Consider the following 144,179-nt stretch of genomic DNA (forward strand, 5'->3'; position numbering starts at 1 on the left):
TAGCCCTCAGAGTGTAACATCTTACGATCACACATGACCCTGTAGAAATAAAGGGAATAATCCTGTTAGACCATTGCTTTCACCTACTAATAACCCACGTGTAGACGCCCCATTAATACAGCCACCAGAGTTTTTAGATCATCCACCTGCTACCCCTCCAATAAGTAATTGTGTTATCAAATGACCCTCTTCTAAAGTGTAAGACTTTGGAATCCTGTATCTCCCTTAAGAAAAAGGCATTACACTGGTTAGGGGTAAGATCAGGCATTACCGAGCACCTGTTTGCAATTTTAAAGATGGTTAGGCAAATTAAATGGGTGGGCAGGAGTCAGACATCTCTACCAGGAGACTGCATAATTTTGTCTTTTTAAATCACCAAGGCTGGTGGAGTCTGTCTTAAATAGAACTCGGCCCACCCATATCACCCCAAATATGATTTCCATACTCCCATAAGGATATTTCCACCAACCAAGTTTACCAGGACCCCTTAACTGGCCTATGCCTTTAAGCATCCCTCCATCTGCTACCCTTCAACATTACAATGTTCCAACATTTAATAGATATCAGGGACTAGAGAACCTTGAAGTCATAGATTGACCACCAGTGGAGAACTGGGAGGGAATGGAGTATACACACGAGGGGATAAAAGCAATACTTCATTCTGAAAGCGAGGGACAGACTTTATTATCTCCCTATTCAACTATTGAACTTGACACTGATCCCTTACAGCATGTTGCCAGGCCCAATAAAGAAGCTAGGTCAATCACTGCTGTGGGAGCTTCTTTTCACCCTCCCAATTATTGTATTGGCTTTTGGGTCTGGACTGTGGCAGGGCTTCGGAACAAAATGAATAAACCGGAATGGCTAGATTTTGTAACAGGTTACAATTGTATCTGTCTCCAGGAGCCTGGCTGGTGGAACCTCCTCTTCGTATGAATGGTTGTAGCACATTTTATGTCCCGGCTGTTCCAGTGACCAATGGTAGATCTAAAGGTGGTCCATGTATCTTTGCTTCTAACAGCTTATCATTTATAAAATCAGTAAAAGACCTAACTAATCTCTACTATCAAGTGATTGTATGTGAAGGGTCAGATTCAACAAACTTGGTAGCGGTCAATTTGTATAAGAATGATGCTAGTGGAGAAATGATAACGCACTTGGGTAACTTATATGAGTATTTGGAAAAGTTGGATAATAATAATAATAAGAAGTTATTGATTGTGTGGGAGGTGACTTCAATATCCAAATGTGTAGCCCACTTACAGAGAAAGTGTGTGGCATGAATAACCTAGATGGTACTAGTAAATCTCACTTTGCTCATAATTGCTATGGAGACAAATTAAATGAAATTATCTATACGTTGGATTTATAATTTTCAAACGAAATGTCTCTACCATAATTTCCATTCAGATGCACCTTTAATGTGAAAAATAATCACAGTACCATCCACTATGTTTTAACTTCTAATAGTTTGAGTTCCCATGTTTTTAACTTTAGAACCCATTCTGTACTACTAAGTGACCACTATCCTCAATCTGTAGAAATCACAAAGGACATTTTAATCAGAGAACAGAATAGCCCTGGCAAAGTCATTAGTGGAGAATTAGAGCTAGCCACACTTTACGGCTTCTCACTGCGGTGGCACCAGATCACCCTACAGGAATTTCTGGAAAAATTAATTTATGATGCTGGGAAAGCTTTTGAGATATGCCTGGATGGTAACTCACAACCGATGAACTTTATAAATGATTTTTTAATCATTAGTAAGACTGTGAAGGAGAATTTGCAATCGGTTAGGAAAACAAATAAAGCCAGAAATGGCTGGTTTGATGCACAATGTACTAAGGATAACAAGAGGCTTAAAGAGCTGCTTCATAGAAACCCTAGGTGCAGAGCTGAGGTCCAGTAATGTAGGTCTGCTTACAGAGAGGCCCAGAAAAAGCGGAATACCCAGTTAAGGGAAGAGGCTTGGGTCACTTTATGCAATGCAAGCATTAAGAATGATAACAATATTTTTGGGAAAATAGTAAATTCCCCCTATTAAGAGAAGATGTTGGACTTGGGATCATGGTTGCAATACTCAAGGATGACTGGAATAAACATTTCTCTGCCATTTATTCTGCACAGATCCCTGAATCTGGTTGAATTCACCCCTTAACGTCAATGGTAACTCAATACGTGAAAAATCGCTTAGTATCACCCCATTCATCTTAAACGAAGTTACTAACGCTATAACTTCTAGCAAAGGGGAAAAAGTGACTGGCTCCAAGACATGTACAAAGCCAATAACCCTTTGTGGGGGCCCATTTTAACCGTTGTCCTAAGGGCCTGTTGTGTCACAGACTTTCTTCCGACTTAGGGGGAATCAATATTAGTACCCATATATAAAAAAGGGGATTAACATAATCCAGCCTGTTACAGGCCGATTTTGTTGCTTGATTCGCTAGATAAAATGGGGGGGGGGAGAAAAATCCTGAACAGACTCCAAGAGTGGGCTGAAACTAGGGATGTTATGGCGGATACGCAATATGGGTTTCGTACTGGGGTGGGGACTATTGAACAAGCCTTAACCTGAGTATTTTAGTAGGGAAATACACGAAGATCAAAGGCAAAAACCTGTACTTGGGGTTTGTAGATTTGTCCTCCACCTTTGACTGTGTTAATCACTCAAACCTATGGTTAATCATGAGTGATATCGGTGTATATCCCGCTATTATTTCTTTCCTATGGGACTTATACCGTTCTACCAAGGCTAGGATCAGATATGGGAACATGGGCGAATACACAAAGCCATTCAGCATAGAGAGCGGAGTGAGGCAGGGCTGTGGCCTTGCTCCTTTCCTATTCTCGCTCTACATAAATAACGTAGGCACTGCCCTGACATTGCAACCAAAAGATCTGGCTCAGGTGGCACATCACCCTGTGCCCACCCTTCTCTATGCTGTTGGCTCTGTTCTGATGGCACGCTCCCCAATTCCTATGAAGTTGATACTGAATGACTTTGTTAACTTGATTTGCACGTGAACCAATCCAAGAACTTCATAATGAAGTGCGGTAGGAATACGGGCAACTTATCTGAATCCAGGAATCCAGCATTGAAAGTACCAACACCTTTTTGTATTTGTGTGTGTTATTTGATGAAGACGAAACATGGACCCCACCCTCAAGACTAGGACACTGTATGGCTTTACAAAATTTTGCCAAAAGATTAGGTACAAACCCGCCACGAGAAATGCTTACAATCTATAAGGCAAATGTGTAAGCAAAGCAGTATATGGGGCTGGCATATGGGGATATGTAAACTGTATGGCAATACAATTAGTGGAGAACAAGTTCTTAAGGTACCTGCTTGACTCACCTAAATGGGTGTTGTTCCTTGTTGACCTAATTAGGATCCAACCCATTCTGCTGTGGCACAAGGTTTGGTCATCACAGTATACCGCCCTAAACCGGCTCATCATAAGGGATTGTATAAGGTCAACCCTGTACTCACCCATCCCATGGCTGAGATACATGGAATGTTTTTGTCATGTTATGGGGCATCCGGAATACTTCAACAACCCCGAATGTCTGGTCGAATTAAATAGGAAAGATCTGAAGGCTGACTGTCTAACACACCTAGAGAGCATTAGCATGTCTGCAGAATTGTTAAAACCTTGAGCCCAATTCACAAAATATAATCTGAGACAAAATCCTAACTTTACGACTTTCGGTATTCACAAAAGGCATTTAATAGTAGTAAAGTTAGGTTTCCTAACTTTACTACTACTAAACTGAGAAAAATCCTAACTTTATGACTTTCGGTATTCACAAAAGATATTTAGTAGTAGTAAAGTTAGGATTCCTAACTGTACTTCTACTAAATACCTTTTGTACAAAGTTACAAGTTTTGGCCGAACCCAATGGAGTGTGGGAGGGCTACATGGACCCACATAGACCTGTTCAACAGAGTATCTTAAATCCTGCTTTGTGAGGATCCACATTGCGAAGATGCGTCGCACAGCTGAAGTGATGCATCGGTTCCGCGATCCAGCAAGGCTGTGGTGCAAGGTGCTCCTTTTGATGAGAAGTCTGGCATTGAGGATGCATTGTGCAGTTGTGGAGATGTGTCAATTCCAAGGAACTGCAAGGCTGCGATGCGGCATTGTCATGAACACTGACCTTGGAGATTGATGCGAGAGCCTGTGCCAATGAGCTGCGCCGTGATGCAGGTCTTTGCAACTGCTACAATCAGCAGTGATAAATAATGTGTCGGTTGTGCTGCACAGGCGAGGAGATGCATAATTTCTGCTGGATCCAGAGATGCTGGCAGATCACCAATAGCACACTTCCCATGGTATGCAGACTTTGTGTAGAGACAGGACACATCCTATTGAACTGTAAGTAGGGCTGTATTCATCTTCACCACTCATCCTGCCAGTGATTGTCCATCCAGACACACCTAAGTTCTCTATTGTGTGTGGCTATCTAGGAGGAATACACAAAGCACAACTCTCAGCTTCACCCAGTCATGTGCCCCAGGGACACACTCTAGACACTAAATGGCTAAGAAAAGAAAATTACAACTCTCTAAAAGTAGCATTTTCAAAATTGTATTTTAAAATCCGACTTTACCATAAGTTAGGATTTTTCATTACAATTCCAAAGAATTCAAACATGAACTGTGTACCGGTTCCTTTTAGAAATAATGGTCTCAAGTTGGTAATGGTAAACACCATGTCCAAGTAGGGACTCTTCCTTCTAGTCAGGGTAAGGGGATTACACACCCAAGATAACCCCTGCTCACCCCCGTGGTAGCTTGGCATGAGCAGTCAGGCCTATCTCAGAGGCAATGTAGAAAGCATTTGTACATAACACAGTAACTCAATGGAAATACTGCAAATGGACACCACACCAGTTTATGAGCATTAAGTATCTTTATCTAAACCAGACAAGACCAAAACAACAAAAATCCAACATACACATCTCAAGATATGACGTTTAAAAGGTTTTAGCAATTCTGCCCATAGAAAACTGTGGTTGAGGTAATTTTACAAAAAGTACCTTCAGATGAGTTAAAATTGACAAGGCAAAACAGCCGCAGAGGAAAGAAGCATCAGAAAACACAGTGATGCGTCAGTTCCTGTGTCTGTACAGAGGCGATGCGTCAGCTTCGCTGCATGCAGGAGAAGTGTTGCATCGAATTCGGACTATAGGGGGAATCGATGCGTCGAAATCCAATACCGTTCTGGTCTGTGGGTGATACATAAGAAAAATTGGCACACTGGTACAATGCCGACAAATCTGGGCGTGCTGGAGATCGATGTGGCGGCAGCAAACACGTTCTCCTTCGGTTTCTTCAGCCGCATTCCCACAATGCATCGATTCTTTCAGTCGCACAGCAGGGCCTGTGTCAGTGTCAGTGCGGGGGTCTTGAACTTCGGAGGCATGGTGTGCTGAACTCGGCCTGTGGAAGTTTCTTCCACTGCTGACAGGCACTGCATCAATTTCTTTATCTGCTCTGAAGCAGTGCATGGAAATTCTTCCGCACAGCGGTGTAGCCATTGGAATAAAAGTATGGAGATGTTTAAGTAAGCCTGGGCAGTGATCTCTGCTATGTTTGTGGAGTTTTCAGAGTTTTCCACACTCCGCAAAGCATGCGTATTTCCATAAAACTCTGTTTTGCAGAGTGGAGTGGAGTTTCTTCCTTGTTTGTGCGGAAGTGAGGAAAATCCAACGCTAGACAACCTCCCAGCGAGATTTCTCAACCCGAGTGGTCGCTGTTGGTCACACACGCTCACGTTGAGAAACCTTCCTTTCACATTAAGGAAGCTGCCACTTGAGTAGAGCATCTACTCAAGCAGCAGAAAGAAGCAACACTCTCTTGCGCTGCACATGGTGCCATTATGTTGATTTTCCAGCATGGGACAAACACCCGACACTAAAAATCCATGCAAAAAGTAGCACCTAATGCACTCTGCCGCTCAAGGATATCCACGTCGGTCAGCAGAGTTTTTGGGTAACTAAAACAAGGCCTGGGCGGAATTTGCAAAGTTATGCTACGCGGAACTCTGCTAACTCAACTCAGGCCTAGTTTTAGGACCAATCCTCATATCCCTTTTTTGCCTTTGCAGTTGTTGTAGTTTTCAAGTTCCTGCTTTGCCTGGCTTTGGCTCCAGAAACACTCCAGCGGGGTGGAGACAGCACAGCCCTATTCAGGTTGCAGTGACAATTCCTCCCATCACTCTAGCTCAGGAAGACCCATCAGCCTGGTGATGGGTCACCAAGATATGCGGGGCACACCTCAGCTCCCTTTGTGTGACTGTCTAGAGTGAATGCACAAAGTGACCCCTTTCAGTCTAAACTAGACGTTGACTTCACAGGCAGGCAGAAGCACAGGATGGTTAAAAAAGAAAATGCCCACACAATTTTAAAATCCACCTTTACTAAAAGATGTATTAAATTCTAAGCTCGGAGAAACCAAACTCCAAATCTCTGGCTGTTCCAATGAGAAAGTTCCACTTGTAAAATGCTACAAGGCAGTGCCAATAATAGCATATGGGAGAGCTAGGCCTCCAATAGTGAAAAACAAATTTGGCAGTATTTCACTATCAGGACATGTAACACACACCAGTACACCAGTACATGTCCTACCCTTCACATACACTGCACTCAGCCCATATGGTACCTTGGGCCTACCTTAGAGGTGACTTACATGTAGAGAAAGGAGAGATTAGGGCCATGCAAGGTGAAGTACTTGCCAGGTCGGCATGGCAGTTTAAAGCTGCACTCAAAGTCACTACAATGGCAGGCCTAAGACACATTTACACAGCTACTCATGTGGGCGGCAGTGCTGTAGGCCCACTAGTAGCATTTGATTTACAGGCCCTGGGCACACCAAGTGCACTTTACCAGGGACTTACCAGTAAATCAAATATGCCAATCACGGATAACCAATCAGAATTTCAATTTACACACTGTGCACTTGCACTTTAGCACTGATCAGTAGTGGTAAAGTACCCAGAGTACTTGAACCAGCCAAAACAAATTTCTATATACCGTCAAAATTATCGGAGGTAAAGGAAAAAGGAAAGGGGAAACCATTCCAAGGATGCCAGGTCTAACAGTTCCCATTTGGAAATTACAGTTCATTAATGAAATAAAATAACTCCCATCTTATACTATGGCAGAGGTAGGCCGTGCAGTAGTGCAAAACACATTTAAGGGTTTTTCATCACCAGGACATGTAAAACTTCAAATTACATGTCCTATTTTTAGATACACTCCACCCTGCCCTCTGGGCTGACCAAGATCTACCCTAGGGGTGACTTATATGTATTAAAAAGGAAGGTTTGGGCCTGGCAAAATGTTAATTTTGCCTGATGTGAATGTCAATTAAGAAAAAACTGCACAAATAGGCTGCAGTGGCAGACCTGAAACATGTTTAAAGTGCTACTCGTAACTAGGTCTACTAGTAACATTTAATTTACAAGACCTGTGTACATGTAGTACCACTTCACTAGAGACTTACAAGTAAATTAAATATGCCAATTGGGTCTGAGCCAATGTTACCACGTTTTAAGGAGGGAGCAGAAGCATTTTAGCAGTGGTAAAGTGCAGAGTTCTAAGACCAACAAAAATGAATTCAGCAAAAAAGTGGAGGGTAAATGCAAAACGTTTGGGGGTGACCCTCCAGAGTGGGCCAAGTCCAACATTCTTCCATCAAGGCTGCCAAATAGCTATTACAAATCTAAACAGCAATACATTAGCATCATATTTGTTGTTCAACAAGCTATCCACAAAAATGATCGGCAAAAAACAACTAAAGTTCTAATTTTATAGAGTAATTTTAAAGATGCCAACCAGCGTAATGAAACATTATGATTTCTGCGCCTAGTCCATCATCACTAGCAATCACCAACAATACACATTGTAGAATTTTCCTGTGTTTGATGCAGTCAGATGGGGATTGAGATCTATTTTGACAGCAGTCACCTGATTACCCCTTGAAGATCTCTGATCGGTGGCATGATGGAGAGAAAGAACTGAGTTTAATGCAATATCATCACATTTGTTTATGCTCTCATAAGCCTGTCAGGTGTCACTCTGTTCTGACAGTAGAGCACTGATGAGTTTTTACAGGCTCAGGACTATATTATATTTTTTCTTGTGTGTGAGTGACTGTTGATTATTTATGCGTTGACTCTGTACATGTTCTATTTCGATTACATGCTTTATTACTATATAAAAGATTTTCCTTCCTGAGGAGGCACGAGTCTATATAGAATATTGGAGTGTAAATTGTATAGGAACGTAATTGTCGATGCAAAGCAAATCTACAAAAAAGTCTGAACAAAAAGCTAACATAAACAAACAGTGTAACCAGCACTAAAACTACAAGCAAATATTTGTAGCCCAATATGAGAAAAAATAAATTGCTTCCCTCCAAATAATATTGCGACTGAGAGTGCTCTCATGCATATTCACTTGCTCTTTAACTCAAGAAAGTTCAACAATCAACATTGTAGGGCATGTACAATATTTGATTAGATTGACACGCTATAGAATGACATGAACTGTATGTAAAAGCAGCACCATTGAATACCTGAAAATATTTCAAATGCAATAATCAAGAAAACAACTTTTCTGTAGAAGTGTTTGTGCTTGAAAATGTATGATTCATGGACGTATAAAATGAGGTAATGTAAGGTCGCTTCATGAGAGAAAAAAAATCTTGATTCCGTTAAGAGGCAAGTAGCTTGTGGCTTACTATTAAAATGCTTCACATGTGAAAAGATACAATTTATTTGGCCCACCTTAGCACAGCGGCTCTGCCGCTACGATGCATCCCCCAGTTCCCACACACTGGAATAGCTCATGCTTAGCAGGGTGTTTTACGGGCAGTGGAAGGGAGGAAGGCAGGTTGGTAATGCTGCAATAAGTCAATCAATCAATCAATCAATGAATACTTTATTTCGCATTTAAATTCAAATACATCAAAAGTTCAGATAAAAATATACAAACATGTAAAAAAGTTTTCATTAAAAAAAGCTTATGTTAAAACACTTTTCCATTAAATCCTTAAAAGCAAAATTACAACTCACTAATTCATCTGTATCTTGATGCACTTGAATTTGATCATTCTAAGCATATAAGTGCAATGTTTCGATTTTGATCACATGTTTGCTAATGTACGATTTTTTAGGGCTGGGCACAAAAACGAAGCCACCGCCAAACATACATAAGGTGTCTCTAGTTGTAACATAACACACAGTGCAGTGATGTAATTATGCTAATAAAATGTCTTCAAGAGTGGAATAATATATATTTTCCTCTGTGTTTCGTAATAATGTCAGAAACATATGCGTATACTTGATCGTTGTGAGCGGGAGTCACACGGGTATGAACCCAGTTGGTTCTCAGAAATCACGGGGCATATTATCAAGGACCGGTGTTAAAATTATCGCCGTTTTATCAGCAGGAAACTGCAGATAAAACGGCGATAATGGGCTTGATAATACGCCCTTGGTAATTTCCATAGAAGCCCATGTTAACACCAGAACATGGGCTTCTATGGGAATTAACAAGGGCGTTATCGCCATTTTATCAGCAGTTTCCTTGATAATATGCCCCCACATTTGCTAAATAACCCAGCATTAAAGTTACATAACACAGATGGAACCTTATTAGAATAAAGCAATGGCAATCATTGGTTACACAAACAAGATACGACGAAGCACCATGCAATAAAGGGGAGTGATAATTATCACTATGTTGGTTTAGCGGCGATATTTTTATCGCAGAGCTACGGCGATTTTTATGGCTTAGGGGCCTTGATATTATCAAGGTTTATCTCCTAAGCGATAAAAATCGGCTGAAATGCATGAATATCGCTGAAAAGTCAGCGATATTCATGCATTACCGAGCTAATGCTCTTAGCCATGTTCTCCACCTACCATTGGATAACATGGCTAAGAACTGCTCTGGGGCAGGTTTTAGCTTTTGGAGATATTCGCGCTTAGCGCGAATATCTCCAAAAGTTGGTAATAGGAGATAGCACGCCCACTTTGCATGTCATTAGTGATAAATATCACTGACATGCAAAGCGGGGTCCATGATGGTCGCTATCTCCTACTAGCTGTCGCTAACTGGTGTTAGCGACGGCTAGGTAATAGGGAGATCATTTTATCTCCGCTTTTTTGGCTTTTAAAGCCAAAGAAGCGGAGATAAACCCCCTTGATAATATGCCCCGGGGTCTCCTATTATATGCAATTACCACGGCTTTATCTTTATTTCTACTCTCTTTCTTGTGCACCTTTCTCTAGAAAATAATTTATTAATTTTGCATTTGAAAAAGTTTCACACTGCACAGGGTCCTCATAAAGGGCCCCTAACCCTAGAAATTCCAGAGTATGTCTTATGTTGTTTAGCCATGGAATTTTGGACCCATAAAACTATTTTATAATATCATTTATAATGTATTGATTTATCTGTACTGCCTTCCGTTTCCAAATTGACAACCAAAGTAACAGATGTTCAATTAAATTTTGTCAGAAATATAGGGTAAGCCTAATTCTTTGTGTGTACTTACATTTGTACACACCTTTGGGGGGGACAGTATCCTCTTAATAAACCCGTCCTCTATTTTTGGGACGCTATCCACATTGGCTATGCCCCAGATTGCTGCCATACACGTGGCCACAGATCCAGTTTTTGCCATATAAAGTTTGACCCTCTCTGGTTTTGGTTTGTTACCTAAATTAGTTCCAGACCTGAAGATTGTGGCTATGCTTTTATTCATCTGTGTAGCCACCATCATTTTCCAGTCTAAATTAATGTCAAGCATAATGCCTAAATATGGGAAATTTGCTACAATATCAACTTTTCTATCTTCAATAGCATAATTTCCTCTCTTTTTGCTCTTTCCAACACATATAATAAAAGAGTTCAATTTATTAACATTTAGATCAAGATTTTTCATGTAGGATACGTAATTAGTGATACAATTTTGTAAGGCTAAAGTAGTTTGTGCCAAAAGGACCACATCATCTGCGTACAGCGGGATGGGGAATCAGGTTGCACTTGCGATTGGGGTTTCCATTACCTTTTCAACCAGATACTCATTTAACTTGTTGGTGTACAATGAAAACAGGAAGGGTGCAAGTACACAACCCTGCCTTACACCATTTGTTATACTAAAGGATCTGGTGCATTCACCCAGCCAGCCTGCCTTGGCAAACCTTTCGCTGTGGTTCCTGTGGTTCCTGCATGCAATTGTCTAATAAAACAGCTTATTGCCACCTCCACCCCCATTTGCTTCATGACATACCACAGCTTAAATCTGTCGAACGCGGCAGAGAGGTCCATGAATGCCATGTAGAGATTCTCTTGCTTGATCTGTGTTTATTTTCCTGCTAAAAGTGCCAAGTTCAGTCATTGGTCCATGGTCCCTCTGCCCTTCCTGAATCCATATTGCACCTCAGCTAGGATCCCCTTCACGAGTGCCCAATTCTCCATTCTGTTTAGTAATAGACGGCCAATTACCTGTGTCTTACTATCAATTAATGCATTTGGCAGATCAGTTGCAGGATCAGAGCAATTTCCTTTTTTGTATATTGGTACAATAATGGACTGTTTCCAGGAAGGGAGAGGGTCCATGATGCCAATGGCACTGAACACTACAGCTAGTAGCTGTAGTTCTGTTATTCAGGAATTTATCAACAGGTACCCTGTCTGGTCCTGCTGCCTTTAACAACAATGTTTGTGCCAGTACACACTCTACCTCGTCCATGTATAAAATTAGGGGCGGGAGTACTTCATAAGTCAAATGTTGATAGGTCTTGCACTAATGGAGATCAGGCTTGTTGTCACATAAATACTCAGTGCAGTGTTTTGAAATACAATTACTTTTTTTACGTCCATGACTAAGTTTTTTTCACTATGTTATTGTTAATTAGCATAGTTATAGATGGTGCAGCAGGTGCAGAGGTACCCTGTCCTAGAGGCTGGAGTAGCCTACTGAATCATGAATATTGCTGTATAATTTTTTGTTCGTTTTTTTATTTAGCACAAACTTGACCCAAAGGTATCAGAGCGCTTTACATGGGCACCAGTTGCTTACAGGGGGACACATTCATGTATTTTTTTTTTTAGGCATAGGGATATTAAGTGATTTGCCCACAATCACAGCGGTTGAGCGTCCCTGCCGAGACATGAACTCTGATCCCCAGCTTCAAGGTCGGCTGCCCTAGCCGTTAGGCCACATTCTCTCTAAAATCCACTTAGGCACAGGGGTAATTCCTTGCTTGCACTAGATCTCTTGGCGATAATGCCCACCATCAGCCTTTAGTGTGGTATTGCAGCACAGACTGAAGTCTGGTTAGGATTTCTGGAGGTGTTTGGTAGGTACAGTAGGTGACTATGTAATACCTACAGCACATGAATACCAGGCTGCAGTTTAGGTCGTTCTTATTGTATCATAATTCTGAAATAGAACAAAGGGCCTGGTACCTTGTCTCTCTTTATGGTTTACTTCCATTGTAACATATATCCTATTTCATTGATGAATGGGGAGAATCAGTCAGTTGGTTGTTTTTTAAGAGCCATCTGATAATGTATCAATCAGGTGCAGTTAACAATATACTTTCAGTAGGTTGAGGTGGATGACTGAATGACTGACTGAATGAATGAATGGATGAATGAAAGGATATTCCCCGCACTGATCTAACAGGAAATCTTTAGGAGAGTGACTTCAGTGTGACCTAAATGGATGTGTGTCAGGTTTGGAACTCTTTCTTCTAACCTTTAGGTGTGAAGTTGTTTCCTGGGGTTCAGGTCTGTCCAAGGTAGGGGCGACCCTTTCTGGTAGGCACGGTGCTGCTCACAATTCAACGTCAGGGCAGACGGTGCCTTCCCGAAGGAGTCCCCGAGAGAAAAATGCCCAGAAGTGAATAGCCTCTGATGGAAGCAGTTACTCCAAAGTTCAGGCAACTGGACATGTCAAAGATGACTGTCAGCAAGGCGACAACAGACCTGAAAAGAGGTGAACAGTGGAAGAAGGAAGCCACTGGAAAGAATACCAAACTGGAGCAAGTGTCACCAAACAGAAGTGAATAGATATTAACAGGAGCACAGAGACACCAAAAGGAGTGAAGAGACACCAATGGGAACAAAGAGACACCAGCAGGATCGAAGAGACACCAACAGGAGCAAAGAGCGTTGCAATGCAAGAAAAATGAGAATTCCAGCCCCTTAAATACCCCAGGACAGGAAGTGATGTAACAGGAAAATGAGAACCACCATCTTGGTTTGAGATGAAAAGGAAAGAGGTTAGAAAAATCTCCATCTTGGAATGGTGAAGAAAAAACAATACCGAAGGCATTCTGGGAACCAGACAGAGGAATTATGGGAGAAAGAAACATGAAAAAAGATGGCATCTAAACCATGGCTGCAGGCAACTCATGAAAGGAATCTCAAAATTCAGGAAAGTTTACACTACTTAGTATACCCAGAGTGGTCTCCCATCCAGGTACTAAGCAGGCCTGACCCTGCTTGACTTCTGAGATCAGATAAGATCAACTGTTTTCAGGGTGGCATGGCTACAAGCAGGCCGCCGCCTACACTGGTGGAATGCACCAAAAGAAAAGAAAAATGCTGCAAAGCACATCCTTGTGTCCTGAAAAGAAAGAGCGGGTTGCCGCACTGAGCAGTGGCGTGCCTGGTGTCCAGGAATAGGTGCCACAGACCAGCTCATGGCCCACAACGGTGACCCGGCCCATGCCATAATAAGGCGTTTTTCACTTTTTCTGGAAGGATTTTTCATCCTGCATGCCTCTAAGTCGGGAAGGTAAGCAATTCAAAGGTTTAGTCGCTCAATACGTAAAATAAGACCCTTCTTACCTATTTAACTAGAAAATGAAAAGTTCCCAAGTTCCAGAAATTAAACATGCTTGTTACCTTCAATGGGTACGGTGGTCATTCTTAGCAGGGGCAGGTGACAGTAGCAGTAAACAGTCCATGGCATACAAAACTAGCATTGCGGTGTCACCTGCATGCATCCTGCAGCACAACAAACAATAGGTGGGAGTGTTGTGTGCAGAGAAAGAACATGGTTCATCAAACATATTAAATAGAAGAGGGCACTGCCTGCAGGAAGGCAGTACAGAACAGATCACAGGGACAGAATGGAGAGGGAACAGAACAGAAGCGACAATTTGGAATACTTGCTGTTGTATCTGTTGCGAGGCTCCAAGAGCCCCACTAGTGGAACTCCGAATCAATTAATTCTTCTTCAGCCAATCGCTAAATTGATTAGAATATTCAAGTTAAAAAATTCAGCGGCGGCTCCTCCGTTAAGGTGGAGGAACGTCACCCCACCAGTGTGAAGGGAAAAATAAAATGATAATAACGGAGTGTAATTATCTTTTTTTTTTGTATTGGAGTTGCTGCCAGATTAGGGCAGGTGGGCTGGGCTCCCATGGAGGAGGAGTGGCTGATGCTGCACAAAAGTCTCGGGCCGGCCAAACAGTCATGCAAACTATGCATGTTCCCCACCCATGCAGCATGTCAGCCTGTTTGAAGAACAACCTGTGTTTTAGAACATTGCAGCCTGTGTGGAGAACGTACAGTCAGCAGCGTCTTGATTGGCTAGGGAAGTCTGGAAGCTTGGGTGCTTCCTGTTCTGCCGAGGAGAGGCGGCAACTGGCGACAGCAATGGCGACCAGCAGGTACGTTTTATTTTTTTATTTGTATCCTACCCCCCACGTTCCCCACCTCATCCACTACCAGCCGCTACTGCGCTAAATTCATGCAGGAACTGATGGCCTCTCACTCCTTGGAACTTATAATGTCTAGAAAATAAATTTGTAATCATACAATGAATTATTTTCTTTTTGAAAAGCTGGTTTATCCATAATTGTTTTGAAAGGCTGTGGTCATGGCAAGGAGAATGTCCTCTGAATCCAACTTTGTAATAAGGTTCAGAAATTACACTTGCATGACATAACTGAAAAGGAGATTGAAATATTATGAATATCATAACACACCTTAGATAATGCATTGCACAATACATTTTGTTTCCCAAAACAACGCCCTTGAGTTTACCAATTAGTGCTAGAACGCTCAAACACGACAGCCGTATTGGAGAGGACACGATGTACACCCCACAGGTGTGCAACCTGCTGTGTTCTGTGCTCACTTCCGATGAAACTAGAGATACCATCAGATGGACTATCAGGTCAAATGCAGAAGCGTAATCCACAATATATCTATCACCGAAATATACAAACTGAAGTGAACATTGAATAATCAATATGTTTTGGAATTTTACTGAGTTAATGCGACTTTCCTGGAGGGAAGAATATTGAGAGACAGAGTGATAGTGGACTACCCGCAGTAATCTGATTATTTTTATTTTCTCCTGCCAGCAACTCACTATTAGTAAATACTGGGTATACTAATATATATATATATATATATATATACATATATATAATGCCGTTAGCACACACTATACCGACCAAAGAGATACATGAATCAGTGTAAACTACAGATTTTTTCGTTTTTTTTCTGGGTGAACAAAACGTATTTTTGTGTAAGGGCAACACGTGATTATACATCCCTGTGCTAAGCAAATGGATTGATGAGTTGAATATTTAACTTTTTCTTACAAATGACTCACCATTACCAAACAGGACGAGATTAGTATACGTTTTACATAAGCTTTTTTATCATATAAGCAACCATTTGGAGGATTAGCAGGTGATCACAAGGGGCCTCTGTTAGAAATATTTTGAAATGAATAGCATGAAGACTAGGTGAGTCACCACACAAATATAGTAAAATCAACATTTATGAAAACACAAGGGCTATCTCCATTGTTCTGATGAAGACATAAATGCATGATTAATCAGAACGCAAACTGTTAATGGTTGGAAACGCCAATGGAATATACAAAATTGACTTGTACTATTTGACCTTATTTGGATATGTGGAAAGATTTACTCACATGCCCAACTTAGAAACAATTTTGAGATTGTGTAGCTAGGCGCAGTATTGATTGACAGGCAAATCCCATTGTTTTGATATCTTGATCACATGCACCAATACACTGCACAAGCACTTTTCTTTCTCCGTGCATGGAGCACTTTCCTTGAGTAATATTGTTGATGAAATAAAAGGAACAGTTGTCAAACAAAACATACTCTGCATATGGAACAACCCTCAAGATTTCTGTGTTGTCTTAATATAAGCAGTTTGTGTATAAGAAGATTGGCTAACCGCCTATGGAGTTTGTGAAATGCTAGTAAACTAAATCCAACAGAAAATATATGTTTTATACTGTTTACAGTTTCCACCAGCACTAACATTCAATTATCCAGCACAGCTTCTTTATAATGCACAGACAGCTACAAGACTCTGAACATTATGGAGCAATGAATCCTCTTTAGTCTGGCATTCCTAAATACAATCCTCTATGAATCAACTTGATGTCAATTTTTGCACACTCTGGGGTCGATTCCGATTCGGGGAAAAAAACGTCCGTTCGATTTGTATCTGGAGGCCTCTCTGTACGAATCGTACCCGTCCGTCCGAGTCGCGAAGTATGATCCGTATTCCGTGAATCCGTCCGAAACGTCGCGATCCATACGTATTGCAAAGCTAAAACCGTGAACCGTACGACTCGTACACATACCGTACGACTCGTACACATGCCGTAGGACCCGACGAGTACGATCCGGACCGGGGTATGAGGACGCGATTCGTACGGTCCACGTCAGGTAAGGGCGAGTCCTACCGAAAAGCACACAAACACATACACACCGTATGGTCCGTACCCTCTATGATCGCAAGGGTACGCACCGTACCCCTGCGATCATGGGGTGTACGAGCCGTACCCCCATTGTACGATGGGTGTACGAGCTGTACCCCCATTGTACGGGTGTACGAGCCGTACCCCCATTGTACGATCGGTGTACGAGCCGTACCTCCATTGTACGATCGGTGTACAAACCGTGCCCCAGGTACGATGGATGTACGAGCCGTACCCCCATCATACAATGGGGGTACGGCTCGTACACCGATCGTACAACGGGGTATGGCTCGTACACCGATCGTACATGGGGTACGGCTCGTACACCGATCGTACAATGGGGGTACGGCTCGTACACCGATCGTACATGGGGTACGGCTCATACACCGATCGTACATGGGGTACGGCTCGTACACCGATCGTACAATGGGGGTCCTGCTCGTACACCCATCGTACATGGGGTACGGCTCGTACACCGATCGTACAATGGGGGTACGGCTCGTACACCCCATGATCGCAGGGGTACGGTGCGTACCCCTGCGATCATGGGGGGTACGCACCGTACCCAGGGGGGCCGTTCTGTACCTGTTTGGGCGCGAACTCTGCTTTTATGGCTGTTTTCAGCTCCCGTAGAAAAAGAGTCGTACGGTGCGTACCCGACAAGTATCGTACTTGCTGGGTCGTAAAAACCAGCCGCGAACCGTACAGATGTCGCGTACAGCCGGTTCCGAGGGAGAATCGTACGGAGATTAGAGTCGTACGGTGTCTTGTACGACTCATACGGAGTACGGCTCCTGGTACAAATCGTACTTCGTCGTACGTACGGGGGACGTTGCAGGGCACGATTCGTACGGGAAAAACGCTCCGAACGGCTATTCGGAGCGGTTTTTCCCGAATCGGAATCGACCCCTCTGTGCCTATATTAACAATGGAAATTCAAGTATACACATTCCTGCTTACCAGCAATCTTCAAACAGAAACTTTAAGTAGGGTGGCAATGGTTCCTTGAGCCTGAGTACTGCCCAAGGATCATAGTATTTGACAGCATTTTCATTTGCAGTTTCATAATTTATATTCACTTGTTCTCTTCATGGTGATCAGAATATCCCAGAATATTCACATCCAGAATTATAAAAGTCTTGCAAGAGGATCCAGTCTCATACATAGATGACATTTTCATTACAGATGACTCAGAAGAGCAACTAAATAGGGTCGACCGAATGGTTTTACCTTATTTGTCAAAACATGATTTAAATTCAGTTTAAGTAAATCTAAGATTGCATTTCAAAACGTAATGCTATAATTACTGCAAAAAGGTGCCATACTGCAACCTCCCAACATACTTACTTTGAAACCTTGAAGTCCTAATTTGGATATATTGTGCAATACAGGGAAAGATGTATGGGGCATATTACCAAGGGTCTTATCGCCGCTTTAGCGGGAATTTTTCCTGCTAAAGCGACGATAATTTCATCGCCCTATTACCTAGCTGCGCTAACACCAGTTAGCGACAGCTAATAGGCGATAGCGGGCATTTAGGGGCCCACTTTGCATGTCAGCGATATTGATTGCTAATGGCATGCAAAGTGGGCGTGCCAAGATGTTAGCGACTGGAAACAGTCGCTAACATCGCTATCCCCTATTACCAACTTTTGGAAATAATCGCGATTATCTCCAAAAGCTAACGCCTGCCCAGAGCAGTTCTTAGCCATGTTATCCAATGGAAGGTGGATAACATGGCTAAGAGCATTTGCTCGGTAATGCATGAATATCGCTGACTTTTCAGCGATATCTATGCATTTCGGCCGATTTTTATCGCTTAGGAGATAAACCTTGATAATATCAAGGCTCCTAAGCAATAAAAATAGGCGATGCTCGGCGATATAATTTTGGCCGCTAACCAAGCTGAGCGATATTTTTCGCTCATGCTTGGTAATATGCCCCTAAATCCCTGTGGCCGTTAACTGCACCTACATTACAGAAATGGACTGATCAGAATTCCCTTTCCCGAGAGGTAGCAATCCGTTTTTTGGACAAGGACTGGGACCGGAGCTATAACTTTGTCTATTATTAGTAAACCAAAACCAGACGGTCCCTGTTAAACCAAATGAGGGGCGCGGACCTGGGGAACGATTGATTAAACAAAGCAAACATAATTCTACTTACTCCAAAAACATGGACCTCATTTGAGACCCGTGGTTTGTCCCTTGTGACCCCTAGCACTGCCCTTGCAAACCCTGTCCTATGAGATGGCAAAGGCACTGCCAGACGCGTTAATACGGGGCTTTCATGAGCTTTTTGTAAAATGATGTTGGACCTGCAGCTAACACTAACAAGCGACTGCCTGGAATAAATTTAGCAGTGAAACGGAATTGCACGTAAACCAAATGCAGAGCTGCTTTTGTAGCTTGCACCTCCAGCAAGAACCCAGCATGGCGCCTTTAAAATAAAAAGAACATACTTGCAACATTATTAGTTGTTGCTGGTTGAGAGAGCCTGATAAAAAGGTGGCTCGATGTCTGGGGGCATGTCGGGGAAAGGGAAAATACGACAGAGAGCACAGAAGAAAGAGAAGTTAAGATAGGACACTGGAGCAGTAGAGAGACCAGAAGAGGAAGAAGACACAAGAGAAAGGTGAGGTACGGAGGAGAGATGGCTACAGAAGAAAAGAAAAATAAAGAAGCAGCAGCGAGAGATGGAATGAAGCGATATTCTTTGGAGAGATAGAGACACACAGGTGTGAGCGGTAGAGACGAGAGAAGATTAAGACAGGCAAAGAAAAGACAGTTGACATACAGATGGAAAGACAAAGATGTGACAGGCAGAAAAAATAAAAAAGCCACAATATGGAAATAAATGGGAAACAGATGTGAGCAAGGGGTGAAAAAGAGACAGTTGAGAAAAGATGCATCAGGTAGGGATGACAGCGAAAAGAGGCATCTATCTAGGAGACAGGTGAGAGACATGGAGAGAAGGTGACAGGTGTGAGAAAGGTGAGAAAGAAAGCATGTTGCGAGAGAGCTCATAGAGAAACAGAAAGATAGAGGGGATACATGTGGAAGAGGGGGCTGTAATGAAGAGACAGAGGGGAAGAAATAACTGGGAGGTGAGAGAATGTACATGTGAGAAATCAGTTATAAAGAGGTTGCTGAGATTGGGTAGGGGGAGACAATCTAGAGAGAATTGAAACAGAGGTAAGCGGCAGCTGAGAGAGAGGTGGGTAAAGAGAATGGTGAAAGGTAAATGATATAGAGGCAGAGGTGGGAAATATATGAGTGAGGGATTGAGATAGAGACCTGCGATAAGAGAAGTAATAAGGAGTCAGGTAAGAGACACAGGTAAAAAGAGATAGCTGAGTGAGAGAGTGGGAGAAGAGAGACAGGTTGGAAAGAATTTACTCAGAGAGAAAGTAGGAGACAATTTAAAGGGTAAAAGAGAAACTAATGCAAGACCTTAGAGAGAGAGAGACAGGTGAGAGAGTGTGGGTTGAGAAAGCAACAGCAGCTTAGATAAAAATCGCCTAGAGAGGTATGGAGGACCGATAGTTGTTCTGTAGGTGACATAAATAGCTGTAAGAGAGGGGAGCCAGGCGAGAGCAAAGACAAAAATGGAGTGCACTGAGAGAGAGGTGAAAGGGGAAGACATATGAGTGCATTTATAAAGACACAGAGAGATGAAGAAAAAGTAGCTGGACAAGAAAGTGAGACCAATGAGAGGAAGATATTAAAGGCACAATGACTGGCGAGAAGGAATCAGTACCAAGAAAGGTGAGAAAATTGAATGCAGTGGTGATATACAGAAAGATGACAAAGATTGCTGAAAGAGACAAAAGAATGTGAAAGACAGAGTTGATAATGAAAGATGTCAGAAAGAGCCAACTGGGAGAGATTAGGGCAGGCGGGAGATAGAGAGGTGATATAGAAACAGGCAACTGTGGGCCAGACAGGTAAGAAAGAGGGCTGAGGAAGTGGTGGGAGACATTTGCGAAAGGGATTGAGATAGAGAAGTAAGAAAATGGTGACTGAGCTAGAGAGGGAGACAGGTAGGATAGAGAGGTGATAAAGGCACAGCAATAACTAAGAAGGAGGCAGCTGTGGGAACGAGAGGTGATACAAAATATACAGATACATTTGAGAAAGAGCCCCTTGTCATGGATGGTAAAGATGAGGAATAGAGACACCTGATAAAGAGTCAGTTGAGCAATGGAGGTGTAGAGAGGGAAGCATGGGATGCAGTAATAGCTTAGCAACCGACAACACGCGAGCGCCGTTACGGCGTCCTCACGCTTGCTGCTCCGGCTTTAACCAGTCAGGAAAATGTACACGCTGTCATTGACGCAGAGAAGCCGATCCGGGACAGAGCGTTTCGCGCCGCTGGCTCGAGCAGTTCCTTGGATCCTTTGGGACCATATTAAGGAAACATAGGCAATAAGAAGTCCACTGTTGCATGACTTATTAGGAGGAACTAATTAAGCAATATTCTCCTCAACATAACCTGAAACTAAAGGAGTCATATCTCTTGTTTGATTAGCTACTCCATAGGAAAACCCGGCTGGGTCTACTTGGAGGTGAGTTGGCAGCATGTTGCGCCGATTTTAATTAAAATTAAATCAAATTAAATACATACAAATCCAAACCTGACAGTTACCCTTTTTTAACCTTTAGGCTGCCACACATACCCCCACCTCCCCCACACAGTCCTGATGAAGACCCGCACAGATGCTTCAAGAGCGCTACATTAGGGTTGAAACGTCGACAAAACATATCAGTGAACCATCTTTCTAAGGATTCTGTACTCTAAACTGACTACTGTGGTATACAGAACACTCTTAGTGAATGTGTAATATTGGTCACGCTCCCCCTTCCTATTCCTTATCCCTCCGTGTTACCGGAAATTGGCATTGTATATATTGTATATTACACTGGCACAAATTTCACTGAGCACCAAATGTCACAAATTTTCACTTTGCGCACCACTGTATAAAGCTGACAGCCTTTTATACCTTTAATGAAAGTACTTATAAATGAATACAATTTATAAAGTATCTTGCAATACTGCAGATGGTTTGGATTCCTCTTTCTATTCGTAATTTTTTTTTATTTATTCATCTTGCAATAAATGACTATATGGTATACAATATGAGAAAAGTGAAGAAATATAGTGCACCCGAATGAACCGATTTTTATAATTTGCATTACTGCCCAGGTTCTTAGGGATACAAGGTCACTCTATAGATACTTATCTTGGAAATGCAGGCAGATGATCTAGAATTTCAAAACAGAAAATTGAATATCATTCTGTGCCAGGGTGACGGACTCTTTTACTAGACCATTGAGATTGCTGAGAAAATGTTGATCTCTTCAAGTCTTAGGGCTCATTTTAAGACCATTTTTAACCTTCAACATACGCCCACAAAAACGCTAAAGTGGGGGGGTGGGAAGAATGATGGAAAAAGTTTTCGCTGTCGGGGGGATTCAGCCGACAGCCTTCATGTGTTTTATGCATGTGCTTAACTGAATCAACTCCTTTTAGGGATGGAGGCTTTCTTAACTGAGTTGACTGGGATTGAAAATACGATCACTCCCTTGGCATGCGATTGGGTATCTCAAGGGGCACAGTGGCATAAAACATAATCTGGCACAGTTGTACCATTTTACCTTTCTCTATTATGAGATGATTCTGCACAACATTTCGAAACTGAAGGCAGGGTTCCAGTCTTTGCCGAGGTGCACCTTTTTTGGGCATGTCAGTGTTACCATAACCATCAATTAGATTTCTAAAAGATACTCAATAATAATACATGCTAACATGTCAAACAAGAAAGAGGTAGATAGTGGAAAAAAACAGGGGAATTATTTTCCCCCAAAGGCTATCTATGAAACAGAGGCAATAGTAGGTGTGATACAGCTAAAATAATCATTTTTTGGATTTAAAAATCATGAGTCTTCGCCCTAAATCGGGTCTGCTGGCATGTATGAATCAGGCACTGGTGTGAACTGAGAGCCTGCATTGAAGAATCGGGTTTTAGAACCCAGCGGCGCCAGGGGCACGCCCAAAGTCTTCGGATTCACCTGTCTTGGTATACAGAGACATGGAATACTTCTGGATGGCGTCAAAGATCAAATTTATTAGCTGCAGCTAGTAACAGTAATCCCAGCAATACAACACGGTGTACAACTCAGGAGACTGCTCAACTTTCATAGAGCAAGACATCACTTTTTATCCACATTTTACTCATTATAAATGCACACCCACTGCGACAAACACTGACGAATGAAATACATTTTCCCACGCATTATCACATCGTAAAAGCTCGATTTACATTGTACCAACCCACAAGTTAATTATTAGGAATGTCCCAAATTCGATTTCCAGAAGCCAGACAAACCCATAATTGAAAGCACTACCCATGTAATGAAAAGTCATAAGAAAAGGAAACAGTTCAGATGCTGAATAGGATAAGATATGAAACACCAGGAAGATACCGAAGGTCTTGTAATGATCCAAATTCAATGCAGAGCCTGAACAGTGTTCTACAAAGGTAACTGGAACCATAAAATTATACTACTCCAGGAGACACACAGAAAGAAGTGAATATATAGATATGCAGTTCAAAGAAAGAACTAAGTTCAGAAAGAGATTATGAACCCATGAAAGTACCCATCAGCCCACTCAATAGTGGAACTTCGTCATCTGGGATTTTTGAAAAAATGGTGTCCAATCCGCCTTTCCTCAGATGAAACTAGAGGCTAGCTTAGGACCCAATGGTTGAACCCTCAACCAACGAGGATGACAGAGTATAAGGGCTGATAGGGCTTAGTTGCAGTGTTTTAGAAAAAGTGTGAGAAAAGGAAATAGTACTCCAGTGATTAAAAATACCTATCTAGATGTCAATAAGGAAACTTTATTATGTGTGCCCATCCAGATGGTATAGTTAAAAGCAGAGTGAAAATAGCAGTGAAAATATTTGCTATTTACCATAGATGTTCATTGGTCAACATGTTTCAGCCTCTCCAGGCTTTCGTCAGGACCTATAGTTCACTACTTCAACACTTACTTATTGTGCTGTGAAGGACAGACTACAGATATTCTTTACATTTGTGTTTCATCTCCTGTAGAACAACATAAACAGAGAAAGCCATACAACGACAAGTTATGGTAATCTCGACGATCGTCATTCGTTAGTGTCTGACATACATGTACATAGTATTGTATGGTTTATAACTTACCCAGTATTATGGGATGACAGACCTCGCCTCACCTGGCAACGGCTCAGGATAAGGAGGCCACGCACTATAAAAGAGTAATAGAAAAAAAGGTGGGTATGTTCAAGTTCATCTCATTATTTGTTGTTTTTTTGTTTGAGTTCATCTCCTATTTTTGGTAGGTGTAACCAAAATTCGTTCTAGTAAAGACACAGAATGGCAAGAAAGAAGGCCAAAGCTTTGATAGCTGTTATGATGTGGTGTTAAAATCCAAAGCTCAGTAATGAACATTAGAAGTGACAAACATGTGATATTGTGCCCCAATTATTGCAGGCACATTTGTATCCTAATGCATTTCATTTTATATACTTGTTAATGTATAACCATATTTCCACTAGAAAGTCTGGTAGTGTACATTAAAAGGAAAGAAACCAGTATTTAAGGCGCTGTTATAGCTTCAAAAACTGGTCCATTATAAGTGCTCGATCTCAATTCAAAAAGAAGAAGCATGGACTCAGCCCGCCAGTCGGGCAGAGATTACAACGCACGCCGCCGCTGCCTGGAGCACACTCACCTCTCCGTCGTTACCTCGTACTTCACCAAGCCGAGGGGGAGGTGATCCTGCGGACCTTAGTGAGAGCTACCTAACCTCATGATCTGATAGGCTCATATGTTCAGCTAATCCGGGTGTGCATGTTAACAGACCTGTGTGCTTCTCATTGGTCGATAATCTCTTCCTGTTTAACACGTATTGATGTTACTTGTGCGGACCGGCCCGAGGGACTCAGATGGCCGAAGGCGATTGGCTCGTCGGTTTAGAACAGGAAACACTTACAGGGCCAATCGCCTCATCGTGTTGTTCACTTCCAGTTTATGCGCTCGTTCCTCCAAACTTTTGCGGAGACAGATGGCTGAAAATGATTGGCTCAGCGGCTTATACCAGGAAGAAAAACAGAAAAATAGATAAATAGAGGGCCAATACCCTTCTCGTATTGTTTGCTTTACTTGTCAGCGCTCATTCTTGAAGAGTGTCAATTGCCATCAATGCCTATTTGATGGATGAATTTTATATACTCATTTCAACCTGGGAGCAATAGTGTATGGTGAATAAGCACTCATATTCAGACAGTATTCATAGTGCAGTGGTAACAATAGTGTATGGTGAATAAGCACTCATATTCAGACAGATTATTCATATTGATTTATATTCCCTCTTCAAAATGTAACCCCCCTGGTGCTAAGGGCAGGGAGCAGTGCGTTTATAGTCGTTTCCACAGACGTGTTATGATCAGGGAGTGAGAACCCAGACATGACTCCCAAACAGAAAAGAACATACCCATTAATGGCACGGTTCAACCGGCTTATGTCTTTTTTATAAGCCAGGCCAAGTTGTTACTAAAGGTACCATGGATCGTGTTCTATCATGGGGGCATATTTACAACTGTATCCAAGGGATATCGTCGTTCAACCCTTCTGTGTCACATTTCAATTTGTGAACCCATCTTTGTTCCTTTCTCAGTAGAAATTGGGACACATTACTGACATGTTGAGGTATATAGGGTTGTTCTAAAACCACCCATCGTATCTCATCTGCATGATGTTTTGCGCTGAGGAAATGGGAAGTTAGGCGGGTCGCCTGTTTGTTGCGCCTGATTGTGCTCTTATGTTCTTGTATACGTAACTTAATTTTCCTGGTCGTCATTCCTATGTATCTCAAACTACATGGACAGGTAATTAAGTATATGACTCTCTCGCTGTTACAATTAGTGTGACGTTTCAGCAACCATGGTCGCGTAGTGCCAATGTCCACATTCAGAGTTCTTTGCATTTGGGGACACACCGAACAATTGCCACAGGGGTGATGTCCCTGAACAGGAGGGAGATTCCATAAAGTAGTGATGGACTCCTCTGCAGTGTGTCGCGGTCTTGTGTGAACTAGTTTGTCCCTTAAATTATTTCCTCGTTTGAAAGAAAAGAGTGGTAGAGGAATGTTCTCTCCGGCACTGTTCAAAATCCTCCATCTTTGTCTTATGATTTTCTGAATCTTGGAAGATGAGGTGTTGAAAGTAGTGACACACGCCAGTCTATCCAGAGGTGGTTTGTTGACTGGGGGTGCCAAAAGTGCCTCACGGTGGTTGTTTTCTGCCCGTTTGAGAGATTTTTTGACCAGCGTTCCTGGGTATCTCCGTGTTTTCAATTTTCTAGAAAGATCTTGTGCTTCCGAGTGGAAATCCACTTTGTCTGAGCAGTTCCTACGAACCCTCAGGAACTGCCCGAATGGAAGGTTCTCCCGAAGGGAACGGGGGTGATGGCTGTCGAATCTCAACAAAGAGTTCCGCGCCATAGGTTTCCGGTAAAGAGTGCTCGCTAGATGTCCATCTTGTGGGAAAATGAGGAGATCTAGAAAAGGGAGTGCAGTTTTGCTGTGATCCAAGGTAAATCTGAGATATTCATTTTGACTATTAAGCCAACCTTGAAAAGACAATAAAGATTGTTCATCTCCTTGCCAGACTATGAGAATGTCGTCAATATACCTTTTCCACATCATCAGCTGATGATGGTGAGGGTTGATGGTATTGAGGACATGTTGGGTCTCGAATTGATGAACATAAAGATTAGCCAGGCTGGGAGCAAATTTGCTGCCCATAGAGGTACCAGATACCTGTAGGTACAGGTCATCTTCAAAAGCGAACAAGTTTTCTGTCATGGCAATTCTTGCTAACTCCATTATAAAATGGATAGGTGTTATGGTGTCTGGGGCAGAATTCTCCAGGAGTTCCCGAACTGTTTCCAGGGTGTCCGTTTGGGGTATACAAGTATACAAAGATTCGACATCAAGACTAGCCAAAATGTCGTAGTCTGTGTCGAACTGTACCTCTGGAAGTAAACGTAGAACATCCTTCGTATCTTGTAGGTACGATGGCATCGTCTTAACCAATGGACTCAGAAAAACCTCTACAAATGAAGACAAGGGTTCTAATAAAGATCCTATGCCCGAGATGATAGGGCGGCCTGGCGGTGGTCTGGTTGGTTTGTGAATCTTTGGCAACGTATAGAAGTAAGGTGTAATTGGAAATTTTGTTATTAGAAAAGTTGCCTCTTGTGTCGTAATCCAGCCTTCTGCACTGGCCTCTTCTATTAGGGGTTTGATCTCGTTGGTGAGCCTCATTGTTGGGTTTTCATCCAGACGTGCGTAGAACTGGGTGTTTCCTAGTTGCCTTAGACATTCAGTCCGATATGCAACAGTATCCTGGACAACTATAGCTCCGCCCTTGTCCGCTGGTTTAATCACGATCTTCATGTCTTTGGACAGGGTATCAAGTGCATTTCTCTCTGATTTTGACAGATTCTGATATGTATCTTTTTTGGAGAGATCTAGTGATTTCAAATCATTCAGTACTGCTGCTTCAAACGCACCTACTTTGGGTGGTACCTGATGGAGCAGCGGCATGAAAGTGGACTTTGCCCTCAAACCTGTATTCCTATCTACAGTTTGTTCTTCTGAATCTTTGTCTTTGTCTTTAAAGAGGTAGTGCAATCTCACAGTTCTGAAAATTTTTTCAATCTCCCCTCGAATTTGAAAAGAGTCTCCACTGTTGGTAGGCACGAACCCGAGACCTTTATTGAGTACCTTATGTTCAGTATCCGAGTGCTAAGATTCACTACGAGATCTTCTTCAACCTCAGGGACAGTGATTGTTGGCCTCATTTGCTGCGGGCTGTGGGAAGTTCCTGATCGTCCGCCCATTGGACTTGACCTTGTCCCCGCCGTCTGCCTCGATTCCAGCCTCGGCCCTGTCCTAAAAAAGACTGATTGTCAAAAAATGGAGGTTGCATTGGATAGTGCGACATTGGAGGAGGGAATTGAGGATATCCCCATGGGGCTGGAGGCCACCATGGTCCTGCTTGGTACATATTGCCTCGCCCATTGTACCTGCGGTTTCCTCGATTTTGACGACCTTTCCCTCTCCATTGGTTGGTACTATTCTTATCGGTGTCTGAAGAATCAGAGTCTGAGGAGGTAGCATAGGAAGAACCATGCGTTTGTTTCTGTTTATTAGAGTCATTCGGGTTATAATTCTCACTTGTATAGGGGTATATTTTTTCATGCGAGAATTTCTCTAAATCCTTTTTAAATTTCTCTATTTTTGCAAAGAATATTGGGTCCCTGTATTCTTTGTTTGCTTTGTTGGAATCTTCCTGTTGTTTTTCAAATTTTTTTGTTGTTAATGTGGTTTTAATCTTCCCTTCTAGGACTTGAATTTCAACTAGGATGGCATCTGCAATTCTTTTGGCTGTTGTAATAATGAGAATGAGCCAGTCTCTAGTGCAGCGCCAGGCTATTAGCGACCAGTCTCTAATAAAGGCTTTGTCCGTCAGGAAAAGTCTTGGCGCATTGGTTACTATAAGCCCTGTTGGTGCACACTTGCCATGCAGATATTCTGCCATTATTTGGCCATGTACTGTTGTACGAGAGAGACTTTTCTTGAGATTTAGTACAGTTTCCCAATCCCCTACCACTGCTGTAGTTGTGGGGGGGAGTTGGTCTAGCATGCTCGGGTTCTCGCTCAATATGGAAGACAAAAATTCATCATCAAAACCTAGGCCACCAAAGTCCGCCATTGTGTCACTAGAAAGTGAAGATGAACAACCCAAACAGATGAACAAAAAGGACAAAATTAATGCACCATTGGGTGGAGCAATTTGTCTTATAGCAAGAAAAAAGAGGCAAGAAAGGGGCCCGCAGCCGTAGCTGCTCAAAATTACTTAGAAACACATAGTGGAAAAGGGCCCAAGGGGAAATTTATTTTATAGACCTCTGGGTACCTTGTCCCCCAACTAAATCATGAAACACCAGGAAGATACCGAAGGTCTTGTAATGATCCAAATTCAATGCAGAGCCTGAACAGTGTTCTACAAAGGTAACTCGGGTTCGTGCCTACCAACAGTCGAGACTCTTTTCAAATTCGAGGGGAGATTGAAAAAATGTTCAGAACTGTGAGATTGCACTACCTCTTTAAAGACAAAGACAAAGATTCAGAAGAACAAACTGTAGATAGGAATACAGGTTTGAGGGCAAAGTCCACTTTCATGCCGCTGCTCCATCAGGTACCACCCAAAGTAGGTGCGTTTGAAGCAGCAGTACTGAATGATTTGAAATCACTAGATCTCTCCAAAAAAGATACATATCAGAATCTGTCAAAATCAGAGAGAAATGCACTTGATACCCTGTCCAAAGACATGAAGATCGTGATTAAACCAGCGGACAAGGGCGGAGCTATAGTTGTCCAGGATACTGTTGCATATCGGACTGAATGTCTAAGGCAACTAGGAAACACCCAGTTCTACGCACGTCTGGATGAAAACCCAACAATGAGGCTCACCAACGAGATCAAACACCTAATAGAAGAGGCCAGTGCAGAAGGCTGGATTACGACACAAGAGGCAACTTTTCTAATAACAAAATTTCCAATTACACCTTACTTCTATACGTTGCCAAAGATTCACAAACCAACCAGACCACCGCCAGGCCGCCCTATCATCTCGGGCATAGGATCTTTATTAGAACCCTTGTCTTCATTTGTAGAGGTTTTTCTGAGTCCATTGGTTAAGACGATGCCATCATACCTACAAGATACGAAGGATGTTCTACGTTTACTTCCAGAGGTACAGTTCGACACAGACTACGACATTTTGGCTAGTCTTGATGTCGAATCTTTGTATACTTGTATACCCCAAACGGACACCCTGGAAACAGTTCGGGAACTCCTGGAGAATTCTGCCCCAGACACCATAACACCTATCCATTTTATAATGGAGTTAGCAAGAATTGCCATGACAGAAAACTTGTTCGCTTTTGAAGATGACCTGTACCTACAGGTATCTGGTACCTCTATGGGCAGCAAATTTGCTCCCAGCCTGGCTAATCTTTATGTTCATCAATTCGAGACCCAACATGTCCTCAATACCATCAACCCTCACCATCATCAGCTGATGATGTGGAAAAGGTATATTGACGACATTCTCATAGTCTGGCGTTGAGATGAACAATCTTTATTGTCTTTTCAAGGTTGGCTTAATAGTCAAAATGAATATCTCAGATTTACCTTGGATCACAGCAAAACTGCACTCCCTTTTCTAGATCTCCTCATTTTCCCACAAGATGGACATCTAGCGAGCACTCTATACCGGAAACCTATGGCGCGGAACTCTTTGTTGAGATTCAACAGCCATCACCCCCGTTCCCTTCGGGAGAACCTTCCATTCGGGCAGTTCCTGAGGGTTCGTAGGAACTGCTCAGACAAAGTGGATTTCCACTCGGAAGCACAAGATCTTTCTAGAAAATTGAAAACACGGAGATACCCAGGAACGCTGGTCAAAAAATCTCTCAAACGGGCAGAAAACAACCACCGTGAGGCACTTTTGGCACCCCCAGTCAACAAACCACCTCTGGATAGACTGGCGTGTGTCACTACTTTCAACACCTCATCTTCCAAGATTCAGAAAATCATAAGACAAAGATGGAGGATTTTGAACAGTGCCGGAGAGAACATTCCTCTACCACTCTTTTCTTTCAAACGAGGAAATAATTTAAGGGACGAACTAGTTCACACAAGACCGCGACACACTGCAGAGGAGTCCATCACTACTTTATGGAATCTCCCTCCTGTTCAGGGACATCACCCCTGTGGCAATTGTTCGGTGTGTCCCCAAACGCAAAGAACTCTGAATGTGGACATTGGTACTACGCGACCATGGTTGCTGAAACGTCACACTAATTGTAACAGCGAGAGAGTCATATACTTAATTACCTGTCCATGTAGTTTGAGATACATAGGAATGACGACCAGGAAAATTAAGTTACGTATACAAGAACATAAGAGCACAATCAGGCGCAACAAACAGGCGACCCGCCTGACTTCCCATTTCCTCAGCGCAAAACATCATGCAGATGAGATACGATGGGTGGTTTTAGAACAACCCTATATACCTCAACATGTCAATAATGTGTCCCAATTTCTACTGAGAAAGGAACAAAGATGGGTTCACAAATTGAAATGTGACACAGAAGGGTTGAACGACGATATCCCTTGGATACAGTTGTAAATATGCCCCCATGATAGAACACGATCCATGGTACCTTTAGTAACAACTTGGCCTGGCTTATAAAAAAGACATAAGCCGGTTGAACCGTGCCATTAATGGGTATGTTCTTTTCTGTTTGGGAGTCATGTCTGGGTTCTCACTCCCTGATCATAACACGTCTGTGGAAACGACTATAAACGCACTGCCCCCTGCCCTTAGCACCAGGGGGGTTACATTTTGAAGAGGGAATATAAATCAATATGAATAATCTGTCTGAATATGAGTGCTTATTCACCATACACTATTGTTACCACTGCACTATGAATACTGTCTGAATATGAGTGCTTATTCACCATACACTATTGCTCCCAGGTTGAAAATGAGTATATAAAATTCATCCATCAAATAGGCATTGATGGCAATTGACACTCTTCAAGAATGAGCGCTGACAAGTAAAGCAAACAATACGAGAAGGGTATTGGCCCTCTATTTATCTATTTTTCTATTTTTCTTCCTGGTATAAGCCGCTGAGCCAATCATTTTCAGCCATCTGTCTCCGCAAAAGTTTGGAGGAACGAGCGCATAAACTGGAAGTGAACAACACGATGAGGCGATTGGCCCTGTAAGTGTTTCCTGTTCTAAACCGACGAGCCAATCGCCTTCGGCCATCTGAGTCCCTCGGGCCGGTCCGCACAAGTAACATCAATACGTGTTAAACAGGAAGAGACCATCGACCAATGAGAAGCACACAGGTCTGTTAACATGCACACCCGGATTGGCTGAACATATGAGCCTATCAGATCATGAGGTTAGGTAGCTCTCACTAAGGTCCGCAGGGCGCGCTTGTAATCGAGCGCACCGCACTGGGCCATCACCTCCCCCTCGGCTTGGTGAAGTACGAGGTAACGACGGAGAGGTGAGTGTGCTCCAGGCAGCGGCGGCGTACGTTGTAATCTCTGCCCGACTGGCGGGCTGAGTCCATGCTTCTTCTTTTTGATTTGAGATCGAGCACTTATAATGGACCAGTTTTTGAAGCTATAACAGCGCCTTAAATACTGGTTTCTTTCCTTTTAATGTACACTACCAGACTTTCTAGTGGAAATATGGTTATACATTAACAAGTATATAAAATGAAATGCATTAGGATACAAATGTGCCTGCAATAATTGGGGCACAATATCACATGTTTGTCACTTCTAATGTTCATTACTGAGCTTTGGATTTTAACACCACATCATAACAGCTATCAAAGCTTTGGCCTTCTTTCTTGCCATTCTGTGTCTTTACTAGAATGAATTTTGGTTACACCTACCAAAAATAGGAGATGAACTCAAACAAAAAAACAACAAATAATGAGATGAACTTGAACATACCCTCCTTTTTTTCTATTACTCTTTTATAGTGCTTGGCCTCCTTATCCTGAGCCGTTGCCAGGTGAGGCGAGGTCTGTCATCCCATAATACTGGGTAAGTTATAAACCATACAATACTATGTACATGTATGTCAGACACTAACGAATGACGATCGTCGAGATTACCATAACTTGTCGTTGTATGGCTTTCTCTGTTTATGTTGTTCTACAGGAGATGAAACACAAATGTAAAGAATATCTGTAGTCTGTCCTTCACAGCACAATATGTAAGTGTTGCAGTAGTGAACTATAGGTCCTGACGAAAGCCTGGAGAGGCTGAAACATGTTGACCAATGAGCATCTATGGTAAATAGCAAATATTTTCACTGCTATTTTCACTCTGCATTTAACTATACTATCTGGATGGGCACACATAATAAAGTTTCCTTATTGACATCTAGATAGGTATTTTTAATCACTGGAGTACTATTTCCTTTTCTCACACTTTTTCTAAAACACTGCAACTAAGCCCTATCAGCCTTCATACTCTGTCATCCTCGTTGGTTGAGGGTTCAACCATTGGGTCCTAAGCTAGCCTCTAGTTTCATCTGAGGAAAGGCGGATTGGACACCATTTTTTCAAAAATCCCAGATGACGAAGTTCCACTATTGAGTGGGCTGATGGGTACTTTCATGGGTTCATAATCTCTTTCTGAACTTAGTTCTTTCTTTGAACTGCATATCTATATATTCAATTCTTTCTGTGTGTCTCCTGGAGTAGTATAATTTTATGGTTCCAGTTACCTTTGTAGAACACTGTTCAGGCTCTGCATTGAATTTGGATCATTACAAGACCTTCGGTATCTTCCTGGTGTTTCATGATTTAGTTGGGGGACAAGGTACCCAGAGGTCTATAAAATAAATTTCCCCTTGGGCCCTTTTCCACTATGTGTTTCTAAATAGGATAAGATATGTACAAGGGAACTAAAGTTAACAATATCCTGAACATTGATTGGCAATCTCAGACAACGATCAGCCAGGGAAATTGGCTTCGAAAAGGGTCAGTTTCAGGTGACGGGGTCAGCGTCCTGCAGTTCACTCACAAGTCAGAAAAGGTCTAGTTAATGCGTACATGAACAACGAAGCCCATGCAACTTTGTTCGTTCGGTTACCTCCACGGGCCTACGTGAGGGCAATACAAAATGGCGTCACGAACAACTCGAACAAAATGGAGTCTGGTTTGAGAATCACAGAACCTCAGCATCTGCAATGCAGAGAGTGCAGCAGTAAATGACTGAACAGTTTTTTCAAACTCCAGTTCCAGGTTTCACTGCTTGTGGACTGCCCTGCCTTTGGCTGGTGCACCTGGGACGCCCAGTGACCTTCCATATCCCCTCTGGTGTGCACTAGTTACATGATACTTCCTATTTGGCACAATTTAGTGCAAGCTGAAGGGCAAAGATTTCCCCTCATAGGAATGGGGCACACCAATAGTGAAATGAGGGATTGCCATCTTCATATTGGACAAGAGCAGAATGTGCACCTAAGCAATGGGTATTAAACAAGGAGCTCTTTATGCTTCTGCAGCCCCTTCTATTTAACATAGGTGTCTGGTTGTACGGAATGTTAAAGGAGATTGAACTTAATATCCTTTGACAGTTTGACAAAATATGTTGTTCCGGTAGTGACATTTCTTTTTAAAAATGTAAATCAATAAAACCGTCAAGGTTCGCATGATGCATGTGTGTATGCAGGCTTTGTTTCTGCATATCCGTAGGGGATCAGGCATCTGTTAGAAACTAGTCTCTGTCTTTTGCCAGGGCTTCCTTGAGTTCAGGGTTGGTCTGGCCTCTTGTGAGAAAGTCACTGAATAGATGCATGTTCACTGGTACATACACAATGGGTCCCAACTAGTAAGCTAACTGTATTTCTTTCTGTGTTGCCGCACCTAGTGGCCATCTCACCTGGGGATTTTTCAAGGCTTTAATGAACCATCTGTAGCCATGGTTAAACTTGTGTTCATTGTAAGTTTTGATGTTTTGATGTAGATCCAATAAGTTCAAGCAAATTGATAGCCATGTGGTCTGCGTTACAAAATGTGTTTAACTTTGCATCTGATCAGATGTTGTAGCTGTGGAGGTGATACCTGTGCCTCTGGCTTAGCTTGGTAGAATCCTAGTTGAAATACAGATGGCAACTAAAATAGAGAGTTTTCTGATTTTGTAACTGCTGTTTCTTTTTATCAGTTTAGTTTAAGCCATTGAATATATAGTAAAACATGAGCTAATTACACAATTCAGATGGATGAGATACAGGCCTTACTATTAGTGCTACAAAAAACCCTAAAGAAGCCAATCTGATTGAAGCTGATTCTTATTTTAGAAATAAGGGATTCAACATTGCCTCAAAATGTTATCATTAATGCTTTCATACACTCACAGGGAAGACCAATAAAAATAATGCAGCTTTATTTAAAGGCAGTACACTTTCACATGTACACCATACTAGCAATTATATAAATGTAAGCAGATACTTCCTAAGAAACACCACAGCTTACTCAGCTGTGAAAATGGCAGTAACAGCCATGGAGAAGATGCCATAAGTAGATCACCCACATTAATAGACACATAAATTGCATTAGCAATAGAGAAAACATATATATTCACTGACAAAAACAAAGATTACGGGACGTTAAAGTTAGGCTGAGATTTCACTCATACAAAGCCAGTGAAAATCAGCAGTTAGAGTTACCTGAGCTAACTATGACTTACACACCCGCAATGCACTGCTTAAGACTTCACATATTACATCACTCGTGACGTGGTCAAATCTGCGATATCTGGGTGTCAAGGTATTCGTGTCCTGCCCCCTTTGTCTATTTTTTATTTTTTTTGTGGGACTTGGCTTCAAGTCGAGTCCCAAGATGGCTGCCAACACTTCCTGGTTGAAGTATTGGCAGCAAATCAAATTTTAGTAGGATCCTCGAGTACACTGCAAGGACTAGCGTGCCCAGATATCAATTTTATTTAAACTCAAATATCTATGAAACTACTGAATGGATTTACACCAAATCACAAAATCAATCATTCTGGACCAACATATAGCATTCTGCCAAATTTAGTGTAATTCCATTCAGCGGTTCGGGCTGTAGGAATGTTCAATAAATGAAACCCCCCCATTGACATAACATGGGGAAAACAAGTTTTTGGACACCCTTTTTTTCTAGGCCCACATTTGGCGGATCTCCCCGAAATTTTCAACAGAGTAGCTGAGCCATAAGGGGAAGATTTTTGAAAATGTTGTGAAGATTCGTCAAGCGTCACCAAAGTTATTGGCAAAACAAAAACTTTGCTCCTAACTAAAACTACCTACTAGTGACTATATATATATATATATATATATATATATTAAACACACACAAAGTTAGCGTGCTTAAGCCTCTTGGACGGCGGGCTCACGACGGGGTACGCCAGCCCCTGTATATGCACACACTCCTGGTCACTATTTCTCCATGAAAAAACCAGAGTCGGAGCCCAAATGTATTCCGGTGCTGTCAGTTTATTTAGCAGAGAAAACCCAACGCGTTTCGAGATCCACTGATCTCTTGCTCACGGGAGCTCCCGTGAGCAAGAGAATATATATATATATATATATATATATATATATATATATATATATATATATATATATATATATATATATATATATATATATATATATTCACTGAAAAAACCATAGGTTATAGACCATATATAGTTAGGAATTAGCATTTACAAAACCTTGAAAATTCACTGAAAAAACCATAGGTTATAGACCATATATAGTTAGGAATTAGCATTTAGAAAACCTTATTTTACTCACACAAAACCATTGAAATTCCATATATAGTTAGTTGCACTAACTATATATCGCGCACCCGCAATCCACTGCTGATGATGTCACATATTACATCATTCATGACATGGTCAGTGACATCACTGATGACATCACTGATGACATCTCAAATGACATCACTGATGACATCACTGATAACAACATCCAGTGATTTTTTGTTTCTATAAAGTTTAAATATGTCTTACATATTGAAGAATGAGTGGATGTGTAAGTGTCTGGACGAAGGATTTAGTAGGTGCATGACTGACTGTATGAGTGAGTGATTAAATGTGTCTCACTGAGTGCATGGGTTAGTGACTAAACTGTCTTAATTTGTGCATCATTATGTCTGTTGTTCTGTAAACTGCTGCATGTGTTGATCAGTAGCTATATGAGTAACTATATGGGTTATTGATTGATTGCCCAAGTATTTGTATGGGAGACAGAGTGTGTGTGTGGCTAGCTGGGAGGTGTGTGACTCTGTGCAGATCAATCTGTACTTGTATCAATGATTGTATAAGAAGGTAAGTATGTGTTAGTATATGTTTGAAAATGTAAGGTGCTCTATGTTTAACTGTATAGACAAGAAAATGGAAGTGTCATTGATTCTTTACAGGACTGACTAGGTGTGTGAGTAACTCCATGGATGAGTGGCAGACTGTGAGTGTCTGTATAGGTGTATGAGTGCATATGATAGTGTTGTAAAGATGAGGGATTGTATGTATGAATGATTGTATGGGTGAATGAGTGAAGGTGTGTGTAGACGTAGCAATCAGTGAGTGCGTATGTAGTAACTAGTATTGGTGTGTCAATGGTTTCAAAAATTATACTCTCTTTTTAACACTGGGTGAAACAGAGGTTATATTAAAATGTGAGGAGATGCATTGTATTGTCACATGAATGATATCATCAGTGATGTGGTCATTGATGTCAAATGAGATGTCATCAGTGATGTCATCAGTGATGTCATTTGAGATGTCATCAGTGATGTCATCAGTGATGTCACTGACCATGTCATGAATGATGTAATATGTGACATCATCAGCAGTGGATTGCGGGTGCGCGATATATAGTTAGTGCAACTAACTATATATGGAATTTCAATGGTTTTGTGTGAGTAAAATAAGGTTTTCTAAATGCTAATTCCTAACTATATATGGTCTATAACCTATGGTTTTTTCAGTGAATTTTCAAGGTTTTGTAAATGCTAATTCCTAACTATATATGGTCTATAACCTATGGTTTTTTCAGTGAATTTCATTGGTTTTTTAACAGCTAATATCTGTAGCTGTAAAATGTATTCTTCTTTAAATCCAAAAATATATTTTATATGTTTATGAATAATTTTTTTTTTAAATATTTTTTTTTCTTCGTTCCCGCTTCGCGAATCGGGAAGCTTCCCGTTAGCTGACCTTGATGCCGCGAAATAGACCGCGAGCCGGTAAACGTTTCTTTACCGCAAGTGCCGCGTTAGAAAACAACATCGTGACGCCTCCCGTCCGCATGACGTTTCACGTTGTCGCGTGATACGTCATATGACGTGCTACGTTAGCGAACTGGTACGCGAAGCGAGTCGCAAAGCGCAGGTTTCTGGAAGCAAACCGGGAGGCCCTGCAAAGCGCTTAACGTAAACACAGCAAGTCATGTGACTTGGTAATAACACTTTTCATTGGTTCATTTCACTTTTGGTTTCCTAATGATGTAAGACTAGGTCATATAATCTAAAATGAACACTTTTGATTGGTTGAGAACTCTTGTTTTTCCCAAATGATGAAAATCCCTCCTTCTTTCCTCACTCTGACTTTCATCATTGTGAGAGAAAGACCCTTTGTGATCACTGAGCAATGGCTTCTTTAGTAGCTTCAGCTGGTGCTTCCCCACCACCTCCACCACATCCAAGGAAGAGTGGACCACCTGCTCAAGTTATAATTCAGCAAGAAGAGGAAGAAGAGGAAGACGAGGAAGAGCAGGAAGAGAGGCAGTTTTTGCCTGAGGAACCTAGGACGTCTCACCGGAAAGAAAACTTCATTTGGCAATTTTTTTAAATTCCCAAAGGTCAGAAAGAAGTAAATGCAAGATACGTAACTTGCCTTATATGTCAAGATAGACTGTCCAGAGGAACCGAGAAAAAATACAGTTTCGGAAACTACACAATGCATCGCCATATGACTAGGTGGCATCCTAACAACTACAGTGCTGCACAGTTTCGGAACGACCTAGATAATCTCCCTATTATGGCCAGAAGATCTGTTGTACCGGAAGTAACGGGACCAGAGGGCAGGGAGATGGTGCCAAATATACAAATGAGATTTGGTGAAGTAAAACACATCTGCGTATTTTGCGATGGATTCATTTGCTACGGAGAAAGAAGCATCACTCTGATCAACAGAGCTATTGACTATCATATGCAAGTTTGTACGAAACGCCCAAAATAATAAATACTTTTTTTTTGTTTTGTTGCTCCTGTTGAGCCCTTTACAATGAATCGTTTTCATTGCCCCCTCCAAGAAAAACCCCAAAAAATATAAAACTGTTCAGAAAAATTAAAAAAAAGTTAAAAAATGTTCTGAAAAAAAATAAAAAAAATATAAAACAACAAAAACAATAAAAAAAAAGTTCTTTTCAGAACTACCTCCCCGTTATTAAAAAATTGGTACAATATTTGGAACTGTGCCAACCTCTATTTCTCTTAGTTCGCTTCCCAGTTCGCTCGCCGGTACGCGAACCGGAAGCGAACCAAAAACAGTAAGTATAAGGGAAGGAAACAGACACTTATGTTAAAAGAAAGACAGCTATAGGGGAGTAAACTAGAGATACTATTACCCGTAATCCACTGCTGATGATGTCACATATTACATCATTCATGACATGCTCAGTGACATCATCAGCAGAGGATTGCGGGTTTTTTGGCAACGTGCCTTATCCACGGTTTAATAACGCTGCCTTTTGCTTTATATAAGTTTTCAAATTGTATGAAATATATACCAATAGGTCGTTATGAACCTTTAGGTAGTGCTTTTCTTCATGAGGTCTGGTCGCTTCCATACACATACAGATGTTTCAAAGATGATCAAGAAGTTTATCTGAATGGAGAGGAATGCACTGAGACGCCAGATCATTCACTAATGTGTACGCACATACAGTTACACGGTTCATGCAACAAACACCGACCAAATATGGCTTGCGTGTTGCAAGGCACGCCAGTTCCTGCTATCATCCCCACGTTCAAGTTGTTGGAAAATGGTAGTTATTTGATGCTCAATAATGAAGATTGTTCTGAGTTAATTAAAAGTATTCCTTTTATCGTAACAGTAAGTGAACGGGTTATTTGCTGCAGAAATGTTCTATTTTCTCCCACACATGAACATAGGGAGTTTTCAATCTGGCCACAAATACCAACCTTGGGAGAGATTTCAACGGCATGGCAAGAATAAGAGCTCTTTTGTCTCAGAGAGAGGTGGCCTTGAGTTCGGCCCGTGAAACTTTCGTGCTTCACATAGCGAACACCCGTACAGAGGTGCAGACCCTTTTCAATTCAGATTTGCCTTTCAATTTCAGCAAGATGGTTCGGACTATCTTTAACGCATCCTCCACAAAGGCCCTGGCGCACTTTTTTAAAGTTGTTACCAGTGGTCTCGTGACTTCATTTGAGAAAATCTTTGGAGTCATCCCTGCTTTCTTTCATTCTATTTTCTCCACTCTGCTTCGTGGATTGGCATTTTTACTTGCATTACCAGCGGACGCTCTTGTGCTTTTTACATTTTTAAATATGGATGTCCCTCCTATGCAACCTCCCACCCTGCAGCTGCTGACACTGTTCCGCAATCGCATTCTAGAATATTATGGCACAATGCCGTTGGCGATATTAAGCACGGCATATGGATTATCTTTTCGATTCTCCTACTTCACCTGTGTCCAGCCTGTATTTCACTGCCTGACCTGTGATTTCGATTGGGCCATTGATTTGTGTCTCTGCGGACCGGTTTCTCCTGACGTCGACTTTAATCAGCTGATGACTCCTATCATTACTCACGAGTTGGTTTGTCCTGGCGAAAGGATTATGGCTGTGGCATTGATGCATGGACTAATTGGTCCCTGGAATTTATTGGCGGCAGCACAGTCTTTCTTGGAACAGAGCTTTCTTGAAAACCCACCGAGCTGTCCTCTGATGGTGATAGAGGATCCGGTGCTGGGAGAGCACGTATGTTCTTTTCCGCTTTTAAATTGGATGGCTGAACTGTTTTCGGATGAAGACGGTGACTTCCTATTGGAGGCTGTTGCAGCTTATTTTGCATACACAGTTATGTCATAGACCTTTTTCATGTTTGATATGCTGAGTACTAGCATTTCATTGACAATTCATTGACTTATTTGTCAAGTTTTTATTATTTACCTTGCCTATTGGCTTAAGACTCGATAAAGTACTTGGCTGTTTTATTTTTCTTTAGCATTAAATTTTCCTAGTTTTTAATGCTTTACCTTGCGGACCGTCCACATATAAACTTGCAATCTGCTCTCATGAGATGGCACTTCTATTATCTTATTCAGTTCGTTTCCGGATCATGGGGAGGTGTCATCTAGGTCCTGGATATCTTTACACCGTGTTAAGTTAGCATGGGCTCATTACCGGTTTAAACGCCATTTTTCCTTTTTTGCAACTTCTGCACACGACACTTAGTTGTTGCTTTAGCTTTCCACCTAGTAGTTCATCGTGGTTTACATGAGAATAATATGTTATTGCTCTACTATCTGCTTTGCTTGTTAAACTATATCTGTACAGCGAGTGCTAAAGTTTCAAGAACAACACGATACAGAATTGTTATGAGGTCTGATCTCCACGACTTCATACTCATAACATAAGTGCAACTTCTGCCAATTCTGGGCATGAGGCGGGTTTTATATTGCTTTGCCGAACACACATACACAACAGTTGATGCGGTTCACATGAAGAGAGAGCTGGTGTATGCTGATGTGATTCCTTCAAATCTAAGACACTAAAGTATGGGCACGCCCTAAACCAACACAAAGAGACCTTCTTAGCAAATAATATAATATGTGTATTAGGGAGGGTGAGATATAAGCAGCCGCGGGCCGTGGAGGGAGTTACGGTGAGGCAGGGAGGCGGGGAGGGGGAGAAGCAGGGTGGAGCCCTCTCTACCCTGCCCCTCCCCCTCCCCGCCTCCCTGCCCCACCGTAACTCCCTCCACGGCCCGCGGCTGCTTATAAGTGTTGCTAACTCTTATTCATTTACAGCATGTTAACATACTGTCACCATTCGCTTTTTATGTACTAGTAACTATGCTGGTAATTTTGCTACTGATAATATGTGTACTTGTATTCTCCACCCTGCTTCTCCCCCTCCCCGCCTCCCTGCCTCACCGTAACTCCCTCCACGGCTGCTTATAAGTGTTGCTAACTCTTATTCATTTACAGCATGTTAACATACTATCACCATTCGCTTTTTATGTACTAGTAACTATGCTGGTAATTTTGCTACTGATAATATGTGTACTTGTATTATCTAAGATACTACGCCTGAGAAGACGGCATTAGTAAATAAACATTTCAAATACACATGTGTTCTTCTTAACTCCATGTTCTGGTTTCTAAGAAATATATAACGACCGACTGTTCATGAGTTCCACGTATCCTGAGGTACTATAAGTTCATATTCTGGATTGTCTAAACATTGAGAGTTTGTTATATCCAATGTGACACTGTACCTAGCTTGCTAAGGAGTTTTTGATTACTAACGTGAGTTTTGGGACACCCTAATTCGCCGAGGTTCCAATCCTCTGTCCACAGTTCTGTGTGAGAACAGAAACCCTGCGACAGGGGCACCCCCGACCCTTGCTGGAGCTTCATCACACTTGCGATACAACTCCAGCAATGCGCCACCTTTACGGCACAGATACATCACGCATCTGTGCTGTTTTTGCCCCATGATGCGCCGCATTGTAAATGCAGCACACCATAGGTGACGGAACAGCGGCACAGAATGACTAACACATCCCTGGTGATGCGCCAGTCATCATAAATGTATCCCTATGCTTCTTATCTTGTTAGAGATGAACCGCCATATGTATCATCAAAGTTTTTTGCATTTCCTAAATAGCGAACTTTAAGGAATAAATAGCGATTCTTTACCATTCCTAGTTTGCGATTAGCTATTTGCTAATTACAAAATTCCCATTCATTTCCTTCATTTCCATAGGGCGGTTGGACTCACTTTTAGCTCGAACGGCTGAATGGATTTCCACGAAAAATGGCAAAATTGTAGGGACTGGTAGCCCGATGTGCCTTTGCTATGTCTCAAGATATATGCTCCAGTGGTTTTTACGAAAATTAACTTTGAAAAATATATATTGGGCTACATTGGCCTATATATATGTTGGAGCCCAAATGTAGCCCAATGTAGCCCAATGAAGCCCAATGTAGCCCAATGTAGCCCAAAGATGGCCGCCAGACACACAAAAAAACAAATGTAGCCCAAATATCAGCCAGATGTAGCCCAACTATAGCCCAGTGACAGAATGACCAATCAGCTTCGCAAACCTCCGTTACGCGAAGCGGAGCGCTGTTACAGATATATATCTTTTTTTGAACGTTAATTTCTCAAAATCCACTGGAGCACATATATTGAGACCTAGCAAAGGCACATCGGGCTACCAGTCCCTAATATTTTGCCAAGTTTCGTGCAAATCCATTCAGCCGTTCGATTATTATTATTATTTTTTTTTTTGCCCCGCGGGGCCCTTTTAAAACCTCCACATCAAACCTAGGGGGTCAGCGAGGATCTACTATGCCCCCTTATGGTTATTTCCCCCTTTGTTTTGGCCTCCTCTTGTCTCTCGATCCTACCGAGAGACAAGATGGCGGCCGCTACGGACTTTTTGGAATGTTGACAGACGCCAGAGAACCAATCAGCTTCGCTTCACAAAGCTCCGTTGCGCGAAAAGTACGCGTCCTGGGACGCTGCCCGGTCCGCTGTTACAGATATATATCTTTTTTTAAACGTTAATTTCTCAAAATCCACTGGAGCACATATATTGAGACCTACAAAAGGCACATCGGGCTACCAGTCCCTACAATTTTGCCAAGTTTCGTGCAAATCCATTCAGCCGTTCGGGCTAAAAGTGAGGCCAACCGCCCTATGGAAAACTCAATGTTAAAAACACGTTTTGGGACCCCCCTTTTTTCTCGGCCCCCCCTTGACGAACCCCCCCCAAATTTTCAAGGGCTGCTCAGAAACAAAATGTGCCATTTTCCTGAAAATTTCAGCCAATTCCGTCCACAAACGCCAAAGTTATTAGACATAGAATTTTCAAAAATCCCATAGAGAAAAAATCCTAACTATATATACCTACTGGCGACCGCCAGTAGGTAATATATATATATATATATATATGCAAAAAAGAAGGAGAGAACTCTGGGTAGTTCCCAAGTTTAGGTGGAAGGCAGCTCCTGTATAGAGCACCCTCAACACCAGCGACACTCTAAATTTGCTCATCTCAAATGTCTGCTTTTCTATCAAAGTTTTTAAGCATTTGATTAGCACAGTGCTATCCACGCGAGCTGTAAAATGACAAAAGCCATTTACCACTTCAGGCACAATATTACAGCTTTGGATTGGTAAAATGCCATCCAAGCCAACCTGAAATGAATAAAAGCAACCCCTGACACATGTTTCGCTGTCATTACAGCTCTTCAGAGACGTTTAGCTTTGTCCAGACAGAAGGGAGCACCCAGTATAAGTCAAAACAATACCCTTGCAGGCATAGAGTGACGCATAAATTATGCAAAAATGAAGGCAAGAACTCTGGGTAGTTCCCAAGTTTAGGTGGAAGGCAGCTCCTATATAGAGCACCCTCAACACCAGCGACACTCTAAATCTGCTCACATCAAATGTTTGCTTTTCTATCAACGTTTTAAAGCATTGGATTAGCACAGTGCTATCCACGCCAAGATAGAAACGGACAAAGTATTTTGCCATTGGTACAGTAAAGTCTTAAAGCATAGGATTAGCACTGTGCTATCCACGCTGAGCTGTAAAATGACAAAAGCTATTACCACTTCAGGCACAATATTACAGCTTTGGATTGGTAAGATACCATCCAAGCCAACCTGAAATGAATAAAAGAAACCCCTGACACGTGTTTCGCTGTCATTACAACTCTTCAGAGAGGTTTAGCTTTGTCCAGACACAAGGGAGCACCCAGTATAAGTCAAAACAATACCCTTACAGGCATAGAGTGATGCATAAATTATGCAAAAACAGGCGACAAACGAGTGAACTGGGTGCCAGTGCTGGCAGCTTACTGGAAAGCATAATTGGGTGCAAATTGATGTTTTTAAAGGCAAAATCCACTGAAGAAAAAATAATTTTGATGTGGGAAAACTACGAGTCCCAGAAGTCTCCCATTAATTAACCCACCAGAGGGCGTAACCTACCAGAAGGAAGCTAAATGGAAAGGATGAATGGACTCTTTTTTTGCCACACCTATCTGCCTGCAAACATTACCTGGAGCCTGTGAGCAAGGAGCAGGAGCTCTGAAACGCGTTGGGCTGTGTGATTTATGAGCACTGTGATGTCTGATTTTTCAAGAATAAAAGTAACACAGCTTCAAAAGGCAGAGTTCGCCTGTTTTTCCAAGTTCATCCTCACAGGTGGGATACATTTGTTTGTATATATATATATATATATATATATACCTACTGGCGAATGCCAGTACAGTAGGTAGTTATAATTAGAACCTAGTTTTCATAGTAACAGCGTTTTTTGATTTGCCAATATCTTTGGCGTCTTTTGAAAAAACTTGGCAACATTTTCAAAAGTAATGGGGCACTCCGGTCAGCTCATGTTGTGAAAGAAAAAAGGGAAGAAAATGGTTAAGAAAAAGAAAAGGGGGCAGGGTAGGAAAACCCTCGCCCCTAGACCTGGTCAGGAGTCCCACAGGGAATCCCAGGTCCAAAAACAGCATTTCTTTAAAAAAAAGTTCAGCAGAATCTGTGTACGGTACGCAAATCCTGCAGAGAACATTTTTTAAAAATGGAGCACAGTTTCTTGCTCTTCGTTTTAATGAGCCCCCGGTTTGGCGAAGTCCTGGGGGCATTTCTTTATGTTTATGTGGGGGCCCTGCAGAGGCTGCCACAGCCCAGGGGACTGCCATCTCCCCGGGGTGATAAGTATTCAAATGCGGGGGGCTTGCGATGCCCCGCAGCCCCGAGGAGCAAATATGTTCTTGCTTCCACAAAGCAAAGCAGAATTGCTTTTGGGCAAAGGGAGCTGCATGTCAGCAGCTCCATTTGCGCAAAAGTGATGCCGGCACCTGCAGGAGGTAGGGAGCCTCTTTCTGCACCCCTCTCTTGCCTTTCTGTACCTTTCTTGTCTCTTTCTGCTCCCCTGTTCCCTCTTTCTGCACCTCTCCTACCTGTTTCTATACCTGTGTAGGGTGGTTCTGCACTACACTTGCCTCTTTCTGCACCTGTGTTGCTTCTTTCTGCACCCCTGTTTCCCCTTTCTGCACCTCTCCTGTCTGTTTCTCCACCTCTGTTTCCTCTTTCTCTACTTCTTGCCTCTTTCTGCAACTATGTTGCTTTTTCTTGCACCCATCTTGCCTCCTTCTGTACCCCTGTTCCCTCTTTCTGCAAGTCTGTTCCATCTTATTGCATTTCTCTTCCCTCTTTTACTCTTGCCTCTTTCTGTACCTCACTTGCCTCTTTCTATACCTTTCTTTCCTCTTTCTGCAACTCTCTTGCCTCTTTCTGAACCTCACTTGCCGCTTTCTGCACTTCTCTTGCCTGTTTCTGCACCTCTGTTGCTTCTTTCTGTATATCTCTTGCCTCTTTCTGCACTCCTTTTCTGTATTTCTGCACCTCTCCTGCCTGTTTATCCATCTCTCTTGCCTCTTTCTGCACTTCCCTTGCCTCTTTCAGCACCTCTGCTACTTCTTTCTACATTTCTTTTGCCTCTTTCTGCACCACTCCTGCCTCTTTCTGCACCACTGTTGCTTCTTTCTGCACTTCTCTTTCTTCTTTCTGCACCTGTCTTGCTTCTTTCTGCACCCATCTTGCCTCTTTCTGTACCCCTGTTTCCTCTTTCTGCACATCTCTTCGCTCTTTCTGCACTTCACTTCCCTCTTTCGGCACTCCTCTTGCCTCTTTCTGCATCTCACTTGCATCTTTCTGGACTTCTCTTCCTTTTTTCTGTACAGTTCTTGTTTCTTTCTGTAACTCTCTTGTCTGTTTTATCACTTCTCTTGCTTCTTTATGCACCTCTGTTGCTTCTGTCAGCACTTCTCTTGCCTCTTTCCGCACTTCTTTTGCCTGTTACTGCAACTCTCTTGTCTCTTTCATCACTTCTTTTGCTTCTTTATGCACCTCTGTTGCTTCTTTCTGCACCCCTCTTACCTCTTTCTATACCCCTATTCCATCTTTATGTATCTCTTTGGCCTCTTTCTGCATCCCTGTTCCCTCGTTCTGGACCTCACCTGTCTGTTTCTGTACCTCTCTTGCCTCTTTCTGCACCCCTATTCCATCTTTCTGCATCTTGTTTGCCCGTTTGCGCATCTTTCTTGCCTGTTTCTGCAGTTATCTTACCTCCTTCTGCACCTCTGTTGCTTCTTTGTGCATTTCTCTTGCCTTTTTCTATACCCCTCTTGCCTCTTTCTGCACCCATTTTGCTTCTTTCTGCACTTATCTTGCTTCTTTCTCTACATCTCTTGCGTCTTTCTGTACCACTTCCCTTTTTCTGTACCCTTCTTCCCTCTTTCTGCACTTCTCTTGCCTTTTTACGCACCTATTTTGCTTCTTTCTGCACCCCTCTTGCCTCTTCCTGTACCCAACTCCCCTCTTTCTGCACGTCTCTTCCCTCTTTCTGCACCTTTCTTCCCTCTTTCTGCACCCCTTTTGTCTCTGTCTGCACATTTCTGCATGTGTTCTGGCTTTTTCTGCACCTGTTTTGACTCTTTCTGCACTTCTCTTCCTGTTTCCAACATATTTCTTGTTTCTTTCTGCAACTCTCTTGTCTGTTTCATCACTTCTCAAGCTTCTTTCTGCACCTGTGTTGCTTCTTTCAGCACTCCTCTTGCCTCTTTCTGCACCACTGTTGTTTTTTTCTGCACTTCTCTTGCCTCGTTCTGCACCTCTGTTGCTTCTTTCTACACCCCTCTTGCCTCTTTCTGTACCCACCTTCCCTCTTTTTACACAGCTCTTCCCTCCTTCTGCACTTCTCTTCCCTCTTTTTGCACCTCTCTTGCATCTCAACTGTCTCTTTGTGCCCTTGTCCTGGCTTTTTCTGTACCTGTCTTGACTCTTTCTGCACTTCTCATCCTTTTTTCTGCACCTTTCTTGTTTCTTTCTGCAACTCTCTTGTCTGTTTCATCACTTCTCCTGCTTCTTTCTGCACCTCTGTTGCTTCTTTTAGCACTTCTCTTGCCTCTTTCTGCACCACTGTTGTTTTCATCTGTACCTCTATTGCCTCTTTCTACATCTCTGCTGCTTCTTTCTGTACCCCTCTTGTCTCTTTCTGCACCCCTCTTTGGTCTTTCTGTACCTCTCTTGCCTCTTTCTGCTCCCCCTTTCCCTCTTTCTGCACCTATCCTGCCTGTTTCTGTACCTTTGTTGGTTCTTTCTGCACTACTCTTGCCTCTTTCTCCACCTGTGTCGCTTCTTTCTGCACCCCAGTTCCCCCTTTCTGCACCTCTCCTGTCTGTTTCTACCCCTCTGTTTCCTCTTTCTGTACTTTTCTTGCCTCTTTCTGCAACTATGTTGCTTCTTTCTGCACCCCTCTTGCCTCCGTCTGTACCCCTGTTCCCTCTTTTTGCAAGTCTCTTCCCTCTTTTTGCATTTCTCATCCCTCTTTCTGAACCACTTGTGCCTCTTTCTGTACCTCACTTGCCTCTTTCTACACCTTTCTTTCCTCTTTCTGCAACTCCCTTGCCTCTTTCTGCACCTCATTTGCCTCTTTATGTACTTCTCTTGCCTCTTTCTGCACCCCCGTTCTGTATTTCTGCACCTCTCCTGCCTGTTTGTGCATCTCTCTTGCCTCTTTCTGCACTTCTGTTGCCTCTTTCTGCACCTCTGTTGCTTCTTTCTGAACTTCTCTTGCTTCTTTCTGCACATGTCTTGCTTCTTTCTGCACCCCTCTTGCCTCTTTCTGTACCCCTGTTTCCTCTTTCTGCACGTGTCATCCCCCTTTCTGCACTTCTCTTCCCTCTTTCTGCACCCCTCTAGCCTCTTTTTCAACCTCACTTGCCTCTTTCTACACCACTCTTCCTGCACCTGTTTAGCCTCTGTCTGCATCTCACTTGCATCTTTCTGGACTTCTCTTTTTTTTCTGCACCTTTCTTGTTTCTTTCTGTTAGTTTCTTGTCTGTTTCATCACTTCTCTTGCTTCCTTAACCACCTCTGTTGCTTCTGTCAGCACCTCTCTTGCCTCTTTCTGCACTTCCTTTGCCTGTTTCTGCAACTCTCTTGTCTCTTTCATCACTTCTTTTGCTTCTTTCTGTACCTCTGTTGCTTCTGTCTGCTCCCCTCTTTCCTCTTTCTACATCCAACTTCCCTCTTTCTGCCCGTCTCTTTCATCTTTCTGCAGTTTCTTCCCTCTTTCTGCACTCCTTTTGCCTCTGTCTGCATCTCACCTGCCTCTTTCTGCACTTGTCCTGGCTCTTTCTGTACCTGTCTTGACTCTTTCTTCACTTCTCTTCCTCTTTTCAGCACATTTCTTGTTTCTTTCTGTAGCTCTCTTGTCTGTTTAATCAGTTCTCTAGCTTTTTCTGCACCTCTGTTGCTTCTTTCAGCATTTCTCTTGCCTCTTTCTGCACCACTGTTGTTTTTTCTGCACTTCTCTTGCCTAGTTCTGCACCTCTGTTGCTTCTTTCTACACCCCTCTTGACTCTTTCTGTCCCCAACTTCTCTCTTTCTACACAGCTCTTCCCTCCTACTGCAATTTTTCCCTTTTTCTACACCTCTCTTGCCTCTACCTGCACCTCGCCTGCCTCTTTCTGCAAATCTACTGCCTCTTTCAGCACTTCTCTTGCCTCTTTCTGCACTTCTTTTGCCTGTTTCTGCAACTCCCTTGTCTCTTTTATCACTTCTCTTGCTTCTTTCTGCACCTTTGTTGCTTCTTTCTGTACCCCTCTTGCTTCTTTCTGCACCCCTCTTCCATCTTTCTGCACCTCTCTTGCCTCTTTCTGCATCCCTATTCCTTCTTTTTGCATGTCTCTTGCCTGTTTCTGTATCTCGCTTGCCTCTTTCTGCATCTCTCTTGCCTCTTTCTGCCTTTCTGTTGGTTGTTTCTGCACTTCTCTTGCCTCTTTCTGTTCCCCTCTTGCCTCTTTCTGCAAATCTGGTGGTTATTTCTGCACTTCTCTTGCTTCTTTCTACACCGGTCTTGCTTTTTTATTTACCCATCTTGCCTCTTTCTGCATCTCTCTTGTCTCTTTGTACACCGCTGTTCCCTATTTATGAAATTCTCTTACCTATTTCTGCACCTCTGTTGCTTCTTTTTTTTTATCAACACAAAAGATTCCTTCCATCCATGGACAACCAGTCTGTCCATTCCTCGGGAGGCAGACACCCCCACTGCGGTCTCTATATTTGAAAATACCATTGCTGAGGCCCTAGAGGAGCTTGCTCCTGCTAGGTCTTGCTATTCTGCTAGGAAAAGACCCTCAGCCCCCTGGTTCTCCGAACAGCTCCGGCTTCGGAGACAGGAAGTAAGAAGGCAGGAACGCTTATGGCACTCTAGTTGGGCCCCTAAGGATAGAGAAGCCCATAGGGTCCTGCTTAAAAATTACAAACTGGAAGTTATTAGGACCAAACAGGAATACTTCACGACACTCACTTCCTCATTGTCATCTCCTAGAGATCTCTTTAGGATTGTCGATTCTCTCACGACCCTTCGGACACCGGATCCTGTGGTTGCCTCTCAGGACCTGTGCAACAAGATAGCTGCCTTTTTTCAGTCAAAAATCGCCGACATCTATGCTGCTCTGGAGGTCCAAAAATCCCTGACCGCCGTTCCTCTGCTGCCTGCTCTCCCTGAGCCCAGCGTTGCTGAATCCTCTCAACATCAGGATTTGACTTCCTTTCCTCCCCTTTCCTGTCAGGATCTTGAAATCCTGCTTGATAAAACCAAATCTGGCTCTCCGTTGGATGTCTGCCCGCTAAAGATCCTCAAGCAGTGCAGAGAATCTCTCCTCCCTCCTCTGGTTGACATCATGAACAGAGCGATGAAGGAAGGCATTTTTCCCCAGCAGTGGAAGAATGCTGTAGTAAAACCTCTGCTTAAAAAGCCTTCTCTGGACCCCGGGGTGTTGAAGAACTTTCGCCCCATCTCACTGCTCCCGGCTCCCGCAAAGATGCTCGAAGCCCATTTAAATAAACATCTGGCTACATTTGTGGAGAGCTCGGGCTGTTTGGATCTCTCCCAGCATGGTTTCAGGAGGGAACATAGCACCGAGTCTGCCCTCACCATAGTGCTGGATACAATCCGCACTAGAGTTGATGAGGGTCAGACCTCCCTCCTGATCCTTCTAGACCTCACGGCGGCCTTCGATACCCTGTCTCCTGTGGTGTTAACATCTCGCCTGAGGGAGATTGGGGTCCGCGGGCCTGCTCTGGGACTCCTTTCCTCTTTTCTCGACCATAGAGAACAAAGGATAATGCTGGGACCGTTTCTATCTCCATCCCTGTCTGTGCAATGTGGGGTCCCCCAAGGGTCTGCGCTTAGTCCTACCCTTTTTAATATCTATGTGACCCCCCTTGCCAGACTCATTAGATCTTTTGGGATGGAGGTAGTTTCCTATGCGGACGACACTCAGATCTTAGTCTCTCTCTCCCAGCCAGCTACGTCAACTGCCGCCAATTTTAGATCTTGCATGGAGGCAGTTGGCCAGTGGATGATCCACAATTCACTAAAACTGAACGGGGAGAAGACGGAGGTGATGGTCTTTGGAGGAAAGGAACCGATCTGGTCGGCGGAGTGGTGGCCGAGCTCGCTGGGCGTATGTCCCGAGCCCACCTTATCAGCAAAAAATCTGGGTGTTATGATCGACCCCAACCTTAGTATGTGCCAACAGGTCAACAGGACTGTTTCGACCTGCTGGGGGATTATCCACATTCTGAGGAAAATCAGGCACTTTCTGTCACCCCAGGCAAGAAAGCAACTTGCTGTCGCTCTTTTGGGTTCGCGACTGGATTACTGCAATGCGCTGTATGCAGGGCTGAATAAGAGTCTCCTACAGCGCCTGCAGGTGGTCCAGAACGCGGCAGCGAGATTTGCTCTTGACCTACCAAAACGTGCCTCTGCCACTGAAGCCCGAAAACAACTGCACTGGCTCCCCGTCGAATACCGGATCCTTTTCAAATCCATGTGTTTGGTGTATAAAGCGTTAGCTAAACCCAGCCCTACAAGCATGGGATCCATTCTTTCTCGGCATAACCCCAGTAGGAATCTTCGCTCCAGTCACAAACTTTTCCTCTCTGTACCTCGTGTCAGAAAAGCAAGATGGGGAGGTAAGGCCTTCTCCTTCCTGGCACCCAAGTGGTGGAATGCCCTCCCTTTGGAAGTAAGATCCAGTCCCTCTCTGCAAACTTTTAGATCCGCGCTTAAGACTCACCTCTTTACACGTGCATACCCCTAGTGGGGCTCTGTATATTCTGTTCATTGATTTTGATAGGCGCCTTGATACCTTCGGGTTTAGTCTGCGCGTTATAAGTTGCATAATAAATAAATAAATAAAAGAGAAGAGAGAATACATAATAAAAATAAACTGAATCATCATAATCATGACATAGACATCCCTGAGAAGTAATTACAATATAAAATGTAATTATTTACTTGTGAAAAGAAGTGGAAAAATGAGAGAACCGAGTACATTTCATAGCTCATTAATTAAAGTTTAGAACAATGATCCCCAAATTATATTAAATTTACATATAGAACGGACTCCCTTTTATTTTGCTAGCGCTTTTTCCACATCATATATTTGCCTAACTAATGTCCACCAGTCCATTGCCGTACAAGATTTTGGTGAGATCCAAACCCGGGCTATTGTCAGTCTTGCAGAGACCAGCCAGATAGTTTATAGGTCTTCAGTATCAGATCCCGAGTTCATTTTTCCCATCATTATTTCCATGATCGTTAAGGGTGCTTCAATCCCAAACTTTTGAGATAGAATTTAGGTTCTGGACATGTGACGAACATATGTTTTATGTCCGCCTCAAAAAGGCCGCACCTTGGGCATTTTGTCCGATCACTGACCTGATTGTTCTGTGACAATTTTGCTATCCAATCCGGTGTATAATATAATAAACATATTGTACGAAACTGTTGCATTCGCAAATTGGAAAAGTGAACTACTTTACCTATTGTGCTAAGAGCGTGTCATATATTGTTATCCTAAATCGGTGTACCCGTAACTCCAGTCCAGCGATCAGCAATTCTTAGACAATCATCCAATCTGTGAATGCAAAGGCTTTTATATGCTCTACTGATCATACATTTTTCATTAGTAGCGTGTAAACAATTCATATGTCAGAATCAGATATGTTTATCAAATTTAAGTGCTTGAGGAAATAATCACTAATCTATAAATATTTGAACTGCATATTATCTGGTATTTTATAAAGTATCTGCATTTTCCCAAAAGTAATATAGCCGCTATGATCGTAGAGGTCACCTAAGCATATTACCCCCTGGCTGATCCAGCGTTTATCTAGAGGATCGTGAAATATCCCTGGCAGGCCTGGATTATACCAGAGGTGGAATTTATCATGTAAAAGTGACACGTTGTACTTAAGTGAGATAGCGCACCATAAAGATATACTATCTCAAGCAGTATTAAATTTGACCCTTTTGTAGTAGTTCGGGTCATTAGTTCTAAACAAAAACAGATTACTCTCTTCCCCCAACATAAATTTATGAAAGTAAGTACTCCTCTCAGGATTAATGAGACTGCAGAGGCGGCCAAAAAAAGCTGACCAAAAATACATTTTAAATCAGGAAAATCAAGACTGCCTTGATAGAAGGGAAGTTTTAACAAATCCAGAGCTTTTCGCGCTTTCTTGTAGCCGCATACGAAGCTACTAAAGATCCCCTCTCGCTGCTTAAAGAAGGAAGTAGTCACCCGCAATGATATTGACCGGAACAAATAAAGAAATGTGGGCAAGATCTTCATTTTAATAATAGCTATACGCCCAAAAGTTTGTGCCAATTCTTGAGTGACTTGGCTGTCTCTTTCAGAAGTGTATCATAATTTAAAGGAACTATCCTAACGATCTGTGCAGCCATGTTGACTCCCAAATATGTAGCATCTGAGCAGGCCCCCTGCATTGGGATTGTGGATTTATAATTTAGAAGGACTTGGGTTTTATTGATATTTAGTTTATACCCAGAGATCACCCCAAACTCCCATGCTTCTTTTGTTATCGCTTGCAGTGCACGCCCCCGGATCTGTTGAGAACACTGCGATGTCATCGGCATATGCGATAACTTTGAGAGAGTTTTCCCCTAACATAAGGGGGCAGATTAGCTGCTGGTTTTGCAGAGCCAAAACAAAAGCCTCTATATAGAGGGCAAATAAAAGTGGTGATAAGGGGCACCCTTTACAGGTGCCCCAAAGAATCGGGAAGATGGTGGATGTCAGTCCAGCATACATTATTTTGGCGCTTGGTTTGTCATATAATCCAAGTGCCGAATTGCCCTTTGATGCCAAAGGGTGTTAATATAGCCCACAGAAAGTCCCACCCCACTCGGTTGAATGTTTTTCCAGCATCTAGCAGAATCATACCGAGTGGGGTTAATCATACATTTTCCACATCGAAGGCAGTGACAGCCATATTTACATGTGCAGTAGTGTCCCTCCCTTGGATACAGACATGTTGATGAGGCGACACCAAGCTAGGTAATACAGGAGATAGACGATTCGAAAGAATCTTTACAAAACTTTTTGCGTCGCATTAATGAGTGATATCGGTCGATAGGAACCACACCGCCGTTTTTATTTTTTTTTAAAAAAAAGACAATTTGTGTCACGTTCCATGAATAAGGGGCCCTACCCTCTTCTCCAATAGATCTTATGACCTGACTGAATGGTAACAGCACATCGTCTATAAAGATCTTATACAATTCCAGAGGAACAGTGTTATCTCCTGATGGTTTATCTGTTGGTAAAGAGCTAAATGCCAGTTTTATTTCTTCTGTTGTAATATCTCTTGCTAGAGAGTTAGATGTTTCATCCTCCATACTTATCAGAGACCTATCTTGTATATATTTGAATATATCCTCTTGTTTTTGCTTAGTCTCTGGAATATATAGCTCTTGGTAATAAGCCGCCAATTTTTCCATTATCGATGTGGACCCTCATATAGTTTATTATTAGACCCCTTGATCATCTTTATAGTAGTTTTAGCCCTGGCAGCTGCAACCTCAAATGCTAGAATCTTGCTTATTTTTTCACCACACTCATATTGAGAGAGTCGATACTTGTTAAGTTTCATTATACTTCTCTCTCTAAATGTCCTCTTCAATTCTGATCTAAGATCGACTAGGGTGTGGCCTGAATATTCTATATTTTGAATGCCTCTGGTGACTGCATCTATATGTTGATTTTCTGTTATATGCATTGCTGCAACAGCTGCTTCAATTACCTTTTTCCTCTCCTTATTTTGCCTCCAGATGTATTGTTAGGTTAATCCCCTGATAGTTTCCTTGAATGTATCCCACACCACTGTGGGGGGGTGGGGCTGACCCTATTTTGAAAAATTCCTTAAGTTAAGTCACAAAATCTTCGTCTATTAAGAGATACTAAGGAAAAGAGAAGGATCTAGGGCTTTTATTTTCGGAAGAAATCTTAAATGAGAGGAGAATGGGATTGTGATTGGAGGTAACCCTCAAACAGATTTCCATAGTACTGGGCCAAAGGATGATGTCTGACGCCCAAGCCATGTCAATTCTAGAGTGGATCGCAATAGTACCTGTAACCTACTACATTAGGGTAAAGGGTCCTCCAATTGATTACATGTAACCATCTCAGCTCCCTAATTGCAGCCCAGGTCTTCTGCAACCTTTGGAAAGCACCTCTCCATGTAGTATCTATCCCACAGTACATGATACAGTTGAAGTCTCTCATCACCAACCGTTCCCCCTCCCAATTTAGTAGTTCCATAGTCACAGCATCTATTATTGTAGGATCATCTATATTGGGACCATACACTGTACAGAGAACATGCTTTTTACCCTCTATCTCCAACTGGGCAATAACCCATCTGCCCCATTATAAGACATCATCTTGCACGTTTCTGCTCTAAATCGTTTATTCTTCAAAATACCTACTCCACGGATAGAGGCAGTTTGTGCCAAGCTTACTATTACTTTGAATCCTAATTGTCTAAAGAGACCTCTATCCTTATAAGAGATGTGTGTTTCTGATAACATGACTATCAGCGGATTGTACATTTTCAGTTCTTCAGCAACTAATTGTCTTTTGTTATTACTATTGAGACTGGCCACATTCCAGGCTAAACATTTGATCCCTCCCATCTCAAAGGTGATTCTCTGCTGCCTTTTCTGTTATTTGTCTTGGTGAACTTTAAACTACTTCCCTTTTTACCAGTGATTTTGTTTTTTCCCTTTCTCAATACCATTGTGTTGACTTTTTCCCTTTTTTACCCACCTCCTGTGACACCCCCCATCTCCTACCCCCCTTGACCCACCCCACATCTTAGAGGAGAAATCATCCCCTTCTTACTGCTGCCGGTAATATGGCAGCAAACTGGAACCCAGATTCCACGGTGGTTGCCGAGAAAACCAGACCCCCTGTACTAGTTGCCAGAGAGGAAAAGAGCAAGAGATACGTGCTAAGAATGGAAACAAATTAATAAGCATATTTCTCAGTCAAATATAGCACATCTAAGAACAGAGGAGAGAGAAAGAAAAAGATAAAATTATAGAAAGAGAGGAGAAGAGAGTGAGGAAAACCACTCTGTTCTCCCTAACCAACTAGGAGTCTTTCCATGAGGGCTACAAATTTCGTCTTTGCCTTATGCGACCCCATCTTTCTGCCATTTATATAATATTTCTTTTGCTTCTAATTCAGAAGAGAGAGAAAATGTTTGGCCGTCCCTTATAATCTTCAGGCGGGCAGGATCTTGCAAGAATGCTTGTGCCCCCGCAGCCTTTAATGGGACGATCAGATGTCTCAACCGCCATCTCCTGTCCATAGTTGCCTTACAAAAATCTGAATGAAAAAAATGGAAAATGACTCCACAACGACCGGTGTTTGTGGGCTCGCTTTTAAAGAAACTACTTGTCGCAGAAGATAGTTCCCAAAGTAAATCAAAAATGGTCTCCGATAATGGTCATCTTTCCGGCGTTGCACCAGTGGAAGTCTGTGGGCCCTCTGGATCTGGCAGTCCCAGTCTACAAGGTCTGGGAAGGCCTTCTACATTACCTGCACTATAAAGGTTCTAGAATCTGAGCTCTCTTGACCTTCTGGAATTCCGAAATTTTTTAGATTTTGTCTCCTTTTTCTGTTTTCCAAGTCTTTAAGTTTAAGTTGCACACACGTGATTTGGTCCTCATGTTGCTGAGACAGGCATGCTACTTTAGTAGTGTCCTCCTCAGTAAAGACCACTCTCTGTTGCAGGTTTGCTATCATGCCTGTCATTACCCCAACTTTCACTGTCACATCTTTCAGAGATTTTTGGATACTATGATTGTCTGCTCTGACTTGAGCAAAAAGCTCTTGTGTCTCTTACCTCTGATCTTTCAAGGCTTGCAAGATCAGTGACAGTATTGGAGTATCATTTTCCTTAGACCTTCTATTTTGAGAGTCATCCTCTGTTACTTCTTTCGCACTTCTCTTGCTTCTTTCTGTACTTCTTTTGCCTGTTTCTGCAACTCTCTTGTCTCTTTCATCACTTCTCTTGCTTTTGTCTGCACCTCTGATGCTTCTTTCTGCACCCCTCTTCACTCGTTCTGTATCCTTCTTGCCTCTTTCTTGACCCCTGTTCCCTCTTTATGTACCTCTCTTACCTGTTTCTGTATCTCTCTTGCCTCTTTCTACACCTCTCTTGCCTTTTTCTGGACTTCTGTTGGTTCTTTCTGTACTTCTCTTGCCTCTTTCTACACCTGTGTTCCATCTTGCTGCACCTTGTTTGCCTGTTTGTGCAACTTTCTAGCCTCATTCTGCAATTCTCTTGCCTCCTTCTGTCCCTCTGTTGCTTCTTTGTGCACTTCTCTTTCCTATTTCTGCACCCCTCTTGTCTCTTTATATACCAATATTGCTTCTTACTGCAGTTATCTTGCCTCTTTCTGCAGCTCTCTTGCCTTTTTCTTTGCATCTCTTGCCTCTTTCTGCACTTCTCTTGCCTCTTTCTGCACTTCTCGTCTCTTTCCGCACTTCTCTCGCCTCTTTCTGCACTTCTCGTCTCTTTCTGCACGTCTCTTGCTACTTGCTACACGTCTCTTACCTCTTTCTGCACTTCTCTTGCCTCTTTCTGTACTTTTCTTGCTACTTTCTACACTTCTCTTGACTCTTTCTGCACTTCTCTTGCCTGTTTCTGCACATTTCTTACTCTTTCTGCACCTCTCTTGTTTTTTTATGCTATTCTCTTGCTTCTTTCTGTACTTTTCTTGACTGTTTTTATATTGAAATGGGAAGTGCAATCTGTTAAGTTTAAAGGTCTGCATGCTGAGGTATATATCTACTTGTACGTGTATTCTCTTGATTATTTCGGCACCCTTCTCAAGTTTCTGCATCCTTCTTGCCTCTTTCTGTATCCCTGTTCTCTATTACTACACCTCGATTGCCTTTGTCTGCACACGTGGTCCATCTTGCTGCACCTTGTTTTTCCTGTTTGTGTAACTTTCTTGCCTTTTTATGCAGTTCTCTTGCCTCCTTCTGCACCTCTGTTACTTCTTTGTGTACTTCTCTTGCCTCTTTCTGCACCCCTCTTGCCTCTTTCTGCACCAATTTTTCTTCTCACTGTACTTCTCTTGCTTATTTCTATACCTCCCTTGCTTCTTTCTGCACCCCTGTTGCCTATTTATTTACCCCTCTACACTCTTTCTGCACCCCCTCCTCCCACTTTCTGTACCTCTCTTGCCTCTTTCTGTACTTCTTTGCCTCTTTCTGCATCCCTCTTACTTCTTTCTGCACATCTGTTGCTTCTTTCTGCACTTCTCTTGCTTGTTTCTGTACCTCTTGCTTCTTTCTTTACCCTTCTTGCGTCTTTCTGCACCCCTCTTCCCTCTGTCCGCACCTCTCTTGCCTACTTCTGTACCTCTCTTCTCTCTTTCTATAGTTCTCTTGCCTCTTTCTGTACCCCTGATGCTTCTTTATGCACTTCTCTTGCCTCTTACAGAAACCCTCATGCCTGTGCCCGCACATCTGTTGCTTCTTTCTGCACTTCTCTTGCCTCTTTATACACTTGTATTGCCTCTTTCTGTACTTCTCTTGCTTCCTTCTTCACTTCCCTTGCCTCTTTCTGTACTTCTCTTTGCCTCTTCCTGTATTTCTCTTGCTTCCTTCTGCACTTCTCTTGCCTCTTTCTGTATTTCTCTTGCCTTTTTCTACATTTCTCTTGCTTCCTTCTGGACTTTTCTTGCCTCTTTCTGCAACCCTCTTGCCTCTTTCTGTATCTCTGTTACTTCTTTCTGCAATTCTCTTGCTTCTTTCTGCTCCTTTCTTGCTTCTTTCTGCACACCTGTTGCCTCTTTCTGCACTGAGCTTCCTTCTTATTGCACCTTTTGTGTTTCTTCGTGCACCTATGTTGTCTCTTTCTGTACCTCTTTGCCTCTTTCTGAACTTCTCTTTCCTCTTTCTGCACCTCTGTTACTTCTTTCTGTACTTCTCTTGCTTCTTTCTGCATGTCTGTTCCTTCTTTCAGCACTACTCTTGCCTCTTTCAGCACCTCTATTACTTCTTTTAGCACTTCTCTTGCCTCTTTCTACACTGCTGTTCCCCCTTTCTGCATCTCCTTTGCCTGTTTCAGCACCTCTTGCCTCTTTCTGTACCCCTGTTCCCTCTTTCTGCAATTCTCTTGCCTCTTTCTGTACATTTGTTACTCTTTCTGCACCTCTCTATTTTTTTTCTGCAATTCTCTCGCTTCTTTCTATACTTCTCTCGCCTGTTTCTAAATTAAAATGGGAAGTGCAATCTGTTAAGTTTAAAGGTCTGCGTGCTCTTGTGACTGAGGTATATTTCTACTTGTACATGTATTCTCACATGTGTTATAGATCTGAAGATGGTAGCTTAAAAAGCGGGTAGCTTCTCTTGTAGATGGTCAAATCATGTTAATTCTGCTCTGGCATTCGGTTGCAGAATGTGGTATGTATACTGGTGTTATAGAGCCCCTCAAATGTACTATTGAATATGCATGTGCCCTGTATTAGGAGCAGAAAGAAATACATGCACCTTCTTGTACACAAATGTACAGAGTATGCTGTTTAAAACACACTGATATTCAAGTTTTTGTATGTGTATATTTATTTTTATGTAACATGTCACCAGGTAAAAGCAGAGACTAATGCATGCATACCTTCACAAACTTGGTCAGGCTTACAACAGTGATGTGGTTAGGATTGATGTTTTACCTTTGGTAGGCCCAACCGTCAAGAGAAATGTAAGGTTTAAGATGTCTTGTGAGAAGTATTAGTGAATATGCTACTTTGTATGACTCTGTGGAAAGGTACAGTCAAAGTAGGCCTCTTTCTGCACCCCTGTTGCTTCTTTCTTCACTTCTCTTGCTTTTTCTGTGCCTTTCTTCTTCTTTCTGCACATGTCCTACCTATGTAGCATATTTAGAAATTAGTGTTTAAAAAACAAAATTTGAAATTTACTGAAAAAAACAGAGGTTTCATGGACATTATAGTTAGGAATTAGCAGTTAAAAACCTTTCAAATTCAGTGAAAAAAACATAGGTTTCAGGGACGTTATTGTCAGAAATTAGCATTTAAAAAACCTTAGAAATTCACTGAAAACCCCAGGTTTCATGGACGTTATAGTTAGTTGGACATTTCACTCATACAATACCAGAGACATTCGGCCATTATAGTTAGTTGAGCTAACTATAGCTAACTATAACACGTGCCCCTGCAATGCACTGCTGATGATGTCACATATTACATCACTCATGACATGGTCAGTGACATCACTCATGACATCATTGATGACATCTCAAATGATATCACTGATGACATCATCCACTTAATATCTGATGCGCCTCTTCATACCATAACAGAACCTTTGATACATTCACTATAAAATATAGAGTAGCATTCTTGAACCAAAGATACACCAATACCAGTTAGTACATACTCATTGACTGATTCATAGGTGTACACACATCCACTCATTCAACCATACAGTCACTCATTCATGCAGTCACTCATCTATATAGTCACTGATATACGCAATTGTATACCCATAAAGACACTCACAACTGCCACTCACCGATAGAGATACTCACACACCTAGTCAGTCACGCAAAGAATTATTCCCATTTCCATTTACTCACCTATAGAGTTATACACACACCACATCACTTGTTCATACAGATATTAACATATAATTACTCTCTTAAACAATCAATGACACAAGCACACACTCATCCACACAGCCACTCTCACAATCACTCACTCTCACATATAGTCATCTATATACTCCAACATTCATATATACTGCCTTTCACATACGTAGTTACTCACTCATATACCACTGAGATATCCACTCACTCATGAACACAGCCATATGCACACTCACTCACCCATACAGCCCTTTGTACACGCACTCATGAACCCATACACCCAGTGAATCACCCACTCACACATCCATGCAGAGAGTCGCATACCCACCCACCCACCCACCCACTCACACAGACACTCAGGCAATCATACAGATACTCAGACAATCAATCATAAACCCATATAGACACTAACGTAGCTACTCACCAACTCAGGCAGCCACTTACATACCAACTGACAGACGGATACAGATATCAACACAGATTAGTCATTCACCCATGCATTCAATAAGACACGTTTAATCACTCACTTTTAGAGTCAGTCACGCACCTACAAAATCATCCATACAGACACTCATACACCCACACATTCTTCAATACACCTTGGCGTATATAGATAATATTCTTAAACTTTTCAGAAACACTCAGTCACTGGATGATGTGTTCAGTGATTTCATTTGAGATGTCATCAATGATGTCATCAGTAATGTCACTGACCATGTCATGAGTGATGTAATATGTGACGTCATCAGCAGTGCATTGCCGGGGCACAAGTTGTAGTTAGCTCAAATAACTATAATGGCTGAATTTCTCTGGTTTTGTACAAGTGAAATATACAACTAACTATAACGTCCCTGAAACCTGTGGTATTTTCAGTGAATTTCTAAGGTTTTTTATAGCCTAATTTCTAACTATAACGTCCCTGAAACCTATGATTTTCTAGTGAATTTCAAAGGTTTTTTAACTGCTAATTCCTAACTATGACGTCCCTAAAGCCTCTTTTTTTCTCAGTGAATATGTGAATATATATATATATATACATGTAGTGTCCTTTATCTAGGTTATTTGTAGGCACGCACCGTTCCACAATGAGAATATAAAATAAAGAAAATCTGATACCGGCATATTCAGAGTCCGTGTTCCTGTTCTGTGGCGACGAGGCACTGTGGAAGCTTGGAGTCGATATATATATATATATATATATATATATATATATATATATATATATATATATATATATATATATATATATATATATATATATATATATATATATATCTTCCTCTAATCCCGCCCAAAAAAGAAACGGGTCCGAAAGATGCTAGGGTTGCCCAACGCCAGTTTAATGCCACTAGGATACAGCAAAACATTAATGCGAAGGCCACACATGCACAGCCCCTGGCAGTCCACACATGCACAGCCCCTGGCAGACGCGTTTCAGCGGTTGCCTTCCTCAATGCCGGGTATCGGCTGTGTGTTCAAAGTTGACAGTTTTTCGCGGGGCTTTTCTTATTCAGTCCCACCAAGGATTCCCACTGACCGGATGTTGTAGCCATAGAAAGCGGACAGGGGAGATTTCCTCCAGCAAATGCTTTGCCACTTTCCACCTTTGAGATCCTTGGGTGATGTTCATAGATCCCGCTCTATGGAGGACACCAGTTCAGAGTTCAAAACAAGGTACAGTGACCTGCATTGGTATATAATAATGCTCTCCGACTTGCCGCTCCCATGCATTCGCGGGTCACCATGGCGGATTTCAACATTGCCGGGCAACCCTCACAGCAGACTATCTGCTCCCTCTCCCCTATGCCTATACCAACAGTCCAGGCCAGGGGGTCGCCAAATTGTGCAGTTCTTACACCCAAAACCAACGAAGTTGCCGGCATACGTGGAGCTCCAAACCAAGGGGCCGACCTCCTCAAACAATACTCCTCCAATGCCGCCCAATTATGAAACGGGTCCGACACATGCTAGGGTTGCCCAACACCAGTTTAATGCCACCAGGATACAGCAAAACATTAATACGAAGTCCACACATTCACAGCCCCCGGCAGATGCGTTTCGGCGGTTGCCTTCCTCAATGTCGGGTATCTCCTGTGTGTTCAAAGTTGACAGTTTTTCGCGGGGCTTTTCTTATTCAGTCCCACCAAGGAATCCCATTGGCTGGATGTTGTAGCCATAGAAAGCGGACAGGGGAGGTTTTATCCAGCAAATGCTTCACCGCTTTCCTCCTTTGAGATCCTTGGGTGCTGTTCAAAAATCCTGCTCTATGGAGGACGCCAGTTCAGAGTTCAAAACAAGGTACAGTGACCCGCATTGGCAGATAATAATGTGCTCTGACTTGCCGCTCTCATGCATTCGCGGGTCACCATGGCATTTTCAACATTGCGTGGCAACCCTTCCAGCAGACTATCTGCTCCCTCTCCCCGATGCCTACACCAACAGTCCTGGCTTGGGGGGGCGCCACGTTGTGCAGTTCATGCACCCAAACCCAACAAAGTTGCCGGCATATATATATGTACATATATATATGTACATATATAAATATATTCACTGAAAAAACCATAGGTTTCAGACATGGTATAGTTAGGGATTAGCATTGAAAAAACCTTAGAAATTCACTGAAAAAAAGCATAGGTTTTAGGTGTGTTATAGTTAGCTGGACATTTCACTACCATCGGAATTCCTCCATTACAGTTAGGTGTACTAACAATAACTCGCGAGCCCGCAATCCACTGCTGATGTCACATATTATATCATTCATGACATGGTCAGTGACATCACTCTTGTCACTTTCATCACTTCTCTTGCTTCTTTCTGCATCTCTGTTGCTTCTTTCTGCACCCCTCTTACCTCTTTCTACACCCCTCTTCACTCGTTTTGTACCCCTCTTGCCTCTTTCTTGACCCCTGTTCCCTCTTTATGTACCTCTCTTACCTTTTTCCTGTATCTCTCTTGCCTCTTTCTATACCTCTCTTGCCTTTTTCTGTACTTCTGTTGGTTCTTTCTGCACTTCTCTTGCCTCTTTCTGCACCTGTGTTCCATCTTGCTGCACCTTGTTTACCTGTTTGTGCAACTTTCTTGCCTCTCTCTGCACTTATCTTGCCTCCTTCTGTACCTCTGTTGCTTCTTTGTGCACTTCTCTTTCCTATTTCTGCACCCCTCTTGCCTCTTTCTACACCAATTTTGCTTCTTTCTTCAGTTATCATGCCTCTTTCTGCAGTTATCTTGCCTTTTTCTGTGCATCTCTTGCCTCTTTCTGCACTTCCCTTGCCTCTTTCTGCACTTCTCTTGTCTCTTTCTGTACTTCTCATGCCTATTCCTGTACACATGTTCCATCTTGCTGCACCTTGCTTGCCTGCTTGTGCAACTTTCTAGCCTCATTCTGCAATTCTCCTTCCTACTTCTGTACCTCTGTTGCTTCTTTGTGCACTTCTCTTTCCTATGTCTGCACCCCTCCTGTCTCTTTCTGTACCAATATTGCTTCTTTCTGCAGTTATCTTGCCTCTTTCTGCACTTCTCTTGCCTCTTTCTATACTTCTTGTGTCTCTTTCTGCATGTCTCTTGCTACTTGCTATACTTCTCTTGCCTCTCTCTGCACTTCTCTTGCCTCTTTCTGCACTTCTCTTGCTTTTTTCTGCACTTTTCTTGCCTCATTCTACACTTCTCTTGCCTCCTCCTACACTTCGCTTGCCTCTTTCTGCATTTCTCTTGCCTGTTTCTGCACATTTCTTACTCTTTCTGCACCTCTCTTTTTTTCTGCAATTCTCTTGCTTCTTTCTGTACTTCTCTTGCCTGTTTCTATATTGAAATGGGAAGTACAATCTGCTAAGTTTAAAGGTCTGCATGCTCTCGTGACTGAGGTATATGTCTACTAGTACATGTATTTTCTTGCTTCTTTCGGTACACCTTTTGCAAGTTTCTGCATTCTTTTAGCCTCTTTCTGTACCTCTATTCTCTATTACTGCACCACGATTGCCTCTGTCTACACCCTTGTTCCATCTTGCTGCACCTTGTTTGCCTGTTTGTGCAACTTTCTTGCCTCTTTGTGCAGTTCTCTTTCCTCCTTCTGCACCTCTGTTACTTCTTTGTGTACTTCTCCTGCCTCTTTCTGCAACCCTCTTGCCTCTTTCTGCACCAATGTTGCTTCTTGCTGTACTTCTCTTGCCTATTTCTATACCTCCCTTGCTACTTTCTGTACCCCTGTTGCCTATTTCTTCACCCCTCTGTCCTCTTTCTGCACCCCTCCTCCCACTTTCTGTACCTCTCTTGCCTCTTTCTGTACTTCTCTTGCCTCTTTTTGTACTACTTTTCCCTCTTTCTGCACCTCTCTTGCTTCTTGCTTCATTTCTCTGGCCTCTTTCAGCACCCTTCTTGTCTCTGTCTGCACCAATGTTGGTTCTTTCTGCAGTTCTCCTGCCTCTTTCTATACCTCTATTGCCTATTCTGTGCATCACTTGCCTCTTTCTGCTCCTCTCTTACCTCTTTCTGCACTTCTCTTGCTTCTTTTTGTGCTTCTCTTGCTTCTTTCTGTGCTTTTCTTGCTTCTTTCTGCACTGCTCCGGCCTCTTTCTGTTCTTCTCTTGCCTCCTTCTGCATCCCTCTTACCTCTTTCTGCACCTCTGTTGCTGCTTTCTGCACTTCTCTTGCTTGTTTCTGCACATCTTGCATCTTTCTGCACTCCTCTTCCGTCTTTCCGCACCTCTCTTGCCTACTTCTGTACCTCTCTTCTCTGTTTCTATAGTTCTCTTGCCTCTTTATGTACCTTTATTGCTTCTTTCTGCACTTCTCTTGCATCTTTCAGAACCCCTCATTCCTGTGCCTGCACATCTGTTGCTTCTTTCTGCACTTCTCTTGCCTCTTTCTTCACTTCTATTGCCTCTTTCTGTACTTCTATTGCTTCCTTCTGCACTTCTCTTGCCTCTTTCTCTATGTCTCTCACCTGTTTCTATATTGAAATGGGAAGTGCAATCTGTTAAGTTTAAAGGTCTGTGTGCTCTTGTGACTGAGGTATATGTCTACTTGTACATGGTAGCTTATAAAGCTGGTAGCCCCTCTTATAGGTGGTCAAATCTTGTTAGTTGTGCTCTCATTTCGGTTTCAGAATGTGTTATGTATATTGGTGTTATAGAGCCCCTCAAATGTACTATTGAATATGCATGTGCCCTGTATTAGGAGCAGTAAGAAATACATGCACCTTCTTGTACACAAATTTACAGAGTATGCTGTTTGAAACACACTGATATTCAAGTTTTTGTATGTTTATTTTTATGTAACATGTCACCAGGTAAAAGCAGAGACGCACGCATGCATACCTTCACAAACTTGGTCAGACTTACAACAGTGATATGGTTAGGATTGCTGTTTTACCTTTGGTAGACCTAACATTCTGAACAGTCGGTGGATAGTGTTAGGGGTGCTACCGGTCGTCTTGTTTAAATTAAGACTTAAACAAGATTCAGTATACATCCTGTGAATCTTAAAAGTCAAATTAAGGTTTGTAGGTAACTTTAGAATTGTGATTGTAGTGTTAAATTACTAGTTAAATCAATATAGTTGTGGTCTATAGAAATTGCTTTAGGCAATGCTTGTTTGATGTAAATCCAAGAGGAAGATTCGTCAGGTTAAACTGATTAGAGTGTGAGCTCTTTATGAGACAGGCTCGCGCCAGCTCTCGTGACAGAAGTCTTCTCTTGAAAGGGGCTCGTGCTGGTTCTCGTGACAGAGGCTATAAATAGAAGCCTCTGTCAACGGCTCGACGCTTCGTCTCTCGTTGAGCCTGATGAGAGCTTCTGATCCTGCGTTGGTGGTTTCCTCGACTCGCCGAATATCCAGTTTCCCAGTCATTTAGAAAAAACCCTTTCAGTACCTAATTATTCTAGCCCCTAGTCGTGACCCTAAAATCTTCAGCTGTCAGTTTCAACTAATTTATGAACTTCGACGAAGACGAAGAACCGAGTCGCTCTCTCTTCCGTGGCAGCCGGGAGGTTTGTTTACTTTCCTCCTCACTGCCGGCTGTTCGAGTCTTCTGTTCGACGTGAAAACGGCTTAACAAGGACAGTAAGAGTTTAAAGAGTTTTCAGCTGCAAATGAACTTCCATGCATTAGCGCTTCAAAGAAAATAACATTTAAATTGAATTAAGAGCCTTCTAAGTTAAAGGATAAAGGCTCATTGACTTGACTGTGAGAGATAAAACAAGCCTGGGTAAAGGCAAATGACTTTAGGGTGAAATTCTCTCTATGTATATTTATTTGTGTAAATAGGGAACTCGTATTGAGTTTGTTAAAGAAGGTAAATATTCAAGGAATTCAGTTGGGAATGAATATATAAATAAAAGGCAATGTTATTTAGATATAGGCTGCAATCTTTTGTCTTCCAACTGCAGAATTCCTTGAACAGAAGAATTATAGAAGTCTCAGGTATGCTCTTGCATGAAGTTTACAAGTTAAGTTCTAATTAACCCAATTAACTTTATTAACCAGTTAACTCAGTTTTATGATTTAGTGTACTGACTTGTAATATTTATTTGAAGGTGAAAAGAGTCAGAGACAGTGCAATAACAGCTTCTGTTAAGTGTAAACAAGGGCCAACAGAACTTATGGTCAGTAAACGGAAATGTTTAATTTTATTCTGTGACAGAGAGGTTAACAGCAGGGTAATTTTCAATTAATATTGTACTTCAGAATTGCGTGGAACCAGTGTTGCGCATCTTATAAGAAAAAGGTCAACGGCCTGGAGCACTTCCTAGAGAGACAACAACTGAAGATCTTGTTTGTTTACATGTTGTTAGTTTCTCTATCCACTTCCCCTTTCCCTTAGGGAAAAGTTTGCTCAGTCAGTGTTGAATTCCTGATTGGGTTGATTGATCCTTGAGGGAGTTGGGAGTTTGCAGCTTAAGAGGAAACGTCAGAAGAGTCTCTCAGGACTTCTCAACAGTAGACGAAGCCTGTTTAATAAAATCGTTTCCTCTTGAGCTTGTAAACTCACCTTCATGGATGTTTCTCAGTTGACACTGTTGATGCAGAAAATGAATGTGGAGATGGAGAATTTGCGATTGGAGAATCAATCGCTTCGTCAAGAGTTAGACGAAACTAGGGCGGGTTTTCTGTTTGGAGGGATCCTACTAAGGAAAGAAAACCAATTTTAGCCCCAACTAGATTTGGTACTGATGCCCATTTACCGCATTCTTCTGGAGAACAGTCTGGAACACAACCAGTCCAAGTCACAGTAGTTACCCCAGCTCCTGTCCCATTGGCAAATCCTGAAAGATTTACCGGAGAAAGTAGTAGATATGCCACTTTTCTCAGTCAATGCCAGTTGCGTTTCATGTGTAAACCTCAAATTTTTTCTTCAGATACTGCTAAAGTAGCTTTTATAATTTCTTATCTTGGAGGGGTGGCTGCTAACTGGGCAATGCCTTTAGTTGATAATAATGACCCCTTGCTTCATAATCTGCAAAATTTTAAATTGGCCATGTCAAAACTATTTGCGAAACATACTTTAGTCCAGGCTTCGGATAATGAGTTATTAAACCTTCGTCAGGGATCTAAAGATCTTATTTCATACATGACAACCTTTAACAGACTTTTGACCGAGACACATTGGCCTGAAGAGAAAAGAATGTCTTTGTTTTATAGAGGTCTTAAGGATGACTTGAAAGATTCTCTTGCACACATTGTTAATCTGCCTGAGGATTTTAAGGAATTCCAGGATCTAGTGGTTAAACTTGAACATAGGTTAGGTGAACGTAGAAATGAGAAAACAAGGAGTGACCTTAGAAGTTCGCAATTTAAAGTTGAGAAAAAGGAGTCTGATGTTAAGAATTCTTTGGTTGAGCCAGTTCAGTTGGGAGGGTTTAAGGGACCCTTGACTCCAGAGGAAAAGGAACGAAGACGTAAGGGTAATTTGTGTTTATATTGTGGCAAGCCAGGGCACTTTGCTAAGGATTGTATGGTTAAGCCTACTAAAAAGAAAGTCTTGGTGGTTGAGACTCCTTCATCAACTCAGTCGGAAAACTAGGAATCTCGAGGAAAGTTGAGATCGTTTCTTCGAGTAAATCTTCTTCTAAGATCTCTCAGTTTGTCACTAATGTAACGACACATATTCCCAAACATTTCACAATACGAATGGTTTTTATTTTAACCACACTACAAAGACATAGTATTCCTGTACTTTTGGATTCAGGGGCCACAGGGAATTTTTTCGATATTGAGTTTGCTCATAAATTAAATTTGAAGTTTGAGGCCAAGAAGGTACCTGAGCCAGTGAGAGCAGTGGATGGTTCTGTATTGTCTTCCGGAATGATTCGTTTTAACACAGAGCCCTTGAACTTCGTGGCTGACAATGGGCATACTGAAAAGGTGGTTTTTGATCTGATTGATGCTCCAACTTTTGGAGTAATCTTGGGTATTCCCTGGTTGGAGTTACATAATCCTAGGATTGATTGGATTAAAAGAACGGTTACCTTAGAATCTTCTTTTTGTAAATTGCATTGCTATCAAGAGACTAGAGATCCAGTAATGCCTCTTGTTTGCGCTACTTTGAACTCAGTTGAAAATAGACTTCATGTTAAGTATCAGAATTTTTCGAAAGTTTTTGATCCGGTTGAAGCAACTAAACTACCACCTCATAGAGTTTATGATTGTAGAATTGATTTGGTTCCTGGAGCTGTTCTACCTTGCAGCAGAATTTATGCCTTAACGGAACCTGAAAATGATTATTTGAGGAAATATTTGGATGAACTTTTGGAACTTGGATTCATCCGTCACTCCACTTCTCCAGTCTCGTCTCCACTTTTCTTTGTTGCGAAGAAGTCTGGAGACTTGAGAGCTTGTATTGATTATAGAGCTGTTAACAAAGCAACAATTAAAAACAGATATTCGTTACCATTAATTCCTGTACATCTTAATCAAATTAAGGGCTCCAGTATCTATACCAAACTGGATCTTAGAGGAGCATATCATTTGATTCGAGTTAAGGAAGGTGATGAGTGGAAGACCGCTTTTCGTACGAAATTTGGTCTCTTTGAATATACTGTTATGCCGTTTGGTCTTTGTAATGCTCCGGCAGCTTTTCAATGTTTCATCAACGAGGTCTTGCATGATTTGTTAGATGTCTGTTGTATAGTCTATATTGATGACATCTTGATTTATTCTAAAAATTCAGAGGAGCATATACAGCATGTTCAAGCGGTTTTACAGAGGTTAAGAGATCACTCATTATTTGCTAAATTGGAAAAATGTGTATTTAATGCCTCTAAGGTGGAATTTCTTGGCTATTGCGTATCTCCTGAGGGAATTCATATGGATCCTAAAAAGGTAGAAGCAATTTTAACCTGGCCAATTCCTGTTTCTATTAAGGACACTCAGAGAATTTTAGGATTTGCCAATTTTTATAGGCGGTTCATTTCCAAATTTTCTGAAATTGTCACTCCCATTACTCAGTTGCTAAAGAAGGGGAAAGTCTTTTCTTGGACTGAAGAAGCAGATCAAGCTTTTTCTTTATTAAAGAAGGCTTTTACTTCTGCTCCAATTTTAGTTCATCCTGATCCTGATAGGCCATTTTTTGTAGAGGGAGATGCTTCACAGACAGCTATTGGTGGTGTGTTGCTTCAAAAGGATTCAAATTCTGGTCATTTACACCCAATTGCTTTCTTTTCTAGGAAGCTTTTGCTGGCAGAGCAGAATTATACTATTGCTGAACGGGAACTCTTAGCAATTAAAGATGTGTTTCAGGAATGGCGACATCATCTTTTGGGGGCTAAACATACTATCATAGTATTTTCTGATCATAAAAATTTACAATTTTATTCCACAGTAAAGGCTTTTACTCCCAGACAGATGAAATGGTTACAGTTTTTTAGTGAATTTGATTTCTTAATTACGTATCGGCCCGAAAATAAGCAATTGTTGTCTGATACACTTTCACGGTTAGTTTGTGAAAAAGATTTAATTTCGGTAAAAGAGCCACCTAGTGTTTTGCCTAAGGAGAAAATAGCTGCAGAGATTCATTCTGAAAATTTCTTGGATTCTATTAAAGGAGAGTTAAAAAATTATAATATTCATGAGTGGTTATCCAAGAAAGGGAATTCAGTCAGAGAAGGTCTGTTTTATCACAATAGTAAGTTGTTTATTCCCACCAAAAGTTTACAAAATAAGGTTATGCAATGGAATCATGAATTGGCAATTGCTGCTCATCCTGGCATTAATAAAACTTTGGATTTATGTCAACGTCATTTTTGGTGGGAAAAAATGATTTCTGCAATTCAGCAATTTGTGAAAGCTTGTCCAGTTTGTTCACGACAAAAGGCTTTACATGCATTTCCAATGGGTTTACTTCATCCAATGACAATTCCTCCTCAACCTTGGCACACAATTAGTCTAGATTTCATTACAGATCTTCCTAATTCTAATGGTTACACTACGGTTCATGTGGTGGTTGATTTACTATCTAAGATGGGACATTTTATTCCTTTACACAGAATTCCTTCTGCAGCAGAATTCAGTACTGTGTTTTTATCAAATATTGTCAAACTTCATGGGCTTCCCTCAAAGATTATTTCAGATAGAGGTCCTCAATTTATATCAAAATTCTGGTCACAGCTCAGCAAACAACTTGGAATTGAGTTAGCTTTGTCTTCTTCTTTTCATCCACAGACCGATGGGCAAACTGAAAGGGTTAATCAACATGTTGAACAGGGTTTACAATGTTTGTTAACTACTTCTTTGAGTCATTGGGATGAGGTTCTACCCTGGGCTGAGTTTTCTTATAATAACACCACGCATTCAGCCTTAGGGTGTTCTCCTTTTTACTTCCTCACTGGTCAACATCCTAGATCACTTCCCGTTCTTTTACCTGAAGAACAACAGTCCATGCCTGCAGTTACCGATAGGCTGACATTTTTGATGGATATTCAGGAGCGGGCTAGGAAGCAGTGGATTAAAAGTAAGATAACTATGAAAAAAACTGCTGATTCTCATCGTAAATCTTCTCCTCTGTACAAGGAAGGCCAATTTGTTTGGTTGTCTACTAGAAACATTCAATTAGAGGGTCCAAGGAAGTTGAAACCTAGGTATTTGGGTCCTTTTCAAATTGAGAAAATTTTGAATCCTGTTTCTGTAAAATTAGTTTTGCCTGATGAGTATAACATTCATCCTGTTTTTCATGTATCCCTTTTGAAACCTTTTGAACCTACTACTCGACCTGATAATCCTCCACCGCCTGTGGTTATTGGGGATCATGTTGAATATGAGGTTAAATCTATTTTAGATTCAAAGAGAGTTCGGGGTACCTTGTTCTATTTGGTTGATTGGAAGGGTTATGATCCTTCTGAGTGATCTTGGGAACCTGAAAGAAATGTTCATGCCCCTAGACTTGTTAGGTCCTTTCATGCCTTGCATCCTGACAAACCTCGACCTGTAAGATGACCTTTGGGGGGAGGAACTGTTAGGGGTGCTACCGGTCGTCTTGGGTAAATTCAGACTTAAACAAGATTCAGTATATATCCTGTGAATCTTAAAAGTCAAATTAAGGTTTGTAGGTAACTTTAGAATTGTGATTGTAGTGTTAAATTACTAGTTAAATCAATATAGTTGTGGTCTATAGAAATTGCTTTAGGCAATGCTTGTTTTAATGTAAATCCAAGAGGAAGATTCGTCAGGTTAAACTGATTAGAGTGTGAGCTCTTTATGAGACAGGCTCGCGCCAGCTCTCGTGACAGAAGTCTTCTCTTGAAAGGGGCTCGTGCTGGTTCTCGTGACAGAGGCTATAAATAGAAGCCTCGTCAACGGCTCGACACTTCGTCTCTCGTTGAGCCTGATGAGAGCTTCTGATCCTGCGTTGGTGGTTTCCTCGACTCGCCGAATATCCAGTTTCCCAGTCATTTAGAAAAACCCCTTTCAGTACCTAATTATTCTAGCCCCTAGTCGTGCCCCTAAAATCTTCAGCTGTCAGTTTCAACTAATTTATGAACTTCGCCGAAGACGAAGAACCGAGTCGCTCTCTCTTCCGTGGCAGCCGGGAGGTTTGTTTACTTTCCTCCTCACTGCTGGCTGTTCGAGTCTTCTGTTCGACGTGAAAACGGCTTGACAAGGACAGTAAGAGTTTAAAGAGTTTTCAGCTGCAAATGAACTTCCATGCATTAGCGCTTCAAAGAAAATAACATGTAAATTGAATTAAGAGCCTTCTAAGTTAAAGGATAAAGGCTCATTGACTTGACTGTGGGAGATAAAACAAGCCTTGGTAAAGGCAAATGACTTTAGGGTGAAATTCTCTCTATGTATATTTATTTGTGTAAATAGGGAACTAGTATTGAGTTTGTTAAAGAAGGTAAATATTCAAGGAATTCAGTTGGGAATGAATATATATATAAAAGGCAATGTTATTTAGATATAGGCTGCAATCTTTTGTCTTCCAACTGCAGAATTCCTTGAACAGAAGAATTATAGAAGTCTCAGGTATGCTCTTGCATGAAGTTTACAAGTTAAGTTCTAATTAACCCAATTAACTTTATTAACCAGTTAACTCAGTGTTATGATTTAGTGTACAGACTTGTAATATTTATTTGAAGGTGAAAAGAGTCAGAGACAGTGCAATAACAGCTTCTGTTAAGTGTGAACAAGGGCCAACAGAACTTATGGTCAGTAAACGGAAATGTTTAATTTTATTCTGTGACAGAGAGGTTAACAGCAGGGTAATTTTCAATTAATATTGTACTTCAGAATTGCGTGGAACCAGTGTTGCGCATCTTATAAGAAAAAGGTCAACGGCCTGGAGCACTTCCTAGAGAGACAACAACTGAAGATCTTGTTTGTTTATATGTTGTTAGTTTCTCTATCCACTTCCCCTTTCCCTTAGGGAAAAGTTTGCTCAGTCAGTGTTGAATTCCTGATTGGGTTGATTGATCCTTGAGGGAGATGGGAGTTTGCAGCTTAAGAGGAAATGTCAGAAGAGTCTCTCAGGATTTCTCAACAGATAGTGAACCTTCAAGAGAAATGTGAAGCTTAAGATATCTAGGGAGAGGTATTAGTGATTAGGCTACTTTGTATGACTCTGTGGAAGTAGGCCTCTTTCCGCACCCCTGTTGCTTCTTTCTGCACTTCTCTTGCTTTTTTCTGCACCTTTCTTCTTCTTTCAGCACATGTCCTACCTATGTAGCATATTTAGAAATTTGCATTTAAAAACACCTTCGCAATTTTCAGAAAAAAACAGAGGTTTCATGGACATTATAGTTAGGAATTAGCAGTTAAAAAACCTTTCAAATTCCGTGAAAAAAAAGATAGGTTTCAGGAATTTTATTGTTAGAAATTAGCATTTAAAAAACCTTAGAAATTTACTGAAAAACCTCAGGTTTCATGGGGTTATAGTTAGTTGGACATTTCACTCATACAAAACCAGAGACATTCGGCCATTATAGACAGTTGAGCTATTTATAACCGTGCCCCCGCAATGCACTGCTGATGATGTCACATATTACATCACTCATGACGTGGTCAGTGACATCCCTCATGACATCATTGATCACATTTCAAATGACATCACTGATTACATCATCCACTTAATATCTGATGCACCTCTTCATACCATAACATAACCTTTGATACATTCACTATAAAATATAGAGTAGCATTCTTGAAACTCTAGACACACTAATACCAGTTAGTACATACTCATTGACTGATTTATAGGTGTACACACATCCACTCATTCAACCATACAGTCACTCATTCATGCAGTCACTCATCTATATAGTCAGTTATATATGCAATTGTATACCCATACACACACTCACAACTGCCTCTCACCGATAGAGATACTCACACACCTAGTCAGTCACGCAAATAATTATTCCCATTGCCATTTACTCACCTATAGAGTTATACACACACCACTTCACTTATTCATACAGATATTGACATATACTTATTCTCTTATACAATCAATGACACAAGTCCACACTCATCCACACAGCCAATCTCACAATCACTCACTCTCACATATAGTCACTTATATACTCCAAAATTCATATATACTGCCTTTCACATATGTAGTTACTCACACATATACCACTGAGATATCCACTCCCTCATGAACACAGCCATATGTACACTCACTCACCCATACAGCCCTTTGCACACACACTCATGAACCTATACACCCAGTGAATCACCCTCTCAGACATCCATGCAGGGAGTCACATACCTCACACAGACCTTCAGGCAATCATACAGGTACTCAGACAACCAATCATAAACCCATATAGACACTAACATAGCTACTCATCAACTCATGCAACCTCTTACATACCATTCGGCAGACTGATACAGATATTCACACAGATTAGTCATTCACCCATGCATTCACTAAGACATGTTTAATCACTCACTTATAGAGTCAGTCACGCACCCACAAAATCATCCATACAGACACTCATACACCCACTCATTCTTCAATACATCTTGGCGTATATAGATAACATTCTTAAACTTTTCAGAAACACTCAGTCACTGGATGATGTCTTCATTGATGTCACTTGAGATGTCATCAGTGATGTCATTAGCAATGTCACTGACCATGGCATGAGTGATGTAATATGTGACGTTATCAGCAGTGCATTGCGGGGGCACAAGTTGTAATTAGCTCAACTAACTATAATGGCTGAATTTCTCTGGTTTTGCACGCATGAAATGTACAGCTAATTATAACGTCCCTGAAACCTGTGGTATTTTCAGTGAATTTCTAAGGTTTTTTATAGGCTAATTTCTAACTATATTGTGCCTGAAACTTGATTTTCTAGTGAATTTCAAAGTTTTTTAACTGCTAATTCCTAACTATGACGTCCCTAAAACCTCTTTTTTTCAGTTAATATGAGAATAATTATATACATGTAGTGTCCTTTATCTATGTTATTTGTATATATATATATATATATATATATATATATATATATATATATATATATATATATATATATATATATGTATATATATATATATATTACCTACTGGCGGTCGCCAGTAGGTATATATAGTTAGGACCTAGTTACCATAGGAAATTCCGAACATTCTATTGGGAATAACTTTGGTGCCGATTGAGGGATCTGCGTGTAATTTTCCTTAAATTCCCTGAAAGTTTCGGGGGGATTCATCAAGCGGGGGCCGAGAAAAAAGGGGGGTCCTAAAACGTGTTTTCCCAATGTTAATTTCCATAGGGACATTCTGACAAGGCTACAGCTCGAACGGCTGAACGGAATTACACCAGATTTTGCAAAATGGTAGGGACTGGTATGCAGCAGTGCCTTTTGTGTGTTTGGTGTAAATCCCTCCAGTAGTTTATGAGAAAATTGAATGTGAAATTGAGTCCAATGCAATTTTCCATAGGACCTTTAGACACAGCTACAGCCCGAACGGCTGAATGGAATTACTGCAAACTTGGCAAAATGGTAGAGCCTGGTATGCAGAAGTGCCTTTTGTATATTTGGGGAAAATCCCTTCAGTAATTGTTGAGAAAATCGACTTTTTTAAATTATATATCTATATTTTCGGGACACGGAATTCTGATTGGCTGTTGGACGTCTGTCAACATTCCAGTCAGTCGAAATGAGGAAGTGTTGTCCGCCATCTTGTTTTTGTGGCAGATGATAGTGGTTGTAAACAGAAGTGTAATAGTTGACAAGGAGGCAGGGTAGAGATTCCTGAGCCCCCTAGGTTTTGTCATGGTGTCTGTAAAGGACCCCGAAGGTTGAAAAAATAAAAATACAAATTTTAAAAAATCGCGGGGTCCGCGCACCGTGCGTGGACCGCGGCTCAAAAAGACAAAAAAGAAATACATTAAAATAACAAGTTTCAGTGTTTAGATGTTGGTTGAGTGCAACATTGAGTGATGACTCTTTCACCTTTGGGTTTAGGTAGGTGATTTGTGGAGAGTTAGTATGGTAATTGGTAGAGAGCATTGGGGGTAGGTTGAAGATTATGTGAGTTTGAATGTGTTGATAATTTGAACCAATTAAAATGTTACTTTGGTTTTGATTTTGTGTGTGATGAAATGTGATTGGCTGGGTATTTGAATATGTATGAAAAATGTGAGGGAAACACAGCCATTTTGAGATTTTAGGGGCAGATTTATGAAGCCCTTGCGCCACGTTTACGCCGCTGTTGCGTCACGCAAGGTGGCGTAAACGTGGCGCATCCCTATGAACGATTTACAACGTGACGCATCTAGGCAGATGCGTCACGTTGTAAAGCCCTGTGCCGCTTGTGGGCGTTCCGGCGCAGGGTGGGCGTTCCGGGGCAAGTGCGCCTCGCAAAAGTGGCTGAGTGAAATCTATGAGATTTCACTCAGTCACTTTCTGGCCAATGCTGCGTCAAAAGCCTGCGCCTGCTTGAAGCAGGCGTAGGTCTTGATGCAGCATTGTTGAGATGGGGCACCACCGAGCCTTGCTGGAGCTGCGTCGCACTTGCGACGGAACTCCAGCAATGCGCCACCTTAACGCCACAGATGCGTCACGCATCTGTGCCGTTTTTGCCCCATGGTGCACCGCATTATAAATGCGGCGCACCATGGGTGGTGGAGCTGTGGCGCACTGTGGCGCACATTAACTGGCGCATCCCTGGGGATGCGCCAGTTAACATAAATCTGCCCCTCGGTGTTTGAGGTATACTTCTGAGGTGTGAGATTGAGACAGAATTTACTGTACAACAGTTTTCTAGAAGGCGAGTTGTTAATTTGAAAGGAGAACTCTGTTGTTCACTTTAAGTTAATAGGAAAAATGTTTTCTGTTAGTTATTTAATGTTTTTCTGTTATACTTATGGATTGAGTAGGGCAACATCAGATGCAGTGCTTTATATTTCTAATTCTTGCTTGATAATATACACTGTCCAGGGAAACACGGCCATTTTGTGACTATAGTGTCTGAGGTACTTTTGTGTGGAAATTTTGGTGTTCAATTTCTGGTGTGAGATTTACACAGTAATAACTCTTCTTATAGAATTTAATAGTTTTTCTCTGCCCTATCTCACTCTTACCCTGCAACATCTCACTGTCTTTCTCTTTCTTTTAATAGTACACTAACATCAATAATGGTTGAAAATGAAGAGTCATTTGACATCGTTATAGACATTTTTGTGACTGTTATTGAGGATGTTCCTGTTGATGAGAGTAATCCTGAAGGAGAGCTTTATGATGGAGGAGATGGCATGGACGATTTCTATGATGAATCCTTGGATTCAGATTTAATAGAAGCTTTGGAGTTCATTGAGTTTGAGGATTCTTTTTGGGAGATTTTCAATATTGACATTGCTGATGATGCAATCTTAGACGATCATTTAAATTTTGGAAATTCCCAACAATAAATTTAAATGTAGTAAATAAATATTGTATGAGAATTTATACTTAATTAAATGTAATTTATGAGGTAGTAGCAAACTGATAATTTGTTGTGTTACATAGTAAGTTTACTCATAAATACTTCCCTTCTCCCCCAAAATGTTCTTAAATGTGTATTTGACATCTCTTCTTCATGTCCTGCATCCTTTCTCTCACTGTCTGTCTCTGATGCAGAAGATTGCAACATAAGTAAGTTTAAAGAACAGCAAGGGTGTCTCACCAGAGCAGGAAATCATGCAGTAAGCGCTGTTTCTCTTTCTTTTAATAGTACACTAACATAAAATGATGAATGAAAATGAGGAGCCTACCAACATCTTCTTTGAAATAACAGCAACGTTTATTGAGGCAACTTATTCTGTGGTGTATATTGATCCTATAGATGAAACAAAACATGAAGAACATGAAGGAGATACCATGGCAGCTTTTTTTGATGAAACACTAGATATGGAATTAATGGAATGTGTAGACGTTGTTGAGTTTGACGAATCATTTTCAGACACTTTGATGGATGACATTTCTGATGAAGAAATGCTACAAGTTCTTTAAGATTTTGAAAATTCTGATAAATAAATTTTAATTTAGTAAAGAAAAATTGTTTTGAAAATTATACTTATTTAAATGTAATTTATGAGGTAGTAGCAAAGTGATACAATTTTGTGTTCTTCATGTCCTGTATCCTTTCTGCCACTGACTGTCTCTGATGCACTAGTTTACAACATAAGTAAGTATATAGAAAAGCAAGTGTGTTTCTCCAGAGTAGGAACTTATGACCCCCCTACGCCAATTCTGACCACACATTGAGGAAGGAAGGAATCATGTGAACAAATCTGTTTCTGCTTTCCTGAAAGACTACAGTATGGATTCAATATACCACAATAACTTGCATTACAGCATACAAGGTATCTACAGAGGAGACGATGTCCATTTCCATTTAGTTTTATTTTTTATTTTTTTTAAATTCCGATAGGTCCGCGCACCGTGAGTGCTCGGTAAATGCATGGTGCGCGAACCCTATCGCCGCCATTTTGTGGTTTCAGAAGAGAGTGAAAAATATAACTTCAAAACGTGGGAAGGGGGTAGGGTAGAGTGTCCCTGACCCCTTATGCCTTCTCAGGGGGTCGTTCAAGGACTCCTAAGGTTAAAAATAATGTTTTTTTAAAAAAATAACAGAAAACACGATAGGTCCGCGCATGGGGAGTGCTCTGTGAGTGCTCGGTGCACGGACCTCGGTAAAAATTAAACAAAAAATAAAGTTAAAAATTATATTTGAGTGTTTACCTGTTAGTTGGCTCTAAAAAGAGCCGTTGTGTTCATTGTGTTTTTTTTGGTACCTACAAGTAAGTACCAATGCAGAGTCTGATGTTACAGAGATAGACTCTGTTCCCTTCATCAGTGAAATGTGCACCATCTGTCCTATAGATGCCTTGCATGTTGTAACGCAAGTTGTTGTGGTATATACAACCCATTCCATAGTCTCTCATGTATGCAGAAACAGATTTATTTACATGTTTCCTTGCTTTCTCAATCTGTGGACAAAATTGATTGGACCAATTCCATTTTTGCCGTTGGCATATATTGGGATAGACAAAGGCAGTTTGAGGAAAAAGTGACATCAATTGTCCAAAGATGTCCTTCAATAGCATTTCCAGACCAACCCCAGTCAAAGTGCATAAGTCATTCCCACCACAGTGCACAATTATGAGGTCAGGATGTGGGAGATGCATGAAGGATTTCACCAATGGTATCAATTGGTGACATCTCAATCCTCTCTGGCCAATCCATAAAATATCCACATTTGGTAAATCAAGGTTTAAAATTCCTCTGTTTGTTGCATACCCTTTAGACCAGAATACAAAACTGTGTCCTACAAACCATACTGAAGGCATCTTCAAGGCAGGGCTGGTTGTACTCAGATGAGGGCTGTAAATGAAATGGCAGTTGGAAAGCTTGCAGTTTAGAAAAAAAAGAGGAGGACATTCACTGCACTTGAAACTTAAGAAATGATTGGTGCTTTCTGAAAATGGAAAAGAGCATATTAGGGTGCATAGTTTTGTTTTTTAAAAGAAGCAATTCTATTGGTTCAGAAAAGGTCATTGAAAGGAACATTGCACATGATTAGCTGTTATTTTGAAAGCTCTAACAACCTTGGTGGATTCATTTGCAACATAGTATAATGAAGTTTTAAACTCTGCTCTTCCTTAGGTGGGAGTTACCATGGTGACAGGTTGAATGAGCACTAGAGGGATGGGTGCATATTATGTGAGTTTGAAAGTGTGGGAATGTAGAAATTTTAGTTTAGTTTTGCAATAGTGTGGGAAGAGATTTCATTGGTTAAGACCTGAAATATGTGTGAAGAATGAGTGGGAAAGTGTGCCATTTCTGGTTTCAGTATCTGAGGTGCATTTCAGAGATTCTGCTTAAGAAAATCTGCTGTGTGTTTGACACTGTTCGATATTTTCAAAAGCGATTTTAAAGGTGAGTAATATAGAAAGAGTGCTGTTTGCAGTATTGGGAAGCATAACAAGCATATTGGGCTTCATTCCTGTTGTATTTTGAAAATGAGTCAGGTTTCTGCATTCTAGTGTAGTGTTCATTTAAATGGGTTGTGCTCTGTGTGTAAAATGATTTACCATGCTAAATGTTTTTCGATAGCATGTGTGGCTTAAAGATTTTTGACAAGGATCACAGTGAGTGTCTGTGTGAATTAAGGAATTATATTTTTACCTTTTTCCATAATGTTAGCTGTGTGTGCTTACAGTTTGTATTTTTTGGTTTATAAGGTAGACTTCTTTTTAAATTGTTTTTTATGCTTGGATTCAATGCTGGTATAGAGATAGTGTAATGGTGTCATTGGACTTGTAAATATGCTCCTTTTTTAGAAGCGCGTTGTGCAACCTTTAACATGGGTGGAAGCAGTGAATGTATGGGGAGGGATAGGAATTTGTGAAGAAATAGAGTTTTGTTACTTTGGTGAAAAAGAGGACACTGCCGAAAACGATACAGTAATAGAAAGTAATGTGGAAGAGAATGTACAGATTATAAGTACTCAAAATTTTGATCATGCAATTACAAAGTTTAAGGTCATTTCAAGTGAAAGGCCAAATTTTTCTTGTGTGTGTTGTCGACGAACTCATTATAAGAATCAGACTCGGTTAGTTGATCTGTATGTTAAAAGTGAAATGGAAAATAATAATGAATGGAAGGATTTTGCAACTTATTTGTTGGTTGAGAATTGTTTTGATTTGGGTTCTTATCTGCGTATTTGTAAATATTGTTATAATAAATTAAATGAAAACAGAATGCCTGCTAGAGCTGTACATAATAATCTTGAGTTGGTAAAGATTCCGTCTGAATTGATGGGTTTAAATACCTATGAGTGTATTCTGATTCAATGTGTGCATTTTTTTCAGGCTATTGTTCGCTTGGAGCCTAAGACAGGGAAATTGCCTCCTTCAGATTTACAGAGAGGATTAAAGGGAAGAGTTGTTTATTTACCTTTAGATTTAAAGAAAAATATTGACACCATTGGCTTAGAAAAAGTGGAATAGGAACTTCTAGTCATTCTAGTTAATGGCGTTCCTACAAAGATTAAGAAAATCTGGCAAGAATTAGTGGATGTTAGGAAAGTCAAAAAGGCAACGTTGTATTTAGTAAAAAACAATCATTACTACAGAAATGTATATGTAGGAGAAGAGGAAACAACTGTAGAAGAGGACAGTGATTCATCAGCTGGACAGATTGAAAAAATAGATGTGTCTAGAAGTGAACAGATTTATGAGCATTATAGTGTTCATCCTCTGCATTCCAAAGAAGTAATGGGGAATGCTATTGAGTTGTTCCAAATGAAAGAAGCCAAAGGAAGTCCCATAAGTGTATGGGACGAAAGCTTGGAAGCTCGTTGTTTTCCTCAATTGTTTCCAACAGGTCAAGGTGGAAGATATGATGACCGACCTGTTCAAATTCCTGCGTCGGAATACCGGACTTTAAGATTATATGCAGAAGATCGAAGATTTCGTCAATGCATTCCATATTTGTTTCATCTTCTGTTTGAGAGTGACTTCTCTGGACTATCTTATGCTGTGAACCATATACTGAAATCTGGAGTACATCTTCAAAATGTTTCGGCAAGGGACTTTATGGAGAAAGTCTAAGTGGAAGACAGTATTTTGGAATCTCACCTAATCAATCTCATGGCATGTCAGCGTGGTACGAATGAGTATTGGTACCGTTGTCATGGGGAAATGAAATGTATGCTAAGAAACTTAGGAACTCCTACATGGTTCCTCACTCTTAGCTATGCTGAGTATGCCTGGGAAGACTTACTTGAATTTCTTCGAGAGGCCAATGAAAACATAGAAAATATAGAATTCAAGACACCTGGAGAACTGTGCTCTTTGGATCCAGTTAATGTTTGTAGGTATTTTAATCATCGATTTGAAGCTATGATGTCTTTCATCACAAACAAAAAAATGCCTCCACTTGGAGAGGTTTTGGATTTCTTTTTGAGAAAGGAGTATCAAGCAAGAGGTGCTCCTCACATACATATGCTGCTATGGATCAAAGATGCTCCCAAATTTGGAACAGATTCGGATGACACAGTGATGAGTTTCATTGAACAATATTCCACATGTGTTGTTCCGAAAAGTACAGAAGAAGACAATTTATGACATCAAGTCCTACGCTTTCAAACCAATCGCTGTGGAAAGTACTGACGTCGAAAGTTCAAATCCAAGGAGAAGGTCTACACAAAATGTCGTTTTGGATTTCCACGACCAGTAATTTGTAAAGTAAGAGTGAACAATTTTATGTCTTCACTGCGACATACTGTGACAAGAAAATCACCGAAAAATACGTACAACTTGAAAATAAATGAAGAGTCCAAATACATAAATGACTACAACCCAGTCATTTTGTCCATGTGGAATGCTAACATGGATATTCAATATGTTGATGACAACTCTATTGCTGTGGCTCGATATGTAACGTCTTACATCACAAAATCAGAAAAGACGGAACTGAAGGAAATGTGGGAGGATATTTCGCATGAAAAGAGCCTAAGTAAGAAATTATACAGTTACAGTCTGAAGATGTTGTCGCATCGAGAAATTGGAGCATGTGAATGTTCAGATCGGTTATCATCAGCAAGTCTGTATGCCAAATCGAGATCCATCATTTGGGTAAGTCTAGATCTTGCTGCAACACGAAACCGAGTTTTGAAGTCTGCACAAGAAATTGAGTATTTGGCGGAGTTTCAACCAAACAGTACAGATATTTTGAAGACAAACATGTTGGATACATATTATCCAAATAGAAGTAGTCATCTTGAGAACGTTTGTCTCTATGAAGTACTGCAAAGCTATACTTTTAAGAGGAATGTGACAGAAGATATCAATAAAGGAGTATATGCTTTAATTGGATGTGAAGGATGTCTGGTGAAACAAAGAAAAGGACATTTGATTAATCATCGTAAATTGAGTTGCAAATCTCCTGATAAAAGGGAATTTTACTATTTAGCTCTTTTGCAACTCTTTAAGCCATGGCGTTCAGAAGAGGAACTACTTGGAGATTTTCTCAGTTTTGAAGATTCTTTCAATGCAACTAAGGATACCATAGACGGTCCTGTTTTTTCAAATTATCTGCAAATGTTGAACGATGAAATACAGCAAGAAGCTATCATTGCAGCAGAGATTGCTAGAGACAGTTCTCAAGACAGTCAGAGTTCTTCTTCGTTGAGTCAGGATCCACTAGGAGGACCAATTATCCAAAATGAAGCTGCCACTGCCATGGAAGAGATGGAAAGAGCCATGGAACAAGCTCAGGAGGATGTAGTTAATTTAGAAGATTTGGGATATCAACTAAACGTGGAGCAGAAAAAAATATATTATGAAGTCACAGAACAGATTGAGCATGGTTTACGTCATGATAAAAAAGAGTGCTCATGTACGTCATTTGAACCTGTCTGACTGTATGTGAGTGGAGAAGCCGGAACTGGGAAAAGTTTTCTGATTAAATTAATTGCAACTTATCTGCAGAAAAGAACACAGTCATCACTGTCTTGTGTTGTTACTGCTACAACTGGGTTGGCAGCACATAACATTAAAGGGATTACTTTACATCGTAGAGCATGATAATAAATTACAATACCACAAGCTATCTGGAGAAGCTTGTTGTGAAGTTGGTAGAGTCCTGAAGAAAATGAAACTTCTTATCATTGATGAGGTAAGCATAGTTTCAAATGTGATGCTTGGTTTTGTGCATTTAAGAATGCAACAAATTCTTAAAACAGAGTATGATGTGTTATTTGGAGGCAAACACATCATTGTCTTTGGAGATCTACTGCAGCTAACTCCAGTGAAAGGACAACCAGTGTTTAAGATGGTTACGCATGAAGATACAAGAAAGTGCCTAGGAAGCATTGGAAATGTGAATATCTGGTTATATTTTAAATATGCAGAACTGCTTCAAAACATGCGACAGGCAAAGGATGAAGATTATAAAAATATTCTATAAGATGTAAGAATTGGAAAAGTAACTGAACATGGCAAAGAAGCTTTACAGTCACGATTAATTTCAAATTTGTTTCCAAAGGAAAATATTCTCCCAGAGATTATTTATCAGAAAGTTGCTGAAAACAAAACTGTAATATGCTTGATGCCAACTCTTCGAGAATGTTCAGTCTTCAACAACAAAATGTTAGAGTTAGAACATCAAGAGATTGTGAAACTGGAAGCTATTGATAAAATAGAGCACAAAGGAGTTACTATTGTTTTGTCAGAAAAGTTGAAATCAAAGTTGGATTCTTTAGAGAAGACAATTTCTAAAACTGCTGGATTTGAAAAGACTCTGGGGCATATTACCAAGCAATAGTGATAATTATCGCTATTGCTTGGTTAGAGACAAAAAGTTACCGCTGAGCTGCGGCGATTTTTATCGCAAATAATCCTTGGTATTACCAAGGTTTATCGCAAATGCGATAAAAATCGGCCGCAATGCATGAATATCGCTGAAAAGTCAGCGATATTCATGCATTACCGAGCTAATGCTCTTAGCCATGTTATCCACCTCCCATTGGATAACATGGCTAAGAACTGCTCAGGGCAGGTGTTAGCTTTTGGAGATATTCGCGCTTAGCGCGAATATCTCCATAAGTTGGTAATAGAAGAAAGCGATGTTAGCGACTGTTTCCAGTCGCTAACATCTTGGCACGCCCACTTTGCATGTCATTAGTGATAAATATCACTGACATGCAATGTGGGGCCCAAGATGGTCGCTATCTCCTACCAGCTGTCGCTAACTGGTGTTAGCGACAGCTAAGTAATAGGGAGATAATTTTATCTCCGCTTTCTTGGCTTTTAGAGCCAAAAAAGCAGAGATAAATCCCCTTGATAATATGCCCCTCTATATTTATGTTTAAATTGTCGTATAATTTTACGACGGAATTTAAATGTGGAAAGAGGTTTAGTAAATGGAGCAATGGGTCATGTTGTTGATTTTGTGAATTACCGAAATAGAGATGGAATTGAATTTTTGAAAATTAAATCTGATGGAATTGAAGAAGTACAACAGTTTAGTCGTTGTTCTGTTCGATTTTTGCTTGTGAAAGATTTATATGTATGCCGAAAACTGTTTCCTGTTTCTTTGTCATATGCAGTAACTATTCATAAATCTCAAGGTTTAAGTGTAGATAGTGCTTTGACGAATATTGGAAGTTCTGTCTTCAAGGAGGGTATGGCATATGTTGCTTTATCTCGAGTCAGAATTTTATCTGGATTGTACTTGATTGAATTTGATGAGAGAAAGATTAGTGCAGATCTAAATTGTGTAAAGGAATATAATAGGTTAAGAAGAGAGTATGCTCCAAATTTACCTCAATATCCTCTATTTGTTCAATTTTTGCTTGTGAAAGATTTATATGTCTGCCGAAAACAGTTTCCTGTTTCTTTGTGATATGCAGTAACTATTCATAAATCTCAAGGTTTAAGTGTAGATAGTGCTTTGATGAATATTGGAAGTTCTGTCTTCAAGGAGGGTATGGCATATGTTGCTTTATCTCGAGTCAGAATTTTATCTGGATTGTACTTGATTGATTTTGATGAGAGAAAGATTAGTGCAGATCTAAATTGCGTAAAGGAATATAATAGGTTAAGAAGAGAGTATGCTCCAAATTTACCTCAATATCCTCTATTTGAAAAGCGTGTAATAGGCCGAAAAAGAAGAAATGAGAACAATTGTAGCAAGGGTGTAGCAAAAAAAGGAAAACTAGATGAACCAGTAATTGTAAGCAGAAACAAAGAGGATTCTGTTGAAGATATTGTTGGATTTCAGTTTGAGAACAGTTCTGGTGTCAACTGCTATGCTAATGTAGTGGTTAATGTTGTTTTTTTTCTCCAAAGTTTGCAAGAACAGATTGTTGAAAATCGGGATCAAAGTTTTTGTTGTTTGTTGAATACTGTGTTTGAGAAATGTAGCAGTGATAGAACAAATATAGAAAGCGTTTCTGACATTCGAAATGATTTAGACATATGTTCTGGTATAACTCAATTTTCTCAGGATATTCAGCAAGATTTTCAGGAATTTCTAATGTACATGCTTGTTGTATTGCAAGAGGAAGGTATAGATGTTGAAAATCTTTTTGGCCTTTCTTATCAATCGCAACATGTCTGCGATAATTATTCCTTTTCAAGTAGTACAAAAGTAGATACCGAAAGATTTATATATTTGACTTTACCAGACTGCAAATCATTGTCTTTTAATAATCTAGTTAGAGCAGCTGATCAAAACATGGTTTGTACCCAATGTAACTGTGCAATGCTATCAACATTATTTATACAAAGTTATGGACAGTACGTAATTTTAATGTTCCAACGATATAGACCTGATGGAACTAAATTAACAACTTTAATTAAAAATGTTGTGGCTTCTCAATTATCAATTTCAGGAAGAACCTTTGTAACAGTAGCAATTATTTTCCATGATGGTACTTCAACAACATCTGGACATTATACAGCTTATTTAAAATGTCAAAACTGTTGGACTTATTGTAATGATACTGTTTTGACTTTCAAAAAACGTTTGCCTTTTGACTTAAAAAATTCTTACCTAGCGTTTTTACAACCTAAATTTTAGGAAAAGTAATTGGCCTAGAAAGATTGGAGCAATTAATAAAAGTTAGTCATCAGGATACTATATGATGTTCAGATTCTGATAGTTTACTGGTTGTTTAAGGTTTTATGGACATGATACACATCCTTGGGTGGATATATAAATATTGTTAGGTGTTACGAAAGACTTTGGAGCTTTTCATGCAGAAGGTCGGGAAATGGAAGGTCAAGAGTATTATTAAGTATTTTCCAAAACAAGGAATTTTTACGTACTATTTGGCCATGTGGGAAAGTACATGAATGAAAAATGAGTTTCTTGGGTAAATGTTGATAATATATGTTTTTACATAAGTTTGTAATGATACTCAATTGATTTTCAAACAACGTTTGCCTTTTGACTTAACAAATTCTTACCTAGTGTTTTTAGAACCCAAATTTTAGTGAAAGTAATTGGACAATGAAGATTGGAGCAGTTAATAAAAGTAAGTGTGTTGTTCAAAATTAGTTTGTGAGTGAAAGTGATCAAGATAATTAGTAAACTGGTAGTTGTCACAGAGGTAGTATAAGTGTATCACATAGTGAGTGATATCAGTATTATAGGAAATGTTTATCAAGAGTAAGTCAGATGTGCAAATATAATTATTGTTAGATGATGAAATAGATGTTGGACTTTTCATTCCGAAAGTCGGGTAAATGGAAGTTTAAAACTACTATTAAGTAATTTCCAAAAAGAGGACTTTCTGTATACCATTTGGCCATGTGGAAAGGTATGTAAATGAAGAATACGTATTTCGGGTAAATGCGGTAAATATATGTTTCTATATCACTTTAGTTTGAGAGTATAATAATGAGATACTGTATCTTAGAAATTGCTGTTTGGAAGAAAACATTTAAGATATGTTTTTTCTAAGTTTTATGTTTTTTTTAAACACAATCATTTTGATTGTGGTTTTTTTTGCCCGCTGTGATATGATGAATATAATTGAACTCACTGTTTTTAGTGAAAATCAATATATTCTGAGACCAGCAAAAATAAACCATATAACATGTTGTACAAGTTAATTTGCATTTTGTATTGTGAAATATATATTATAACTGATTTCTTTACTCTCTTCTACAGATATTACATTTATAAGGTAAGTACGACTAATAAAAAATAAATTTTCATTACTTTTTTATTTCTGTTTCTCTCTATCCTTCCCTTACTGCCTCTCTCTTAACCTCACTGCTTCCATTCCCTTCAGTTTCTCACTCCCTTTCGCTTATGTTCACTCCCTTTAACTCATCCACATTTTGTCACTGACTTTTTTTTGCTCCTTCACTCAGTCCCCTTCTCTCACTCTTTCCTTCACTCCCTCTATTTCCTCACTCTTTTACTCTTCTTGTCTCATGCTCACTCACCTTTATTCATACTCTATCACCTCTGTTTCGTCAAACGTACTGTCATTCTTTTACCCTACATCACCCCTGTCCCTTTATTTTGCTTCCCTTACTTATCCTCATTCCCTATACTTCACTCTCCTTCTTCTTAGTCTTCTCACCCACTCATGTTAAGTCAGTCCCTCTGTTTCACTCCCCTTCACCTCTCTTTCCTTCCTTTGCTCACTCACTAATTCCCCTTCTGTCACTCACCTAACTGCACTTCAAACACACCTTCATAAAACTCCCTGTGTCCTCTTACTTTCTCTGTACTCTTCTATCACTCCCTCTCTCTTAGACTCACTGTTGTTAACGCACCTGCACTAATTCCCCCTTCCCTCTCCCTCATTTTCTTTCCCTAACTCCTCTTTCCTTTTTCTCCTGTTTTGTCTCTTGTATTGTGAATAATGTATTATAACTGATTTGTTTTTTTCGTTTCCACAGATATTTCATTTATACGGTAAGTACGACTGACCCAAAAAACTATTTTATTTCTCTTTTTGTCTATCCTTCCATCGCTCCCTGTCTCTTACCGTAACTCTCTTCATCACCTCATTCTGTCACTCCTTTTCCCTCACCTACACTCCCTCATTTTCGTTCTTTGATCCCTCACTGAGTCTCCTTCTATCACTCCTTCCTTCACTCCCTGTGTGTAGTCAATCACTCAGTCCCATTGTCTCACGCTCACTCGACTTTATCCACCCTCTATAATTTTTCTTTCTTCAACTTCACTGTCCTTCTCTCACTCACCTCCCCCTTGTTTTGTTAGGCTGCTTCTGTCAGTACCCATTATTCCTTTTTTTTAATTTATTTATTTTTAATTGAAATTGCAAAGGTAAATGTCATACATAGAAGCAGCAATCAATACACATCCACATATGTAGTATAACATAAAACATTTGTTAAGTTGCGCGTGTCGTTCCCACATACAAATCAATTCCAGTCTAAAGTATGCTTCGAGGTACAACACGGCTATCTAGTGGGTTCTGCAAGTGCAGACTTCTTTAGAGATATTTGCAGCATACCCTCACTGAACAAGAAGAACAAATAAAACAAATTAAAGAAGAAAAGAAAAACTAAAAACAGTCCGCGATCTCACCCCGCCTCATCAGTAGTATAGAGGAAGTTTCATGTGTTCTTCCGGTGTTGAAATATTGACCCTATTACTCCCGTATCCCATTAGGGGGGCCCAACCCCCGTCCCTCCCCCGCAGTATCCACCACCTCACAAAACGGATCGGTCTGTGCTCTCATCAGAATGGGCCAGCAAGTATGTCCTCAGCGGTTCCCAGATGTCTCTTGGTCTGGATCTGACGGGCAATTCCTCTGCATAGACACTAAGACTATCCCTGCAGTAAACCAAATCTGCAAGCCAATACTTCAGACCTGGGCGTCTACCCTTCCCCCATGCGATCGCCATTCTTCTAGCCGCCATGAGCAGTGCCAATCTCACCAGTTTGCCACCTGCGCCCTTAATGTGGGGGACACAACACAAGAGGCACACCAGGGGACATCCACGCCGGCCATTTCACTCATGCAATTCACTACTGCCTCCCAGAAGGCAGCCACCGGCTGACAATTCCAGGCCAGGTGTAGAAAATCCACGTCATCTTGACCGCATCTCTCACACCGTGCCGTGTTACGCAGGCCATATTTATATAATCATGCCGGCGTGTAGTAAGCTTGATGTAAATACTTAAAGTGTATAATCCTAAGATTACCATTCATACTGAGCGTGCCAGTCAACCCGCATACATGCTTCCAGTTGACATCCGAGATATCATCGCCAAGACATTAATTCCATTTAGCCATACTTTCATCCACATTTACTTCCGATTCCTCCTTAATCAGTGCATACAATTTTGACAATAGGTGTTTGTTATTGGACACTGTGAGGACCATCTGTAGCGATCTCAAAGCTGGGGGCTTCTCCGGGAAGGTAGTGTAGTGCTCTCTAGACGCCCCCCTCAGTCTATGTACCGCAAATCTAAACATGAGTGTCTGATTCACAACATGTCCAAGGTCCTCTTGATCTAGGAAGGTACCGTCCGGATATATATTCTTGAGGTGAGTAATATCCGCCTCTCTAAGCACTCTCATTTATGGGCCCTCGCTGGTAACCGACAGCCGTCCATGCCACTCCAGTCTCAGGTCAGGCTCGTAAAGCGGTAGCTTCCGCGCAATTCGTCCTATACGCTGCCATGCAGATATCGTTGCATTTACTGAGTTTATGTCTGACTTAGGAGTACCCCTCGAACTGTGTGTGACAACGCTATGCAGTGGGACCGGTGCCGCATCCCCCTGTTCCACCGCGACATGAGGAGTGAAAGCATGCGGTCTGCACCAGTAATACAGGTATTGAGCCTGTGCGCTCAAGTAATAGACATAGAAATCTGGGACCGCAAATCTGCCACGTTCATATCCCAATGTGAGAGTGGACCATTTAACTCTTGTGTGCTTATCACCCCAGACCGAGCGAAGCAGGTGTCCCCGCAGTGTCTTGAAGAAGGCCATGTTCAGTACTATTGGTACGTTCAAAAATAAATATAGAAAGCGGGGCAGAACCACCATTTTGATGAGGGCTATGCGATCCGCCAACGACAGCGGTAACAATAGACAACTCTCAATCATACTTTCAAGATTCACGCAGGCTTTGCCGTAGTTTTCCCGCACTACTGTCGTCGGAACGCGGTGCAACCAGACTCCCAGATACTTGACCGGTTTGTCCGACCACACAAGCAGATACTCAAGAACCGGGCATCCGGTCCCCGCCGTGAGCGGAATTATGAATGACTTATCCCAGTTTATCTGGAGGCCAGACAGACATCCAAACCGTACAAGCTCTCTGAGTAGTTGGAGCAGAAATCGGGACGGCTCGCGCATATAAAGCACCATGTCGTCTGCATAGAGGGAGATCGAGACCGGTCGGTGATTAAAATTGAGTGCCGTCTCCCTATGCCTCTGACGGATCACACAAGCAAGCGGTTCCAGAACAACTGCAAACAGCAGGGGCGATAACGGGCAGCCCTGCCGGGTGCCTCGCCCTATCATCAACGGTTCAGACATCAAGCCACTCACCCTGGCCGACTGTGCTGTATACAGAACTGTTATTCATTGGAGAAACAGAGGGGGGAACCCCATCCGGTTCAGGACATAATACATGTATCGCCATCCTACCGAATCGACCGCCTTAGCGGCGTCGAGTAGTACCGCCGCAGCATCCAGCGAGGGCTCTAGCACGTGGAACATAGAGAAGAGAGTGCGAACATTGTGCGACGTAGACCGCTCAGGGATAAAGCCCGATTGGTCCGGTAGGACCAGGCAATGCATTAGAGGCTGCAGTTTAGTGGCTATGATTTTCGCCAGGATCTTTGCATCTATGTTGATCAGGGACAGTGGGCGATATGATTCACAGCGCTCCGGGGGCTTGTCCTTTTTAAGAAGTGTGATGATGAGTGCCTCACGAAGGGATGGAGGAAGTCTCCCCACCTCATGCGCTTCTGCGTAGACTTCCAAAAGACGCGGCGCCAGGAGATCGGCATATTTTTTGTAAAACTCGACCGGGAGCCCATCCGGGCCCGGCGCCTTCCTATTGGCTAGTGCCGCTAATGCCTGCTTTACATCCTGCTCGTCGATAGGGAGACACAGGTATTGGCGGTGTGCATCCGACAGCCATGCACACGCTATGCCATCAAGATATGTATCCAATTCCTCATGAGATGGCGCAGTACGCTCGCCATATAGGTCAGAGTAAAAGCGACGGAATTGTTCCATTATGGCCTCTGGAGCGTAGTGTTCAACGCCCTCATCATCCACTATACGATCAATCCGGTGTTGCTCCAACCGCGTTCTAATCTTGGACGCAAGTATCCTTCCTGGACGGCCCGCTTCACCATAACACCTGGCGACATGTCTGTGTGACATATATTTGATTTCCGCCTCCGCCTGCTCGTTATATTCCGCAAGCAGTTCCGCTATTTTGGCTAGCGTGTCCAGATCCGGACGTCGGGCGTAATCTCGCTCTAGGGCGGCGAGATCAGACTCCAGTCTCTGTAGTCTCGCCCGGAATATCCCGTAGAATGCCCGCCGAAGTACCTATACAGGTCTCTATGATAGTGACCTTAAAGGCCCCCCATACCGTTGCTGCATGGTCCACCGTGCCTGTATTGAGCTCAAAATATTGTAATATTGCGTCACTTATGGTTTTGTCATAGAGTGGGTCCAGAAGCGCCTCAGGTCGCAGCCGCCAAATAAAAGGGCGACGGACTCCATTCAGGCTCCTCAGTGACAGCTGCACCGGATTGTGATCCGACAGTGTGCGAGCTAGAGTTACCACCTCACTCACCCTCTCTAGTAAGTCTTCCCGCACTAGCCAGTAGTCCAGTCTCGACCAGCTGCCGTGCATTGGTGTTGCATGCGTGCCCTCCCGTTTGTCCGGATGTCTCACTCGCCACACATCATGCAGACCAAACTCTGTCATAGCGCGCAATATGCTCGAGGCGACCTTGGGGGTGCGATGTGTTTCTGGATTGGATTTGTCTAGTTGTGGATCAAGATACATGTTAAAATCGCCATACTACAGGTGCCACCGGCCATTTACGCAGCTGTGCACATATGCGGGCCATGCAGTTCGGGTCATCTACTATGGTATCGTACATGTTCATAAACACTAGAAGCGCGCCATTGAGCGTCCCACACACCATCGCACATCTGCCCTCCTCATCAGCATACGTGTGTACCATCTTGAAATCAGTCCCCCTTCTCACTAGGAACAGCACCCCGCGCGCATAGGAGGAATAAGATGCGGCAAATTGGAAGCCCGTCCATCTGCCCAGTGCCCCATGGACCGTATTCGAGGCTAGATGTGTCTCCTGCAACAGTGCTACCTGTATGTCATGTCTTGTTAAGTAAGCTGCCACCTGGCGACCCTTCTTGGGAGAGTTGAGCCCTCGCACATTCCAAGTCAAGCAAGCACAGTCGGCAGACATCACGTTAGCAAAGGGACATCAGTAGTAGATGGCGATAGGGATGTCTTTGCAGCGCCCCCCTCCGGGAACCGGAAAGGCAAATTGTTACACAACACCAACATCACTGCATACATTGAGGCTCGAGATATATGCGGGAAGATAAAAGAAAAAGATACAATCATCAACTTCAACAAATCGGCCCCCCCTCCGCCCACCGCCCACTCCAACCTCCCAATCAGGTCGAGACCAGCCTCCCCCACCCCTCCCCAAGCTACAACTACGTGGGTGATACCCATTGGGGGAATAGGTACAGCTGCGTGTAACCGCACCAAGGTGCGGTCGCCGGAATTGGTCCCATGTTCGAACCCCGGGGACTCCGGTATCAGTCACACTATGAGAGTTCATAGACCCCCCTTGAGTACCAGGGAGAGCTGCGAATGTTCATCAGCGCCTCGCATCTCGTCTCCTCCCCTCGTTCCGCGGCCACAGGTCTGCGGTGTAATCACGCATGAAGAAGTCGTCCAGCACCACAGCCCCGAAAGAGAGGACCATCATCGTATGCAGTAGTAACCTAGTCCGCATCTTCCAGGCCCGACTCCTGCCGCTCCGGCGCTGGTTGTTGATCATGTGGTCTGCCTTTGCAGATGTGTTTTGTGAATTTCAATGCCGATTTAGTATCAGTGAAAAAATGATTTTGCTCCTCATGAGTCACCTTCAGTTTCGCGGGGTAGAGCATGGCGTAGGGCACCGCTGCCTCACGGAGTAGTTTTTTCACTGGTACAAATTCACGTCCCGCAGATTGAACCATTGGGGTGTAATCTGGGAAAAAGGATAGGGTGTCACCTTTGAATTGCACTGGTGCCTTTGACCTGGCCTCACGAAGGATCGAGTCACGATCAGCATAGTTAAGGAGCCTTGCTATTATTGGACGCGGCGGCGCGCCCGGCTTTGGTTTGGGCCCCAGCGACCTGTGAGCTCTCTCCACAATCATCACGTTGTATAGGGCAGGTCCAAAGAGTTCACGGAGCATTCCATCAATGAAGGTCTCCATCTTGTTAATCGGTGTTGTCTCCGAAAGGCCTAGGATACGCACATTATTGCGTCTAGAGCGCGCTTCTAAGTCCTCGTTCTTCGCGCTTATTACCTCTAGGACCTTTTCCATTTGTAATAGTTGTGTACGCGCCTCAGCCTGCGAGTCATGATCATCCGAGACCCTGTTTTCCAATACATCTAGGCGCTTTTCATGCTTGTCTACCTTTTTTTTCACAATGTCCAACCCAGTGGCCAAGGCATCGATCTTGCTATCAATAATCTTCATCCCGGCTCGCAGTTCGAGCAGAATAGTGCGAGTGTCATCTTCAGCCCCATCCTGTGTAGAGGAGGTCCCTCCAGTGGCACCCTGCTCCTGCATTTCCTCTGCATTACGCGTCTGCCGCTTAGCCTCAAACGCCAGCTTGGCCTGTCTCGGTTCAGTCTTGCCCATCGCGTCCACTTCCGCAGTCAGGGCAAACGACGCCGGTCAAATCAGCAAGGGGGTCCTGGCGATATATCGACCTGCACAGCAGCCAATCGTAGTCAACGGCCGCCCGCTGCACGCCACAACCACCAGACAGGGTGATCTCTTCACTTCCCCACTGCGTTGGTCAGTAAGCGGTCGCCAGTTCCGCAGGCCTATCAGTGGTTCTGGTCCCCCACCTCGCGCAACCGGTGGTGTGCGCCGCACCTCACTGGCCCTCCCGCTGCCTGCGGCCCCCACAGAAGACCCGCTCCGGCCGCCCACTCGCCCTCAGGCTACAGTGGTCCCGAGGGGTGCCGTGCGTTGGCCCGCGAGAAGTGCTCCGCAGAGACCCCAGACAACGTGCAGACCAGCAGGGCACCGCGAGTGGCTTCGCTTTGGCCCAAACCCGCCCAGGCCGCACCGCACAGGCCCCGCAGGTTGCACTTGTTACTGCATGCGCCCCGTGAGTCCCGCTCAGCCAGCCCCCACAGGCCTGACCTCTCACAAAAACCACCGCAATGGAGCGCACACTGCTAGCCCCTCCTCCGGATCGCCCCTCGGGATTCTGGTACTTGTAGTTCAATAGTGGATCACCCAGGTGGGTGCAAGTCGGTACTTGTTGGACTGATGAATCTCTAGACCCGATACATGTCCCGGGTTTTTGGGTATCGCCCGAGAAATGGCTCGGGTTTCGGGATAACTTCCCTCATCAGTAGAGAAATGGTTATGGGTGGAGGAGAAGGCCGCCAAACAACCGTCAATGGCCTCGATGCCCGAACCGGCACGCAGGGCAGCATCCAGGAGCCCGTCGGCTCAAAGCTCAAGGGAGCCAATTAATAGAAACCACCGCAATGGAGCGCACACTGCTAGCCCCTCCTCCGGATCGCCCCTCGGGATTCTGGTACTTGTAGTTCAATAGTGGATCACCCAGGTGGGTGCAAGTCGGTACTTGTTGGACTGATGAATCTCTAGACCCGATACATGTCCCGGGTTTTTGGGTATCGCCCGAGACATGGCTCGGGTTTCGGGATAACTTCCCTCATCAGTAGAGAAATGGTTATGGGTGGAGGAGAAGGCCGCCAAACAACCGTCAATGGCCTCGATGCCCGAACCGGCACGCAGGGCAGCATCCAGGAGCCCGTCGGCTCAAAGCTCAAGGGAGCCAATTAATAGAAACCACCACAATGGAGCGCACACTGCTAGCCCCTCCTGCGGATCGCCCCTCGGGATTCTGGTACTTGTAGTTCAATAGTGGATCACCCAGGTGGGTGCAAGTCGGTACTTGTTGGACTGATGAATCTCTAGACCTGATACATGTCCCGGGTTTTTGGGTATCGCCCGAGACATGGCTCGGGTTTCAGGATAACTTCCCTCATCAGTAGAGAAATGGTTATGGGTGGAGGAGAAGGCCGCCAAACAACCGTCAATGGCCTCGATGCCCGAACCGGCACGCAGGGCAGCATCCAGGAGCCCGTCGGCTCAAAGCTCAAGGGAGCCAATTAATAGAAACCACCGCAATGGAGCGCACACTGCTAGCCCCTCCTCCGGATCGCCCCTCGGGATTCTGGTACTTGTAGTTCAATAGTGGATCACCCAGGTGGGTGCAAGTCGGTACTTGTTGGACTGATGAATCTCTACGCGCCTGGAGAGGTACCATACCTGAGAACACTTTGGCAGCCTGCACAGCAACCCCTGAAAACCGCCCTACACTCTGCTGATGAAGGACAATAATCCTGAAACACCGGTGTCCAGAGTTGGCCTGCAACCTTGCAATTACACTTCGTTTCTTTGGAAAAGCGCACCCGCTTTCAAGAAAACTGCATTAACCACAATGCTCTTGGGGCATACATGCTGGAATGGTGGAGTAGCGTGCGACCTACGGACCTTTTATTTAATACGGCTCCCTTGAGCCTTTCAGCTGACGAGCTGAGGTAACGCCCTACGCGCCTGGAGAGGTACCATACCTGAGAACACTTTGGCAGCCTGCACAGCAACCCCTGAAAACCGCCCTACACTCTGCTGATGAAGGACAATAATCCTGAAACACCGGTGTCCAGAGTTGGCCTGCAACCTTGCAATTACACTTCGTTTCTTTTGAAAAGCGCACCCGCTTTCAAGAAAACTGCATTAACCACAATGCTCTTGGGGCATACACGCTGGAATGGTGGAGTAGCGTGCGACCTACGGACCCTTTATTTAATACGGCTCCCTTGAGCCTTTCAGCTGACGAGCTGAGGTAACGCCCTACGCGCCTGGAGAGGTACCATACCTGAGAACACTTTGGCAGCCTGCACAGCAACCCCTGAAAACCACCCTACACTCTGCTGATGAAGGACAATAATCCTGAAACACCGGTGTCCAGAGTTGGCCTGCAACCTCTCAATTACACTTCGTTTCTTTGGAAAAGCGCACCCGCTTTCAAGAAAACTGCATTAACCACAATGCTTTTGGGGCATACACGCTGGAATGGTGGAGTAGCGTGCGACCTACGGACCCTTTATTTAATACGGCTCCCTTGAGCCTTTCAGCTGACGAGCTGAGGTAACGCACTACGCGCCTGGAGAAGTACCATACCTGAGAACACTTTGGCAGCCTGCACAGCAACCCCTGAAAACCGCCCTACACTCTGCTGATGAAGGACAATAATCCTGAAACACCGGTGTCCAGAGTTGGCCTGCAACCTTGCAATTACACTTCGTTTCTTTGGAAAAGCGCACCCGCTTTCAAGAAAACTGCATTAACCACAATGCTCTTGGGGCATACACGCTGGAATGGTGGAGTAGCGTGCGACCTACGGACCCTTTATTTAATACGGCTCCCTTGAGCCTTTCAGCTGATGAGCTGAGGTAACGCCCTACGCGCCTGGAGAGGTACCATACCTGAGAACACTTTGGCAGCCTGCACAGCAACCCCTGAAAACCGCCCTACACTCTGCTGATGAAGGACAATAATCCTGAAACACCGGTGTCCAGAGTTGGCCTGCAACCTTGCAATTACACTTCGTTTCTTTGGAAAAGCGCACCCGCTTTCAAGAAAACTGCATTAACCACAATGCTCTTGGGGCATACACGGTGGAATGGTGGAGTAGCGTGCGACCTACGGACCCTTTTTTTAATACGGCTCCCTTGAGCCTTTCAGCTGACGAGCTGAGGTAACGCCCTACGCGCCTGGAGAGGTACCATACCTGAGAACACTTTGGCAGCCTGCACAGCAACCCCTGAAAACCGCCCTACACTCTGCTGATGAAGGACAATAATCCTGAAACACCGGTGTCCAGAGTTGGCCTGCAACCTTGCAATTACACTTCGTTTCTTTGGAAAAGCGCACCCGCTTTCAAGAAAACTGCATTAACCACAATGCTCTTGGGGCATACACGCTGGAATGGTGGAGTAGCGTGCGACCTACGGGCCCTTTATTTAATACGGCTCCCTTGAGCCTTTCAGCTGACGAGCTGAGGTAACGCCCTATGCGCCTGGAGAGGTACCATACCTGAGAACACTTTGGCAGCCTGCACAGCAACCCCTGAAAACCGCCCTACACTCTGCTGATGAAGGACAATAATCCTGAAACACCGGTGTCCAGAGTTGGCCTGCAACCTTGCAATTACACTTCGTTTCTTTGGAAAAGCGCACCCGCTTTCAAGAAAACTGCATTAACCACAATGCTCTTGGGGCATACACGCTGGAATGGTGGAGTAGCGTGCGACCTACGGGCCCTTTATTTAATACAGCTCCCTTGAGCCTTTCAGCTGACGAGCTGAGGTAACGCCCTACGCGCCTGGAGAGGTACCATACCTGAGAACACTTTGTCAGCCTGCACAGCAACCCCTGAAAACCGCCCTACACTCTGCTGATGAAGGACAATAATCCTGAAACACCGGTGTCCAGAGTTGGCCTGCAACCTTGCAATTACACTTCGTTTCTTTGGAAAAGCGCACCCGCTTTCAAGAAAACTGCATTAACCACAATGCTCTTGGGGCATACACGCTGGAATGGTGGAGTAGCGTGCGACCTACGGACCCTTTATTTAATACGGCTCCCTTGAGCCTTTCAGCTGACGAGCTGAGGTAACGCCCTACGCGCCTGGAGAGGTACCATACCTGAGAACACTTTGGCAGCCTGCACAGCAACCCCTGAAAACCGCCCTACACTCTGCTGATGAAGGACAATAATCCTGAAACACCGGTGTCCAGAGTTGGCCTGCAACCTTGCAATTACACTTCGTTTCTTTGGAAAAGCGCACCCGCTTTCAAGAAAACTGCATTAACCACAATGCTCTTGGGGCATACACGCTGGAATGGTGGAGTAGCGTGCGACCTACGGACCCTTTATTTAATACGGCTCCCTTGAGCCTTTCAGCTGACGAGCTGAGGTAACGCACTACGCGCCTGGAGAAGTACCATACCTGAGAACACTTTGGCAGCCTGCACAGCAACCCCTGAAAACCGCCCTACACTCTGCTGATGAAGGACAATAATCCTGAAACACCGGTGTCCAGAGTTGGCCTGCAACCTTGCAATTACACTTCGTTTCTTTGGAAAAGCGCACCCGCTTTCAAGAAAACTGCATTAACCACAATGCTCTTGGGGCATACACGCTGGAATGGTGGAGTAGCGTGCGACCTACGGACCCTTCATTTAATACGGCTCCCTTGAGCCTTTCAGCTGACGAGCTGAGGTAACGCCCTACGCGCCTGGAGAGGTACCATACCTGAGAACACTTTGGCAGCCTGCACAGCAACCCCTGAAAACCGCCCTACACTCTGCTGATGAAGGACAATAATCCTGAAACACCGGTGTCCAGAGTTCGATTGCAACCTTGCAATTACACTTCGTTTCTTTGGAACAGCGCACCCGCTTTCAAGAAAACTGCATTAACCACAATGCTCTTGGGGCATACACGCTGGAATGGTGGAATAGCGTGCGACCTACGGACCCTTTATTTAATACGGCTCCCTTGAGCCTTTCAGCTGACGAGCTGAGGTAACGCCCTACGCGCCTGGAGAGGTACCATACCTGAGAACACTTTGGCAGCCTGCACAGCAACCCCTGAAAACCGCCCTACACTCTGCTGATGAAGGACAATAATCATGAAACACCGGTGTCCAGAGTTGGCCTGCAACCTTGCAATTACACTTCGTTTCTTTGGAAAAGCGCACCCGCTTTCAAGAAAACTGCATTAACCACAATGCTCTTGGGGCATACACGCTGGAATGGTGGAGTAGCGTGCGACCTACGGACCCTTTATTTAATACGGCTCCCTTGAGCCTTTCAGCTGACGAGCTGAGGTAACGCACTACGCGCCTGGAGAAGTACCATACCTGAGAACACTTTGGCAGCCTGCACAGCAACCCCTGAAAACCGCCCTACACTCTGCTGATGAAGGACAATAATCCTGAAACACCGGTGTCCAGAGTTGGCCTGCAACCTTGCAATTACACTTCGTTTCTTTGGAAAAGCGCACCCGCTTTCAAGAAAACTGCATTAACCACAATGCTCTTGGGGCATACACGCTGGAATGGTGGAGTAGCGTGCGACCTACAGACCCTTTATTTAATACGGCTCCCTTGAGCCTTTCAGCTGACGAGCTGAGGTAACGCCCTACGCGCCTGGAGAGGTACCATACCTGAGAACACTTTGGCAGCCTGCACAGCAACCCCTGAAAACCGCCCTACACTCTGCTGATGAAGGACAATAATCCTGAAACACCGGTGTCCAGAGTTGGCCTGCAACCTTGCAATTACACTTCGTTTCTTTGGAAAAGCGCACCCGCTTTCAAGAAAACTGCATTAACCACAATGCTCTTGGGGCATACACGCTGGAATGGTGGAGTAGCGTGCGACCTACGGACCCTTCATTTAATACGGCTCCCTTGAGCCTTTCAGCTGACGAGCTGAGGTAACGCCCTACGCGCCTGGAGAGGTACCATACCTGAGAACACTTTGGCAGCCTGCACAGCAACCCCTGAAAACCGCCCTACACTCTGCTGATGAAGGACAATAATCCTGAAACACCGGTGTCCAGAGTTCGATTGCAACCTTGCAATTACACTTCGTTTCTTTGGAACAGCGCACCCGCTTTCAAGAAAACTGCATTAACCACAATGCTCTTGGGGCATACACGCTGGAATGGTGGAGTAGCGTGCGACCTACGGACCCTTTATTTAATACGGCTCCCTTGAGCCTTTCAGCTGACGAGCTGAGGTAACGCCCTATGCGCCTGGAGAGGTACCATACCTGAGAACACTTTGGCAGCCTGCACAGCAACCCCTGAAAACCGCCCTACACTCTGCTGATGAAGGACAATAATCATGAAACACCGGTGTCCAGAGTTGGCCTGCAACCTTGCAATTACACTTCTTTTCTTTGGAAAAGCGCACCCGCTTTCAAGAAAACTGCATTAACCACAATGCTCTTGGGGCATACACGCTGGAATGGTGGAGTAGCGTGCGACCTACGGACCCTTTATTTAATACGGCTCCCTTGAGCCTTTCAGCTGACGAGCTGAGGTAACGCCCTATGCGCCTGGAGAGGTACCATACCTGAGAACACTTTGGCAGCCTGCACAGCAACCCCTGAAAACCGCCCTACACTCTGCTGATGAAGGACAATAATCATGAAACACCGGTGTCCAGAGTTGGCCTGCAACCTTGCAATTACACTTCGTTTCTTTGGAAAAGCGCACCCGCTTTCAAGAAAACTGCATTAACCACAATGCTCTTGGGGCATACACGCTGGAATGGTGGAGTAGCGTGCGACCTACGGACCCTTTATTTATTACGGCTCCCTTGAGCCTTTCAGCTGACGAGCTGAGGAAACGCCCTACGCGCCTGGAGAGGTACCATACCTGAGAACACTTTGGCAGCCTGCACAGCAACCCCTGAAAACCGCCCTACACTCTGCTGATGAAGGACAATAATCCTGAAACACCGGTGTCCAGAGTTGGCCTGCAACCTTGCAATTACACTTCGTTTCTTTGGAAAAGCGCACCCGCTTTCAAGAAAACTGCATTAACCACAATGCTCTTGGGGCATACACGCTGGAATGGTGGAGTAGCGTGCGACCTACGGACCCTTTATTTAATACGGCTCCCTTGAGCCTTTCAGCTGACGAGCTGAGGTAACGCACTACGCGCCTGGAGAAGTACCATACCTGAGAACACTTTGGCAGCCTGCACAGCAACCCCTGAAAACCGCCCTACACTCTGCTGATGAAGGACAAAAATCCTGAAACACCGGTGTCCAGAGTTGGCCTGCAACCTTGCAATTACACTTTGTTTCTTTGGAAAAGCGCACCCACTTTCAAGAAAACTGTATTAACCACAATGCTCTTGGGGCATACACGCTGGAATGGTGGAGTAGCGTGCGACCTACGGACCCTTTATTTAATACGGCTCCCTTGAGCCTTTCAGCTGACGAGCTGAGGTAACGCCCTACTCGCCTGGAGAGGTACCATACCTGAGAACACTTTGGCAGCCTGCACAGCAACCCCTGAAAACCGCCCTACACTCTGCTGATGAAGGACAATAATCCTGAAACACCGGTGTCCAGAGTTGGCCTGCAACCTTGCAATTACACTTCGTTTCTTTGGAAAAGCGCACCCGCTTTCAAGAAAACTGCATTAACCACAATGCTCTTGGGGCATACACGGTGGAATGGTGGAGTAGCGTGCGACCTACGGACCCTTTATTTAATACGGCTCCCTTGAGCCTTTCAGCTGACGAGCTGAGGTAACGCCCTACGCGCCTGGAGACGTACCATACCTGAGAACACTTTGGCAGCCTGCACAGCAACCCCTGAAAACCGCCCTACACTCTGCTGATGAAGGACAATAATCCTGAAACACCGGTGTCCAGAGTTGGCCTGCAACCTTGCAATTACACTTCGTTTCTTTGGAAAAGCGCACCCGCTTTCAAGAAAACTGCATTAACCACAATGCTCTTGGGGCATACACGGTGAAATGGTGGAGTAGCGTGCGACCTACGGACCCTTTATTTAATACGGCTCCCTTGAGCCTTTCAGCTGACGAGCTGAGGTAACGCCCTACGCTCCTGGAGAGGTACCATACCTGAGAACACTTTGGCAGCCTGCACAGCAACCCCTGAAAATCGCCCTACACTCTGCTGATGAAGGACAATAATCCTGAAACACCGGTGTCCAGAGTTGGCCTGCAACCTTGCAATTACACTTCGTTTCTTTGGAAAAGGCACCCGCTTTCAAGAAAACTGCATTAACCACAATGCTCTTGGGGCATACACGTTGGAATGGTGGAGTAGCGTGCGACCTACGGGCCCTTTATTTAATACTGCTCCCTTGAGCCTTTCAGCTGACGAGCTGAGGTAACGCCCTACGCGCCTGGAGAGGTACCATACCTGAGAACACTTTGGCAGCCTGCACAGCAACCCCTGAAAACCGCCCTACACTCTGCTGATGAAGGACAATAATCCTGAAACACCGGTGTCCAGAGTTGGCCTGCAACCTTGCAATTACACTTAGTTTCTTTGGAAAAGCGCACCCGCTTTCAAGAAAACTGCATTAACCACAATGCTCTTGGGGCATACACGCTGTAATGGTGGAGTAGCGTGCGACCTACGGACCCTTTATTTAATACGGCTCCCTTGAGCCTTTCAGCTGACGAGCTGAGGTAACGCCCTACGCGCCTGGAGAGGTACCATACCTGAGAACACTTTGGCAGCCTGCACAGCAACCCCTGAAAACCGCCCTACACTCTGCTGATGAAGGACAATAATCCTGAAACACCGGTGTCCAGAGTTGGCCTGCAACATTGCAATTACACTTCGTTTCTTTGGAAAAGCGCACCCGCTTTCAAGAAAACTGCATTAACCACAATGCTCTTGGGGCATACACGCTGGAATGGTGGAGTAGCGTGCGACCTACGGACCCTTTATTTAATACGGCTCCCTTGAGCCTTTCAGCTGACGAGCTGATGTAACGCCCTACGCGCCTGGAGAGGTACCATACCTGAGAACACTTTGGCAGCCTGCACAGCAACCCCTGAAAACCGCCCTACACTCTGCTGATGAAGGACAATAATCCTGAAACACCGGTGTCCAGAGTTGGCCTGCAACCTTGCAATTACACTTCGTTTCTTTGGAAAAGCGCACCCGCTTTCAAGAAAACTGCATTAACCACAATGCTCTTGGGGCATACACGGTGGAATGGTGGAGTAGCGTGCGACCTACGGACCCTTTATTTAATGCGGCTCCCTTGAGCCTTTCAGCTGACGAACTGAGGTAACGCCCTACGCGCCTGGAGAGGTACCATACCTGAGAACACTTTGGCAGCCTGCACAGCAACCCCTGAAAACCGCCCTACACTCTGCTGATGAAGGACAATAATCCTGAAACACCGGTGTCCAGAGTTGGCCTGCAACCTTGCAATTACACTTCGTTTCTTTGGAAAAGCGCACCCGCTTTCAAGAAAACTGCATTAACCACAATGCTCTTGGGGCATACACGCTGGAATGGTGGAGTAGCGTGCGACCTACGGGCCCTTTATTTAATACGGCTCCCTTGAGCCTTTCAGCTGACGAGCTGATGTAACGCCCTACGCGTCTGGAGAGGTACCATACCTGAGAACACTTTGGCAGCCTGCACAGCAACCCCTGAAAACCGCCCTACACTCTGCTGATGAAGGACAATAATCCTGAAACACTGGTGTCCAGAGTTGGCCTGCTACCTTGCAATTACACTTTGTTTCTTTGGAAAAGCGCACCCGCTTTCAAGAAAACTGCATTAACCACAATGCTCTTGGGGCATACACGCTGGAATGGTGGAGTAGCGTGCGACCTACGGACCCTTTATTTAATACGGCTCCCTTGAGCCTTTCAGCTGACGAGCTGAGGTAACGCCCTACGCGCCTGGAGAGGTACCATACCTGAGAACACTTTGGCAGCCTGCACAGCAACCCCTGAAAACCGCCCTACACTCTGCTGATGAAGGACAATAATCCTGAAACACCGGTGTCCAGAGTTGGCCTGCAACCTTGCAATTACACTTCGTTTCTTTGGAAAAGCGCACCCGCTTTCAAGAAAACTGCATTAACCACAATGCTCTTGAGGCTTACACGCTGGAATGGTGGAGTAGCGTGCGACCTACGGACCCTTTATTTAATACGGCTCCCTTGAGCCTTTCAGCTGACGATCTGAGGTAACGCCCTACGCGCCAGGAGAGGTACCATACCTGAGAACACTTTGGCAGCCTGCACAGCAACCCCTGAAAACCGCCCTCCACTCTGCTGATGAAGGACAATAATCCTGAAACACCGGTGTCCAGAGTTGGCCTGCAACCTTGCAATTACACTTCGTTTCTTTGGAAAAGCGCACCCGCTTTCAAGAAAACTGCATTAACCACAATGCTCTTGGGGCATACACGCTGGAATGGTGGAGTAGCGTGCGACCTACGGACCCTTTATTTAATAAGGCTCCCTTGAGCCTTTCAGCTGACGAGCTGAGGTAACGCCCTACGCGCCTGGAGAGGTACCATACCTGAGAACACTTTGGCAGCCTGCACAGCAACCCCTGAAAACCGCCCTACACTCTGCTGATGAAGGACAATAATCCTGAAACACCGGTGTCCAGAGTTGGCCTGCAACCTTGCAATTACACTTCGTTTCTTTGGAAAAGCGCACCCGCTTTCAAGAAAACTGCATTAACCACAATGCTCTTGGGGCATACACGCTGGAATGGTGGAGTAGCGTGCGACCTACGGACCCTTTATTTAATACGGCTCCCTTGAGCCTTTCAGCTGACGAGCTGAGGTAACGCACTACGAGCCTGGAGAAGTACCATACCTGAGAACACTTTGGCAGCCTGCACAGCAACCCCTGAAAACTGCCCCACACTCTGCTGATGAAGGACAATAATCCTGAAACACCGGTGTCCAGAGTTGGCCTGCAACCTTGCAATTACACTTTGTTTCTTTGGAAAAGCGCACCCGCTTTCAAGAAAACTGCATTAACCACAATGCTCTTGGGGCATACACGCTGGAATGGTGGAGTAGCGTGCGACCTACGGACCCTTTATTTAATACGGCTCCCTTGAGCCTTTCAGCTGACGAGCTGCGGTAACGCCCTACGCGCCTGGAGAGGTACCATACCTGAGAACACTTTGGCAGCCTGCACAGCAACCCCTGAAAACCGCCCTACACTCTGCTGATGAAGGACAATAATCCTGAAACACCGGTGTCCAGAGTTGGCCTGCAACCTTGCAATTACACTTCGTTTCTTTGGAAAAGCGCACCCGCTTTCAAGAAAACTGCATTAACCACAATGCTCTTGGGGCATACACGGTGGAATGGTGGAGTAGCGTGCGACCTACGGACCCTTTATTTAATACGGCTCCCTTGAGCCTTTCAGCTGACGAGCTGAGGTAACGCCCTACGCGCCTGGAGAGGTACCATACCTGAGAACACTTTGGCAGCCTGCACAGCAACCCCTGAAAACCGCCCTACACTCTGCTGATGAAGGACAATAATCCTGAAACACCGGTGTCCAGAGTTGGCCTGCAACCTTGCAATTACACTTCGTTTCTTTGGAAAAGCGCACCCGCTTTCAAGAAAACTGCATTAACCACAATGCTCTTGGGGCATACACGGTGGAATGGTGGAGTAGCGTGCGACCTACGGACCCTTTATTTAATACGGCTCCCTTGAGCCTTTCAGCTGACGAGCTGAGGTAACGCCCTACGCGCCTGGAGAGGTACCATACCTGAGAACACTTTGGCAGCCTGCACAGCAACCCCTGAAAACCGCCCTACACTCTGCTGATGAAGGACAATAATCCTGAAACACCGGTGTCCAGAGTTGGCCTGCAACCTTGCAATTACACTTCGTTTCTTTGGAAAAGCGCACCCGCTTTCAAGAAAACTGCATTAACCACAATGCTCTTGGGGCATACACGCTGGAATGGTGGAGTAGCGTGCGACCTAAGGACCCTTTATTTAATACGGCTCCCTTGAGCCTTTCAGCTGACGAGCTGAGGTAACGCACTACGCGCCTGGAGAAGTACCATACCTGAGAACACTTTGGCAGCCTGCACAGCAACCCCTGAAAACCGCCCTACACTCTGCTGATGAAGGACAATAATCCTGAAACACCGGTGTCCAGAGTTGGCCTGCAACCTTGCAATTACACTTTGTTTCTTTGGAAAAGCGCACCCGCTTTCAAGAAAACTGTATTAACCACAATGCTCTTGGGGCATACACGCTGGAATGGTGGAGTAGCGTGCGACCTACGGACCCTTTATTTAATACGGCTCCCTTGAGCCTTTCAGCTGACGAGCTGAGGTAACGCCCTACGCGCCTGGAGAGGTACCATACCTGAGAACACTTTGGCAGCCTGCACAGCAACCCCTGAAAACCGCCCTACACTCTGCTGATGAAGGACAATAATCCTGAAACACCGGTGTCCAGAGTTGGCCTGCAACCTTGCAATTACACTTCGTTTCTTTGGAAAAGCGCACCCGCTTTCAAGAAAACTGCATTAACCACAATGCTCTTGGGGCATACACGGTGAAATGGTGGAGTAGCGTGCGACCTACGGACGATTTATTTAATACGGCTCCCTTGAGCCTTTCAGCTGACGAGCTGAGGTAACGCCCTACGCGCCTGGAGAGGTACCATACCTGAGAACACTTTGGCAGCCTGCACAGCAACCCCTGAAAACCGCCCTACACTCTGCTGATGAAGGACAATAATCCTGAAACACCGGTGTCCAGAGTTGGCCTGCAACCTTGCAATTACACTTCGTTTCTTTGGAAAAGCGCACCCGCTTTCAAGAAAACTGCATTAACCACAATGCTCTTGGGGCATACACGTTGGAATGGTGGAGTAGCGTGCGACCTACGGGCCCTTTATTTAATACGGCTCCCTTGAGCCTTTCAGCTGACGAGCTGAGGTAACGCCCTACGCGCCTGGAGAGGTACCATACCTGAGAACACTTTGGCAGCCTGCACAGCAACCCCTGAAAACCGCCCTACACTCTGCTGATGAAGGACAATAATCCTGAAACACCGGTGTCCAGAGTTGGCCTGCAACCTTGCAATTACACTTCGTTTCTTTGGAAAAGCGCACCCGCTTTCAAGAAAACTGCATTAACCACAATGCTCTTGGGGCATACACGCTGGAATGGTGGAGTAGCGTGCGACCTACGGACCCTTTATTTAATACGGCTCCCTTGAGCCTTTCAGCTGACGAGCTGAGGTAACGCCCTACGCGCCTGGAGAGGTACCATACCTGAGAACACTTTGGCAGCCTGCACAGCAACCCCTGAAAACCGCCCTACACTCTGCTGATGAAGGACAATAATCCTGAAACACCGGTGTCCAGAGTTGGCCTGCAACCTTGCAATTACACTTCGTTTCTTTGGAAAAGCGCACCCGCTTTCAAGAAAACTGCATTAACCACAATGCTCTTGGGGCATACACGCTGGAATGGTGGAGTAGCGTGCGACCTACGGACCCTTTATTTAATACGGCTCCCTTGAGCCTTTCAGCTGACGAGCTGAGGTAACGCCCTACGCGCCTGGAGAGGTACCATACCTGAGAACACTTTGGCAGCCTGCACAGCAACCCCTGAAAACCGCCCTACACTCTGCTGATGAAGGACAATAATCCTGAAACACCGGTGTCCAGAGTTGGCCTGCAACCTTGCAATTACACTTCGTTTCTTTGGAAAAGCGCACCCGCTTTCAAGAAAACTGCATTAACCACAATGCTCTTGGGGCATACACGGTGGAATGGTGGAGTAGCGTGCGACCTACGGACCCTTTATTTAATACGGCTCCCTTGAGCCTTTCAGCTGACGAACTGAGGTAACGCCCTACGCGCCTGGAGAGGTACCATACCTGAGAACACTTTGGCAGCCTGCACAGCAACCCCTGAAAACCGCCCTACACTCTGCTGATGAAGGACAATAATCCTCCAACACCGGTGTCCAGAGTTGGCCTGCAACCTTGCAATTACACTTCGTTTCTTTGGAAAAGCGCACCCGCTTTCAAGAAAACTGCATTAACCACAATGCTCTTGGGGCATACACGCTGGAATGGTGGAGTAGCGTGCGACCTACGGGCCCTTTATTTAATACGGCTCCCTTGAGCCTTTCAGCTGACGAGCTGAGGTAACGCCCTACGCGCCTGGAGAGGTACCATACCTGAGAACACTTTGGCAGCCTGCACAGCAACCCCTGAAAACCGCCCTACACTCTGCTGATGAAGGACAATAATCCTGAAACACCGGTGTCCAGAGTTGGCCTGCAACCTTGCAATTACACTTCGTTTCTTTGGAAAAGCGCACCCGCTTTCAAGAAAACTGCATTAACCACAATGCTCTTGGGGCATACACGGTGGAATGGTAGAGTAGCGTGCGACCTACGGACCCTTTATTTAATACGGCTCCCTTGAGCCTTTCAGCTGACGAACTGAGGTAACGCCCTACGTGCCTGGAGAGGTACCATACCTGAGAACACTTTGGCAGCCTGCACAGCAACCCCTGAAAACCGCCCTACACTCTGCTGATGAAGGACAATAATCCTCCAACACCGGTGTCCAGAGTTGGCCTGCAACCTTGCAATTACACTTCGTTTCTTTGGAAAAGCGCACCCGCTTTCAAGAAAACTGCATTAACCACAATGCTCTTGGGGCATACACGCTGGAATGGTGGAGTAGCGTGCGACCTACGGGCCCTTTATTTAATACGGCTCCCTTGAGCCTTTCAGCTGACGAGCTGAGGTAACGCCCTACGCGCCTGGAGAGGTACCATACCTGAGAACACTTTGGCAGCCTGCACACCAACCCTGAAAACCGCCCTACACTCTGCTGATGACGGACAATAATCCTGAAACACTGGTGTCCAGAGTTGGCCTGCAACCTTGCAATTACACTTTGTTTCTTTGGAAAAGCGCACCCGCTTTCAAGAAAACTGCATTAACCACAATGCTCTTGGGGCATACACGCTGGAATGGTGGAGTAGCGTGCGACCTACGGACCCTTTATTTAATACGGCTCCCTTGAGCCTTTCAGCTGACGAGCTGAGGTAACGCCCTACGCGCCTGGAGAGGTACCATACCTGAGAACACTTTGGCAGCCTGCACAGCAACCCCTGAAAACCGCCCTACACTCTGCTGATGAAGGACAATAATCCTGAAACACCGGTGTCCAGAGTTCGCCTGCAACCTTGCAATTACACTTTGTTTCTTTGGAACAGCGCACCCGCTTTCAAGAAAACTGCATTAACCACAATGCTCTTGGGGCATACACGCTGGAATGGTGGAGTAGCGTGCGACCTACGGACCCTTTATTTAATACGGCTCCCTTGAGCCTTTCAGCTGACGAGCTGAGGTAACGCCCTACGCGCCTGGAGAGGTACCATACCTGAGAACACTTTGGCAGCCTGCACAGCAACCCCTGAAAACCGCCCTACACTCTGCTGATGAAGGACAATAATCCTGAAACACCGGTGTCCAGAGTTGGCCTGCAACCTTGCAATTACACTTCGTTTCTTTGGAAAAGCGCACCCGCTTTCAAGAAAACTGCATTAACCACAATGCTCTTGGGGCATACACGCTGGAATGGTGGAGTAGCGTGCGACCTACGGACCCTTTATTTAATACGGCTCCCTTGAGCCTTTCAGCTGACGAGCTGAGGTAACGCCCTACGCGCCTGGAGAGGTACCATACCTGAGAACACTTTGGCAGCCTGCACAGCAACCCCTGAAAACCGCCCTACACTCTGCTGATGAAGGACAATAATCCTGAAACACCGGTGTCCAGAGTTGGCCTGCAACCTTGCAATTACACTTCGTTTCTTTGGAAAAGCGCACCCGCTTTCAAGAAAACTGCATTAACCACAATGCTCTTGGGGCATACACGCTGGAATGGTGGAGTAGCGTGCGACCTACGGACCCTTTATTTAATACGGCTCCCTTGAGCCTTTCAGCTGACGAGCTGAGGTAACGCACTACGAGCCTGGAGAAGTACCATACCTGAGAACACTTTGGCAGCCTGCACAGCAACCCCTGAAAACCGCCCTACACTCTGCTGATGAAGGACAATAATCCTGAAACACCGGTGTCCAGAGTTGGCCTGCAACCTTGCAATTACACTTTGTTTCTTTGGAAAAGCGCACCCGCTTTCAAGAAAACTGCATTAACCACAATGCTCTTGGGGCATACACGCTGGAATGGTGGAGTAGCGTGCGACCTTCGGACCCTTTATTTAATACGGCTCCCTTGAGCCTTTCAGCTGACGAGCTGCGGTAACGCCCTACGCGCCTGGAGAGTTACCATACCTGAGAACACTTTGGCAGCCTGCACAGCAACCCCTGAAAACCGCCCTACACTCTGCTGATGAAGGACAATAATCCTGAAACACCGGTGTCCAGAGTTGGCCTGCAACCTTGCAATTACACTTCGTTTCTTTGGAAAAGCGCACCCGCTTTCAAGAAAACTGCATTAACCACAATGCTCTTGGGGCATACACGGTGGAATGGTGGAGTAGCGTGCGACCTACGGACCCTTTATTTAATACGGCTCCCTTGAGCCTTTCAGCTGACGAGCTGAGGTAACGCCCTACGCGCCTGGAGAGGTACCATACCTGAGAACACTTTGGCAGCCTGCACAGCAACCCCTGAAAACCGCCCTACACTCTGCTGATGAAGGACAATAATCCTGAAACACCGGTGTCCAGAGTTGGCCTGCAACCTTGCAATTACACTTCGTTTCTTTGGAAAAGCGCACCTGCTTTCAAGAACACTGCATTAACCACAATGCTCTTGGGGCATATACGGTGGAATGGTGGAGTAGCGTGCGACCTACGGACCCTTTATTTAATACGGCTCCCTTGAGCCTTTCAGCTGACGAGCTGAGGTAACGCCCTACGCGCCTGGAGAGGTACCATACCTGAGAACACTTTGGCAGCCTGCACAGCAACCCCTGAAAACCGCCCTACACTCTGCTGATGAAGGACAATAATCCTGAAACACCGGTGTCCAGAGTTGGCCTGCAACCTTGCAATTACACTTCGTTTCTTTGGAAAAGCGCACCCGCTTTCAAGAAAACTGCATTAACCACAATGCTCTTGAGGCATACACGTTGGAATGGTGGAGTAGCGTGCGACCTACGGGCCCTTTATTTAATACGGCTCCCTTGAGCCTTTCAGCTGACGAGCTGAGGTAACGCCCTACGCGCCTGGAGAGGTACCATACCTGAGAACACTTTGGCAGCCTGCACAGCAACCCCTGAAAACCGCCCTACACTCTGCTGATGAAGGACAATAATCCTGAAACACCGGTGTCCAGAGTTGGCCTGCAACCTTGCAATTACACTTCGTTTCTTTGGAAAAGCGCACCCGCTTTCAAGAAAACTGCATTAACCACAATGCTCTTGGGGCATACACGCTGGAATGGTGGAGTAGCGTGCGACCTACGGACCCTTTATTTAATACGGCTCCCTTGAGCCTTTCAGCTGACGAGCTGAGGTAACGCCCTACGCGCCTGGAGAGGTACCATACCTAAGAACACTTTGGCAGCCTGCACAGCAACCCCTGAAAACCGCCCTACACTCTGCTGATGAAGGACAATAATCCTGAAACACCGGTGTCCAGAGTTGGCCTGCAACCTTGCAATTACACTTTGTTTCTTTGGAAAAGCGCACCCGCTTTCAAGAAAACTGCATTAACCACAATGCTCTTGGGGCATACACGCTGGAATGGTGGAGTAGCGTGCGACCTACGGACCCTTTATTTAATACGGCTCCCTTGAGCCTTTCAGCTGACGAGCTGAGGTAACGCCCTACGCGCCTGGAGAGGTACCATACCTGAGAACACTTTGGCAGCCTGCACAGCAACCCCTGAAAACCGCCCTACACTCTGCTGATGAAGGACAATAATCCTGAAACACCGGTGTCCAGAGTTGGCCTGCAACCTTGCAATTACACTTCGTTTCTTTGGAAAAGCGCACCCGCTTTCAAGAAAACTGCATTAACCACAATGCTCTTGGGGCATACACGCTGGAATGGTGGAGTAGCGTGCGACCTACGGACCCTTTATTTAATACGGCTCCCTTGAGCCTTTCAGCTGACGAGCTGAGGTAACGCCCTACGTGCCTGGAGAGGTACCATACCTGAGAACACTTTGGCAGCCTGCACAGCAACCCCTGAAAACCGCCCTACACTCTGCTGATGAAAGACAATAATCCTGAAACACTGGTGTCCAGAGTTGGCCTGCAACCTTGCAATTACACTTCGTTTCTTTGGAAAAGCGCACCCGCTTTCAAGAAAACTGCATTAACCACAATGCTCTTGGGGCATACACGGTGAAATGGTGGAGTAGCGTGCGACCTACGGACGCTTTATTTAATACGGCTCCCTTGAGCCTTTCAGCTGACGAGCTGAGGTAACGCCCTACGCGCCTGGAGAGGTACCATACCTGAGAACACTTTGGCAGCCTGCACAGCAACCCCTGAAAACCGCCCTATACTCTGCTGATGAAGGACAATAATCCTGAAACACCGGTGTCCAGAGTTGGCCTGCAACCTTGCAATTACACTTCGTTTCTTTGGAAAAGCGCACCCGCTTTCAAGAAAACTGCCTTAACCACAATGCTCTTGGGGCATACACGTTGGAATGGTGGAGTAGCGTGCGACCTACGGGCCCTTTATTTAATACGGCTCCCTTGAGCCTTTCAGCTGACGAGCTGAGGTAACGCGCTACGCGCCTGGAGAGGTACCATACCTGAGAACACTTTGGCAGCCTGCACAGCAACCCCTGAAAACCGCCCTACACTCTGCTGATGAAGGACAATAATCCTGAAACACCGGTGTCCAGAGTTGGCCTGCAACCTTGAAATTACACTTCGTTTCTTTGGAAAAGCGCACCCGCTTTCAAGAAAACTGCATTAACCACAATGCTCTTGGGGCATACACGCTGGAATGGTGGAGTAGCGTGCGACCTACGGACCCTTTATTTAATACGGCTCCCTTGAGCCTTTCAGCTGACGAGCTGAGGTAACGCCCTACGCGCCTGGAGAGGTACCATACCTGAGAACACTTTGGCAGCCTGCACAGCAACCCCTGAAAACCGCCCTACACTCTGCTGATGAAGGACAATAATCCTGAAACACCGGTGTCCAGAGTTGGCCTGCAACCTTGCAATTACACTTCGTTTCTTTGGAAAAGCGCACCCGTTTTCAAGAAAACTGCATTAACCACAATGCTCTTGGGGCATACACGCTGGAATGGTGGAGTAGCGTGCGACCTACGGACCCTTTATTTAATACGGCTCCCTTGAGCCTTTCAGCTGACGAGCTGAGGTAACGCCCTACGCGCCTGGAGAGGTACCATACCTGAGAACACTTTGGCAGCCTGCACAGCAACCCCTGAAAACCGCCCTACACTCTGCTGATGAAGGACAATAATCCTGAAACACCGGTGTCCAGAGTTGGCCTGCAACCTTGCAATTACACTTCGTTTCTTTGGAAAAGCGCACCCGCTTTCAAGAAAACTGCATTAACCACAATGCTCTTGGGGCATACACGGTGGAATGGTGGAGTAGCGTGCGACCTACGGACCCTTTATTTAATACGGCTCCCTTGAGCCTTTCAGCTGACGAACTGAGGTAACGCCCTACGCGCCTGGAGAGGTACCATACCTGAGAACACTTTGGCAGCCTGCACAGCAACCCCTGAAAACCGCCCTACACTCTGCTGATGAAGGACAATAATCCTCCAACACCGGTGTCCAGAGTTGGCCTGCAACCTTGCAATTACACTTCGTTTCTTTGGAAAAGCGCACCCGCTTTCAAGAAAACTGCATTAACCACAATGCTCTTGGGGCATACACGCTGGAATGGTGGAGTAGCGTGCGACCTACGGGCCCTTTATTTAATACGGCTCCCTTGAGCCTTTCAGCTGACGAGCTGAGGTAACGCCCTACGCGCCTGGAGAGGTACCATACCTGAGAACACTTTGGCAGCCTGCACAGCAACCCCTGAAAACCGCCCTACACTCTGCTGATGACGGACAATAATCCTGAAACACTGGTGTCCAGAGTTGGCCTGCAACCTTGCAATTACACTTTGTTTCTTTGGAAAAGCGCACCCGCTTTCAAGAAAACTGCATTAACCACAATGCTCTTGGGGCATACACGCTGGAATGGTGGAGTAGCGTGCGACCTACAGACCCTTTATTTAATACGGCTCCCTTGAGCCTTTCAGCTGACGAGCTGAGGTAACGCCCTACGCGCCTGGAGAGGTACCATACCTGAGAACACTTTGGCAGCCTGCACAGCAACCCTTGAAAACCGCCCTACACTCTGCTGATGAAGGACAATAATCCTGAAACACTGGTGTCCAGAGTTGGCCTGCTACCTTGCAATTACACTTTGTTTCTTTGGAAAAGCGCACCCGCTTTCAAGAAAACTGCATTAACCACAATGCTCTTGGGGCATACACGCTGGAATGGTGGAGTAGCGTGCGACCTACAGACCCTTTATTTAATACGGCTCCCTTGAGCCTTTCAGCTGACGAGCTGAGGTAACGCCCTACGCGCCTGGAGAGGTACCATACCTGAGAACACTTTGGCAGCCTGCACAGCAACCCCTGAAAACCGCCCTACACTCTGCTGATGAAGGACAATAATCCAGAAACACCGGTGTCCAGAGTTGGCCTGCAACCTTGCAATTACACTTCGTTTCTTTGGAAAAGCGCACCCGCTTTCAAGAAAACTGCATTAACCACAATGCTCTTGAGGCATACACGCTGGAATGGTGGAGTAGCGTGCGACCTACGGACCCTTTATTTAATACGGCTCCCTTGAGCCTTTCAGCTGATGATCTGAGGTAACGCCCTACGCGCCAGGAGAGGTACCATACCTGAGAACACTTTGGCAGCCTGCACAGCAACCCCTGAAAACCGCCCTACACTCTGCTGATGAAGGACAATAATCCTGAAACACCGGTGTCCAGAGTTGGCCTGCAACCTTGCAATTACACTTCGTTTCTTTGGAAAAGCGCACCCGCTTTCAAGAAAACTGCATTAACCACAATGCTCTTGGGGCATACACGCTGGAATGGTGGAGTAGCGTGCGACCTACGGACCCTTTATTTAATACGGCTCCCTTGAGCCTTTCAGCTGACGAGCTGAGGTAACGCCCTACGCGCCTGGAGAGGTACCATACCTGAGAACACTTTGGCAGCCTGCACAGCAACCCCTGAAAACCGCCCTACACTCTGCTGATGTAGGACAATAATCCTGAAACACCGGTGTCCAGAGTTGGCCTGCAACCTTGCAATTACACTACGTTTCTTTGGAAAAGCGCACCCGCTTTCAAGAAAACTGCATTAACCACAATGCTCTTGGGGCATATACGCTGGAATGGTGGAGTAGCGTGCGACCTACGGACCCTTTATTTAATACGGCTCCCTTGAGCCTTTCAGCTGACGAGCTGAGGTAACGCACTACGCGCCTGGAGAAGTACCATACCTGAGAACACTTTGGCAGCCTGCACAGCAACCCCTGAAAACCGCCCTACACTCTGCTGATGAAGGACAATAATCCTGAAACACCGGTGTCCAGAGTTGGCCTGCAACCTTGCAATTACACTTCGTTTCTTTGGAAAAGCGCACCCGCTTTCAAGAAAACTGCATTAACCACAATGCTCTTGGGGCATACACGCTGGAATGGTGGAGTAGCGTGCGACCTACGGACCCTTTATTTAATACGGCTCCCTTGAGCCTTTCAGCTGACGAGCTGAGGTAACGCCCTACGCGCCTGGAGAGGTACCATACCTGAGAACACTTTGGCAGCCTGCACAGCAACCCCTGAAAACCGCCCTACACTCTGCTGATGAAGGACAATAATCCTGAAACACCGGTGTCCAGAGTTCGCCTGCAACCTTGCAATTACACTTCGTTTCTTTGGAACAGCGCACCCGCTTTCAAGAAAACTGCATTAACCACAATGCTCTTGGGGCATACACGCTGGAATGGTGGTGTAGCGTGCGACCTACGGACCCTTTATTTAATACGGCTCCCTTGAGCCTTTCAGCTGACGAGCTGAGGTAACGCCCTACGCGCCTGGAGAGGTACCATACCTGAGAACACTTTGGCAGCCTGCACAGCAACCCCTGAAAACCGCCCTACACTCTGCTGATGAAGGACAATAATCCTGAAACACCGGTGTCCAAAGTTGGCCTGCAACCTTGCAATTACACTTCGTTTCTTTGGAAAAGCGCACCCGCTTTCAAGAAAACTGCATTAACCACAATGCTCTTGGGGCATACACGCTGGAATGGTGGAGTAGCGTGCGACCTACGGACCCTTTATTTAATACGGCTCCCTTGAGCCTTTCAGCTGACGAGCTGAGGTAACGCCCTACGCGCCTGGAGAGGTACCATACCTGAGAACACTTTGGCAGCCTGCACAGCAACCCCTGAAAACCGCCCTACACTCTGCTGATGAAGGACAATAATCCTGAAACACCGGTGTCCAGAGTTGGCCTGCAACCTTGCAATTACACTTCGTTTCTTTGGAAAAGCGCACCCGCTTTCAAGAAAACTGCATTAACCACAATGCTCTTGGGGCATACACGCTGGAATGGTGGAGTAGCGTGCGACCTATGGACCCTTTATTTAATACGGCTCCCTTGAGCCTTTCAGCTGACGAGCTGAGGTAACGCACTACGAGCCTGGAGAAGTACCATACCTGAGAACACTTTGGCAGCCTGCACAGCAACCCCTGAAAACCGCCCTACACTCTGCTGATGAAGGACAATAATCCTGAAACACCGGTGTCCAGAGTTGGCCTGCAACCTTGCAATTACACTTTGTTTCTTTGGAAAAGCGCACCCGCTTTCAAGAAAACTGCATTAACCACAATGCTCTTGGGGCATACACGCTGGAATGGTGGAGTAGCGTGCGACCTACGGACCCTTTATTTAATACGGCTCCCTTGAGCCTTTCAGCTGACGAGCTGCGGTAACGCCCTACGCGCCTGCAGAGGTACCATACCTGAGAACACTTTGGCAGCCTGCACAGCAACCCCTGAAAACCGCCCTACACTCTGCTGATGAAGGACAATAATCCTGAAACACCGGTGTCCAGAGTTGGCCTGCAACCTTGCAATTACACTTCGTTTCTTTGGAAAAGCGCACCCGCTTTCAAGAAAACTGCATTAACCACAATGCTCTTGGGGCATACACGGTGGAATGGTGGAGTAGCGTGCGACCTACGGACCCTTTATTTAATACGGCTCCCTTGAGCCTTTCAGCTGACGAGCTGAGGTAACGCCCTACGCGCCTGGAGAGGTACCATACCTGAGAACACTTTGGCAGCCTGCACAGCAACCCCATAAAACCGCCCTACACTCTGCTGATGAAGGACAATAATCCTGAAACACCGGTGTCCAGAGTTGGCCTGCAACCTTGCAATTACACTTCATTTCTTTGGAAAAGCGCACCCGCTTTCAAGAAAACTGCATTAACCACAATGCTCTTGGGGCATACACGGTGGAATGGTGGAGTAGCGTGCGACCCACGGACCCTTTATTTAATACGGCTCCCTTGAGCCTTTCAGCTGACGAGCTGAGGTAACGCCCTACGCGCCTGGAGAGGTACCATACCTGAGAACACTTTGGCAGCCTGCACAGCAACCCCTGAAAACTGCCCTACACTCTGCTGATGAAGGACAATAATCCTGAAACACCGGTGTCCAGAGTTGGCCTGCAACCTTGCAATTACACTTCGTTTCTTTGGAAAAGCGCACCCGCTTTCAAGAAAACTGCATTAACCACAATGCTCTTGGGGCATACACGCTGGAATGGTGGAGTAGCGTGCGACCTACGGGCCCTTTATTTAATACGGCTCCCTTGAGCCTTTCAGCTGACGAGCTGAAGTAACGCCCTACGCGCCTGGAGAGGTACCATACCTGAGAACACTTTGGCAGCCTGCACAGCAACCCCTGAAAACCGCCCTACACTCTGCTGATGAAGGACAATAATCCTGAAACACCGGTGTCCAGAGTTGGCCTGCAACCTTGCAATTACACTTCGTTTCTTTGGAAAAGCGCACCCGCTTTCAAGAAAACTGCATTAACCACAATGCTCTTGGGGCATACACGCTGGAATGGTGGAGTAGCGTGCGACCTACGGACCCTTTATTTAATACGGCCCCCTTGAGCCTTTCAGCTGACGAGCTGAGGTAACGCCCTACGCGCCTGGAGAGGTACCATACCTGAGAACACTTTGGCAGCCTGCACAGCAACCCCTGAAAACCGCCCTACACTCTGCTGATGAAGGACAATAATCCTGAAACACCGGTGTCCAGAGTTGGCCTGCAACCTTGCAATTACACTTCGTTTCTTTGGAAAAGCGCACCCGCTTTCAAGAAAACTGCATTAACCACAATGCTCTTGGGGCATACACGCTGGAATGGTGGAGTAGCGTGCGACCTACGGACCCTTTATTTAATACGGCTCCCTTGAGCCTTTCAGCTGACGAGCTGAGGTAACGCCCTACGCGCCTGGAGAGGTACCATACCTGAGAACACTTTGGCAGCCTGCACAGCAACCCCTGAAAACCGCCCTACACTGTGCTGATGAAGGACAATAATCCTGAAACACCGTTGTCCAGAGTTGGCCTGCAACCTTGCAATTACACTTCGTTTCTTTGGAAAAGCGCACCCGCTTTCAAGAAAACTGCATTAACCACAATGCTCTTGGGGCATACACGGTGGAATGGTGGAGTAGCGTGCGACCTACGGACCCTTTATTTAATACGGCTCCCTTGAGCCTTTCAGCTGACGAACTGAGGTAACGCCCTACGCGCCTGGAGAGGTACCATACCTGTGAACACTTTGGCAGCCTGCACAGCAACCCCTGAAAACCGCCCTACACTCTGCTGATGAAGGACAATAATCCTGAAACACCGGTGTCCAGAGTTGGCCTGCAACCTTGCAATTACACTTCGTTTCTTTGGAAAAGCGCACCCGCTTTCAAGAAAACTGCATTAACCACAATGCTCTTGGGGCATACACGCTGGAATGGTGGAGTAGCGTGCGACCTACGGGCCCTTTATTTAATACGGCTCCCTTGAGCCTTTCAGCTGACGAGCTGAGGTAACGCCCTACGCGCCTGGAGAGGTACCATACCTGAGAACACTTTGGCAGCCTGCACAGCAACCCCTGAAAACTGCCCTACACTCTGCTGATGAAGGACAATAATCCTGAAACACTGGTGTCCAGAGTTGGCCTGCAACCTTGCAATTACACTTTGTTTCTTTGGAAAAGCGCACCCGCTTTCAAGAAAACTGCATTAACCACAATGCTCTTGGGGCATACACGCTGGAATGGTGGAGTAGCGTGCGACCTACAGACCCTTTATTTAATACGGCTCCCTTGAGCCTTTCAGCTGACGAGCTGAGGTAACGCCCTACGCGCCTGGAGAGGTACCATACCTGAGAACACTTTGGCAGCCTGAACAGCAACCCCTGAAAACCGCCCTACACTCTGCTGATGAAGGACAATAATCCTGAAACACCGGTGTCCAGAGTTGGCCTGCAACCTTGCAATTACACTTCGTTTCTTTGGAAAAGCGCACCCGCTTTCAAGAAAACTGCATTAACCACAATGCTCTTGAGGCATACACGCTGGAATGGTGGAGTAGCGTGCGACCTACGGACCCTTTATTTAATACGGCTCCCTTGAGCCTTTCAGCTGACGATCTGAGGTAACGCCCTACGCGCCAGGAGAGGTACCATACCTGAGAACACTTTGGCAGCCTGCACAGCAACCCCTGAAAACCGCCCTACACTCTGCTGATGAAGGACAATAATCCTGAAACACCGGTGTCCAGAGTTGGCCTGCAACCTTGCAATTACACTTCGTTTCTTTGGAAAAGCGCACCCGCTTTCAAGAAAACTGCATTAACCACAATGCTCTTGGGGCATACACGCTGGAATGGTGGAGTAGCGTGCGACCTACGGACCCTTTATTTAATACGGCTCCCTTGAGCCTTTCAGCTGACGAGCTGAGGTAACGCCCTACGCGCCTGGAGAGGTACCATACCTGAGAACACTTTGGCAGCCTGCACAGCAACCCCTGAAAACCGCCCTACACTCTGCTGATGAAGGACAATAATCCTGAAACACCGGTGTCCAGAGTTGGCCTGCAACCTTGCAATTACACTTCGTTTCTATGGAAAAGCGCACCCGCTTTCAAGAAAACTGCATTAACCACAATGCTCTTGGGGCATACACGCTGGAATGGTGGAGTAGCGTGCGACCTACGGACCCTTTATTTAATACGGCTCCCTTGAGCCTTTCATCTGACGAGCTGAGGTAACGCCCTACGCGCCTGGAGAGGTACCATACCTGAGAACACTTTGACAGCCTGCACAGCAACCCCTGAAAACCGCCCTACACTCTGCTGATGAAGGACAATAATCCTGAAACACCGGTGTCCAGAGTTGGCCTGCAACCTTGCAATTACACTTCGTTTCTTTGGAAAAGCGCATCCGCTTTCAAGAAAACTGCATTAACCACAATGCTCTTGGGGCATACACGCTGGAATGGTGGAGTAGCGTACGACCTACGGACCCTTTATTTAATACGGCTCCCTTGAGCCTTTCAGCTGACGAGCTGAGGTAACGCACTACGCGCCTGGAGAGGTACCATACCTGAGAACACTTTGGCAGCCTGCACAGCAACCCCTGAAAACCGCCCTACACTCTGCTGATGAAGGACAATAATCCTGAAACACCGGTGTCCAGAGTGGGCCTGCAACCTTGCAATTACACTTCGTTTCTTTGGAAAAGCGCACCCGCTTTCAAGAAAACTGCATTAACCACAATGCTCTTGGGGCATACACGCTGGAATAGTGGAGTAGCGTGCGACCTATGGACCCTTTATTTAATACGGCTCCCTTGAGCCTTTCAGCTGACGAGCTGAGGTAACGCCCTACGGGCCTGGAGAGGTACCATACCTGAGAACACTTTGGCAGCCTGCACAGCAACCCCTGAAAACCGCCCTACACTCTGCTGATGAAGGACAATAATCCTGAAACACCGGTGTCCAGAGTTGGCCTGCAACCTTGCAATTACACTTCGTTTCTTTGGAAAAGAGCACCCGCTTTCAAGAAAACTGCATTAACCACAATGCTCTGGGGGCATACACGCTGGAATGGTGGAGTAGCGTGCGACCTACGGACCCTTTATTTAATACGGCTCCCTTGAGCCTTTCAGCTGACGAGCTGAGGTAACGCCCTACGCGCCTGGAGAGGTACCATACCTGAGAACACTTTGGCAGCCTGCACAGCAACCCCTGAAAACCGCCCTACACTGTGCTGATGAAGGACAATAATCCTGAAACACCGGTGTCCAGAGTTGGCCTGCAACCTTGCAATTACACTTCGTTTCTTTGGAAAAGCGCACCCGCTTTCAAGAAAACTGCATTAACCACAATGCTCTTGGGGCATACACGCTGGAATGGTGGAGTAGCGTGCGACCTACGGGCCCTTTATTTAATACGGCTCCCTTGAGCCTTTCAGCTGACGAGCTGAGGTAACGCCCTACGCGCCTGGAGAGGTACCATACCTGAGAACACTTTGCCAGCCTGCACAGCAACCCCTGAAAACCGCCCTACACTCTGCTGATGAAGGACAATAATCCTGAAACACTGGTGTCCAGAGTTGGCCTGCAACCTTGCATTTACACTTTGTTTCTTTGGAAAAGCGCACCCGCTTTCAAGAAAACTGCATTAACCACAATGCTCTTGGGGCATACACGCTGGAATGGTGGAGTAGCGTGCGACCTACAGACCCTTTATTTAATACGGCTCCCTTGAGCCTTTCAGCTGACGAGCTGAGGTAACGCCCTACGCGCCTGGAGAGGTACCATACCTGAGAACACTTTGGCAGCCTGAACAGCAACCCCTGAAAACCGCCCTACACTCTGCTGATGAAGGACAATAATCCTGAAACACCGGTGTCCAGAGTTGGCCTGCAACCTTGCAATTACACTTCGTTTCTTTGGAAAAGCGCACCCGCTTTCAAGAAAACTGCATTAACCACAATGCTCTTGAGGCATACACGCTGGAATGGTGGAGTAGCGTGCGACCTACGGACCCTTTATTTAATACGGCTCCCTTGAGCCTTTCAGCTGACGAGCTGAGGTAACGCCCTACGCGCCTGGAGAGGTACCATACCTGAGAACACTTTGGCAGCCTGCACAGCAACCCCTGAAAACCGCCCTACACTCTGCTGATGAAGGACAATAATCCTGAAACACCGGTGTCCAGAGTTGGCCTGCAACCTTGCAATTACACTTCGTTTCTTTGGCAAAGCGCACCCGCTTTCAAGAAAACTGCATTAACCACAATGCTCTTGGGGCATACACGCTGGAATGGTGGAGTAGCGTGCGACCTACGGACCCTTTATTTAATACGGCTCCCTTGAGCCTTTCATCTGACGAGCTGAGGTAACGCCCTACGCGCCTGGAGAGGTACCATACCTGAGAACACTTTGACAGCCTGCACAGCAACCCCTGAAAACCGCCCTACACTCTGCTGATGAAGGACAATAATCCTGAAACACCGGTGTCCAGAGTTGGCCTGCAACCTTGCAATTACACTTCGTTTCTTTGGAAAAGCGCATCCGCTTTCAAGAAAACTGCATTAACCACAATGCTCTTGGGGCATACACGCTGGAATGGTGGAGTAGCGTACGACCTACGGACCCTTTATTTAATACGGCTCCCTTGAGCCTTTCAGCTGACGAGCTGAGGTAACGCACTACGCTCCTGGAGAGGTACCATACCTGAGAACACTTTGGCAGCCTGCACAGCAACCCCTGAAAACCGCCCTACACTCTGCTGATGAAGGACAATAATCCTGAAACACCGGTGTCCAGAGTTGGCCTGCAACCTTGCAATTACACTTCGTTTCTTTGGAAAAGCGCACCCGCTTTCAAGAAAACTGCATTAACCACAATGCTCTTGGGGCATACACGCTGGAATAGTGGAGTAGCGTGCGACCTATGGACCCTTTATTTAATACGGCTCCCTTGAGCCTTTCAGCTGACGAGCTGAGGTAACGCCCTACGGGCCTGGAGAGGTACCATACCTGAGAACACTTTGGCAGCCTGCACAGCAACCCCTGAAAACCGCCCTACACTCTGCTGATGAAGGACAATAATCCTGAAACACCGGTGTCCAGAGTTGGCCTGCAACCTTGCAATTACACTTCGTTTCTTTGGAAAAGAGCACCCGCTTTCAAGAAAACTGCATTAACCACAATGCTCTGGGGGCATACACGCTGGAATGGTGGAGTAGCGTGCGACCTACGGACCCTTTATTTAATACGGCTCCCTTGAGCCTTTCAGCTGACGAGCTGAGGTAACGCCCTACGCGCCTGGAGAGGTACCATACCTGAGAACACTTTGGCAGCCTGCACAGCAACCCCTGAAAACCGCCCTACACTCTGCTGATGAAGGACAATAATCCTGAAACACCGGTGTCCAGAGTTGGCCTGCAACCTTGCAATTACACTTTGTTTCTTTGGAAAAGCGCACCCGCTTTCAAGAAAACTGCATTAACCACAATGCTCTTGGGGCCTACACGCTGGAATGGTGGAGTAGCGTGCGACCTACGGACCCTTTATTTAATACGGCTCCCTTGAGCCTTTCAGCTGACGAGCTGAGGTAACGCCCTACGCGCCTGGAGAGGTACCATACCTGAGAACACTTTGGCAGCCTGCAGAGCAACCCCTGAAAACCGCCCTACACTCTGCTGATGAAGGACAATAATCCTGAAACACCGGTGTCCAGAGTTGGCCTGCAACCTTGCAATTACACTTCGTTTCTTTGGCAAAGCGCACCCGCTTTCAAGAAAACTGCATTAACCACAATGCTCTTGGGGCATACACGCTGGAATGGTGGAGTAGCGTGCGACCTACGGACCCTTTATTTAATACGGCTCCCTTGAGCCTTTCATCTGACGAGCTGAGGTAACGCCCTACGCGCCTGGAGAGGTACCATACCTGAGAACACTTTGACAGCCTGCACAGCAACCCCTGAAAACCGCCCTACACTCTGCTGATGAAGGACAATAATCCTGAAACACCGGTGTCCAGAGTTGGCCTGCAACCTTGCAATTACACTTCGTTTCTTTGGAAAAGCGCATCCGCTTTCAAGAAAACTGCATTAACCACAATGCTCTTGGGGCATACACGCTGGAATGGTGGAGTAGCGTACGACCTACGGACCCTTTATTTAATACGGCTCCCTTGAGCCTTTCAGCTGACGAGCTGAGGTAACGCACTACGCGCCTGGAGAGGTACCATACCTGAGAACACTTTGGCAGCCTGCACAGCAACCCCTGAAAACCGCCCTACACTCTGCTGATGAAGGACAATAATCCTGAAACACCGGTGTCCAGAGTTGGCCTGCAACCTTGCAATTACACTTCGTTTCTTTGGAAAAGCGCACCCGCTTTCAAGAAAACTGCATTAACCACAATGCTCTTGGGGCATACACGCTGGAATGGTGGAGTAGCGTGCGACCTACGGACCCTTTATTTAATACGGCTCCCTTGACCCTTTCAGCTGACGAGCTGAGGTAATGCCCTACGCGCCTGGAGAGGTACCATACCTGAGAACACTTTGGCAGCCTGCACAGCAACCCCTGAAAACCGCCCTACACTCTGCTGATGAAGGACAATAATCCTGAAACACCGGTGTCCAGAGTTGGCCTGCAACCTTGCAATTACACTTCGTTTCTTTGGAAAAGCGCACCCGCTTTCAAGAAAACTGCATTAACCACAATGCTCTTGGGGCATACACGCTGGAATGGTGGAGTAGCGTGCGACCTACGGACCCTTTATTTAATACGGCTCCCTTGAGCCTTTCAGCTGACGAGCTGAGGTAACGCCCTACGCGCCTGGAGAGGTACCATACCTGAGAACACTTTGGCAGCCTGCACAGCAACCCCTGAAAACCGCCCTACACTCTGCTGATGAAGGACAATAATCCTGAAACACCGGTGTCCAGAGTTGGCCTGCAACCTTGCAATTACACTTCGTTTCTTTGGAAAAGCGCACCCGCTTTCAAGAAAACTGCATTAACCACAATGCTCTTGGGGCATACACGCTGGAATGGTGGAGTAGCGTGCGACCTACGGACCCTTTATTTAATACGGCTCCCTTGAGCCTTTCAGCTGACGAGCTGAGGTAACGCCCTACGCGCCTGGAGAGGTACCATACCTGAGAACACTTTGGCAGCCTGCACAGCAACCCCTGAAAACCGCCCTACACTCTGCTGATGAAGGACAATAATCCTGAAACACCGGTGTCCAGAGTTGGCCTGCAACCTTGCAATTACACTTCGTTTCTTTGGAAAAGCGCACCCGCTTTCAAGAAAACTGCATTAACCACAATGCTCTTGGGGCATACACGCTGGAATGGTGGAGTAGCGTGCGACCTACGGACCCTTTATTTAATACGGCTCCCTTGAGCCTTTCAGCTGACGAGCTGAGGTAACGCCCTACGCGCCTGGAGAGGTACCATACCTGAGAACACTTTGGCAGCCTGCACAGCAACCCCTGAAAACCGCCCTACACTCTGCTGATGAAGGACAATAATCCTGAAACACCGGTGTCCAGAGTTGGCCTGCAACCTTGCAATTACACTTCGTTTCTTTGGAAAAGCGCACCCGCTTTCAAGAAAACTGCATTAACCACAATGCTCTTGGGGCATACACGCTGGAATGGTGGAGTAGCGTGCGACCTACGGACCCTTTATCTGACCTCTCACAAAGCCCCCACTCACCAGCAGGCACTGTTCTTCTCCGCTCCTCCACCGCAGGGCATCAGCACTTAGTTCGGGGGTCTTCCGGTCAGCCGCCACTCTACCATGTCGGATCGGCTTCCTCCGGAGCTCCGGACCGGGCTCCTCCCGAAAGCAGTATCGGACCAGCACCACTCGCGTAGGATCGGCTCCCCGCAGCAACAGTCTGACATGCTCCGCTGGGCAGTCAGGCGGCGTCATTCACGCTTGCCGGCGCCCCACTCTCTGAAGCCCAGGCTTAGCCCTTCCTCCAGGCGCTCTCACTGTGATGTGCGTGAAGCCGCCATCTTGGATCGCCGCGACCTCCAGGTTTCACCGGGAGTTTCGGGGCGCAGGCATGGCGGCGGTCCGTCCGCAAGCCAACAAGTTGTGCCTGAGCTCTCCGCGGCCCCACAGGAGCAATTACGAGCCCCAGTCAGGGGTATCAGGATGGTATTCGCCCGGTATATGATTCCGGCTCACGGAGCTCCCTTACAGGGCAGCCATTCCGTGTCACGCCGTAGCCACGCCCCAGTACCCTTTATTCCTATCCTTCACTCCCCTTCTCCTTTCTTGTTTCCCTCACTTACATTTTCTCAGTTTATCTGATTTACTCCCCTTCACCTCTCTTTCCTTCTTTTGCTCCCTTACTCATTAACCTTCCCTCACTCACCTTACTCCACTTCACTTACTCCTTCTGTCACGCCCTTTGAACTTTGACAACCTCACTTCTCTTTCTTCACTGTCTCTCTGTTAGCCTTATTTCCTCTTCGCTTTATTGTGTCACTGCCCTTCCCTTACACTCACTCCCTTTAACTCACCCACACTCCATCACTTGTCTTTCTTTGCTCCCTCACTCAGTCCCCTTTTCTCACTCTTTCCTTCACTCCCTCTGTGTCCTCACTCCCCTTGTCTCACGCTCATTCGCCATCTCTCTTTTGACTGTGCTATGTCTTCCTTTGCTTGTTCCATGTTTCTCTGTGTGTGTGCCATCTTACCCTCTGTCTGCACAATATATGCATGTGCATGTGTCATCTTACCCTTTGCTTGCACCATCTCACCCTCTACTTGTTCTATCTCACTCTCTGCCTGCACCATCTTACTCTCTACCTGTGGCATGTGTCCCTCTGCATGTGCCATCTATCTTTCTTGACTCTTAATCTCCTTCCTTCTCTCTTGTATTGTGAAATATACATTGTATGCATTATAATTTATTTGTTTCTTGTGTTTTATAGATATTATATTAAAAAAAAAAATTCTTCAAGTTTTTTTATATCTTAGAAGGTAAGTATAAGATATAAAAAACTTTTTTCGCAGCAGTGTCTAAGTTTTCATTATTTATAAGGTAAGTATGAGAATCAAAAAGAAGTTTGTTATCACTCTCTTATTGTGGCAGAATAACTGCCTCACTCTTTCTCAGTCCCTTGCTCCCTCTCTCTCTACATGTGTCTCCCTTATAGTTAATCTTCTTTGCTCTCTCTTTCTACCACTCCTCCTCTTTACCTCAGTCAGTTTCCCTCTTTCTTTATTTTGTTAGGTTTGATCTTATTCTCCTTCCTTCCCTCGGTTATCCATTTCTTACCTGTTAGTAAACCTTCATTTATTGGCACTGCACTTCCTCCAGTGCACTTCCTTCTCTCTGTTTCTCACACCTCTTCCCTTTTGGGTTCACTTTTGTTTATACTTCTTTGTTTTGAAAACAGTGTCACAGGCCCTTAAATATTCGTTAGTTACCACCGAATACTATACGGCCTCAAGGCTCATAGGAATCAATGGCAATTACCAAATCGGTAAATACTGATTCGGTAAAATGACTGAATTATACAGATTCGGTAATTTCAAAAGACAAATTACATACATCCCATTTATCTACTCTTAAATAATGAAGTGGTATGATTTGGGACGCGATGTAGGTAGGCATTTACTGGTCGGTAACGGCTGAATTTGGCCGTTACCGACCGGTAAATGCCTTTTCCTATGTAGGAGGCATTTATTTACAGATTTGGTATTTTTACCGATTCTGTATTTACCGAATCGGTAAAATTACCGAATCGGTAAATACAGACTCTGTAAAAATACCAAATCTGTTAATTCTAATGTAGGTAGCACTGTTGATAGTGCTAGAGGCATCTAAGAATTCATTATTTACCACTCAATACAATTGGGTGGTAAATAAGGAATTCCTGTGTACATGCACATCTGTGCATGTACACATGTGCCATGTGGCACACATACATTCCCTAAGGGCATGTATGTGTGTCACATTGCACACAAGCCAAAAACAGGGGTGCTACAGGGTGTCAAAGTGACACCCTGTTCCCCCTGGCAGGATTTGGTATTTACTTATTCGGTAATTACCGAATCGGTATTTCCCATTGATTCCTATGTGCTTCAAGGCCCATAGGAATCAATAGCAAATACAGATTCGGTAATTATTGAATCGGTAATTAATGAATTTTACTGAATCGGTAATTAATTTGGTAAAAATACCTACATCCCCATTGCCAGTTCTTAAATACCGAATCGGTATGATTCGGTATTTAAGAAGTGGTAATCTGGGATTACCTACATCGGGCCCTCGGTATTTATGAGTAGGTAAATCGAGATTACGTACATCTGGCCCATTGAGTTGTAACATATTTATATACATATGTTACATTTCAGTGATTTGGAAGTAGTACAGTATACTATAGGTAAACACCTTATAGGTTTATGCTGTACCACATTCTTATAGTTTTGCACTTTGACATTCACTATGACAAACTTTTACATACAAACATAGAAATTTAGTTCTTTCTTTAACCAGTAGAGGTAGTTCTAAAAAGAACTGTTTTTTTGGGGGGTTTTTGCTTGAAAAACATAGAAAAATGAACTTTTTACACAAAATAATTGTTCAACAGGAACAAACTATGAAATTGAAAGAAAAAAATTATTTGGTGCATCTGTGGTTCCTGTTCTTCTGTAAAATTACTTCAACGGACTGTTGTCTGAAGGCTACTAATTTACTGCAATCTATGCATTGCATCATTACATTTTTCAGTTCTGGCTGAATGTTCGCCACCATTGAAGATGGCATTGGTGGTACTCCGGTTCTTGCTGTAGATGTACTAGGAGAAGAGTCCTCCTCCTGAGATCTTTGCACCAGAGCTCTACTCCAATTGGTGGGGTGTATATTTTTTACATGGCGTTCCATGGTGTGGGTTCCAAATGAATATTTCTTATTTGGATTTCCTCTTGATAACACTGAGTCACAGATCTTGCAGGTGACCAGTGGTGCATTTACCTTCTTCTGATGTTCTGGAAAGCTGAAAAATTTCCAGACTATGGACTCCTTCTTCTTATTTGGGCGAGGGTCCTCTTCAACAAAGTCTTCATTAGAAGAATGGTCAGACTCTGGATGTTCAGCCATTTGGAAGTATTTTTCTGTAGCTAGGAGCTGTAAAAAAAAGGTGTTGCTTCTCTGGAAGCCAAAGAAGAATGATGAACATGGGAGGGGTTTTTCAACAATTGGAGTAGGAAGTATTATAAACCAATTAAATCTTTTGGTTTAAGGTCACATGGTTGGACGTAAACTTATGGAGCTCTTACGTTGCGCTTACGGGGCGCTTACGTAAGCTTACGTTCCGTTTACGGAGCGCTCACGTCATCTTACGGTGCGTTTACGTAGTACGCACCCTCGCGAGATTTATAATTGCTTAAATAAAGTTATATATGGTCTTTAAAAGATTAAATTAACATGTTCTTTATTATCCCAGATAATGTGTACCTTTACATTGTGCAATGAATACGTAGATAAAACGATTTAAAGTTTCTAAAACTTTCGGGGGTAAGAGCTCGAAGCTTTCACGGTGCACGGACGGAGCTCTTACGTTGCGTGCATGTGTGACCTACCCTCGCGAGATTAAAAACGTAGATATTATGTTTTACAAACTTAAAAAAATGTGTTGGGGTAAGAGCTCAGAGCGCTCACGGTGCGCGGACCCTGTAATCATATAAAAAAGAACTTGAAAATAAAAATTATATATACATTATTTTAAATATATATATTCACTGAAAAAACCATAGGTTTCAAGTCTTACAAAGTTAGGTATTAGCATTTAAAAAAACCTTGCAAATTCACTGAAAAACCATAGGTTTCAGGTCATATATAGTTAGGTATTAGCATTTAAAAAACCTTGCAAATTTACTGAAAGAACCATAGGTTTCAGGTCATATATAGGTAGGAATTAGCATTTAAAAAACCTTGCAAATTCACTGAAAAAACCATAGGTTTCAGGTCATATATAGTTAGGAATTAGCATTTTAAAAACCATTGAAATTGCTCCTATATAGTTAGTTGTACTAACTATATTTCACGCACCCGCAATCCACTGCTGATGATGTCACATATTACATCATTCATGACATGGTCAGTGACATCACTGATGACATCACTGATGACATCTCAAATGACATCACTGATGACATCACTGATGACTTCTCAATTGACATCACTGATCACATCACTGATGATATCATTCATGTGATAACACAATGCACTTTTTCATACTCTAATATAACCTTTGATACACCCAGTGTTAAACACAGACTACCATTCTTGAAACCATTGACGCACCAATACCAGTTACTACATACGCACACACTGATTGCTAGGTCTATACACACATCCAATCATTTACCCATAGAATCACTCATACATACAGTCACTCATCAATACAACACTATCATCTGCTCTCAAACACCTATACAGACACTCACACTCTGCCACTCATCCATGGAGTTACTCACACATCTAGTCAGTCATGCAAAGAATCAATCACACTTTCATTTCCTTAACTATACAGTTATACACACAACACCTTACTTATTCAAACATATACTAACACATAGTTACTTTGTTATACAATTACTGATACAAGTGCACAATGATCCATACAGCCACTCGCACAATCAGTGGCTCTTATGTATAGTGATTTATATAAGCCAGCTACCCACACACACACTCAGTCTCCCATACAAATACTTGGGCAAACAATCAATAACACATATAGCCACTCATATAGCTACTGATCAACACATGCAGTTGCTTACACAACAACAGACATACTGATGCACACATTCAGACAGTTTAGTCACTAACCCATGCATTCAGTAAGACACATATAATCATTCACTCATACATTCAGTCATGTACCTACTAAATCTTCCATCCAGACACTTATACATCCACTCATTCTTCAATATGTAAAACATATTTAAACTTTACAGAAACACACAGTCACTGGATGATGTCATCAGTGATGTCATCAGTGATGTCATCAGTGATGTCATTTGAGATGTCATCAGTGATGTCATCAGTGATGTCACTGACCATGTCATGAATTATGTAATATGTGACATCATCAGCAGTGGATTGCGGGTGCGCGAAATATAGTTAGTACAACTAATTAGATTGGAGCAATTTCAATGGTTTTTTAAATGCTAATTCCTAACTATATATGACCTGAAACCTATGTTTTTTTCAGTGAATATATATATATATATATATATATATATATATATATATATATATATGTTTTTTTTTATATATATTTTTCAGTGAAAAAAACATAGGTTTCAGACACGTTATAGTTAGGGATTAGCATTGAAAAAACCTTAGAAATCCACTGGAAAAAAACATAGGTTTTAGGGGTGTTATTGTTAGCTGGACATTCCAATGGTACAAAACCATTGATATTCCTCCGTTACAGTTAGTTGTACTAACTATAACTCGCACGCCCGCAATCCACTGCTCATGATGTCACATATTACATAATTCATGACATGTTCAGTGACATCACCGATGATATCACTGATGACATCTCAAATGACATCACTGATGACATCATCCAGTGAATGTGGGTTGGTTCGATATTTAAATAAGTATTATATATATAGGAATCTGTATTGAAGGCTGAGTGGATGTACAAGTGTGTAGATGGAGTATTTAGCAGTACTGTGATTGACTGTGTAAGTGCCTAATTTAAAGTGTCCCACTAAATATATTGGATAGTGATTAAACTGTGTGAATATGTGTATCACTCTGTCTCTTGTTGTGTAATCTACTGTATAAGTTGGTTACCACCTATGTGAAACTCTATATTAGTTCTTAATTAGTTAACTGAGTATTTGTATGGGAGAGTAAATGCAGTGGCGTCACTAGGGGCGTGCTGGGGGTGCGGACCGCACCGGGTGACACCATCACATCGGGTGACGCCCTGACACCAAAATGAAAAATATTAGTCTGTCGAACCTTACCTGGCCACCGGTAAAGATAATTGTCCAATTAGGCTATGACTTAAAATGTAAGCATTGCACGGGCCGTGATTCACGCCAGAACTAAGGAGAACCAACATTATATAAGTAGTAGTTAGAACTTTCACGAACTGCGGGTGGCACCCTTGCATTCTGGGAGTGCACTCTTTGGTTCCTGCCCTGCGGTGCAGGCCGCAGTTTCTTCCTGGGAGGGGTATCCTTTAAGTCCCGCCAATTGAAACCCTATATGCAAGAGCATTGAATTACATTGTATGCAGCAGCATTTTCACTTTTACTATTTACTTTGAAAAGATGGCTTCCTCTCCGATTGTCTGTTACTCGCTCTCGAGGGTTGTCATTGAAGATGACAGGTAAGAGCGTGGGGGCTTTCGAAGAAGGCATGTTAACTTTTAACCTACGAACACAGAAACCACTGCAATTTTAGACTTCACGTTTGGAATGCAGGGATGGGTACAGTCTCAGCCCTCTAACACACTGCATCCTGGAAGTGACATACACATTCTCAATCCTGGGATCTTAATAGTACACAGTTTCATGCCTGGCATTCAGGGCAACCCCGGTCTTTTGTCATAAGTGTTACCTTGCCTGGGAACCAGAGCTGTCTGAGAACATTCCTGAGGAATTTATAATAGTAATGAGTGTACCAGGAGGGGCGGCGGGGCACAGGTATCAAGCTGCGGGCAAAGGTTTCCATGCACAGGAGCTGCTTGGGATCCATCGTATTTATGAGAGTAACAGGCAGAGCTATAGAAAGCCCTTTCACTTTGAAAATCTCATCCTAATGTGTTTTCAAAGATCAAACCAAAACAGGCACTTTAAATAGATATATATCAGCGGTTTAAGTGCATACAAGTTTGATCCTAAGGCAAACGGGGAATGGCTAGTAATTGTGGGAACGGGGTCAAAGACGGAGCTAAAATGGGCAAAATAATCTGTAGCTTCTTTAGTTGATCTTTCACCTTCAGGAAACTGGACATAAAATATCCACACACCTTCAGTTAAAAATAAATAAAAATTAAATGAATCTATGGAAAATGCACTCTTATACATTAATAAACCTCACGTGGTCAATGCAATCGCTGCAGATGTCTGTCTGTGTAACCAGAGAGTCACAGACTCAGTGGTGTCAATAGGGGCTGCGGAGTTATCAGTTGTGGACACATTTTCCATGCTTGCTACTCAATTAATATGGCCATTGGCCTCCATGATGAATGCAGCATTGAGCCCCTCATGTAAAGACCACTCAGTGCAGTGGGAGAAGTGTTGTGCAGCGGCAAGGGCAGCGCTGATCTCATGCTCAACATCAACAGTGGGGGCACCCTTGCTGCACAGCAGTTCATGCTCTCATGAAGCACATTGTGAAGTGCATCAAACGGGGCTCATCTGAGGGTAAGTCCTAGTCCTTTCTATTTCTGCTGTACATCCCCCTGTTCCTGTTCATATAACCTTGTGGCCCCTTCCATGCATATCACTATGACTCATGCTGCATATTGTAAAGAAAAGCGTTTAGTCTCTTTTCAGCTGTATATTTGTTGACCTGCACATATGGATGATTTTATATCTGCTGCATTTAGTGAAATGTATGCCTGCCAGTGTGTGTTCGGGATTAATGTGTGCATGTTCGATGTGTGCAAGTAAGAATGAATGTTGAGTGCCTGCATAATTTGAAACTCAAACTTATGTGCTATGACAAGGCTTCGGGATGCCCCTATTTTACATCATCAGCTCTGGCTGGAATTATGACAACAGCTGCAGTGGCGTTACTAGGGTTGGTGTCATGCCAGACTGGAGGACAGGTGAAGGGAAGCAAGAGAGACGGAAGCGAAGCAGGGAGGGTAGTGATAGCAAGCTGGGGTGGACAGGAATGTGGCAACACTGCAGGGAAGACCAAAAGCAAGCAGGGAAATACTCTGAGTAGAATGCATGGCCTCCAAGGAGCAAGGGGAGGAGTTATGAAAGGATGGGTAACTCCTCTGCAGTGCTTTAGACTCTGGTGTAGAAGAAGATTCCAGAAGAAGAAGGACCCCCTCCGTGGGTGCTGCACAGATGACTACATCTCCTCGAGGAGGTCCATCATGGATTCATGGGGTAAGTCTTGAGGGGGTGACACCATGAGTTACCCGCACTGGCTGACACCAACCCTAGTGACGCCACTGAGTAAAGTGTGTTTGGTTGAAGGAGGTGTGTGACTGTCCAAAGATGTGTAAATAGTTGTTTTAGTATGTATATGATGTTAAGACTGCATGTGGAAACAGTTGTTAGAGTGAATGAATTTCTTTATGGGTGTGTTGATGAGTAAATATATTTCTCAATGATACACGTCCAACAATTTTGAAATATAAAAGGCAATGTATGTGACAGTTGGTGTATATAAATAAGTATATGTAAGAATCAGTGGTTGTCTGAATAACTGTATAGAAAACTGTATACTTATAAGAATGATTTCATTACACACTAAGTATGAGTTACTTTCCATAGCAATAAAGAAAGTTATGTTTCTATAAGTGTGTAGCTGAGTAAATGTGAGTATGATCAATTATTTGCATAAGTGAGTAAGATGAGTGCATAAGTGAGTTGGATATGTGCTGCTGTCTAATGTTGATATAGGTGTATCAGTATATTTATTATTGTTCTATTGATCTTTATCATCATGTATGAGTGAATGTATAGGTACGTGTTTAGATGACTGTGTAGATATACAAGTCACTGAGTGGGTTTTTAGAAACTTGTGTTTGTGTGTTAATAGTTTCAAAAATCGTAGTTTATATTTTATAGTGAGTGATGAAAAAGAGTACTAGTTTATGATGAGGTGTATCTGATTGTCATGTGGATGATGTCATCAGTGATGTCGTTTGAGATGTCATCAGTGATATCATCCGTGATATGTGACATCATCAGCAGTGGATTGCGGGCACCCGAGTTATAGCTACTACAACTAACTCTAACGGTGGAATATCAATGGTTTTGTACGAGTGAAATGTCCAGCTAACTAAAAACCCCTAAAACCTATGCTTTGTTTCAGTGAATTTCTAAGGTTTTTTAAATGCTAATCCCTAACTATAACATATCTGAAACCTATGGTTTCTTCAGTGAATTTCAAAGGTTTTTTAAATGCTATATCCTAACTATAACATGTCTGAAACCTATGGTTTTTTCGGTGAATTTCAAAGGTTTTAAAAAAAAAAATGTATTATTTTTATTTTTTTCATATTGTTATACTACATTTTTTAAATCTATTTTGTTTTAGATATCCTATTTTTTAAATTACATTACACATTACACATATTTAATAAAATTATATTTTTACTTATTTTATGTTCTTTGAAATACATTTATATTATTTTCTTTATTGGTTTTTTCACAATTTTTTTGGGGAGTCGCGCACCCAAAGCGCACCTTTCTCGGTTACTGCGCGAAACCTATCCGCCATTTTAGGATTGTTGTGTAGGATCCGCGTAGGGTGTGTGACGGGTACGAATTTTCCTACGCAATTGGTATGCGACTGGTACACGACTTATGGCACATAAGCGACATGTAAGTATTACGCTATGTGACGGTCGTGCGGTTCCGTGTGACGTCATATGCGTGTTGGAGGTGGTGGGTGCACGACTCCCGCAAAAATGTTTAATGTCCACAAACATATATATATATATATTTAATATAAATATTAAGGCAAGATATGATGGGAGCTAATTCTAAAAATAATATTCTTTTACTTTTAATAAAGTAATATTAATTTTAAATGCAATTTCGTGAAGTCATGCTGGCTGCTAGCTGCGTGCGCGCACCCTAAGCGGACCCCATGTGACCAGAAAAAACGAGATTTGATTGGTTCATAACACTTCCTATTCTAAGTATTGAAGGACCCCACCCATTTCAAACACTCTTCTTAGACTTTCCTTATGAGAAGACCTCTGCTAGGAAGAACGTCTGTTTTTTGGTGATTGCAGACCTGGTTGTGCTGAATCTTTGAAAAATGGCTTCAAACCAACCATCTTCAGATTCTAAGGCACTCAAATGAGGAGGGGTTTGTTCCAGAACCACCACCTCCCAAAAGATATGAGTCAATTGTTTGGAGATTTTTTACATAGCCCCAAGGACTGAAGAAAGTGAATGCCACAAAATTAACCTGCAAAATTTGCAGTTCTATCGAGAGGAGACCCCAACAAAAAATATTCATGTGGAACTGCCAGTATGTTTAAACATCTACAAAGTTTGCATCATGTGAATCTGGCAGGCGAAGAATGCAAAAGACGGCAACAGAGTGGACCACCAGCACCGCAAGTTGCAAGCACTTCTGGGGCGTCCACTTCAACATCCACATTGGACATACGGCCCCAACTTGCTAATGCTAAAATCCAGTGCATAAAATGCAATAGGTTGCTTTGCGATGGGGAGCAATCAGTTGATTTGGTTTGCAGGGATCATTGTTTTGTTCGTCCCGTTGACTTAGAATTTTTTTTCAAAAATACAAAACTACAAAACAATAAGAAAAAAGGATATTTTCAGAACTAACTACTCTGTTTAAAAAAAGAGCTAAATTTGTAGGCTACTGTGTGAAAGTTTATATGAATGTATGTGTAGTGCATAATTGACTGAATGAATGCATTTGTGCTGTATGGTGAATGTATAAGTGCAGAACTGTAAGGAAATGCTACAGCACAACACTGTAAACTCTTTAGCTACAGCATGCTGTAGTACTTCCGAAGTACAGGAATGCAACATATGTAAATACATATGTTGCAACTCCTCTGCTTCCCTTTGCACTCCTGCTTAAATAGCAGCCATGTAGTGACATAGGCACCCTTGCACCATGGTGTAAGGATATCTATGTCATGTGGAGTATGTTTTTGTGCAAAAAGACACACCTTCCTGCCCAAAAATAATCTGTGAAGGCATTTATCTCCTTCAATGTATGCTGTGCATTGTAGCTTATATTGAAAGAGAAAAAATGAGGAGAAATGAAAACAATTCTCCTTGTCATGCCTTGCTACACCAATTGGAGGATGGTGCAGCATTCACACACATGTTTAGATTTATGATTTCTGATAAATCTGCAGATGTTTCTCATTCTATAAGTGTTGTGTGCAAACACGCACAGCAACTCCCATAGAACACCCTCTCTACGCAAAGTGGTATGTATGATGAGGTTCTATTCACATGGAGAAGAAAGGTACACATACTGCCTTTTCTTCTCTTTGTAAACATGAAAGACTGTCTTAAGCTATAAGTGTGATGCACATGCATAATATATAAAAAAAATCATTTGTACTAGGGTTAATGGCTATGCCACTCCTTAACTATATGAGTAATAAGTAGAATCATTTCAGTACTGCAAACAGAAAACAAGATAAATTTATAAGTACTTATGTTTTGGCAAACTAATAGGACATGTTTATAGATTAGTGTAGGGAAGGGATGCGGCCTAATGTGACAGGTGAAAACACTCTGTGATGGGTTTTAAGTTAAGGAATTTTGTCTCTTTTAATCCTGAAATTCCCAGGGCTCCACTAGCCCACCATATCTCTCTATTAAATACCGTACAGGTGTGTTGCAGAGAGGTACTCTGAAGCTATGTCCTATTTTATACCTGTCTGCAATGCAATACTCTGCCACTTTCTGCACATATGAGATGGGTTAGTTGGCCCCCATTGACAGTCAGTATTCATGTTAACTTTATCCTGTAATGTAAATCGCCCACAGAACATCTTTCCACACATATCTACTCCACCCATCTCCCCTTTCTTCACCTGTGTGCAAACACAGGCCATTGTGCATTTTAATACTTAGTTAAACTCACCTTCACAGTAATAGACATAAAAAACACTACACATTTTATTGAGTTGTTTTTTATAACCTAAATTGCGATAAATTGCATATTTTTGAATTAGGATCTGTGAAAGAAAAGAAAAAATAGTTATAACATATATTAATATATTTTTAACAGCACAGCATAATTTTAGCATTTTACAATCTATTTTCTTTGCCTTTTTTGCTGTTCTCAGAATATATTGCATTTCACTAGAAACAGTAATTTCAATTGTACTCATCACATAACTAACAGCGGGCAAAAAAAAACAATCAATAAGATGGTTTAGAAAAACCAAGAATCCATCTTCAATAAAATACCATATAATATAAATGACACATATATAAAACGCTTACTGCTAAGAAAATTTTATAACTTAAATTTATAAACACTGTAAATGTTGTCGCTTAAAACGATACGCCGAGACAATATTCAAGAAAAAGTCCGTAGTTCAAACATATACCTTTCCTTGAGGGCAAATGGTTTTATTGCAATCCTTTTTATTTAAATTGTCCAATAGTAAACCTATTAAATCCTAATAATAAATTCCTCAGAGGCTGAATTATCTTCCTAAAACTTTGGCTTTAAAAATATTAGGTAGGAATTGGGTAATTCGCTACGCAAACATTGTTTGAAAACTAACTGAGCATCATTACAAAGTGTCCATCCTTTTTCACATTTTAGATAGGCAGTATAATGTCCAGATGTTGTGGAAGGACCATCATTGAAAATTATTGCTACTGCTACAAAAGTCGTTCCTAATCTTGATAGTTGAGTTGCTACAAAATGTTTTATTAAAGTGTCCAATTTTCTCCCATCAGTTGTACAACGTTGCATCTTTAAAATTATATATTGTCCATATCTTTGTATAAATAATGTTGCTAACATTTCTGATTTGCATTGGCTACACTCCATGTTTTGATTTGCTGCTTTAACTAGTTTATTGAAAGACACTGATTTACAGTCCGGTAATGTCAAATATATAAATCTTTCAGTGTCTATGTTAGTGCTACATGTATACATACAATTTTCACAATGATGTTCCCATTTATAACAAAGGCCAAAAAGATTTTCAATTTCTACTCCTTCATTTTTCAATACAGTAAGCATATAAGTTAGAAATTCCTGAGCATCTTGTTGGATATTCTGCGTAAATTGTGTAGAACATGAACATACATCCAAACGATTTCAAAACATCACAAACGCTTTGTATATTACTTGTATCAGTTCTCAATTTTTCATAAATGGAATGCAACAAGGAACAAAATCTTTTTTCCTAACTCTCCATAATTTGCTGTTGCAAACCTTCAAGAAAAAAAACAACATTGACCACTACATTAGCATAGCAGTTGACACCTGAACAATTTTCAAACTGATTACCAACAACCTGTTCAACAGTGTCCGTTTTCTTTTTGCTCCCAATCACAACATTATCTTGTTTTTTTTCCTTCTCTATAACTTCACTACAGATGTTCTCATACCTTCTTTTTTGACCTATCACATGCTTTTCAAATACAGGATTTTGACCTAAATTAGGACCATACACTCTTCTTAATCTATTATACTCTTTTACACAGTTTGCATCTGCAGTAACCTTTGTGTCATCAAAATCAATCAAAAACAAACCAGATAAAGTTCTGAATCGCGACAAAGCAACATATGCCATACCCTCTTTAAACACAGTACATCCAATGTTCACCAAAGCACTGTCTATGCTTAAACCTTGAGATTTGTGAATAGTCACTGCATATGCCAGAGAAACTGGAAACTGTTTTCTACGGATATATAAAACTTTAACAACCAAAGAAAGAACTGAACAATGACCAATTTGTTTCACTTCTTCAATCTGATCAAATTACATTTTTAAAAATTCAATACCATCTTTATTCAGATAATTAACAAAATCCACAACTTTGCCCATTGCTCCATTCACTAAACCTTTTTCTACATTCAAATTACGCCTTAAAAGTACCCGACCGTTTCTACATCCATATAGATTATTTTCTAATCCAGCAGTTTTAGATACAGATTTTTCTAAAGAATCCAATTTTGTTTTCAGTTTTTCTGTCAAAATAATAGTGATTCATTCATGCTCTATTTTATCGATGGCTTCCATTTTTATTATTTCTTCATTTTCCAGCTTCAAATGTTTTTCATTGAATATACAACACTCTCGCAGTGTTGGCATTAAGCAGATTACAGATTTGTTTTCTGCAATTTTGATGTATATTTTCCTCCGGAACAAAATTTTCATTTGGAAACAAATTGGAAAGTAACCGGCTCTGCAAAGCTTGTTTGCCTTGATATGTCAGAAGTCCAATTCTTATATCTTGAAAAATAGTTCCACAATCAACATCATTTGCCTGTCACATATTTGTAATAAGTTCTTTGTATTCAAAATATGACCAAATGTTAACATTTCCAACGATACCCACAGACTTTCTGGTGTCTTCATGCGCAAGTGTTTTAAATACTGGTTGTTCTTTTACGGGAGTAAGTTGCAATAGATCTCTCAAAACTATGACGTTTTCCTCCAAATAACACGTCATACTCTGTTTTAAGAATTTGGTGCATTCTTAAATGCACAAAAGCAAGCATTAAGTTAGAGACCATGCTTACCTCATCAATAATCAGAAGTTTCATTTTCTTCAGCACTATTGAAACTTCACAACAAGCTTCTCCAGATAGCTTGTGATATTCCAATTTGTTTTCATGCTCCTCAGGTAGCATCAGTAAACAATGTAATGTAATCCCTTTAATGTTGTGTGCTGCCAACCCAGTTGGAGCAGTTACACCACAAGACAAATGTAACTCTGTTGTTGTCTGTAGATAACTGGTGATTACTTTAATTAACAAACTTTTTCCTGTTCCAGCTTGTCCACTCACATACATTCGGATAGGTTGAAATGATGTGCATGTGCATTCTTTCTGTTCATGGTCAATCTGTTGTCTCACTTGCCGATATATTTGTTTCTGTTCAACATTTAGTTGTTCTTCCAAGTTTGCAATTGGTTGTCCTAGTGGATCTTGACTCAGCACAGCAGAACTTTGACTGTCTTGAGAACTGTCTCTACCAATCTCAACTGCAATTGTAGCTTCTTGATCAATTTCATCGTTCAGCATTATCACATCATTTACAAAAGCAGTGCATTCTATGGTATCTTTACAAGCATTGAAGGAATCTGCGTAGCTCTGGAATTCTCCAAGTAATTCTAATTCTGAACGCCATGATTTGAACAGTTGCAAAAGAGCTAAATAGTAAAATTCCCTTTTATCAGCAGTGTCACAACTCAGCTTCCTGTGATTAATCAAATTTCCTTTTATTTGTTTCACCAAACATCCTTCTGAACAAATCACTCTATATTTTCCATCATTGATGTTCTCTGTAGTATTCCGTTTAAAAGTGTAGTTTTGCAGCACTTCATAGATACACATGTTCTCAAGATGATGACTTCTGTTTGGGTAATATGTATCCAACTTATTCGTTTTCAAAATATCTGTACTTCCTGGATCTTTTTCTGCTAAATATTCAATTTCTTGTACAGATTTCAGTACCTGATTTCGCATTGCTGCAAGACCTAGACTCACCCAAATTATTCTTCTAGATTTGAAGTATAGACTTGCAGATGATAACCGATCTGAGCATTTATATGCTCCGATTTCTTTATGGGATAACATCTTCAAACTGAAACTATACAATTTCTTACTTAGAGTCTTCTTGTGAGAAATCTCTTCCCACATTTCTTTCAATTCCGTCTTTTCTGATTTTGTAATGTAGGACGTTACATATCGAGCAACAGCAATGGAATTGTCCGCAACGTACTGAATATCCATGTTAGCATTCCACATGGACAGATAGCATTCCACATGGACAGAATAACTGGATTGTAGTCATTTATGTATTTTGACTCTTCGCTTCTTCTTAAATTGTAGGAATTTTTGGGAGAATTTCTTGTGATGGTATGTTGCATAGCTGATATAAAACTGTTCACTCTTCCTTTGGATATTACAGGACGTGGAAATGCAAAACGACATTTGGTATAGAACTTATCCTTAGACTTGTACTTTCATCAACAGTATTTTCCACATCGAGGGCTTTGGAATCGTAAGACTTGTTGTCTTAAGTTGTTTTCTTCTGTGCTTTTGGGTAGAGCACATGTGGCATATTCTTCAATAAAAGACAAAACAGTATCATCCGAATCTGTTCCAAATTTGGTGGCGTCCTTGATCCATAACAGCATATGTATATGAGGAACACCTCTTGCTTGATACTCCTTTCTACAAAAGAAATCCACAACTTCTCCAAGAGGAGGATTTTTTTTATTGCAGATAAAAGACATCATAGCTTCAAATCTATGATTGAAATACCTGCATACATTAACAGGATCCAAAGAGCACAATTCTCCAGGTGTCTTGTATTCAATATTTTTTTACTAGAATTTGCAAAGGAATTCAAGTAAATCATCCCAAGCGTACTCAGCACAGCTTAGGGTAAAGAACCATGTAGGAATTCATAAGTTCCGTATCATACATTTCAGTTCTCCATGATGACAGTACCAATATTCATTAGTCCCACGCTGACATGCCATCAGATTAATCAGCTGAGAATCTACATGATCATCTCTCTGATGCACGTTATCCAATAAATCCTTTGCAGATACATTTTGCAGATGTACTCCTGTTTTCAAAATGTGATTATGCATATGAAAGTCCAGACAAGTCACTTTCAAACAAAAGATTAAATATATAAGGATACATTGTCGAAATCTTGGATCTTCTGCATATAATCTTGTTGTCCGATATTCAGATGCAGGAATCTGCACAGGACGTTCAGCATATCGTCCACCTTTTCCTTTTGGAAACAACTGCGTAAAACAACGAGCTTCCAAGCTCTCTTCCCATACACTCATGGGACTTCCCTTTGCTTTTTTTCATTTGAAACAACTCTTTGGTGTTCCCATCTCTTCTTTTGAATAAAGTGGATGTACACTAATGTTCATAGATTTCTTCACATCTTGACATGTCCACTTTTTCAATTCATCCTCTTGATG

The sequence above is a fragment of the Lissotriton helveticus genome, chromosome 5_1 (genome assembly GCF_964261635.1).
Source record: "Lissotriton helveticus chromosome 5_1, aLisHel1.1, whole genome shotgun sequence".
Classification (NCBI taxonomy): Eukaryota; Metazoa; Chordata; class Amphibia; order Caudata; family Salamandridae; genus Lissotriton; species Lissotriton helveticus.